The 101796-nt window shown below is 39.2% G+C and overlaps 6 protein-coding genes and 1 long non-coding RNA gene across 10 annotated transcripts; 1 reads left to right on the top strand and 6 right to left on the bottom strand.

The window, feature by feature from the left end:
- Positions 1-1423: 1423 nt before the first annotated feature.
- Positions 1424-13888, bottom strand: tmem192 (transmembrane protein 192). The gene is made up of 6 exons (XM_042484786.1): positions 13774-13888; positions 12063-12218; positions 10993-11254; positions 10769-10891; positions 2694-2799; positions 1424-2137 (listed from the first exon to the last, which is right to left on the bottom strand). The coding sequence occupies exons 1-6, from the start codon at positions 13801-13803 to the stop codon at positions 2023-2025; spliced, it is 792 nt and encodes a 263-aa protein (XP_042340720.1). The 5' UTR covers positions 13804-13888; the 3' UTR covers positions 1424-2022.
- A 651-nt stretch (positions 13889-14539) lies between these two features.
- Positions 14540-50967, bottom strand: LOC121941971 (LIM and calponin homology domains-containing protein 1-like). Of its 4 annotated transcripts, none has more exons than XM_042485025.1 (31): positions 50566-50967; positions 40649-40719; positions 40467-40536; positions 40264-40370; positions 40148-40178; positions 39941-40051; positions 38981-39108; positions 38699-38769; positions 36619-36820; positions 36237-36437; positions 35421-35729; positions 34966-35229; positions 32481-32738; positions 30577-30906; positions 30141-30458; positions 29034-29372; positions 28840-28878; positions 27456-27585; positions 27157-27314; positions 25266-25911; positions 23454-24029; positions 21887-21989; positions 20571-20596; positions 20274-20387; positions 19997-20089; positions 19035-19224; positions 18813-18912; positions 17317-17391; positions 17094-17202; positions 16777-16879; positions 14540-15982 (listed from the first exon to the last, which is right to left on the bottom strand). In XM_042485025.1, exons 1-31 carry the CDS (start codon positions 50680-50682, stop codon positions 15957-15959), a joined length of 5415 nt encoding a protein of 1804 aa, XP_042340959.1. In that variant the 5' UTR covers positions 50683-50967; the 3' UTR covers positions 14540-15956. The 4 variants fall into 4 exon arrangements, with proteins under 4 accessions (XP_042340959.1, XP_042340958.1, XP_042340960.1 ...); XM_042485024.1 differs by having other exon boundaries at positions 29034-29375; XM_042485026.1 differs by lacking the exon at positions 20274-20387 and having other exon boundaries at positions 29034-29375.
- A 1334-nt stretch (positions 50968-52301) lies between these two features.
- On the bottom strand, positions 52302-58665 carry uchl1 (ubiquitin carboxyl-terminal esterase L1 (ubiquitin thiolesterase)). The gene is made up of 9 exons (XM_042485322.1): positions 58553-58665; positions 58456-58467; positions 57875-58003; positions 56345-56486; positions 55770-55855; positions 55219-55266; positions 54564-54633; positions 54425-54483; positions 52302-53383 (listed from the first exon to the last, which is right to left on the bottom strand). The coding sequence occupies exons 1-9, from the start codon at positions 58583-58585 to the stop codon at positions 53300-53302; spliced, it is 663 nt and encodes a 220-aa protein (XP_042341256.1). The 5' UTR covers positions 58586-58665; the 3' UTR covers positions 52302-53299.
- A 7710-nt stretch (positions 58666-66375) lies between these two features.
- Positions 66376-78995, top strand: anxa5b (annexin A5b). Its single transcript, XM_042485293.1, has 13 exons — positions 66376-66545; positions 66798-66843; positions 71954-72038; positions 72408-72502; positions 74281-74394; positions 74522-74612; positions 75298-75377; positions 75480-75530; positions 76541-76634; positions 76719-76814; positions 76916-76974; positions 78330-78452; positions 78560-78995. Exons 2-13 carry the CDS (start codon positions 66841-66843, stop codon positions 78620-78622), a joined length of 954 nt encoding a protein of 317 aa, XP_042341227.1. The 5' UTR covers positions 66376-66545; positions 66798-66840; the 3' UTR covers positions 78623-78995.
- On the bottom strand, positions 76788-87469 carry LOC121942166. Its single transcript, XR_006105794.1, has 3 exons — positions 87405-87469; positions 87242-87327; positions 76788-76865 (listed from the first exon to the last, which is right to left on the bottom strand). It is a non-coding gene; the product is annotated as an uncharacterized LOC121942166 (long non-coding RNA).
- Positions 87470-89889: 2420 nt separating this feature from the next.
- Positions 89890-91498, bottom strand: LOC121942656 (fibroblast growth factor-binding protein 1-like). Its single transcript, XM_042485921.1, has 2 exons — positions 91423-91498; positions 89890-90757 (listed from the first exon to the last, which is right to left on the bottom strand). The coding sequence occupies exons 1-2, from the start codon at positions 91492-91494 to the stop codon at positions 90059-90061; spliced, it is 771 nt and encodes a 256-aa protein (XP_042341855.1). The 5' UTR covers positions 91495-91498; the 3' UTR covers positions 89890-90058.
- Positions 91499-96657: 5159 nt separating this feature from the next.
- On the bottom strand, positions 96658-97431 carry fgfbp2b (fibroblast growth factor binding protein 2b). Its single transcript, XM_042484456.1, has one exon. The coding sequence runs from the start codon at positions 97429-97431 to the stop codon at positions 96658-96660; it is 774 nt and encodes a 257-aa protein (XP_042340390.1).
- Between the last annotated feature and the right edge of the window lie 4365 nt (positions 97432-101796).

Genomic DNA, 101796 nt, shown 5'->3' on the forward strand with positions numbered 1-101796 from the left:
ATGACCAGACTTTGTCATGCAAAGGTAGAGGGGATGGTGGACGGCAAGACGCCTGCACTGCAGACCACTGTTTGAGACCAAGAAACAACACTGGTGTTTTTTTGGACACACTTTTTCATGTTTCCACCGTTGATTGTGACACCGAACCTTGGTGTTTTTAGTGGCACATCATGACGTTTCCCAGTGGCATTTGTGGCCCAGAAAATGGGTGTTTTTTTACTCACCCGTTTTCTTTTCCAGCAGCTTTGGTGCCACCAAATGTGGGTGTTTTTAGCAGCATACTGTGGCTTTCCCAGCAGCATTTGTGGCTCTGAACCTGGGTGTTTTTTACCAACACATCGCAGTGTTTCCCAGCTGTGTTTGAGCCACTGAACCTGGGTATTTTTCACCAGCCTTCACCGTTTAAATCCAATACATGTTCTTCTCCTAACTATGACCAAGTGATTTTTGTGCACACACCACCTTCACCACAGCCTTGTTGAGAAATATAAACATATCCACTAATAAATGCACAAATTTAATGTATTCGTGGTTTGCAGAAACATTCAGTGCAAAAAAAAAAAATCTTGAGATTGGGTTGAGTTGCAAAAACCTTCCCTCTTCGTCCTCTAAAGCCATTATTCCTGTACTGAACGAGAACACAGTGAAGGGAGTAACAATATCAAATATATTCGTCACTCGACTTGAAAGCTACGGACCAAAGAGCTGGAAACATCTTAGTGACTGCAGCTACGATGAACAGCATCCACATACTATTCGTACAAAGTGTTTATAATGCATGTATGCACTTCAAATGTTTATTGAATTATGTTGTAAGCTTTTTAATAAAAATGTATCAATGCAATATTTTGTGTCTCCTTTATGAGTTTGTGTTTGTGCTCCACTTAGTTTAAAGAAATGTGGCAACTTCCAAGGTTTTAAGCCAGACTCCATTAAATTTTGAATATTTCTAGTAAGGACAGAGTAAAATAAAATGTCTTTAAATTTGTAGCCTAAAACTCTGCAATGAAACTTGACTCGTGGTACCCGCAGTACTCCTGATACCTCTGGGCTCCCAGGATCACTAACATGGGAAACAAGTCGTAAATGCAGCACTCCCTGTGGAGTTACGGGCACCAGAGCATAAAGAAATCACAATGGGGAACAAACACCACAGGCTCGAATGACAACCTCAATATTTCGTTAACGTAGATTCCCGTGACTGTTGAAATTTAGCATAGAAAAGATGAGGCGGGAAAATACGTTCACGCTGGCTAATGTTGACGTTGCAGTGTCTCTATTGTTTGGGCTTATTCTTTCAGCTCTTGCGTTACTTTACGACAAACAAACACAAACCTGGAGTCACTTACTTGGGTTTCACGGATGAATTGTGTCCACTGCCGCTCCTGAAAAGGCTTAAACATAAATTAAATGAAGAAAAATGTGCATATTACATATTTATTGGAATCTGACCACCAACAAACAAACTCAATGATTGTGCCGAAAGAAAAACTGGTACCAAACAAAGAATTTACACATTCAGACAGATAAAATAGCACTTAGAAACATTTATGAACTCTTTCTCTAGTTTGACCCTGACAAGTGATAACCTCTCCCTTCTCTTCCAGTTACTCCTTAGTGCAGATGATTTCTAAAACAAATTTCGCCCCTTCTGTTTCTCACAGTAACACATGCGACGACAGACGTGGGTCACCAGGGGCCGTAACACAGTGATAAAAACCCCTCACCTCTGATCTGTGACCCATGACGCCACCTCCTCCTCCTCCTCCCCTCTTTAACTGTCCTCCACTTACAGCTCACCTCCTGCGTTATCTGTCCATCACAGGTGCCTCATGGAGATGCCTTCCCGTCTTAAGTCACAGGTGCTTGTGTGCACAGGGATAGTCTTTTATCCAGTGTTTCTTCTGCCTTCTGGTCCTCTCTTTCAAACCCACAGATCCTCCTCTCCTTTGTGTTTAGAGAGCGGAGATTTAAAATGATCCGGCTCTGGTTCACAGGGAGGAGGAGAAGGCTGGACTGTGGTCAGTGCTGCGCGGTGAGGTTGAGCAGCCTCTTGCTCAGTAAGGTGTTGTGTTGTTTCAGGTACTCTATCAGGTCGGCCTGCTTCTCCACCACCTCCTCCAGATTGGAGCCCTCTCTGAGACACAAAGCATAGCACATTGACACTTTTCAGAGATGGTCTAATGATTTTAAAACCTACTAGTAGCAGATAGCAGCCAACTCAAGGAAGAACAACAACTGAAAATGTCCACAAACTGGTGAGACAATGAGATCCTGGAGCTCCTTACCCTCTGAGCAGAGGATGAGATCAGCCGCCATATAACAGGGACAAATGAATAAATGAGTAATATTGCTGTGTTATGTCTTTGTTTAGAAAGCGTTGCCTGACACACGTCATGTGTCGTACTAGAGGTCATTATGCTGCCAATGTTCGACTCTGTGTAATAAAATTACGCAGGCGTAACAAAGGGACTTCATTGTGCCACTATTGTGGGATCTCAGTGTAAAAAGGGCTCTAGACTTCAACTGCACAGCAGAGAAAAAGATGTGCAGCACTGAGGTAACTCTGACGGTTATTAAAACATGTGAGTGACACATTACCTAGCCAACACTTTCACATAACATGGTGCATGTCTGAAAGGGCCTTAAGACAATGTGTGTGTGTGTTTGTGTGTTTGTGAGTGTCTATGTACCTGAAGCCAGTCTCAGTCGGCAGACTTGTGACACTGTAGTTGTGTGAATGCTCCTCTTGGCTCACGTCTGGTGCAGCTCGTGCCCTGTTGAACCGCATCACCTGGACTGTAACCACAAATATACAAAAACATAAATAAAGAAATCTTCAGTTTGTTTTCTAATAGCACCATCAAACTAGTGCTTTATCTTTCCAGCTGCACATAAAGACATGCAGACACTATCAGGCAGTGTCAAAAAAACATTAATCACTAAGGTGACAAACGGCACACATTTGTTTTTTTTACTGTTTTCCATCCCTCTCTCTCTCCTAAACACACACAGGCTGCTATATCCTGCACTTATCCTTATGGGCTGCCATATCCTGCACTCAAACCTCTAATTCTAACACTCTAAACATACACCTTTAAACAAGAGGCGGGCTTAGCAGCAAGGTGTGGCTGTGAAGGAGTATGCAGCAGCTGGAAGAAGAGCCAGTGCCAAAAATATGGGAGATGTTGGTGCTGTTTGAATCGAGATAAGGCAGCGGAGTGTGTGTGGGGTTGCAAGGCGAGTGTGTGTGAGGAAGGGCAGAAGGAGGAGCTGGTCAAGTATTGATAAGACTGAAGTGTCATTAGCCAGAGGAAATTGTCAAGGAGGTTCTAAAGAGCACTATCTTTACTTTGCTACAGTGCAGTATCTCAGCATCCACACTCACACACAATCTAAAGAAATACTGCACATTCCTGCATAATGAGGCCCTAATTCTGTGTGTGTGTGTGTGTGTGTGTGTGTGTGTGTGTGTGTGTTGTGTGTGTCAATACAGCAGTAGTGAGCAGGTATGTGCGAGAGACAGAGAGACATTCCACAAAGGCAGAGAAACAAAGAGGTATGTTTCAGATCAAATGACCTCAGCAGAAACACAAACTGCTACACAACAGGGTAAAAATATTTAAGAAAAACATGTTTGCACATACAAACATAACTGAGAACGAAACCAGATTAAAGGGATAGTTTGGATTTCTGATGTCCTGTGTTTGAAGGAGCAGGCAGGAGTACCGCCACAGAAGCTGAGCAGTTATGTACCAATGTGGACAAAGGCCGCAGCAAAACTGAAAAAGTCACACCTAGAAACAAATTTTAAAAATTCAACGCTGTAAGACAGTCCTGTATTCAGCTGGTTGCATATTGGTCAGTCATATTTGTATATTTTTACACAGAACTCGCACTCGAACTTGGTTTGTGTTATTGTGTGACTTTGGCTCTTTAAAGGGTTAGTTTGGATTCACAAAAGTCACACAATAACATGAATGTATTACTGATCAAAGCAGCAGTAGATCAGCAGCTCCAACATGTGCAAGGCAAAATTACTGTTTTTGTCAATGAACTCTGACTGCAAGGTAAGGAGGTGAAAATACTCTCAATGTAGCGTACACTTATAGTAATATTGTTTGTTTTAGGTGGGACTGCCCCGGTCCATAGCAGTACATTGCTTAGCTCCTGTGGCGGTACTGAAGACTGCTTGTCCAAACTGGTGAAATGCAAACCAACATCGACATTATATATACAATATATACAGTGACTATGGACAGGTACCTCATACAATCCCACTTCCAAAAAATAACAGAAGTAAAACATTTATAACAGCAACCTGTTTAAAAAATAACATGGAAAGCTGTATTACAACCTGCAGGAAGCAGCTGATTTGTGCCACAAAATTATTAGTTTTTTTTATTTACAATTTATGATAACAGAGTTACTTAAATTACACCATTGACAACAGTGTTGTTCCTACATGCTTGCTTTACATGCATTTTATCCCATGGACTTTCTTAGCTAATGAACATAATAAAAAACAAGCAAAGAAAAAAAACACACACACACACACACACACACACACACACACACACACACACACACACACACACAAACAGATGTAACAACATTTTTATTCATGGTACTGGTTAATATGACAAAAACAAATACACTTGTGAAAAGCTATATTTTTAAAATGTGTTGTAGGACATTCCTTAAATATCAACACATCTTGAACGTTTCTCAAATTTCCAAACTTTAGACAGATTTGCTGCAATCAGAAATAGTGGCACTCAAAATACTTTGAATGATATCACAGGTTATTGTTGAGTTGAGAACAGGTTTGCAGTGTAGATTTAATTATTGTGGAATTTTGTATAATATTTATGTATCTGATCAACTTATCCTGTAATTATCCAGAGAGGGACTTCAGCGTTCTATATAATTCATTCATTTTATAACACAGTTAAGGTTTGAGAATCTCCTTTTCTATGTCTTGTTCCCTTCTGAACATGTTTGGTCTGTTCATATTTGTGAAATGTGTTTGCTTTAGAAACTGTATAGGTTGGATTTTGTGTTTGTCTATTTTTCTGTGATTTTGGTCGCTGTTGTTGTTTGCTTTTGAAAAATGTTTGTATTGTTTGTTTCTGTGATGTCTTTGTTTCGTAAAGCAAAAAACATCTGAAAAAGGTGTTCACGTGCAACCGTAATTTAGAAAATGTTTGTATTATGTGCCATTAAGTTTTGCAAAACAGTTAAACACGGCTTGTTTACACTGATATTCATTTAGATGCACACAGTAACCAGTTGCATTTAGGAAAACCTGTAAATACCATGCATTAGTGCTGTGGAGTTTGGAGAGTAAGAATTCAGAATTCAGCAGGGGGCAAAAAACATACAGAGATAGCAGGATGGAAGGAGCAGTGTAAAGAAAGTGACACATTTCACACGTCCCTGTTAGAGACTCTCACACGGCCGGACAGACAGTGCTCAGACTTGGTCTCTACTTGGGTCAATCACCCATCAAGAAGTGCACATTTCCAGGTGATAACAGGAGCGGCAGAGGTGCTAACAGCTAATGGTACCACATATAGTGTTCACGACTCTGCGCTCCCGAATTAAAATCAAGGAAGGAAATGGATCCCAACAGCCACTGAGCCTGACCAGAGTGACACAAGACGGAGTAGAAGAGCAGTTTGAACAAATTTAAGTTGCAACACGTGACATTAAAAGAGTTAAAAAAAGCATGCACTTCTACAGTCTGCTGAAAAGGACGTCCTGCTCATCAAACTGCCTCGTGCAGGAGTTGTAGATGTGTGCGTAGATGTGAGAAACGTTTCAAAGATTTGCTTCAAGGAAAAAAAAATGCTTAGGCTTTCCTTATCAGGAAGGTTCAACAATAAGCAAGGTACACATACAAATTGTACGATATAAACGTCCAAGCATCTGAGTGTGGATGGTAAACTGTGAAAATCGAATTTAACAAATTCATCCACAGTTGTATTTTTGGTACTTTTAAAAGGGTGAATACAGGTTGTACAGCTCTAGTTGTTCACAAATATTTTAATAATTCAAAACTTTTCCATAACTTTTCAAGGACCCCCCAAAAAATGTTTCTTGTCCCATTTGCCCTGCATTTTTCAGACTGTGGCAAGAGCCATATAAACATTTTTTAGTTTGCTTACTTTGCCATTTTAGTAAAAAAAAACAAAGAAACAAAAAAAAACCCTTAAGTTCTTAGATCCAGACATTTTTCTTGTATCGCACTGCAGAGCCATCACACTGTCAAGCATATACACTGCATTGATTTTATAAACTTTAAAGTAATTGAAGTACGCATTGTGCAGCTGTATTATCCAGGTAAATACAAGGGACTGCATCGGGACTCAGTATCAGCAGATTATCAATAGCAAATGTCTTGGATCTGGAATCGGGGGGCAAAAAACACTTGATCAGGACATGCATAATAATTATTAAATAACATTGAATTTCTGCCAATACATCCCCCTAATTCCTACAGACTGGACGTTTAAACTGAAATAAAATAGTTACATTTTTAACCAAAACCTATCACATCGTGAGATCTGAAATAGCTTAGAATATACATACAATTCTAGGATTTATTGAGACGAAGACAAGTTTAAAATTTTTGTATACTTAGTTAATATCATCAACATATGAATACTGAAATAAGGCTTTCATAATTGACAATGATGTTTACTAATTGCCTTTTGAATGGACATTCAGTGATGGGACATGACTGAACAACGACGACAGGGTGCTGATGATCAAAAATATGGCAGTCTTGCGTCTCGTCTGTCACACAGTACATGTGTGGTTCTGTGTGACAGGGTATACTGTGGGTATCTGTATGAGTATGAGTATGAGTGTGTGTGTGTGTGTGTGTGTGTGTGTGTGTGTGTGTGTGTGTGTGTGTGTGTGTTAACTCTGTATCCTGCAGTGCTTACGCTAAGCTCTGGCGAGGCAGAGGAGAGAGATGTATTCTAAGTTAATTCTTTGAAGGCCGAGGCATGGCTTTGATGTGTATGGAGGACTATAGAGGAGAATGTATTCATGTTAAAATGAGAGAGGCAGAAACATACAGCAAACCTCAAAGACACACACACACACACACACACTTACAATGAGCATGCACTTCAAAGAGATGTTGAACGAGGCTTCCTGTATGGACTCCATAGCTGCAGGCATTATATCTGTCCTTCTCTGTCTTTTTAAAAATCAGTTTTTCTGTCCTCTTTATGACCTCACTGATGTCACATTGACTCTGTCAGCTTGCGTTGGTGCTTTAAAAAAAAGTTTGGCAATGTGAGGCGTCGCTCAGTTTACGTCGTGCCTGACTGCACTGATCTGAGCCGGAATGTGGCGGGCGAACACAGATACCCCCCTCACACAGCGGATCACCCTCACTGTAAACATGAGGACAATGTGTGTGTGTGTGTGAGTGTGTGTCTGTGTGTTTGGGTGGAGTGGGTCGAGGGCTACCCTTTGGCTAGGCTAAATCCTAATGCCTCTTATCTTCTCTCCTCTCCGGTATCTCCAGCCTCAATCTGCGCCCTTCAGCTGCCAAACACACCTTTAATATGGATTTCCTTTCATTACAGATTCTTCTGTATCAATATCCTCTGATACAGCATCTTTAATAGCAGTTTTCCTTTACACGGCGTGTATTGGACCTTACTAAACATTCCTGGGAATATCTAAATATTTAATTTTAACTGCTTAAAAAATATCACAGATGATGAAATAACAGATTTGTAAATTTGAAATATTCACTACAGTAGATTTATCACAGACTGAAATATTTATACTATTGTGGGGCTGGGTATCATTTTAAATGCTTTGATATCTATTCATGTTTAACCACCTGAAAACTGAGCAAATTGGCTTCTTTCAAAAGCATAGAAGAAAGGAAGTGCACAACTTAACAAGAAATTACCAAAAATTAGCAACAAATTAGTGAAAACATTACAAGAAAATTACTCTTAATAATGAGAGTAAAAAACAGAAACAAACGAGAAAATGACCTTAAAAAACATGCTAAACAAGTTATATATTCTAACATATTTTGAGTATATAATTATAATAATCATAAATATATTTTCTGGCCATTTTTTCAGATTTTGATCATTTGTTAATATTTTCTCTCTCATCTTTTTTTAACAATAAAGGTTGTTTTCTAGTCACGTTCTACCAATTTCATGCAATTTGCTTATTACCTTTCTCCATACGTTGAAGAGAATTAAACATTTTTGCTCAGGTCTGAAAGGTTTAAATACTGAATGCAACACAAGAAAATGTGATGTCTATCCAGGTTTCAAAGGGTTAACTCATCAGGAACTCATCTACTCACTGGTCTGCCTTTACAGAGTCATGCAACCATGGTGCAGTTTTCTTGCAGCCTAACATTAGCGTTTGACTTCTTCAGGCTAAGTGGACTTGATTTGTGAGGTTTTCTTCCCGAACCAAACGTGTGAGTATCATAAAAAATTGTTTGCCACAGAGTTTATTTTCTCCAATAATCCAAAATTCAATGGAAAAATCAAATTGGCTTTTTATTGAGAAAATAGGGACAATATTTTCTTCCTGGTTTGCCTAAAAACAAAATCCCTGCAGCACTCTACAATGTTTATACCATGTTCATCATTTAAGGTTATTTTTCCAGTATGCTAAAATGTACAAATTAGCAATAAACACACACACACACACACACACTGGGCAATCATCCTCTATGGATCAAGAATGACTGCAAAGAATTTCAAGCTAATTCGATGGTTTTGAGATCTTTCAGTTTAGGCCAAAGTGGTGAATCGACTGAGCGACGCTGCAGATGAAAGGACGTTTACGGCAACCACACTAAATGTTCTGGAGGTGCCACTGGATAATACAAAGTATACTTAAAGTTTTTATAGTTCTAATGCAGAAATCAAACCTACACAAAGCAGAATATTAGAACAAAACAAGTCATCCAGTGGAGTCAAATCAGGTGCATTATTTGGGGGACAGTTATGAATGTCTCCACCATGCAGCAGTTTAGTAGTAAGTACAGTACTGCATGATCATTTCAAAGGGTTTCTATGTTTTTAAATTTGTGGCAGCGTGAGCTCAGAATTTAGATTATCGAGAGCAAGCTGCAAAACAGCGCTGAAGTAGCTGGTTTAATCGGGTAGTAATACATTTCATATTAACATATACATATTTACAATTACAGTGTTGCACTGTCTGCTATTTTTCATTATTTAAAATATGTAGTACTGCTCGTTTTTGGACGGCCATTTACAATTTACAGCCACTAAACATCTGCAATTTCCACTTGTATCTACCTCAGGGTGCAAATTACTCTGTGCAATACTTTATATTGAGCAATACTTATAGTAGTGAAATCCAGGCCATGTTTTTTATTTTTATATCTAAATTCTCATTTTCTACATTTTTTTTTGTACTTTATATTCTGTTTTTTTAATATGTTTTATGTTTAATGTTGCACTGAGACACTGCAACATGTGAATTTCCCTAATGTGTTGATTGAAAAAGGTCTTCCTATCTTATTTGTCATTTTTACACATTAAATCAATATTTTGGCTGCCCTTTTTAATTTAATCCAAACTTCAGACTACACAAAGACTGAGTCCCCAACCCAGTAGGTTATGCACCTTGAGGCCATTTCAAAGCCGCGCAGATAAAGTTAACCGAAACGTAACCGATTTATTCTTGACCCCAAAGTCACACATAACATAGAAAGATGGACTGGTATGGGTATCATCCAAAGTTTGCACATTGTTTTTAACAGAAGCAAACACATCAGCAGCTCAGCAGAGGGAGGGAGGGAGGGAGGGAGGGAGGACGGAGAGCTGAATGGTTGATTGTCATGCTGTCGAGTCTGAAAAGGGCAGGGCAGGTATTGTGATGCGAATGTGCTCAGATAGAGAGTGGGGGTTGTGTGTGTGTGTGTGTGTGTGTGTGTGTGTGTGTGTGTGTGTGTGTGTGTGTGTGTGTGTGTCTGTGTGTGTCTGTGTGTGTGTGCGTAATGTAATCTACGGGGTGTGTCCCTCCTCATAGCACTACTGATATTACGACCACCATCCACAAGAAGATGAAGCTGCATTGTTCTGTAACGCTGTAATAAAAATACGCTTGTGATATCATAATCCACAATACTAATTTAGTAAAATTAGCGAAGTCTCGAGATGTGATAGAAGAAATTAAAATCCCTGAAAGATCTTGGCTGTTTTTATAATGTTACTACTTTAATGTTCATAGTGTTTTTTGACTATTATTTTGTATGTTTCATTCTCACTACTCACCAGACGCTCACATTAGAGACTATGATGACAACAATGAACATTAAGTCATCCAGAATGTAACCATGTTGACTTCAGCTGTTTAATTACATTTTGAAAGGTGGTTTTCTGCATGTGTATACATTTTAAGTAAATGCACTATTTTCTTTGTATATTTTTGTTCTGTGTATATTCGCTCTGTTGTTTTCTGTTTATCTCTTAAGTTAGATTCTGTACTCGCATATCAGTTTGTGTTTTGGCTTTCAGGGTTGAAAACAAGGGAATGTGCGCACCTTACATTTTTCTTTTTCTTTTTTTTGGGAGGTAGCAGGTCTGTGGGTGTGCATGCATTCAAAGTCTGATAAACACGTTATCAATCCTCAGTCAACCACATAAACGTCTGCTGTCTTTCACAAGTCAGTTTTCAATTCCAGACTGAAATAAAAATGCTCAATATCAAAATATCTTAACTGAGCTCAGTGTACCTGTGTAATAGATGAGGCACGGCACTGCCACCAAGAGCTCCAATCCCAGGACGCTGAGCAGCATGCAGGTGTGCACCACTGCTGACAAAGGTGCAGCCAAAACAACCAGCAGCATAACATTTCCTGCACACACAGAGAAATGACAAACATGGCATTACTGCCATCTTGTGGACACAACTGACCTCTGCATGTGCAGTAAGTTGATTCATAGTGTGCAGTTGTACCTGTGGAGTGCACGGTGAGTGGCAGGTGCTTCAGTCCCTGCATCTGTCTGTAGAATCGCAGGTATCCTCTGCTCCTGGCCTGGCTGTGGTGGTGCTGCACACACCCAGTGAACAACAGCACCAGCACCCACAAACACACCTTCCCAAACACAATGACACTGTCGCCTCGCACGTTACCCAAAATACTCATGCACACCTCCTGTTGGCCGAATTCCAACACACACAGCACGGCCAAACACACTGATAACACCACGTACACAACCTGAAAGAAAGAAGAGAAGAGACAGATGTATGGAGCAGCAGAGATTAGCACAGAGCAGCACATTCTATGACTATTATCAAACACAGAAAATAAAAATGTCACTGTGAGTGCTCAGGTTAAAAGGCAGATTAGGTAAATACTTTTAAGTGTGCTGCATTATTATGAATACTCTCAAAAAGTGTGTTCTTTATTTAAGTTTGATTTCAAAGTACTGTGGGGCTGCTACTTCTGATTATTTTTACTTTTGATTAATCGAACAATTATTGTCTTGATCAATCAATAACTTGTTTTGTCTGTAAAATGTCAGAATCTTTAAAACAAAAAAAAGCCCATCCCAGTTTTCCAGAGTTCAAAGTGCTTTCTGTTTGCAATTATATAAAGCCAACAAATGCAGTAAATGAAAGAGGCTGGAATAAAAAAAAGGCATTTTTGCTTGGAAAATTACTCAAATTATTTATCAATTATCCCTATAGTTGCCTTCACTCTCATTCCAAATTATTTAAAAAAAATAATAAAATAAATAACAGTATCGGCACAATAACAGTACCATGATATATAAATAAAACCATAATAATATTCATTAAAAAATATGTATTTTCAAGACACTATATGGTTTAAACATTATATTGCACACTTGGCAGTTAATTTTCAAAATTCAGCTGTTTTATATTTTAAATTACTAAAAGTTATTCAGTTTCACTGGAAAAAAACAACCTGAAACCTTTTCAGTCAAGTTGTGGTGGATATTAGATAAAAATCTCTCTCTATTTCAGTGCATATGAACATAATGCTTGTGTGTGTGTCATACATGTAGCACAGATAGCAGACTGGCATGGCAGGGTGTTGGTAAAGTCTGAAACTCTCTCCTGATGGCAGAGTGGAGGGCGTCTGCAGAGATCAGCGGTCCGTCCACCAAAGAGTCCTCCTCTATGCTTCGTGACATATCTAATGATGGGCCTGCAGGCTGAAACAAACAACTTTTTGTGCGTGTGTTTTTGCCTTTAATTGATAGGACAGCACAAGTGTGAAAGGGAGAGAGAGGAGGGGGGGTGGCATGCAAACAACCCCACGGCCACTGCGGCGAGGACACAGCCTCTATACATGGGGCATCCGCTCTATCCACTGAGCCACCACGCGCCCCCAACATTTTATTATTAAATAAGTTATTCTCAACATAAGGATTAATTGATTTAACTGCAAAAAATAAATATCTTACAAAACATATAACCAGCATATTTCTTTGGGTAAATATGTATTTTAAATATCTAGTTTACCACAATTGGTTCGGTACACAATTACTGTACCTACTTACAGCTACAGTTTGTAACTTTCAGAAAAATAACTTTTGTCATATTTGTAGAAAACTCTCTCCAAATCCTGACAGCGTTGCATGAGACAGAAAAAAAATCATGTTCCTCTGCCCCCTTGTAGCACTTCCGATGGCATTTGTCAGATCCCACGGATTCTTGCCAGTGTGGATAATTTTACAGTTAAACAGTGAACTGAAACATGTTTTCTGAAAACATTTGAGGTAATAAATAGGCAATGCAGTAACAGAATCTTGATACATATTTGATCAGCAACGCCTCGTTTGACCACAGGACAATCCCAACCCTTTTTCCATCAGTTATTAAAAAATAGCTGACTCACTTCCATTTGTAAATAACTGAATAAACAGGGTACATTTTCTTGAACTATATATAACTATATCTAAAATATAAATTATCCAGACCATGTATTACTTCATGCAAACATATTTACATTGTTGTTTATAGAAAAGGAGGACGACATAAAAAACGGAAATGATTCAAAATAGCACAAAATAAATCACATACAATAAGCCATGTAAACACTTGGTGACTGTCAAACCCCTTCTTTGCCCACGTACTTCATTAAAACTCTATACTTTACATTTTTTAAAATTGTTTTAATATAACAATAGCGGTTATCATTAAGGACAGATCAAACTGGTGAGCATTTATGTCACTGGCTATCTTCCAGTAATGAAAAATGTCTCAATAACTATAAAAAACTAAAATAATTGACTAAAATGGACCCGAACCGACATAATTCAATAATTGGACAAAGAGGAGCAATGAGAGTTGGTCATATTATATGAGATATCTCTCAGTATGACTGTGTTTGTGCCTCAGAGAGACGCTGAATGTCCTCTATGAGTCATCTAAAATCTGCACAACTATCACAAGTCACACTGAAAACAGGAAACTGAGAAACCACCCGATAACTGATCAAAAAGAGCTGTTTAAAAAGTAATGTCTTCCTCATTTAATCATTTATGAAAGATAACTGTTGCTGCGCGACAGAAACAGTCGCGACCGCAGACTATAACAAATGTATATCTTTATAAACAGTCTGTGTTTTTTTTTTTTCGTGTTGTCTGGCTGTTGTTAGCTTTCGGGCTAACACAGGCTAACTGTCACACAGTATTTACACCTCTTTACCGAGCAAACTAACCGTTGACATGGCAACCCGTTGACGTAAAATAGAAATGTACATACTGCATATAGAGAGGGTTCCTTTGAGTCCATTTTTGTTTCGCTTGTTGATGTTTTAGAGATGAAATTAAAAAACAAAACAAGAAACAAACATTAGCTTACATGCCACAAAAGAGGCGGGGCGGACGGACACGTCCGGTACACAACCGGTACCCTACTTTATAGTTCCGCTCTCTGATGGTTCCTAATAGTGATAATAATCCGACAATTTGATTATAATTACTCATTGTCTGCTTATTAGAATTACTAGACGAAAAATAGAAATTCGGCCCTTCAATCTTATACGACAGCCACAGAATAAACCTTTTTAAAACATTGTAGCAATATATGAAATATTATCAAAATATTGTGTCTGTGGGAGATTTTGTGTGTGTGTGTGTGTGTGTGTGTGTGTGTGTTTGTTCTATAGCATAATTTTAAATATATAATGATTATAATGTAGTTTTGTGGACATCTTTCCACATTACTTAAAAAAATTATGTTCTAATGTCCCTTTTGAAAATGTATTTTCAGGTGAGTTTTTTTTTCTTCTAATTCTTACATTTTGTAGGACATTTCTTGCCAAATTGCCAAATTGCCCCGCCCCCCCTCCAACTAAATATATTGTGTTTGATTGCTTGTATTTCACTATTGATATGTTTTCTGGGTGTGGTTTCCAAATAAGCCAGTATAGGTTTCTACCACATCATCACATGTACTTTTTCTGTTTTATCCCCATCATGCTTTGTATTATATATAACATATAAAGTAAAATTTAAGACAGACAGCATCCCATTTAAAATATTTTATTGATAAACATACACTTGCTATAAAAGACAATGAACTGAGCGCTCTGTCCCTCTGAGTGATGAAGATGCTGTCAGGTGTTCAGATAGAGGCAATGACACACAGAGGAGAGAGGCGTTCAGCTCAGACTCTGGGGAGGCAACACTTGTGATAGAGGCAGATGAGGAGAGATTATAGGACACTGTGATACTGTCATAGAGGAGGATAATTAACAAGGAAGCAGCAAATCACTCTGTGTCATTGGTTTAGCTCATGAGAGAGGGTGGAAGAGAACAGCAGGTGATTAGAAGACCCATTTGAGATGTGTTTTTTGCTGGTATGGAACTGTGCTTCAAGTCAAATCACACACTACATACATACCTGTACGTGCATAATTTCATACAGACACACAGACACACAGACACACAGACACACACACACACACACACACACACACACACACACACACACACGCACAAACACGTGCTGAGACCCAAAGGTCCGTGTGGGTGTAATTTACCCCTGCACATACACTAGCCCTCTCACATTCATTACATAAGGCACTGATTCGGATGCAGTCTATGAGAATAAACAATGGCTAAAACATCTTAAAGGGAAAATATTTAAAAATCCAAAGAACAAGTATATCATTAATAACATGCATTCTCATTCCTGTAAAATTAACTAAGAAAAAAAAAAGCTTGCGTAAATTAGCGAGATTCCCAAAAGAATTCAAAAATATCATGATGATGTACAACATACGAGAGGAAAGTTAAAGTTCAGCTGTTGAGACGATAACAACAAACTCACACTACTTCATCTGAGCAATACTCACAATAACTTATATATGTTCTTTCATGCAAAACTGTAAACACAAAACCCAAAAATGGATGAGAGGGTATGATGACGAGTAAGGCATTATAATGGTCAAGCTACTTCCAGTTATCCAACCCAAACCTGTCACATGGTCAGTGCAGAAGCAGGGGTTAATGAGTCAATATTCGGAGACTGATGTGCAGTGGTTCAGCTTTAAGCATTGAAAGTGTTAACTGATACTTATTTTAGTGTCTTAACTGTGCTAAGTACAGATGTGCAAAGGTCTAAACACACTGATTTCTTGATTACATCCATGCTACACGTATTAAAATGTTAAAGTGTATACATGTGTACAGTTAATAAGTGCACACACTATACTGTGTGTGCATGAGATGTTGTGTCACTCAGTCCGTGTGTCAGTCCAGTTTTTGCTCTCAGTAAAATCCATAAAGTTGTTTGTGCATTTCGGAAAAAAGACGATGATTCCAAGATTTTTTCAGAGCATTCCGGAGTGTCCAGAATGTGAGTCAAGGTTCTTAAATTCTTCTCTGTCCAATCACTGACGAGGACAGCAGGGGGGGCGGTTCCAGTTCAAGTGCAGCTCATCATAGTGTGGTGGGCTGACCTCTGCCTGCATACAAACGTGGAAATATGACAGATAATATGACCAATAAATCTACATTGTACCTTGAATGTAAAAAAAGTCTGATCTCATAACTTTTAATAAGGTCGATTAATTAAACGGTTTGATCTTATTCTTGTTAGAATTACTTGACAATACTGAGTTGACGGCAACAATTTTGCTTCTATCTACATTTTATGAAGGGTCTACTTGAAACAGGCAGTTCACCCTAAAATCTCACAACTAGTGTAAGACAATAAATGTATGTGCTAGTGTGCGTGTGTGGTCACATGCACACTGATATGTTTCTGTTTTAAAATGTAAACAATCTCCATACACACAACTGTTTCAGAAATATCCCCTTACATACTAACATGCCTGAAAATCACATGACCATTCACGTACATTGGGCATGCATACATTGTGTAGACAGGAAGCAGGTTGTCTACGCTGCAGTTGGTTGCTTAGTTAGAGAAAATACTACTGAGACGATAAAAAGCAAGACCAGAGATTTCTTTGCTTGAGCTAATGACAAAGTGGAACTGTCAATAAAAGATACATGAATATGGCAGTCAGACTGAGAGCCATTACTGATCAGACCCAATCAGAAAGAAAACATGCATCATTGTTCCAAAAAGTCTCTGTTTCCTCCCATTCAGACTAAAATGCAGCCCCAGAGTTTTCCAACTAAAATGGGATTAGCAGCGGTTTTAAAGGTCTCCGTTTTAGGGGTTCTGAGAGTAGCGTGAAAGCTGAATGCAGCAATAATTAAGCGTTGTGTGTGTGTCTCTGTGTGTTTTCACCTCGAGATGCAATATAGCACTCATGACAGCTCAGCACTCCATTACGAATGCGTACGTCAGTCCCTGTAGTGGCGTCACCCAGCTGCCCTTTACACACTCCACACTGCAGGAGACAAATACAGTTAACTATTAACATTATACACACATCTTACCACCTTGGAGATAACTGTGATGGGGTACACATACAGTAGTCAGTTTTATATGTCTTCAAAACATTTACACAGAAGTCAATAGTGCCTCTGTGTTAAGTAACATAAAACTGTATAGTATAAAGTTCCCTACTTAGTGTACATGTGTGTATTAGAGTACCACAGCACCTTGAAACACTGTATGTGGAAAAACAGTCCCAGTGTATCGATGATCATGGCGGCTCCTTTTCCCAGAGGCTGAGAACAACCAGAACATAGTCTCTTCCCACTAACACACCTACACACACACAGAGAAAGCAGGAAAGCAGACATTAAGGCATCTCCACTCCATTACACTGTACAACCTCATTTCTTTCAGAGAAGGTTGTGTGTACGTGTGCTCGCATCATACCTGCTGGGTGAGGGAGGCTGAGGTGATGAAGGGGAGGTCTGCTGTTTGCTTATTACAGCCTCATGTGATTCGGACCTTTGATGAGAAAACAACAACAGAAAAATAAATATATGCACATCCAAAACATTTGTATTATGTTTCAGATGATTACTGTTTATACGCAAGAAAAGTCTGTTAGGCTGAAAAAACAAAATGTGTATTTTCAAGGTTAATGTCAAACATAAAATGCGGCATATAAAAGACATTTTCACCTTTAAAGAGTGAGTAAGAAATTATGAACCCTTTTTTTTAAATCTGTACAGTAGAATACACGATTCAATATGACATAAAACACATTCATGCAGTACTTGCAGCCATTTGCTGTCCTTTGAAATCTCGGCATTCGATTCAATAAGAAAACACAAGTAAGTCTTAATAATAAGAGCAAAAAACACATTCTTAAGTAATGCATAATAAATGCATGCCACATGATGACTGCCGCCATTAAATAATGCAGGCTGTATTGTGAATTCCTGATGCTCACCACTGAAAGATGATAAAGTTTATGTGATTTATTAATACTTAACTGAATATAAATTAATGATAGCAATAACAAATTCCTCTTAGTACAAATGAAAAGTTGAAGTCACAAGCAACAGAATGCTCTACTGTGGAATTAAATATACTTCAACAGTTTTACCTGGTCTGGTATGACCAGTATAGTAGCTAATATTAGCATTATAAAAAAGTGACTGAGTCAGTTCACTAATTTAGTGACTCTTTGGTGCCGCTGTTGCATTCGCCTAGCATTTTAGATAAATGTTAAACAGTAATTTATATTTTAGTATTTTCTCATATTTGTCACTTCTGTCTACAGTGGTTGGTACCAAATTAGCTGTAATATATAGAAAAGAGCATCTATATATATCTTTTTCATTCTTATTGTGTTGCAACAAAAGCATGTATTTTTATATTTTGTTATACATTTTTCAAACTCGGAACAACAACCGAAGATTTTTATATTTTTATATATTTTACATGCTAGTGTTAATACTGTAGCACATCAGAAATATTATATATATTTTTTCATAACTCATTCTTGTTTCTACTCCTATAATTCTCTACACTATACATCAGAGCAACTGTAAAAAACCACCATTTCCCCTGGGGATCAATATAGTATTTTTTAAAATATTTTTTGTCTGGCTTTTTCACCTTTATAGGACAGATAAGAAGTGAAAGGGGGGAAGAGGGAATGACATGAAGCAAAGGGTCTGAGGTTCGAGTCAAACCTGTGGCCGCTGCAGCGAGGACTCTGTACAGGGTCACCTGCTTTACCAGGTGAGCTAATGTGCGCCCCGTCAATAAAGTATTTCTGACTGAGACCCATGCATTTTATCAGCCTCTTAAAAATGTTAAATAATAAAAATGACAAAGGCATCAATGTTAAATGTATTCAGGACAAAAATGCAGCAATATGGGACAACCTAAAATGACACGCAAGCATCCTGGCATACCTTTTGACAATGTGTGGCTGGTTAAGCTGAGGGTTGCGATCCAGAGAGGCCGTCTTCAACAGTTCCTGTTTCTTCAAAGGTTCACCGTCACTTGCAGAATCTATAAAAAAATATCATAAAATAAACATTTACTATGGACACACTGAGGACTACATGATCATGATCGAAGGACACACACGTAGACAGCTCCTGCATTAGTCAGTACTGCTTTGAGCATCTCACCCTGGAAAAAATGCAGCTTGGATGCGTGCTGATCCTCGTTCCCAGGGGAGCTTCTTTGGCCATTTTGCTGAACAGGGACGTTTCTTGCTTCTGTTTTGTTGTTTTCTGGAGCTGTTGAAGTCGTCCCTGTCTGGTTCAACGGGCAGGTGGGATTTAAGGGCGTTACAGTCTCCTCTAGGATCCTTCTCTCCTGGGAGTTGCATAAACAGAGTAAAAACACAACAAATGAGACACACACAAGCAATGTGAGATGCTTTTGATTTCATGTGTTTGTCAGTCTGTGTGTTATTCAAGGTTACAAAATATTGTCATGGACAAAATTTCAAAACTTTTCAAACACCCATTTTTTTTCTTGCCCCACTTGCCCAAGGTTTTTCAAACATTTAAGATTCAAGTCTATATAAAATTAATTTCGGTATCCTAGTGATGTGTTCAAAGACTGTCAGAAATGTTAAAATCTAACAATAATTTCTGTTTTTATGTTTTCAGCCTATTTTTTCAAAAAGATGTCCAAAACATTTTAAATTTTAGAAATTGCCCAAAACAAATCAAAAAAGAAAAAAATGCCATGCCTTCATAACCTGTTTTTCTAAAATAAAATTTAAAAAGGGAAACAAAAGAACAGTTTTTATAAACATTGCCAAAAATTTAAGATAGAAAACATGCATTCCAAACCCCATGGGTATGTTTTCTTCAAAAACTGACGGTAACATAAATACATAATACAACCACAGACACATACATACCAAAAGTGCTTAAAAAATATTTGACAAGCTAGAAAATAAATTCATTGTTACATCAATGTGATCTAATTTATTACACACAACATATTTAGATGATTTTTCAAAAAATTTCAACGATTTGTACTACTTCCATGACTTTTCCAGGCCTTGAAAATGTGATTGGGAAATTCCATGACTTTTCAAGGTTTTCCATGACTGTGGGAATGCTGAATATTGTACCTCTTCATTGTGTTTCCTTTCCTCCTCTTCCACCTCGAGCTGTGCTTTCTCCCACTCCTTCTTCAGCTTCTCCTGCTCTCTCTGGTATTGCTCCTGCAGAAAAAAATTGTGCATGGTAAACACTTCATGCAAACAAAAGACATCTATGACACACACATAAACACACAGAGACACACACGCATATATATACACACACACATCCAGTACATCCTTTGCCTTCTGCTTTCTGCTGAACATTCATGGTGCCATGCACATCCACACCATTCCACCAGTGTACCTGTAGGAGGCGCTCCTGCTCCTGCTGCCAACTTTCCAGCCGTTTACGCTCCTCATTGGGGTCCCAGACCCAGTGATTAACACGTTTAGCCAAGTTCAACATGGGGGTCTCAATCTACCCAGACCCGACAATCACGCGCACACACATGTATACGGACCAAGAGGACAGAAAAAGAGGAAAGGTGAGAGGACAAGTTTGACTACAGCGACTACTGGAGACGAAGGGTCAGGACAGGGTCAAATTTAAGAATGAAGGAGAAACAGGAAAAACAAGATGGAGCTGCTGAGAGATACTCACAGTCACACTGCTCTCCTCAAGTCCTTCTGCGGCAGAGAAAGACACACACACACACACACACATCAATAAAAATATAATTCAGAATAATAATCGGCTTCATAGGCCAAGTGTGTGTACACATACGAGGAATCTGACTCTGGCAACAAGATCATTTGAATGGGATACATGAAATGGGGGTTCGGAGAGTCCTCGCCCAGGAAATTTAGAGCATCAAATGCCTCTTATCCTGCATTTTGGTTTTATTCACCTATTTATGGTGGCAGTGACTTTATTTATGTAAGGTAACAGTGAGTACTAATAAGTAGTTATAAAGATTCAAAGATTCAAAAAACTTAATTGTCTGTCACATAGTGACAGAAAATTACCTTCAGTTGGGGGCTCAAACAACATTAAAAAATCATTCACACCAATGAGACTCATAAAATTACAAAAAAATCACACAACAGTGCAATAGATCAATAAAAACACGAGCGCAACACTACCAAAAAAAGTGATGACTATCTTGCCTCGTTTATAAAGTATATCGCGGTGGGAATAAAAGAGTTCTTGTAAGTTTTCCTTTTGGCCACGGGTACTCTAAAATGTTTGAAGAATAAACTCGTAATTTAATGAAAATAAAGTCATAACATTCCCTTGATTCCTCTGGCCTGCTGTTCATTATGTAATTCAGATGATCTGACTCAGAACCCCGTTTGGGACTCTAGTCTCTGTATGAGGTGAAGTTTAAGCAGCTGCAAAATGCTCTTCACAAGCAAAAGTGGAAAACCTAAACTAACTAAAAACACTTTTGATCAGGCATTAATCTCCCCGCTGTGTTTCCTTTTAGTCCACACAAATGTGAACTTCACCACCTACGATAAAGTGAAGCCCACAGATCCTTTTCAGTGGAAAGCAAATGCAGCGAGCTGCAAGTCAAGAGGATGCACATCTAGCTGATGGAGCCAGATGTAGCCGCAGCCTCTGACACATGAAACGGCGAGGCCAGTCCTTTTAGCGATGCTGAGCTAGGGAGGCCGGACTCATAGTAGAGAACAAGATCTGCTAACTGTTTATGTACCTCATACATGTGACACTGACAAGAAACAGTGTTATTGCTAAGGACAATCCAGTGGTTGCTGGATTTGGTAGGGATGTGTCTCTACCTCATTCTATGCTGTTACGCAACAATGACTAACAACATGTCTACAAGTGTGTTTCTGTAAATTGTAAACAAATACAAATAATGCAAAGGAATATGCTAAAAGAAATTACGAATATATGCAGCAACAATCATGCTATAACTAAACTATAGTAAATACTATAATTCACAGCGTTACCTGTGACAGTGGGTGAATATTCCTGCATGCTGTTGGGTGATGTAGCTGGCTCTGACTTTTTTTCCTCCACTGGACTCCCAGATAGTCCAGAAGTACCGTTGACCTGAAAGTCAAACATTCAACTAAATGAATAAAACATTTACTGGAATAAATCACAAGTGCTTAAATTATCTCTGAACGGTTTCAAGTCCAGAATATACTGTACCATAGCATTTTTGATTGTCTTACTGTGTTTTTTTTCTGGCTTCAGTTCATGTAAATACAATATTAAAATCAACCTGACTCGAAACTTGCTTTACATAGGACACCCATCACAATAAACAGCAGAAGAGTGATTCAGGTGAGGCTCTTGTCCCTCCACCGTGAGTTACAACTTCTCCTATAAAGTTCTTCAATGAGAATTGAATCTTTTTTTGTACTTAATTTTTGATGATTTAACCCTTTAACACCTGGGGTGACATCAGTGTTCTTGTGCTGCCTTCAGATGGCTTTCCCAAGCATTTAAACCTCTGAAACCTGAGAAACTGGTTGGATTTTGTTTTGGGTCTAGGGGCAGAGAGATGTCGTATGCTATTAAGCCCTCTGAGGCAAACTGTATTTTGTGATAATGGGCTTTACAAAATAAAATTGACTTGACTTGAAATCCTGCAACTTGCAAAGAACTTGAAAAGGTGGAGAGAAAATTCCCTGACAATTAGCTAGGGTGATAATTAAATATCATTTAAAAAAATACAAGGGGAAAATGTCCAGAAAATATAATTCCTATAAATATATGTTTAAAAACATGTTAAATAAAAAAATTAAGGTCATTTTTAAAATATATTATTGTAAATATATTCTTTCTTTGTTTGTCTTTTCTTTTCTTATTTTCAGGTTGTTGTTTTTTTTTTTGGTAACTTTTCACTAATTTCTTGCTAATTTTGGCCAGTCCCTGTTAAGTTGCTCATTGCCCTCTCCCCATGCTTTTGAAAGAAATCAAGCTAATTTGCAGCAGGTTTCAAAGTGTCAAACTAAATGAAACTGGGCCTGACCTTGTGTAATAGCCATGCATAGCTAAAATGAATTTCTTTATTACTTTTTTAACAGTACCCATGCTTGCTTTCAGTTTGTCTCCTGGGTTTCATTTTCCACTAACACAGCTCATGAAATGTAAGAAGAATCAATGGCTGACTCTCGTGTGGTCTCAGGTTTCAAGACTTTCCATAAACACTTGAATGCACCAGGATGGAAAATTTATGAAAACAATTCACAGTTTTTATCTGTACGTCCATGCAGCAATGCAGTGATAACACATCTCTGACTGAGAATAAAGACAACTGATTTCACCTCTTACGAGATCCTATGAAATACCTGCAGGCTGATCATCATTGTGTATTAAAGAACTGAAACCTAAGTGTGTATGGATGGCTACAAAAATATACTCATTATAGAAACACTACCTAAATACCAACTGTGTGTTTTTGAATATGGCCAGCAGTAATGTGAAGCATTCATTAATTGCATTAATTGAACCAACATACAAGAAACACAGGTTTTCTATTATTTTACATGTCACTTGTAATATTACCTGTCCGTTGCTTTGGATATCTGGGCGATGTGGCTCCACATGTGTGAGCTCCGTCACAATAGTTGTCGTGATGGTGCAGTTTCGACCTCCAATCAGGGAGCTGATGGCTGAGCCCAAAGACGAGGTCGATCTTTCTGTCTGTGGTGGCGGCGTTTGCTCTACCTTCTCCTGACTGGTCGAAGTCTTCTCGGGGGGAACATCTTTCTCCTCTTGTATGGAGGGAACATCCATCTCCATCTGTTTAGAGGGAACGTCTGTCTCCATCTGTTTAGAGGGAACGTCTGTCTCCATCTGTTTAGGGGTAACATCCTCTTCTGTCTGTTTGCAGGGAACGTCTTTCTCTGTTTGTTTGGAGGGAACATCCAACTCCATCTGTTCAACAGCAACGTCTTTCTCCGTCTGTTTGGACGGAACATCTTTTTCCAACTGTTTGTGGGGAACATCTTTCTCCATCTGTTTAAGGAGAACGTTTGTCTCTGGTGGTTGTGAGGGAACATCTCTGACCTCTGGGGCAGATGGAGTGGAAGCAGGTAAATCCTCCATCGTCTCTCCATTCACTCGCACCAACCCGTCCATCTGAGTGGGAAATATGCAAATAAATCAGGATTACAAGAACTTTGATTTTTTACATTTCAACTTACTGAAAGTCACACACACTCATGGATGCCATTTTTTATGTATTTGCGTGCAGTTTGAAGATATAGAAAATTTACAGCCTCTAGCACGCGCGTTAAGGGCTAAGTTGCAACCACATCTTCTACGACCACCTGCTAGAGCTGTTAAATTCTTCTTAACAAATGTCTTGCAAAGTAAACACAAAATTCTTTCACTTACATAATTGTTTGGGGCTACTTCTTTTTTGGGCCAAATCCACAACATTCTGGAAATTACAGTACAAACTAACACTGTTGACAGAATATAGGAAAAATAAAACCATAGATGAACTGCCTGTGCATGGTCAACAACATGAGCAGCAAGAAGCCAGTGGTCTGGGAACTAGCAGAATATATTATAAGTTCACATATTTCTATTCATCCAATGTGTCTTATATCTAAGAGAAAGTGGATCAGAGATTTGACCTTCAATTATTTTGTTGTGAACAGAAAAAAATTTAACATTAATATCTGAATCACAACATGCTATGTTGCATATGTGAAATGAGCTTCTTTTGCAGAAGCTCAAACATTAATTTCTGCTTTTTGAGAAAAGTTGATACTTTTTGCCACTGACATATTATTAACCCTTTAAACCTGAACAAACTTCAGTTTGACTTCTTTCCAAAAACAACTTAACAAGACATGGTTTCAAAATGAGCAGGAAATTAATAAAAACAAAAAAGTAACAAGAAAATGACCCAAATGTAAGCTCCCAAAAAAATAGAAATAAATAAAAACAGAAAAAAAATGTCTACATTGTTTTTTTTATGTCACACAATATTAAATATATGGTTATATTAATTATACATCTAGTTTTCTGGACATTTTTGCTCAAAATATTTAAATTTTCCTATTTTGTAAAACCAATTTGCATCAGTTTTAGGGGTTAAATAGCTAACCCAAAGCCTCTGTATTTAAAGGACCTGGGAATGAGACTAAACAATCAACTAAAAGCTGCCCGATGTTGCTAAAAACACCTTCAAACTGCATGCAGAGAACCAAAATCGGCATCCATCTCACAGAATAAGAAATAAAAATGTTGGAACTTCCTCCAAACAACAAACACCTCCTTTAAGTAAAGCGTTAGCTCAGGCAGTGAAGTGGAACAGTGAAGTATCAGATGATGCTGACTGTGTGACTGATACAGAGCCCTCACCTTGACAGCTTTGTGTCCAGTCTGTGTGTTCCTGGGCTGGCAGTAGGGCTTGGCTGCCAGCAGGGGGACGGGTCTGGGGGACACAGATGAAGGAGAGGGGAGTGTGTGTACAGGCTGCGTGATTTGAGGTTGACCTTGTGCAGTCTGAGGCGGGGTGTGTTTGGTTTGAGGCTTTGCATCTCCTGTGATCGGCTGTATCTGATGAGTGGTCGGAGACTCTGTTGGTTTAGATTGAGGCTCCTTCAGTTCTAGTGGCTGAGGTGGCACATTTTCTGAGTTTGTGACGGGGCTGAGGGGGCTGACAGGTGATGGGGGACTGGAGGAGACAGAGACGGATGTCTCTTGTTGAGCAGCTGGATCTGTCTCCATCTCTTCAGGTTCTGTGTGACTCTGGTCTGAAATAACAGCTGGTTCTGGTTGGTGCGGAAATTCTGATGTTTCATTATCGGGGATTGTTGTTTTGTGCTCCTTGTCCACCTTATGAAGGTCATAATTGGGTTTTGAAGTGGATCTGGGCAGTTTTAGGCTGTCCAGTGTTGCGTCACTGATCGTAAAGCGAAGAGCGTAACGTTGTAAAACCATGGCGGCCTCCTCTGGAGTCGCTGCATTCCTGTAGGCTTCACATAACTCTGCCTCTCTGCGCTCCCTAGAAGAGAAGAGAGACATAATGAATTTGGTTTTTCTGATATTGAATGCTACTAAACTGTAAATTTTATTTTGAACAGATATCAAGGTTTAAATAAAGGTCTACTTTAAAGGGATTGTTTGTGAATGGGGGCAGCAGTAAAATGAATAATAGCCACCAAAAAATTCACAATCAGTTTAAGTGTTCGCCATATTTAGAATATTTTCACAGCACTGTGCTGTCAGACAGCCCTTTCTGACGTGGAACTAAAGCCATTATATATGCTTTCTACAAAGCCACCAAACTCCAGTAAAAAGAAGACAAAAAACATTATGCGACCTCACTGAACATGGGCGATGTTGGTCTTCTATGGCCAACATAAGTAGGTGTAATTGTTTTTTTCTGAGACTTTTGTGTTTTAGTTTGGATTTGCCAAAGTCCCCTGCATTAAATTGCTTAGGTCTCATGGCAATACTCCACGCTGCTTCTTCAAACTGGGGGCGTACCAACTGCAATCTACTGTAGGTAATGATAATGGCAATGGATATGTACCTCATACGGCCAAACTTAAAAAAAATCTGAAATATACCTTTAAATAATCATCTCAATATAAAGGGACGCTTTGCCGATTTTCAATCAGCTTTTGCATTATAACAATGTGGGTAGTGCATGTGAGTGAACTGTGGTGAAATGGCACAGATCTTTCTCCTCATCTCTCTGCTCAAATCTGCAGCAGATTTCCGCTGGCTTTTGGGCTGTTGCTTGAACTACACATTGTACTCTCACATAGGGACAGAAAGAGTATTAAAGCGTCACAGACTAACTCAGACCATACTTAGATCTAACAGTAAATTAAGCAATGTTAATCAAATATAAACCAGGATTTTTTTATTGTGTTGCCTATTTCTTGCCTAAATGTTAATGGAAATATTTTTAACTGACCATTCAACTGTAATTCAAGATTGTTTTTTACAAGACAGCTGCCCAGTTTCAATACAGGCAACCTGAATTACGTCTCCCACCAGCATTCACTGACAACAGTGCATGCTGATAGTTGAAGGTTTTCTACTTTTTGAGCAAAAGCAAATGCCACAACCCCTGTCTTCTGTTTTCTCTGCTCACTTAGCACCAATCTCAAAAATATGTTTATCTTCATACTGCAAAGACCGCCCAGTTTTATGAAAAGACTGTCTTTCCAGCATTGAAATGCTTCTTTAAGGGCCATGTGCAACACTAATAAGGAGCTTTATTGTTATTTATCCTTACTTCTCCTCCACGATCTCTTTGTAGGTCTTAATGCTTTTCCTCTTGTTGCTTTCACTTCTCTCCTCCTTCATTCTTTTCTCCATCCTCTTCCTCTCTTCCTCTTTCTTGATCAGTTCCTGTGACGCGCTGCGACGCCGATTCTTCCAGGCAGCCAAGTCCTGTCATGGGTTCAGTGTCAAATAGTGTCAAAGGGTTAATTCAGGATGTAGCTGCTATTTGAATAAGATGCACATAATATTTTCCTTTCTGCTATTTAATCAAAAACTCCACGCTCAATTTGAATGTCATAAGACTCTTACGTTTTGCCAGTGGTCCTCATCTTCCTGGAAGTTGTTGTACTGTTCGTGCATGCGCTCATATCGTGATAAGCTCAGTGGTGGTAAGTGTCCCACCTCTTCCTCATTAAGGATGTCACTCATGCTCACGCTCCTGAAGAAGAAAAAAGACAGCATAATTTTGCATAAATTGCTGAATCTATTGACTTAGTGTATTCACTTTGTCCAATTTGGCTCTGGAAATCAGAAAATGTGAAATTTTAATTCAGAAATTGTTTACATTCGTCACTTGAGTGATTATCCCCAGCACAAAATTTCAAACAAATATGCTGTAATGTAGAAAAAATAGTGCACATTTAATTACCAAAAAGGAGCAGTGAGGGGAAAAAACATAACCCAATTTTCAAAATGAACAAATGATATAAACAAAGATTATCTACAACATATGCAAGACATACTCAGACACAACCAATAACAGTCCAATAAACACAATTACATTTTAATTCTTGTATGTCTTTTCTGTATATAGTGAATTTTATATTAGTTGTGTATGTGTTGTCCCACTCCTCCACACAATAACAAAAATATGTTAATGTGTTTCCAGAATATAATCACAAAGCAATTAAACAAGCAACTGTACAAACATAACCTATAAATTCATCTTATTTTGGCAAGCCAAACACATTAATTTAACTTACAGAGTAGCTGAAAAATGCAAAACAGAATGGCATTTAAAAGTAAAACATGATGATGAAAGGATGTTAGTAATGAGTCATGACGTGACAAAGCACAGCAGTGAGCATGTTAGCTTGTTCTATATTAACCCTTTGAAACCTGAGTAAACTGGCCTGATTTTTATAAAGAACAAAACACAAAAGCACTGAGCAACTTAATAAGAAATGTTCCATGGAAATAGCATGGAATAAGTAAAAGTTACAAGAAGATTTTCTTAGCACACAAAAATAAAATAATAATTAAAAAATGAAATGACCTAAAAATTAAATGAATGTATAATTACGATAATTCATTTTCTGGATATCTTCACTATTTTTTGTTAGTTTTATAGTAATTAACTGTCTCTCTTCTCATTCAGATTATTTTTCTTGTCACGTTTTACTTTTTTCTTGTTTTTTGCAATTTGCAGGACATTTCTTGCTAAGTTGCCCTTTTTTCCATGTTTTTCAAAAGAAATCAAACCTTACTCAGTTTACTCAGGTTTCAAATGTATTAAATGCTTGCGAAAGGCATCTGAGCCAGTACAAGAAAAGTGATATTGATCCAGGTTTAAAAAAGTATATTTTTGAAAAAAAATTATATTTTTGGACGGTACTCTTGAGATCGAACGTGCACAGTGTGTGAATACTGTTGTCATGCAGATGCTCATCCAGGTTCACGCCGAAAGACTTACTCAGTGTCCTCAGACATAAAAGCAACTCGCCGGCTCATCCTAAAACAATAACAGAATAAAGTCGATGAGAGGAAACAGTAGGTGAGGGGATGAGCAGCATGGTTAATGTTCAAGTCACACTTCAGACTGGATGAGAGCTAAAATCTGAGAAGGGGAGTGATGAAGACACACAAAGAGGTAAATGGGAATCTCACATGATGGGAGGTAGATTATCATCATCCAGCCAGAACGGTTTCTTTCGTGGTTGCTCGTTCACATCCTTCTTATTGTCATCCACCTTTTCCTCAGCTCTTTCCTCCACACTCTGCTTTTTCAGCTCTGCCTCAACTTTACAAGTCTGGACATGAGCAGGACTGAGTGGAGGAGTGTGCGATGGGGAGGAGAGGGGCTCAGTCACATTAATGACAGAGGTGCTTGAGATCAGCATGTCTTGCTTTCCAGTCTCCTCCTGCCTCTCCCTCAGACCTGCACACTTACGGAGGATCGGGGCTTTGGAGGGCAGCGTCTGAGGTTCTGCTGCCACGGTAACGATGCTGCTAAAATCCAGTAACAAGGCCAAAGTTAAGAGGAAATACTGCTCAAAGGGTAAATCAGGACTGCATCACAGACAACAGAAAATGGCAGCTGATCTAATTTTTTTCTAAAGTTTTAGCCATGCTGTAGGTAATAAATGTGTACAGTGGCCAGATCACCCAAATTACATGAATACATACTACATTTTATAGTAGGGGTTTTGCAGTATACCAAATTGTTGCACTTCTGTAATTTGGGGAAACCAACCTGAGAATGTTAAATTATTAGGGTAGCTGCAGTTTTTGTCCCAAAGTGACTCAGCAGTGATTTACACTTTAAATAAAAAGATCAGCCAACTGCTGCATACTCAACTAGAACTGAAAAACCAAAGTCATGCCAAACAAAGCCAAGGTTAAACCTCGACAGCCTAAAGCAAAAAGGTCAGGAAACAAGCACAAACTTCATCAGACCATATGAGAACCATCACTCCAAAAATCCAACCATAACAGCAGATCAAAGTCAACTAGTTCTTTCATGTACAAATAATCCAAATCAATCCACATCAAGTGTCCAGCTGCTGGCACTCAAACACGGCGGCAAGGAACCAAAACAACAACACAGTCGAGTCATGATCGACTATAAATCATCCACAGAGATTATTCATGTCAGTACTACGGGCAATTTAACTTGTAAACATAATCAAACCTTCATTTTTGGCAGTAAAATATGTTTGTTAGTTGCAGTAGTTGGCCGACACCACAATCTCTTCATTCAAACGCAGGAAATACCTTTCATTAGCCATCTTCTCTGTGAGTTTAGGTCTGCTGTGTAGTGGCTTCATTGCAGACACTGGGGCGACGTTATATTTAACTGATCCAGGTACTGGGAGGAACTGTTTGATGAACTGGTTTGTTCTGGCTGCACTCTGGAATGATCCAGTCCTTCGAGCCATCATGTCATCTTTCTCCAGGTCAGGCACAGGCTCATTTTCATCATACTCATCCTCATCATCATCATATTCTCGTTCACTATGAGCTCGGATTATAGTCGCTTCAGGATGCAGCTGAGATGTTTCCATGGGAACTCTGGGTGGCTGTTGCTCCACTCTGTGAGAGAAACTCCTGGAGTTGAAATAACTAAACATTGAGCTGGAGAATCTTTTTGTCAAACCACACCAAGCGTGTTAGTGCCTCCTCACACTGTTAGACACAAATCTCAGCCCACCTGACGTTCAGTTTTTTGCTTCTGTCTGCCTGAACTTCCCTTTTGTTCCGCGGAGCAGCATCAGTGGTGACCTCCCCTTGTGTGGAGCGCTTGGTGCCAGGCAGAGGTAGGAAACGGTTGTAAGTCACTGTAGTGCTGCTTTGTTTATGGAAAACTCCTGTCCTCCTCGCCATCATGTCGTCTTTCCGAAGATCTGGGATTCTGTCCTCTTCCTCCTCATCCTCCTCCTCGAGCGATCTTCGTTCATACTGAGCCAGACGTGCATCCAGCTCAGCAGGAGTAGGAGGGGTTTCAGGGGTGGTTTGATTGAGGTCAGCTCCATCTACCTGGCTGTGAGAGCATCATGTAAAGCTCAAACTGCAGCAACAGAGATGGAGACTATTGTCTTAAAAGCCAGGCATGAACATGCAGAAAAGCAGGCGGCCACTAACTAAATACAGATCATAAGGAGGGAAACATTTTAAACAAAAAAAAACATTCAAAAGAATGTCTGAGCAACAAATAAATAAAGGTTAGAAGAAAAAAAACATGCAAAACTAATGCAAATTTACAAAATCAAATAAATAAAAAAGACCTGGAATGACATTTTAAACGCTGTCCATCAGAGCCGTGTGATGACCGTTGTGGGGGAATGTTTCAATTTGAATGAAAATTGCTCAAACACTAATTAAAGTTAGCAAATTGTGCAGTTCTTACACTGTTCTTACAATCGGTTCCTACATATAGCTATGGAAAGTAATGCACCAAAATTCGTATATAACCACATGACCAATGCACTGACGGGAAGAAGAAGAAGGAAGTAGTGAAAAAAACGTAAGTCTGTCTAAAGAGGCAGGAGAATGGTGTTTCGAACCACGTGAAACCAAGTTAACTTTGAGATATTTTAAAGATACGTTCTCACCATGTTTCTTTTCCTGGACCCAACCTACATAATGTTAAGTGAGTAGCATCATTAATTGGGTGCTCATTCGTTAGATATTATACAAACAGTTGTATGTGCATTTTATAAAGGTATCATATACAGCGTTTTCAAAAATATCACAGGAATGCATGTATTGAACGCTGCCTCTGTAGCCCGACCAGGATTTTTGAGGCTGATATATTAGCCAGTACTTTTACATTAAAACAAACAATAGCCAAAATTTGATTGGCAACTTGCCATTGTTCTCTCATGAACTATGTAATGAATAAATTATTTTCAAACCATCTAACAGATATGTTTAATATTTCTCTACTGCTATTTGTTTTTACTTTTATATGTCAGTAATGATGTAGCTGCGATGAGCTAATATCAGTCAATATATCAGCCTGACCAGTTCATTGAGCTCTACTTGTCACAGCAGCTTGTACATGAGCAGCTTGCATGTGTGTGTGCATGGATAGGTGTAGATTTAAGGGGGGATGCAGGCGATATGTCCCCCCCAATATATGGAATATGTGCATATGCCAATAAGACACACAAATAGCAAAGAACTTGTTCATAAAATTATGCAGAAAACGAACAGATTGGTGCATAAAAATTCACCAGAATGCAGGAAATTATGTTTTTGATACTCAAAATTTTCTTGTGGAGAACCCCCACACTCCATACTTTCATATGCCTCCCTCAATGTTGAAACAAAACCTACACCCTTGTGTGTGTGTATGCCTTTGATTCCTACTAAAACTACAAGCAAATCACCACAATGCAGAGAAGTGCATCCAAACTACCTAATTTACCAATTCAAATAAGCTTGAAATGTAAAACATTTTGCAAAGCGACATTGACAAGCAATTCAATTAAATGACTTCATAAGTAACAGAATAGAGAGAGAAAGCTATTTGTTCCAGTCCACACTAATGCAAAAAGCTCTAGATCACAGCCACTGTTGCCTAAGTTGTCTTGTATTTGGCCTCGTCCATACCTGCGTTCCCGCTCTGAAAGCTGGGAGCCCAGGCCAATGGTAGGCATGGCTACAGTTGCCTTGGAAAGGAGTCGTCTTAGCAACTCCGTCTCCTCCCCTTCACTTGACGTGACTGTGTCTATTGGCTGCCCGATCTCAGTCACGCCCCCAAAGGTCACAACTTTGCTGTGACCTCGTCCAGCCTTTGCTGATCCGCTGAAAGGACTTCCATAATTTTTCTGCAGACAAGCCTGACACACAGGGGCAGGACTAGCCTCACTGTAGATGCAATCTCACAAATGAAGACACACACACACACACACACACACACACACACACACACACACAACAGCCAGCAAAAGAGCAGGAGGGAAATAAAAAGGGTGGAAAAGAAATCATGAGCAACCAGAGACAGAGGATCAGACTGTGAAGACAAAGGAAGGATGGGGTGGATATGATGAATCAGACAGGAAGTGTGGATGGACAGAAGAAGACAAAGCATGCAGTTGTGTACTTAAATCCCTTCAACACATACGTACAATCACAACATACATGCTGAGCTTTTTATCTACTCTAGGTAGCCACATTTTCCTGGTAACTGCTGCTCCTCTGGGAACACAAAAAACTCTTTATCCTATGTAATGACATCAGCGCAGAGGGAGAAAGACAAAGCCGAAGCAGTGCTCACAGCCAACAGTCGCCTCTCTTTTGGTCACACACACAGTCGCACACACACAATCTCACACACACCGGCCAGTTCCCTGCTCTGTTTCAATGCCTGTCAAAGAAGACTGAAGAGGCCTGAAGTGCACAATAGTGAGGAGAATAAACAAGCAGATGAGAACATGGGGAGCAACAGAGAAAAGAGGAGAAGGGAAATCTACGGGGATATATGGCTGCTCACAAAAGGATACACGAGACTAAAGACAAACAGCTGAAACTGGTGAAATATTGACAAGTAGACAATGGAGGTTATCTTTTGGGATTGTTTTTAGACATTTCTGATTGTGTTTCTAACTATAAAAGACTGTTAGAGGATGGTACTCACCTGGCATGACCTTATATCTTTTTAAAATTAACTATTTACTTTAAAGGCTGCAACAAATAACCATTTGCATTATGTAGTAACCTGTTAATATGTTTTTTGATTACTCAGTTAATCATTAAACTATCTCAGAACCCATCAGCTATCAGTCTGATGACGCTATACCTCTTGGGGCACCGGCTAATATTTCAGCAGGATATCTGTCCCAAAATTTCCAAGAATTTTCAGCTGATCATTTTCGGCTGATCTCAGAGGTTAAATAGATGTTTTAGAAAACAGAATCACAGAACAAGTCAGACTTTAGCCGATGGGTTCCAAATTTGCATTTAGCCAAATTCGTTCAGCCTCTCGACACAGACTGTTTACCTGCAGCTCAAACGTGATTAGTCAAAACTACTCAAACTACAAATGGGAACTACAATGCTTCCAATACCAAAATCTTGTCCCATTGCCAAAAGATTCAACAAATATATGCTAATATCTGTTTTTATGTACATGCCAGCGCGCAGTAGAAAAAATCCCATATTGTTTCCCCTTAGCCCAAGGAGAATATATATAGTGATTGTTTTGTCTTAACAGTCAAAACCGAAGATATTCTATTGATACAAAATAGGAAAAAGGTAACAAACTCTAAGATTTGAGAGGCTAGAATCAATAATTGTTTGGTATTTTGCTTAATAAATGGCTTAATGTAGCAGTTTGACATTTTGGGAAGTAAAGAGGGAAACAGCTTGTTTGACTCTACCAACCAGCGCCTCTGAGGCTTACTTATTAACACAGTATATTTCATTTGTTTAATCCATACAAAAATCAAAGTGTTAAATCAAGTTTTGTGGGGGGTTGCATGTCAGATCATTTCTATTTGGACACACTCAAAATTAAAATATAAATTTTTGTTTTTACATTTTTTTTATAACAGTCATGATCCTGGTCCCTTCTGAAAGGTAACTCTTTGTCATTTATTTCCATAAAGTTAGATTAAGTTTAAATCATACTGTAACAAACTAACAGATGCAAAAAGAAAACTAAAGTAAAAAGGTTTTTATCTTACTGCTCTGTCTTATCTGCACTGCTGCTATAAAATAACCGTATTTTGGTGCAATGGATTTTAAAATAGCTGACTCAAATATAGAGTCCTGACACGTTGGGTTCTAAGATAATGCATACTTACTTTTAGCAGTTTAGTGAGGTTTCAACATGATTGACTTCAAGCCACTGTTTGTAAGGCTTACTTTAAAACAATATTTGGTCTGGGCTGTAACTTCATATGAAAGTCTTTTGTAGATTATAGTTTATCTCCTGCCTGTAATGACCTGCTTCAAACTGGAACTAAAACTAGAAGCACACACACACACACTGCACATCCTCCCAGTCATTAACAAACCACACACTCCAACATACAGCAGAATTGAAGTGGTCTTTACTGCATGTGTGCTGAAACAGAGAGAGTGTGTTGAGCACCTGGGTTCAGTCATCTTGAGTCTCTCCCACTTCTGCATATCTGCCTGGCTCATGGAGGCAGAAACAAAGCTCACCGGTCCTTCCCTGTGAGGGAGGGGTTTACTTTGGGCCCGCCTACGAGCCAGGTCATCCTTCTGCTTATTAGGCATCGCCATAACCTCTTCTTCCTCCTCCTCCCCATCCTCCTCTTCCTCGCGGCGAGGGGCGGAGTTTAGGAAGGGGTTGTCTCTGCGTGTAATGATGTCAGGGACTGCTTCCTTTTCACTGTCCAATCAAAGAGCCAGTACAGAGGCATCACACGGCACACATCAAAGTGAAACACACACACACACGTCAAACCACAAATGACCACAACACCCAAAGACAGAGTAGGAAAATTGAAGAGGTTATTTAGCAGCGAGTTAGAGAGAAAATGCAAGAAAAACGGCGACGCACAGAAACAAACACCAGCTAACCTGATCTCCTTCTCCTGCAGCGTTTGCTGTGAGGCTCGTCTAATGCCTTCCCAGCGCTCTCGGTCTTTGTCGCTACATACAGGTGGCGGGACAAACTGATGCACCTTGGGAGCAGCTGGGCCCCGATGAGCTCGTCTGGATGCCAGGTCGTCTTTACGAACATCCGGGACTTTACGCACCTCTGCCTCCTCTTCCGCGTCAGAGGAGGAGTCCCATACAGATTTCTGAGAGCTCAAAAAGTCATTATTGCAGCGGAGGATGATGTTTGGAGATGGTGACCTCACTTCATTTTCCTCCATTGTGGGAGGGCTGAGGTTGGAGATGGAATGGCGTGGAGAGGTAATTTCAGAGATTATTGAAAATCCAGCATTGCATGTTGTATGCAGAGGTACCACCGTGCAAAGTTCGGATTTGACATGCGTCTACAGATATTGTCATATGGCATGGTTCCGTTGATTTGTCAGAGTCAAAGGCGTCACTGTGCGTCAAATAACAACAAAACCAATGAGGGAGCAATTCATGAGCACTGAAACCTCCATTAAAATATTAATATCTAAAATGATTTAAATCATCTTCTCCCATATGTAAACCACTGAAAACGAGCAAGCAGTTAGTCTGATCTGTACGCCAACACAAAACTCATCATTAATCAGCCAGTTTGCTGCAACCTACACAAAACCAAACGCCAAACCTCAGCACCAGCATAAAGGTAGAACCAGGGGAAAAAAACAAACAAAATTACTATCAAAACAATCCGTTAGTGAACACGACCAAAACTGTCAAACGGTAGCAGCTCTCATGCTCCTCCTCTCTGACCTGCTGTAGCGAACGGCAGCAGGCAGAACTTTAATTCCTGCTTTCTCCAACTTCTGCAGCCTCCTCTGCTCCAACACTTCCTGGGTCACCTTCTCCTCTTCCTGTTTTTCCCCATTGTTCTCAAGTGCCCAAGTGACAGTTTTGGGAATTTTGTGGTGTGGTCCAGTTCTTTTGGACTGCTCTGGAGTGGTTTGAGGGTGACTGGGGAACAGCGCGTAATGGCAGGGAATGATTAGGAATGAAGTAGTTTGTGTGTCTTGTGTGATTTACCTTTTCCTCCTGCTCAGTTTGTGTACTTTTCCATTGCAGCGCTTAATAACTTGTGTGCAGAAAGCAGAATTTGCATCTGAATTATTTATTGCACTGATGTGTCGGTCATTACCTTCGCTGCTCTCCTTCCTCTGTGTGTGGTTTTCGCCTTGGAGTTGGAACGTAGGAGCTGGCGTTGGTTCGGTTGGGAAGAAACTGGTTAAAGGGAATGGAGCTTCTTGAATCACTGCTGGCTGTCCGTCTGGCCAACATGTCATCCTTCCTCACATCTGGCCTCCTGTTAGGGGCATCGGCCTCCGAGTCGCTGCCTCGCCCTGGGCAACAAAGAGCGATGGAGCATAAAAGAGAAAAGAGTGAAGAAGGTTAGAAAGTATGTCAGGAATTAGTTTTAATTGGACCTTGTATAACAACTCCAGCTCAGCTTCATATTGTTTCTTACAACAAACGTTAATAAAATCTTTTGTGCCAGCTCCAATTTGCTCCATGTCACTCAGGGCAAACACTATCATGAAATAGACAATGAAATATTCATCTTAAGCGGGCCAAACATCAGTTTTCAGTTGTTGCACCTAAAATAACATGATGGTTAGCCCCTTTATTTGGCGTGCAGATCGCAGTAAAACTAGCTATAATAGCTAGAAAAAAAGAAAACATTCCAGGGCGCCCTCCTTTCACGCTTAAGCTGTCCTATAAAAATAAAGGCAAAAGCCAAAAAAAAATCTTAGCAAAAGAATACATTGCAAGGTGGCTTAGCTTATATTTATTATTTTTGTTTTTATTTAGCACATTTTACTAATCATTTCCTGTTTTTGTTAATTTACTTTTTTTAATAATTTCTGCTAATTCTCTTGTAACTTTTTACCTACTCTAGTTTATATTTGGGTAATTTTTTTAAAGTTGCTAATTGCCTTCTCCCATGATTTTGGAAGAAATCAAGCTAAAGGTTAAGTTAAAGGATATTCCCGCTTTAATCCTAAGTGTCGATGTTATCTTCATAATTTTGGCGATCATTTCTATTGGCGATAGTGTTAGGTTATTTGCTGAGTTTATGAATGTGTCAACTTTGCTAAAAAAGTAGCCCGATGGGCAAGATGCACAAGCACTCACAGATTTTGAACAAACTTCAAGGTAAGACAAATTTTTTTGGAAAAGAATGAGTGATTATTAGCAACATTTTGTATGTGTCCAATTTCAGTTTTACCCCAAAAGAGAGTGACTTAGATACTCAACTAGACTGTTGGCTTGTTTATAACCCGTCGAATTTGTCCTCAAACTCCAGCTCTCTCTCTGGACTTTTGGTGGGTACAGTGTTAACAAAACTGATAGAAATACTGGATAAAACTACAACTATATGGCCCAAGTAATAATAATACAGATATTTTCAGTGTAAATATCTGTCTAAATGTAACTGCAACACCTTTAAGAGGGCAGTCAGTTCATGAGAAACACTGATCACTTCTCTTGCAAACGGACATATTAGGTCAATTAATATCTTGTGTCCATCTGTCTTGTCAGGTAATAAATATTCATTTGTAAGATAGCACACTTTCTCTGTGACCTCCTGGGAATGTAGGGAAGGAGTCTATTCCTGGCTCTGAAATAGTGTTTTTCTTGTCACCCTGCTGCACACATATTATGCTGTCAACATAAAAGACACAAACAGGATGCCTGTGATCAAACACACACACACACACACACACACACACACACGAGAATACACTGACATACGACAGGCAGGATGTTGACCTCAGCCTGTGTTTCCCAGGTCTAAATCTCTAGTGACTGCTACTCAGACCAACAGCTGCTGCATCTGGGGCACACACACACACACACACAAACACACACACACACACACACACAGAGTCTGAGACGTTCAGCTGTTGTCCAGCGCGCCTGACTGGCCACAACATACCAAGGTTAAAACCCCAACATGCTGGAGAACGACTGTCAGACTATTTATGGATGAGTGGGTTTTGCGTTGCTGCTTTAAAGGAATAGTTCAACATTTTGGGAGCTATGCTTATATGCTTTCTCTCAGTGAGTTACATGAGAAGATCAACATTCACTCTCATGTTTATGCACAAAGAATGGGACCAGCTTATCTTAGCATAAAGACTAGAAGCAGGTGGAAAGATCTAACTCAGAGAGTTCCAAAATTTGAGAGAATCTGAGAGACATTGATCAGAACCAACCGTCGCTGTTGCCTCGATTCACCACATCAGGAGAAGGGCTGTGCTGTGAGCGGGAGCCAAAGGAGTCCAGACTGTCAAAAACAAACAAAACAGATTAAAAAAATATTATTGTAAAAAAAAAAATGGGGGTTTGTGTCAATGGACAATTTGAACTTTTAATGAGTTTCTGAAATGTGCAAAATGTCAAAAACTGTATTTAACTTTTCGTCAGAAACCTGGGATACCCCTGGTGTGTGGGTCCACATATTCGGGTATGTGTGTGTGTTGACAGATGTCTCTCACCTGTCTAGGGAGTTGTCTCGAGTGTGTCGTGGTGGAGAGAGAGAGTCACTCCTCTCAGAGTCCCAGCAGTCGTAGCCGCTGTCTCTCACACTGCGTTTCTGTGAACCGTCGCCTCCCTCCTCACTCTCCTAACAAAACACACACAAACACACATCAGTCATCGGGAAATATATGGAAAAGTGTATCAATAGGGACGATGTATGAAGAAGTTAACTTGAGAGACAATACATGGATTGAGAATAGGGCTGCAACTAGGGATTTTTGTCACTTTTGATCAATGTGCAGATTATTTTCACGATAATTTGATCAACTGTTTAGTCTGTAAAATATCAAACAGTTGAAAAATGCTCATCATAATTTTGCAGAGTGCAAAGAGACCCCTCACAAAGTTTCTTTTGTTCAACCAACAGTCCAAAACCCAAAGACTCTTCAATTACTGTCATAAATGACAAAGAAAAGCAGCAAATTCTTGCATTTAAGAAACTAGAACCTGCAAACCATCAACATTTTTGCTTGAAAGAAATTAGTGAAACAATTAATTGAGTATGGAAGTAGCTGGAGAGTAATTTTATTTTGATCAGCTAATTCATTAATGAACTTATTGTTATCGAGATGTTGTTTGAAAAGCAGACCAGGAGCAAAAGAACCAAAAAAGCCGGGTGTTGATTGATATTTGACTTCTAATTGATCCACTAGATAAAACATGCAAAGATTCTTCTGCTTAAACTCATATCCTGTGTCCCTTTTCTTACTCTCCCTGAAATAGGAGTAGCTGTGGTGTAACAAAAACAAAAAATGTGTTTGTCTCCTGTCTCATTATCTCTCCTGCACCCCAACAAAGACAGGAAACTTAAAAATCCATCCCCCGCACCTCCTCCTCCACACCGCTATCTGTCTTTCTGACTGTCCTCCCTCTCCTCCCCTCCTTCCTGCTCTGTCCTCTTCACCGCATTCACTCACCACCTTCATTTGAGCAAGAAGCCCTTCAAACTCCTTGAGGTTGAGAGTAGGGCCACTGTAGGAGGCGCAGCCGCTGGCAGCCTTCCCAAGCCAGAACACTGTGTTCAGCACCTGAGAGACACAGATACATGAGGTTTGATGTATATTCATAAATGCTAAACACGCTGACGAAGAAGATAAAGCAGGAAAACAAAAGAAAGGGCTTACATTTTTTAGTTTGCGGTTGCAGTCAGAGTCCCTGATGAGGGAAAGGTGTGTTACTGTCATGTGATACTTCATTACAATGGACAGAAATAAAAACACACACACACACGGCTATTTACTTGAGGTTGGCTCGTATGGAAGTGTCCTGCAAGTCCCCGGGGTCAAACAGCTGTGAGCCCCTCAGGCCCAACTCCTCACAGCCCCGCAGGAAGACTGACAGGTTGTCCTACAAGACAGACAGCAGGGGACCACAGACAGTCAGAGAGACAGACAAACATGCTGGTTTTACTGGGATGAATGTCATGCCGGAGTGTCTTCTTACCAGCCCAGCGATGGGGGTGGGCAGTCTGTTGATCTTCTTGACCAGCCCCGGTTTGATTGCACTCAGCAGCCTGAGACGAGGAGGGGGGAGGCAGAGATTTATTGAGTCTTAGAGGAATTGATGTATGTTGTTGCTACTTCAGACATCAAAATCTGAGTGGGGAGTGATGTCACAGGGCTTACTCGCATAACAGGATGCCATTCTCCAATCCGCTGCGGAAGTCCTTGTCGCCAAAGCTCTTCCCCGTTACAGCCTGAGGGGACAGGAAGAGACAGATGTAAAGGAGGTGGACTGTAGGGAACTATGGCTGCAACTAGCAATAATTTTTAATTATTGTTTTTTTTTTTCAGTTGATTGTAAAACCTATAAAATGATTGTTACAAGTTTCTAGAGCCCAGTGTGATGTCTTAAAATTGCTTGCTTTGTCAAACCAACAGCGCAAAGTCCAAAGATATTCAGTTCATAGAATATCGAAGCCTCACACTGAGAGGGAGGAAAATGTTTGGCATTTTTCTCAATGATTGACTTGAATAAATAATCATAATTATTGTTGATTAATTTTCTAATTGCACTAAGTGGAAGCAGGAGACTGCAGACTGAAGCCCCTTTTACACATCCTGGTCAGATCTGTTGTGTCACTTTGACATTATGTATGAAAAGGCCGTTCATGGAATTGGGGGGACAGAGTTGTCTTGCCTTTAAGCCAGCAACAATACTGTAACAACATCTTTATAAACAAGACAGCTAGCAGGATGGGATAATGGGTGGGACTGTTGTGACATTTTGACGATCTGTTGTACATGCAACCAACCGCGGGAGATTTAAAAAAGTAACTCTTGGAACCAAAGACACCCTCTCTTGCATACCCCAACTATACAATACAATATGCAATATCAGTGTAATATTTGCTCCTAATTTTGCCGCTCGTTTGACATCCGTTGTTGCCAAATCTCACAGGGCTATGTTGCAAAAACAGAGAAATGTCTCGAACAGAGTTAATTTTCTCCTGATTTGTCTGTCTGAAAAATGCCATTTCAGTGTCAGAATGTTTAGAAGGGCCGGGGCTTGTGACGAATGGGTCCAATATTGACTTCTGTGACTATAGGACTAAGGGAACAGCAACAATCTGTACTCTCATTCACCTTTCCCATTGTAATGAAGAGGCTCAAGGCTGCCTCTAGTCTCTTAAAGGAGCAGAGCTGTGGCGAAACCCACGTGACACAGAAAATAAATCTTAAGAAGACCGTCTTGGTTTATCAGCAGTGTCTAGTAGCACTCAGCAGCTTACTCAAAGAAGAACAGCAGCTGTAAAATTGGGAAAAAACTGGGAAAAACTATGAGATTTGGGAGCTCCTTACCCTCCAAGCTGAGGATGAGATCAGCCACCAAAATGATTGTTACTGATATGTTATGCCATTGTTATGTTTTTTTAAAGTGTTGCCTATGCAAATGTTATATGGCACACTAGAGGCTGATGCTGTTGTGTGAAACGTCACACCTGTCACACCTCTTTTGCTTCTGAGTCCAGTATGCAGTCCATAATCACACACTGGAGCAGCATGATGCTGCTGTTATTTGGTGGCATAAAATAAGGGACTTTGCAGCAGCCCTATGGCACGATGTCTGTGTAAAAAGGGCTTGAGTAACATCCTCAAAAATTACAGCAATGCCCTCTATTTTTGGCCATGATGCTCTTCTTTGGTGTCATCAAAAAGGTTAGAACAAAGTATTGGACAGACATCAATACAAGAACAACAAACAAACAAAATTGAATCATCATCCTCCACAAATGATTCATCATTTAAGTTTAAAAAGCAAAAATGAAACATTCTCTGGCTCCAGCTCCTAAAAAGATAAGATCTGCTTTTTTTCCATGTTTCATAACACTGTAAATGGAATATTTAAGGGTTTTGGAGAGTTAGTCTGACTAGACAAGCACTTTGAAGATGTAATTTTGGGCTCCTGGTACTTGTGATGGAGTCTCTGCTTCCTGTAACTTGATATTTTAAAGGGGTAGCAAAGTATGTGAAAAATAGTCAACACATTAGCCCTAATATGATCGATGTAATTAACAGATAAATAACAAGTCCAAAAGTGCTTGAAGTCTGTTGAATTGAGCTACACTATGTCCCCGACAGAGGAACCTGCTGCTGCCCGGTTCACCCTTCCCCCAACATTTTTTGCTTCAGTAGAAACCAAATTAGATTGACGCCGAGCCAATGACACACTGCTCTGTGTCCTCATTCCATTTTCCCCGATTTAGATGCACGCAGTCGTAGCCTGAGCGAACGATAATCTCAATCCTCTAACCTGGACTCCCAATTTGCAGCCTATCCCGTAGGAGGAAGCCAACAGTGACATACCACAACACCAACCCACACACATGCACTGCTCTGTGGAGCTGTTGTGTAACCGGCAGCCAAGGATGAATGGCAAAGAAGAGAGGTTTGACTGTTCAGACTTCTAATCCAGATTAGAACAGATTATAGTTAGCGCGGAAACTGTTAACTGCAGGCACCAACTCTCCCTGTCTTTACTGCTCATATACAGTATGCTCTTATATTTATTTACATACTTGCTGCAAGCCAAAGTGTCAGTTTTTGTCTGCAAATGACCACAAACTATAATTTGGGGTTATTCTCATGGCTAAATATTTGAGTTTTTCTGCTTTTTTTCTAATACAGTCTTTGTCAACTCATTAATTCTGATGACATTTTTGATTTATTTAGTTTGTCTTTATACAGTTTTGATGCACGTGTACCACATGTATGAAAAGGACGGACACACACACACACACACACACACACACACACACACACACGCCGTGTATCTGCAGCTATGAAAACAGCCTATTGTTTTATCGTTATATAAGTGATGACCAGATGTTTCCCATTGGCATCTCTTTCTTTTTCTTGTCTTTCATCATTCTGTTGTCTTGCACGCACACACACACACACGCACACACACACACATACACACACATGCTGGCATATGTCATGTTTATCAAGGTTTGACTCCAGGCCTTTGAAACATTTACAGCATGGTCATGCATAATTTACTGACCAAAGAGAGTACTGTATTGAAGGAGAGCTGGATGACTGTGTTTGTGTTTCGTGTGGGTAGTGTGTGTGCGTGTGTGTTGCAGGACACAGACAGTGGGTGGGGGGATGAGGGTGGTTAACAATCGGTTATGTGTAAAATCTTGAAACTGAAATACAGCAATTAGACATAGTGACTGACGTGAGCATTCATGTTTTGGATGAAAAATGTAAACCGAGGATGAAAGAGTGTCATGAATGTGTTTAAAAGAAAGACAGAGTGTATATGTGTGCGTTTTTAGTGAGCATTCGTGTCTGCTACAAGAATCAAGCCAGAAGCCTTGGGGGTATTTCAACGCCAACGACGGTAATTCGACCCTCCCTGGCTCCCTCTCAGTCCCCACGGTGGATTGCTCTGCTCAGTCTGTGTGAATGGCAGCAGCAGCTACCATTTAAACCCTGAGGTGAGGTTGTGTGTGGGGGGCAGAGAAGAAGCAGAAGTAGGCCAAAGTACCCTTTACTTTATTTTAACAACTGTAATAAGATGGAAAGAATGAGAGGCTAGAAAAATAGAAAGTAGGAGAGGAGAAAAATATATGCAGGATATCAAGTTAGTAATTTCTAACAAGCACATGTGCTGTAATGCATTTAAGTGACAAAAGACAACATTTGCAGGCCCAGAAAAGTGATAATAATTATGGAGCTATACTGCTGCAGCTGACACAGTTTGTTGTTTATCGTCTTTACCAAAGAGGTTATGTGTCCAGTTTGGTTTGCAGAAAAACTACTGACCCCATTTTTATGAAATATGGTGAAGAGGGAGGCATGGGCCAAAGAAGAACCCATTAAATTTTGAAGCGGATCTGAATCACAGGGCATATACACAAATACACACATACACAGTTTTTGACTTTCATTTGGCCTGGGTGGAAGTGTGCCCTCTCCGGGCGTCATTCTAGTGTTTATCATGGAACAGTCAAACTATCTCCTGTGCTGACCCTGAAAGCTACATACATACTAATTCGTTCTGTAACCACAAGCACTTTAGCACCATTACAGAAATAATTTTTCATACCAGCATGTCTGAAAGCGCATATGAAATGGCAGCTCATGTACGTTGGGCATGTGCGTGCCACTTTAAACAGGAAGCAGATTGTCTGCTCAGCTGTTGATTTCTTAGGTACAGAAAATACTGCCAGAGATGGCAAAAAGTAAAACCAAATATTTCTCTGCTTGGACTGATGTCGAGGTAGAACAGTTACTGAAAATGCCAGTAACATGAGTATAAGGTGGTCATGGCAGCAGAAAACAGATCGGGATTTAATGTAAAGCAAATGCAATGATTAGAGCATTATCCTTTGGTGGCAGACGCCATGGTAATGGGAAAGGACTGAGGAGTGATATCATCCACACAAGGATGAAATGAAAACAGGTTTGGAGACCTAGCTATCATGTTTTGGCATGAGACTGGTAAGACCCAATCCTGGAGTGGACATGTGTGTCTGCATCATGGTTTTCAAACGTCCCTGTGTCTGCCCATCCAGACTCAAATGAGCCGCAGAGTTTTTAAACTACAAAGGGGGTCAGCAGCATTTTCAAATGACTCCATTATAGAGGTTCCAAAACACTGTGGTAGTGTGGACGCTATGTGTAAACATAGCAATAGTTATGCGTTTTTAGGCAAAATCATATTAATGTGTTTGTAGCTAAAGTTTTTTGCTTTATAATTAAAATTAAATTAAAATTAAAAATTTAAAAAAAAATAAAAATAAAATTACAATGTACGAATTGGTCACAGAGATCATTTTTTCAAAGGATAAATACTTTTAAAATTTCGGAAGGTCGTTTAACAATAGTTTCTGTTGTTTTAAAGGTATTTATAGACTCTCATATTTGAATAAAAAATATTAGGTTAGCTGCTGATATAACAGATGTTTCAAACATTTCCAAAATGGCCATTCTCTATCCGGAGGGTACAGCCAGATATGACTGATATTCTTTCTGGTTTTGTAATACAGATAAAAAAAAACATATTTTTATATGTTATATTTTATGAAAATAAAAGAAAGCAGTATAATCACAGACAAACATGGCTGATTCTAATACTTTTGGTCAATATTTGGTACTACTACTGGAATCTTGTCTGTGTAGATAATGTAAAAAAAAAGAAGTTATTGGAAGCGTTATTATGTGATTGTGTATGATATTTAGAGAATGTTTTTTTGACTGTACGCTTAATAAGTCTAAAACAGTGTGATTGCAGTTTGGTTTAGGTCGATATGGCTACGCAAGCTATGAAGTTGAGCTTCCTCAGGTCAAACGATATGCAGCGTAACATGTTTAAATGCCGTGTGACACGTATTTACACGAAGGGTTGTCAAAACTTAACATTAATGTATGGGCGGCACTAACTAAGTTGAATCATGCTAAACCATCTTTGTGCTTCCAGTAAAGCCAGTTGATGAAGATTTACGGTAGATGATTAGAGTGTGATGCACAGAGCACTGAGAGAGACCGGTGTTTTAATTTGTGGTGTTGCAGAAGCAAAAGCCTTGTTATAATGTTATTATGTGCTGTAGGCATTCTGCACACTAATGGCCACGTGACACACAGAGAAGAAGAGACAAAGAGAGAAAAAAAAAAACTGAAAGAGAAAACAGAGAGATAAAGTCATAATCCAGATTGAGGATGAGTTTAACTGGATCAGAGTAATTAACCCGAGTGATTCAACACTGGAAAACATCAGACTCTTCAGCAGCTCACAACTGATATCTGTTCAATGAGGAACAAAAGTACTTCCTCCAAGCACACTTATTGTACTACACATCATCACTGTACAATAAATTAGCAGTAAACTAAAATGAAATGTGTGATAAGAGGCTATCATAGCATAATCATTGTACGATACTTTGGTATTTCTAATTCAATTAAAATATACAAAAATGGCAAAATATGATATTCCACTGTGACATTTTAATATATGACTATATTAACTTATTTAACATACTCAAAGCTTTTATTTATCAAATCTATATCTATATTTTACATTTGAGATTTTGAGCAATTCATTTTTTTTAATACAGAATCAAAGTTGACACAGCACAAACTATTGCACACTGTGTTAATAAGATCCAGTCACACGATGATGCAGAATAAACTATTTCTAACATTTCTGCAAGTCGTGTGCAGCATTCCAGTGCTTCATAAAAAATATAACATACCACGTTTAGCTTTGTCCATGAAAAACTGTTATTCTGGCTGAAAAAGACACTGAGACATGAAAGACATCTCTGTCAACAACAAGCCTGTGTCATCATTATTTCTCATTCTTTCATACACTGTTTGATCCATGGAAAATCCCATGAATCCCTGCTCTCACACTCTCTCTCTCGTGCAGACACAGCTGGTTGTCTGCAACCATTGGAGTTAATCTGCCCAGGACAGACAGCTGTGACATCTGGCGCACACACACACACACACACACACACACACACACACACACACACACACACACACACACACACACACACACACACACACACACACACACACATTCCTTCGTTTATTCCCTGTGTGACAGACCCTAAGTCTAGCTATGTACTGTATGCCGGTGACCACAGAGGTTAACTTCTGTCACTAAAGTTAACTTTGTGTTTCTCTAAGCCTGTACAACTTTAACCTGCTCAATGTCACATCCATAACCTTTAAAGCACCTTTGACGGTGTGTATCAGCTTTGAGACAGCCTAATCCCAGCCCTGTGTCATTTATAAACAGATAGAAAGGTCTTGTCTGTGCCAGTCTAATTTCCTGCCCGGGTCATGTGGTGATATATAGACTACTGCTCTACTGCCCCCCTGGAAACAGTGACACCTGAGAGCCTGCCCATGTTATGTTCCCATAGTGACCAGTGTCACCCAACCGGGGCGTGTCTGTGGAGTGTGTAAGCAGAATCATGCATAGCTGATAGGCATGTGTGTGTGTGTGCGTGTGTGTATGAATACACTTTGCATACTCTTACAGGCATGGCAAACACACAAACCCAGGCTGCAAATGCTGCATGGAGCAGGGTGGAATGGTTAACCCTGAATCATCCCCACCTGTGAGCGCAGTGAGCACATAAATACACCACTAGAAATAGAGCCAGCCTGACCAGTCTGAAAATAGCTAGAGAATTAGGAGGCAGGAAGACAACAAAGCAAAACAAACGCCGAGTAAAGACGCTGCGGGAGAGATTAAGATTTAGCGGCCAGCGTTAACCCAGACTACACTGTTTGTACTTATGACTGATGTAACATAGCAACCACTGGTAATTTTTAAGTGTTGGCTCAAATGTGTCCATTACATTTGGATACCAATAACTGCCAATGATTGAAAGTTTTAAAGCCATTTTTTAGAGTTAAGGGGAGTTCCTGAGAGCAAGTTATCCATGAGTGCAAAAATAGAGATTTCATTACATTGAGTGACGGAAAAATGCGAATGAAAGAAAGATTTTTACATGAAAATTAAGAATCAAGGTATTTGTCGGCTGATGGGTTAAGGTGAAATGTGTTGAAACATTATTTACAAAAGTTGGTTGTAATGTTGTATAGCTTGCATTTACTGCTATTCTTATAAATATTTTTTATGATACCAGTGGGGCTGAAAAACAGCATTCTGTAAAAACTATTTTTTTAAAAATCACCATTTTTATGTTATTTTACTGGTGTTTGAATTGATGTTTATTGATCGATTGCATAAAAATAAATCAGAAAAAAACCTCAGACACCATGATGAAGTCAAGTTAGCTAAAAAAATATATATATTTGTAGAATAAATCATAAGTTAAGTAGGAGTAGTGTGCTATGTTACATTTTGAAAGTAAAAAATATGACATTTACAATAATACAATCTAGTCAGGTTGTTTGTCTTAACATCACTGATGCACAGAGTGTTGTCATATTTCATTAAAGGTACGAAACTATAACCCATTCAAACCACCAGTGATTAAAAAAGTATGCTCAATACAATAAAGCTCACTCCTGCTTTAAACTTTAAAGGTTTGCTATGTCTGCAAGATGTGTAAGAATTATTAAAAGCCTTGCTGATAACTTAATCCTTTAAAACTGGAATATATAAAAGGCCTACATAATCTTCTATAATCCTTTTTTGTGATTGAGAAGGGCACAAGGATGACTTGTGACACCTAACCTCATCATCCTTCACTGAAGGGATAACTGCGCAAGTTTGGTGGGAACAGATCTGCATATATCTCTAAAGCCACCTAAGTAGGCAATGACTCTCCACAGACAGAAAAAGATTGTTTCTTTTCAGAAGTGTTGATTATTTTGATTTTCTTGCACTGTAAGTGGGGCACTGACAGACCTGAATTGAGTGTAAGGGAGACGAATGATCTACTTCTGTGGCCTCTGAAAGTCTAAAAGTAATCAGGGAGGAAAGATGTTCCCAGGTGAACTATTTAACTTTGAAAGGTTAACAGGCTCACAGACAGACAGACAGACAGACAGACAGACAGAGCCAAGTTTGTGTTGTGAGCCAGAGGATGGAAAACCACAATGAAAAAAGTATCATATTTAAAAGTGGCTTGATGCATGTTAAATCTCAAACTAGATTTCACTTTCATCAGAATAGACTAAACTGTTATGTACGGGTCTAAGGGTATAATACCGAAAAGCTTTGGTGGAAACGCAGCTTTAGTGATTCCCATGCATTAATGCATCAATAATTATAATTCAACATTATTCTAAAATGGAACATTCTGCGTAATGAAAACTTAAATTTAAATTTAACTTTGATGCAAATACTTAAGTACTTTTACTTAAGTTAAGTTTTGAAGGCAGAACTTTTACTCGTAACAGAGTAGTTCTACATCATGATAGTACTTTTACTCAAGTAAAAGATCTTTCACTATTGATTTAAACCTGTCATCTTATTAATTCTCTATAAATAAAAGTAAGCTTTTTTAAAATCTTTATCGGGTTTTAAGGTTACAACTGCGTGTCAGGAGGACTGAGGGTTTTTGGTCTATACTGGCTTGTGTTTATAGCAGACTGCACAGATTGTGGGCTTTTACTTATATATTTTCAAGTAACATTCTAAAAGGTGACCTTTACTTCTACCAAAGTCATCTTTGGTAAGAAATCGGTACTTTTACTCAAGTATGGCTTTCAAGTACTTCATTCACTACTTGTCAGGGCCGAGTGTTTTTGGTGTTGTATTCACGATTAGATCTGTCAGATAAACCTGTCTAACCTTGCTCTTCTCTATCTACCACAGCATGTAGTAAACTGGCTTGTGTTTATAACAAACTGCACAGATTGTGGGAGTAAACAATAAACAGCCAAATTGTGAGGTTAAGGCCAAAACTTTTAGAGAGAGAGTCCATTTTGTTGTACATCCGAGTCTTTATTTCCCAAATCTGAGATTCTAGTTGGCAGGTAGGCTGGATAGGCTCAAGCGGGGACAGCAAAAAATAGGTCATAACGCAGCTCCACGGGCAAAATCATGATTCACCACTCAGGCTTATAGAGAGAGGCGTTTTTATCCGAGCAGATGATGGTGGAAGCGATGCAGCAAACCACGAATCATAATCTCATCCGATGCGATCAACGGCTGTTACTGTATAGCATCTCGTGCGTGAACGCTGGCCCGGTTCCATTACCATGGCAACCGGAATCCCCTCGCGCCTGAATAAGGGGGCGTCACTCCTCCTAGCAAGTAAAAAGGCTTCAAAACAAACGCAAAAATAACGACTACTTTGTGGAGTTTACTTTCATATTTGTCGCCTATGTTCTAGCTCGGACGGTGTTTAAAGTCCCCACAGTGCTGCTGTGTGTGCGTTCAATGACATTAGGAGCCACACGTGTGAAAACTTTTACGTTTGCCCATACACGCTGCAGAGCCGTTGTCCCACACCGTAACCCGACACTGCATCGTCCCCACAACAGGTGACGATGCACCGGTGCTGTGGGGCTGTATGTATTTATATCCCCCAGTATGACCCGTTTCTGTCCTCGCTGTGGTGAAGCAGCAGGCCCCTGAGCCTCCCTGAACGGTCACTTACCTCTATCCATTTCTGTGCCTCCAGACAGGCTGGTTCGGGATGGTTGGACCCTGACAGCTCCGGCTCGTCCCGCGGCGAACCCTCCGGGATATCTCGACCTGCTGTGGGGCTAGCCATCTCCGGGCAGGCCGTTTACCGATGACCACAGAGTGTGTCGGACGGTGATGATAGGATGTGTCGGTGGTGCTGCCCTCCCCGCTGTGTCAGTCCGTTATCCTCCTCCTCGCTTTCTACCGTCAAACACCCCGCAACTTCAGCTCCTCTCGTGCTCCCCACGAGTCCTGCTCAAAGAGTGACTCGGAGGTGGAGGAAAACGCTCGCGACCCCGACACTGCAACACGAGCCAGGCGCTAAAAATAATGATTCTTGTACGCAGCCGAACTGCGCGAGGCTGCTGCCGCTGCTGCTGGCGCGCATTTTAAGAGACGTGAACGCGCAGGCAGGAATCTATGCGGGGGAGGTCGAGAGAGATAGAAAGAGATAGAGAGGAGAGAGGGGGGGAGAAAAGAGAGGATAAGAGGGAGAAGATAGAGAGATGGAAGAGGGGGAGAGAGGAGGGATATATAGAGAGGAGAGTGATAGAGGCAGAGGAGAGAGAGACAGGAGATAGGAGGGAGAGAGAAAAGGAGAGTTGCACAAGAAGTCCCATTATTTCACAGTTGTCCTGCATCAGCTGGAAGTGGCTAATTGGGGATTTTCGCTTAATTCACCTAAGCAATAGAAAGTTCACTGGCTTTAAAAATGCAGAGCTATTGAGCAAAAAAAATGTCAAAAAGTAGAGCCTGAAGGAATTTGCTGCTCTGCCTGAGTCCATTTAACAAAAATGTGTTTAGAAATATGCAAAATTTAAGCTCAATATTAACTGAAATGATCATGGTATCAGAAGTCAGTCAAGGAATTTCACTATCAAACTATCCAGGTCTGGAAAAGTCATGAAGTAAAAATAACTAAACATTGTGGAAAAGTAACACGCAATTTATGAGAAAAATTTGTAAGAATAAGCTGCAATATTTGCAACAAATCATTAAAAGGTATGAGAAAATTACCTGAACATATGCAAAAAAAAAGTAAAGAAAAAAATTATCATGGATCCTTGAAAAGTCACGGAAAAGTTTCAAAATTTGGCCATGAAAATGTGCGGGAACACTGAGATATCAAAACTAAGTAAACTGTGCTATGATGGTGCATATACCGAAACCAGTTTGCAATTAATCAAATTAACAAAGGTCCTTGAGAGTCAGAGGGTCCAAGCGTAGATGCCTGCTTTTTTCTTGTCCAGTTACAAAACCCTGTAGAGAATTAATTGAATAATTAACTGAACAATATAGATATTGAAAAATTAAACAATTCAGACTTGTTGGAGCATGGTGGAGCACAACTTCTGAGGCTATATGTTAATATTAATATTAACATTAAACACTATTGTATAATGTTAACCCCCAAAAATAAAAGAGACAAAAAATAAAAAACTACATGCCCCATTTTGGGAAAAAAAAAATACTGTTTTTTTCTTTACAGCCATTGAGTACAAGCTACACAACAGAAAATCAATAGAACTATAAATTCAGGATGTAGGACATTAACCACTTCATCACCTCATATGACATTAGTATTAATGGGTGTCATCTAAAATGTAGACTGGTGACTGGGGGAAGTCAAGTAAGGGCTATAGACTACTGAGTTTTAGAGCAAAAGCTAGAAACACACCAGAATGCATTTTTAAGTTTAATGGTTGCTTTATTTAATTCCCACAGCTGCATCACCTACAGAACTAAAGCAACATAGTATTTGGAAAGTGCAGAAAGGTAAACAATTGGTGCACAGCCTACAAACACGGTACTATCAACCTGCACTGCACAACAACAACCCAACATAGAGCAGCACTTGATCTTGATGGTCCCTATCGTGTTTGGAACTTTGTATTTTCTGTGTTAAAGTTGAACTCACACCAATAGTTTTAGTGTAATTGACTATTTTTAGATTATTCAGTGAAAATCAATTTTTAAATAAAGTGCAAACAATTGTATTGATTTCTGAAAACACTGTTAAATTACTGTCGTCCACCATCACCACTTTAAAATCCAACTTTTCAAAGAAAATCTTTGTTTTTCAGAGAAATGTCACCAAAGAACACCACTCAAAAAGGTTGCGTGTGTTCCCCGAACAATGGTTAAATTATTCCTACGGTCGATCTGAGCTGTTCTGAAGAATGTCAGATCCTTATAAACTCAACCACACAGCAACTAAAGGCATTCAGAGAACAGAACGTTTCTCCGCACAAGTTTTCTGCCTTTTCCTTCTCTTTTTTGTTCTATTTATTGGCACAAAAGGTATTTAAGCATCATCTGAGTTTGACACCGACTCACCACTGATAACATACAAAAAAAGTAGCAAAAAGACAAATACGCATATGCACAAAAGCAGTGGTGAGATCTGACCTCATGTTTTACAATTCTGGTTGCTAAATGATAACACATACAAAGGTCTGGACAAGCTTGTAGCAGTTAGTGTCAGCAGAACAAAAGGTTTTGATGGTGTTTGTGTACATGTGCTAAAGAATGCTTTGTTCATGAGATGAAAGTACAGTATGTGGCAACAAGATGTGCTTCATAGTGCATAGTGTGTGCAGATGTATGTGCTCACAGGTTGTTCTGGGTGCCTGATGATTTGGTTTGCCATGGGAAAGCTCCAAGACATTTTGGTTTACAATTTGATTGTGTACCCTACCAAACATCTAACTGTGACAAAGAGCCACTGCGGAGAAACGGACCTCGCCTTGCTCTCTCTCCACGAAGCCGCGGCACACTTTGGATGCATCCTGGTCATGCATGAAAAGGAGAAAAAAAACTGAATCTTCAGTAAAATGTAACTCTCAAACGGGGCTGAGCAATAAAATATTAACACTGCAATATGAAGCCTGATGTCATTAAAAGTGCTTATAGTCATTTTTATACTGTTCCAGCTTCTACCAACACTGCACTACATATTGTAGACATTTTTGGGAATATTCATTTACACCAAATCAGTCCTCAAAATACTGTTAACGTGCATTGACATTTCAATAGCACTATAGGGCCAAAATTGTGAATAATTTCTAAAATAATATTTTATGTTGCCAATATTACATACCCATTTGCTCCAGGAAAATTGTGAAAGTGGGCCCTCAAATTTGGTGTTTATCTATGTAGGTATCTTTAGTTTTGATTTAGAATTTAAGTTGTTGTTCTTCCATTAAATTAGATCCAATAAATCATCCAGACATTCAATGCTACGGTTTTATCACTAACGCATGTGGCGTCCTCTCGTGGTGGTAGTTTGATGTGACATCTAGAAGGCTCTGAGTTAAACACAAATATGACCCTTAATAACTTCATCAGCATTTGTGCAAACTGAGACTAAACAGTTTGTTTTTTTTCCTGTTGTTTCACTCACATTCATTCTGCTTTTCCTTGAAAGCTTATTTATGTTATACATCAATATTTAACAAACAGACCAGAATTGCATGGCTTAAGGAGTGGCAGCTCAAGTGCAAGGTGAAACATAACATTGCTTAAATATAAACTATTCACATATTAAAATTTTACTAGGCAAGGCTGTTTAATGTTCATTTAAGCATATCTCAGATTACCAGTCTTCTTTATGGTCCCCGCTTTTTTATGATTCCTACTGGAGATTTGACAGTGTGCATTTGCCAAGTTTATTGACTGAATCAAGACCCTCGGGACCAGCCACTCCCTATTCCATTCTAATACCATGACTCATCACAGACCACGAGCATAAACGAGCTTGGCTCACCATTATATTTTAGCATATACAGAACTGACACAAAATGTTGAAGAATGACAATAGTTTAACGTACCGTTATGAATGAATCATCTTTGGTAGCTCCGTGCTTAACTGGCCCATTCATTCTCCCATCTTAAAAACAAATATGATAGTTAGCAATCCAAAAAGTGAAAACACAGACAGTGATGTCCATAATTAGTTGAAAAGCTTACCAAATTCATAAAGTTGTCCATCTACATTGACAAAGGCAATAAAGTGGAAGTGGACTTTGTCTGCTTCAGGCTGTGAAAGTTAAGATATGAGGAAATCATTTTCAGAGTAAATCTTGTGACACAAAAGGGACTAGCACTGCAAAGCAACTCATTGCCATCAACACCACATTTAATTTAAATACAAAGTGCCTCATCTCTTTAACACCACTTTCAAACCAATGGTGATGAGCGTCAAACCTACAACAGGGTCTAATGAGTCAAGGCGCATTAACTGATCCTCTTTCATTGACCTCCACTTGGTTGGACGTTGTACAGCTGTGGTTAAATGGTGTTTTTACCAGGAAAAGAAATAAATTCAATAATATACATAAAGAGAAAATGATAGACTCACTGAAAAGAAAAAGAGAAAGCTCACGTATGAACCACGCATGGACCAGAGAGAAAAAGTGTGCATATGGACATACAGAGATGTGAAACTGAAACGTGCAATTCTCAGCTCAGTTAAGTGGATGGAAAAACACTGCAGACTGAAGTCTCTGTGACAGTGACAAGGAGGGTATCAACTGTCTAATATGAATGATTCCAAGGTTTCATATGCAGATCTAACACCTGAAACGGTTGTAAGATGTTAACCATTAGTAGTTAAGTATCTTACCCTACACTGGCCCTGCACTGCAACCTCATTGTGAGCCTCACAGATTGCCTGGAGAAGAAAAATTCAGAACATGTCAGTTTGATATTGTGAAAACAGATCATTTTATGCTAAAATGCAGCAGATCTGAAACTTAACTTGGGGAAAAAAACACACATTGGAGGTTTTAAAGACACAGATTTTTAATTGTACATTCTGTAATCAAAAATGTTTAAAGCAGCTTTCAATGGGCCCTTAAGAGTGGCAGAGATCTGGCAGTGTCTGGCGCCCCCATGTGGGTAAAATAGAAAATGTAGGTTATGCAATATTAAGTCACTCAATTTGAAGTACTTATCAAAATGTAATCTATAGCTTATATTTTTCTATAACACATTAACCACATACTGCCTTCTATCATTAGCTCATAAGCAAGGAATTCTCATCGATACCGTAACAGATACTTTAGTCATTGATGATCCGTTTCCCACTTTATGTAACAGCTGAATCTAGATTTCTTTCATATCAAATAACAGAAAAACAAATAGCAGCTTCAGCAGTGTGTATGTTTATCTTACCTGGTTAGTCTCAAGATGTTTGGCACGGTCATCAGCAGACATGTTTGCAGTCTCATCTAGAAACTTCTTCAGGGCAGAGCTACTATCTGAAAAGACCAAAAGCAGCATCAAAAATTAAATCATAAATAAATATGCCGATATTCTTTCATATTAAAATAATTTCACAATTCAGTAAATATTCTGGAACATTTTGAATTTTTTTTCCTTAAGCATTAAACTGGAGACCTAACTCCTGTTTGTGATTTGACTAAAAAATTAGGGATTGCTCCATCTAATTCTTGCAGCCCAATGAGGTTAAATTTCATGTTTACACATGCTGATTTAAACTTAATTACAAGCTGTGCCCATGACACTGTCTATAATGCAGTTTTTAGACTGGACCTCTCAGATTTGAGGGTTTTCCATTAGATTTTTCAGCTTCAACAAAAAGTGGTGCACAAGTAACTGCTGAGTCATTGATACTGACCAACAGTGTTTTGGTCATTTTATTTATTTTTTTTTTTTTGTGATGTCAATATGAGAATCTGTATTGTTTTGAATTTACTATGGTATCAGTGGTGATTTGGTGCACTCACCAAATGACAGTTTGCTTTGGTTGTTGGCCACAGCATGCAGCAGGGCGATGGTGCCACAGGAATTGACTGCTGTCTGCTTCAGGAAATAAATGTCAGAGCCTCCTGCAACCTTGTCTTCCTGCTGCTGTCTGAAAGACTCATGCTGACACACACACAGACAGACAGAGCACAGTCATGGTCATCTGCCCATGCAAACAGAGGTTGCAGACAGTTTTGCCACTTTAAAGTAAATGTGGAGTAAGATCACAATTGGAAATAACAATCAACAGAACAACAAAAACATGTTACCAATCTATTGGTTGCATAATTTAAATAAAAAGCACAAACACAAAAAATACAGTAACTGCACTTTCACAATTACATGACATGTTGTAGACCAACTGATAATTTCACCAATTGGAAAAAAAAACAAAGGATAATTAAATTTATTTATTAGTTGTTAGTATATTTCAGCTGTTATCCCTGGGGATGTAGTCTGGCTCTCAGGGTCACAATACAAGCAAATCTAAGTGATAGAGTCTGTAGTTTGACCCTGTGAAACTTGGGAAGCGACATCACTTTTCTTATGCTGCTTTCAGACGACCTTCAAAACATTTAATCTTCTGAACCCTGAGCAAATTGGTGCAACTTCATTTAAAAACATGGACAAGAGATAATGAGCAACTATACATAATATATATATTTTAAAAGCAAAGGAAAAATGTCTAGGGAAAAGATAAAAGGCAAAAGTACTTTTTTGTTTGTTTGTTTGTTTAACCAATTTTCAGGTAATTTCCTTGTACTTTTTACTTTTTTTTTGCAAATTTTTGGGTCATTTCTTCTTTTGTTACTCATTAGCTTCTTCTCATGTTTTTGATTGAAATCAGGTCAATTTGCTCAGATTTCAAATGATTAATGTCCAGTTTGAAAGGATGACTAGGCTTCATATTGTATCTGCTGATTCATTTCCTAAGCGATCATCCAAGAAATTATTACATTTATAAAATATTTTTTTAAAAAACAATGGAAAATTTATAGGGGAAAAGAGAACAAGAAAAACTATATTCTTAAGTACTTAAAATTATGTTACAGAATAATTGTAATTTTAAGCACTTTTCCAAATCTTGTTTACCGCTTTTTTTTTTTTTACTTTTTTTTCTTTTTACTAATTTTCAGGCAATTTTTAGGTACTTTTTACAAATTTCTTGCAAAGGTTTAGGTCATTTCTTCTTTCTATTTTGGCTTTTTCTCGTGATTTTAGGAGAAATCAAGCCAATTTGCTCAGGTTTCAAAGGATTATTTTATACATTTGACAGGATGATTAGGCTTCATTTTGAGAAAACGTGTAAGCATCTGCTGATTCATTTCCTACCCCATCATCCCAGTCTCACCCTTTTTACCTATTGCATAACATTACATCTCTTTCTCCCATCCATCCATGCCCTCCCTGCACCTCAGTCTCACCCCACCCCAGACAGCCTGTATCAGTGACTCACCCCACCCTTCCCTTCCAGGAAGCAGTCTCCACCGCCGCCACCTCCCCATTATTACCTGTTGTGTCAGTGGGAAGAGCAGCATCAAGGCACAGCATGGTTTGGGGACGGCGGACAGTTGCTCACCCTCCAGTCCCAACACATCAACGAAGCGCCAGCTCTCACCCACGCCTAGCTTGCTCATCATCTGGAACACACAGCCGAGAAAAAAAAAAACAAAACAAAAAAACACGATGATTTCAATCAAACAGCGGAGATTTTAAAGGCGACACATACAAATGCTCCCTTCTGTTCAAAGATGCTGCGTTGTACTGGTCCAGTCAGACCACACCCTTTAGCCTAGACACTGGGGACAGCGCTGAGGATGATGCTGCCGAAAATTAAAACCACAAAAACGCTCCTCTTTGTTTGTTGTCGCATCTTTTTTATACTGAACACCACTTTTCACGCAGACAGTCCACAATAACGCTATACTCCTTGTATTTGTGACTGTTGCGACATGGTGGCCTGGTGGTGTTTTAACGGTCGTCTCGGTAACGGTTTAACTGCCCTCATAACTAGCTAGCTAAAACTTACCCGACAGTTGAATCAGTTACCAATGCGTCGTCACTGCTCGACGTTTAACCGTTAGCTACTCACCTTGTTCAGCATCTGAAAAGACATAAACAGAGGCCACAGGTGAGTTTCTTGTCTGTGAAAGCGTTAAAAAGTTAACCAAACAGTTACTTCTCCTCACCTCGGGGTTTATCTCCATCGGGGTCCACTCCATTTTTGCAGTGTTTCGGTTTGACAGGTTGTGTGTGCTCTCTATCTCGGCTCCTGCAGCTGTCAGTTGAAGTTACAGAGCGTACCCGCACTTTATACTGCCGGTCATACCAACTTACCGGCAGACAGGGGGGTGGGCTCAGATCAGATAACCGGTGGTGCACATATTCAACCAGCTTCCCGAGAAATATCAGACTGATTTTTAACGCTAGATTCTTCTTACCACACGTTTAGCATATGGTGACATCTTAGGACGAGATATATCCTCATTAAATATATACATATATATAAGTGAAAGCACACCGCTGAAAAGTGCGACCACTCTGGTTAAATCACGGGTTTTTCTAGAAAGAAAGAGGTGATACATTAATCAATCCCCATCAACACCAGTAAGGGACCGTTCGTCAGTTATCATGGGGAAGGGGGTAGGTCAAATATTTTTAACTCTGGTCAAATCCATGGATGTATTATAGGTCAAATCGCGCTCTCTCTGCAAAGAAAGGTGCGACACATTAATCACTCCCTACCAGCAGTAGTTCTGACAAAGGGACTTTAATGATAGGGAAAGTGGTGGTGCAAAAATGGGGGTGGGGTGTCAAATATTTTTAACTCTGGTTAAATTATGTTCTTTCTAGAAAGAAAAGCGCGACACAATAATCACTCCCTATCAGCAGTAGTTCTGACTAAGGTATTGTTTGTCTTTTATGATGTTGCTGTTGCTGCTGCAGGTAATGTAAGGGACTCTGTGCAGGAGTTTATTAAGAAAATCTCTAATTAATTTGACAGTAACTTTTAAGTAACCTTTAAGGCTTTCAGTGAATTCTTGTGTAGTTCTTTAGGCTCTAATGAGGCTGCATGTATCTACAGACATGTGTGAAAATGGTGACATCGCCTTAACTAAAATGTGAAATCTAACTTTGGAAATACATTGGTAACACAGGATATTCACAGTTTTAGGGTTAAGTAAAAGAGCATTTTAGGTCTCATCAACTGCTGCACTGCACAAAGATAAAACTGAGGGCAGCAGAGTTTTGTCTTACATTTTTTTCTGATGTGCAATATTCTTGAGGCCTACGTCTAAAGCTGCATTTGACTCCCTTGTAGATTAACATGTTGGAGGTATCTTCTGCAGGATGAGGCATTTAACTCAAGGCATCTGTGCAATAAAATCCACAATGATGTCTTCAAGAACATGCCTGTTTATCTAAGCTAACATCATCTGCAGTGCATCAGACAGCAGTAGCCAAATGTGGCCATAGTTCAGGGTGCTGCTATTGTACTTTACATAGTGCATCAAGCTCAGTATACATACATTGCATGCATATACATTCACTCCATAGATTTGCACATGACTCCACATGACATGAGGTGTGACTCCTCACTGCCCAGAGTTACAAACTGGTTAGTTAACACCATTTCAGGATTCTGCTTGGGGGATATTATCCCAATGTGTCCTGTTTTCCCAGTTTTTATACACCTGTTAGCTCATGTTGGAGTTTCTGTAATAATAAGCAGCACCTGTCTGAAACTGATTGTTCATGTTGGTACATGTCACAGTAAGTGTTTGAGCAAATGTTCTGTGTTGCTCTACTGTCTTTTTTATTTTAGGTTGTGGCTATGTGTCTCACCACCTCCCTCTGGTGGCACTGCAGCCTATATGCACTTGCTTTCACTATGTAATCACTACTGTGAACACTGATGACGGTGACTCATTTATGGGCTGCTGGGCAGCAGTGGCTCAGTCCAGCTTGGAGGGCCACTGGTTCAAGTTCCCATACGGACCAAGTATGGAATTTGGACTGGTAGCTGGAGAGGTGCTAATTTGCCTCCTGGGCAAAGCCAAGATGCCCCTGAGCAACAGGACTGACTGCATTTGATGCATGTGTATGAGCATGCGGTGTATTTCTGGTGTACATTTGTATGTAATGTAAATAAAAACAGAGTAAAAAAATGGAATTTCCCCTTTGAAACCTGAGAAATTGTTTAGATTTCTTTTAAAACCATTGGAAGAACGCAATATGCAATGCATGGAGAAATGACAAAATAAATACATGAAAATTAGTTTATTTTTTAAAAAGATGAGAATTTTTCAAAAAAAAAACAACACACAAGTGCTTTAAAAATTATAATTCAAAAACATAATTTTAAATGTTATTATGGTCTTTTTCTTTTTTTTCTTGACTTTTTCCCTAGCTGTTTTAAAAATAATTTTTTAAATGTGTCAATTTCTTACAAGTCGTGGAACACTTCTTAGCAATTTGTGTCTGCCTTTTTCCCCCTCCATTTTTGAATGAAATCGCATCAGTTTGTTCAGGGTTCAAAGGTTTAAAAACTGCAAAGGTTTTATACTGAGCACTAATTGCATGACTCATATTCTGTGGGTGAAAGGTTGGGATATGCCATTTTAATTTATTGTTTATTGTTTTGAGACTATAACTCAAGGGGCTTAATACATGACATTTATTGATGCGAAAATGAATTTGATCACATACTCCTCAAGAAAATGCCACATTTTAAATGTGTCCGCTGGCCCTTTTTATAGATTTGCAACATGCAATGCTACATTCATGTAGAGCGTGACTTTTAAATTATGCTTCCAAATGATATTGATTATATGTGCCTGCAGGGTGTGTGTGTTTGTGTGTTTATGTGTGTGTAAGACAGACAGAGGTTGCCTGTGGGTTGACTGGCTCACAGGTCAGAGAGATATGGGTAGGTGCTGATGTTTTTCATGTGTTTACATGTCCATCTGTCTGTCTACATGTTTAAATACAGTATTTGTGGGTGTTTAAAAAGCGGAGAAGCAGTTGTGACGCAGTGGTCTGCAGAAGTCAAGAAAAGAGGCTAAGAGAGGATTCTTGTTTCAATTTTTTGTTTTCTCTCATTGAATGCGGATTAAGCAGTCAGTGGACAGAGGACACTGATTACTTGGGATGCTCAGCAGCTCACAGGAGATTCAGATGCAGCCTGGAGACAAAACTACCATCACACTTGTTGCTACAATCAAGATCTCTGCGCTTGAATCTGTCTGACAAGAAGGAAACTTGATTGCGATCATCCTTCTTTCCTGCTGCAGTAAGTTTTTGCACAGCTGATGAAAACAGCTCGTGTGGTGATTGCAGTCCTCACAAGATAAGGAAAAGCCAGCATTTACTTGCGGAACAAATTAAAACAAAATTAACTTCACTTCTCTTCCAGATTTCAAAAAACAACTAGAGGAATTTAACTTTGACCTGTGACCTCGGTCTCTCGTGCAGCAGCATGCCTATCCCGGCAGTATTTGTGGAGGTGAATGGGGTTCCTCCTTTACCAGCAGGTTGGGGATGGAGCATCGTGGCATACTTTTGTCTCTTTGTCTCACTCGGCACGCTGTTGGCTCTGTTTCTCTGGTTGTTACTTCAACAATCGCAATCCTACAGACACAGAAGGTGATGATGCACCGTGACCCACAACCGCTGTCTTAAAACAGCCAGCTTTTGTGTGTATGCTCCTCGATGCCTTTAAATGTGTGTAGTAGGGGACATTTATTCTTTTTTATTTCATCATTTAATCACTGCCTAATTTTTAATATTCTTAACTCCTGTAAATGAGTATTGTAAGTAGCTCAATAAAAGCTGCAAGGGGAGCTGAAGTGTTCAGACTTTTCACTATTTTTTGCTTTTGTGTGGGTCCAGCACCTTTCTCAACGTCAACCTTTCAAACTTCTGTAAATGACAAACAATAATGATGATAGATACATTCCTACAGTCTGTTTAATGTGGAATGAAGACTATTGGTTTATGAACTGCATCAAATATACAATGTTTGGATGTACTGTAAATGCAGTTTATGTCTTGTCTGCATTTGTGCATTATGTCTTGTCTTTAAGGGGCTCTTTGTATTACTATTTTTTATTTATATGTTTTTTTTAACTTGTGGATTATCTCCTGACCATTATTTGTGGAAGGTTTACATTTATGTTTTTTTATGGATAATGTTAATGTTTGGTTGATATTTACGCACTGTTCTGTTAGATGGTGGAGGGTTAATAAGCCGAAAGGCTCTGTTTGTTGTTTGTTAATGTGTCTGAATAATCACATGAAGGATGAGTCATTAAGGACGAAAATATAAAAATATTACTTCATGCATTCATTCAAAACTGCAAAAGAAAACCAAGGTTTTCAGAGCAGGGTCGCTATCTTTACTCATAACCGGTCTATTTATAGGAACACAATAAATGATATTTTAACCAGATTACAGTTTTGGCCACATCAACTGCCATTTAAATGTCTGATCGCAGTATCGTTATTTTATTACATGCATTACATTAACATAATTGAGAGCAAAACAAATCCAGAAAAATTTTTAAAAAAAGAAAAAAAAAACCAAGCACTGTGAACTGTATCTGGTGATGAGTCAGTGTATTGTATCAGTGTATGGAGTCAGTGTATGTCTGTCAGCACTCCCCCAGTTTAGAGAAGCAGACAGAGGTGCAGACGGGGAACCAAAACAGTGGAGAGCAGCACCAAAATATATTTTAATCACCTTAAATAAGTCCCACCTGAAATGATAATATACAAACTATACATTAACGGCTTCAGTTCTCCATCTATGCTCTCGTCAAAGTCACCAAAATCCACTGACAATAACAGCAATTTTGGCTTCCTGAACACAGGATCTGCTTTTCTATCACTGCCTCGATCAGTGGCTGCGCATCAGATATCATAGCCGGCAGATACGTTGGATCCACCGCTAAATTTGAGCAGCAATGGCGTATAAGTCCCCACAACAACATGTCTAATACAAACACAGACAAATAAGGAGAGATTGATAAAACAGCAAACTGTTGAATGTCGTTGAGACTTAAATAAAATTATTTTGTGTTCTGTCCAGTCCTGTCATTTTTTTGTCAACAAGGAACCTTACCACAGCTGTTGTGCTGTAGACCCTCATTTTTTTTGTCAGCTGACATTTATGTGGTTGCTGCCGCTAACTGACAGATCACACTCCATTTAAAGAGCTCTCCCAGCACTAGCTGTTACATGTTTAGCGGTGCACTGGTGCAATGACACAGAGCGCAATCACATGGAGCGTGGACAGTTATTTAGATAGTTTGTGCTTTTGTGTGACTTTGGTGGATCCGAATTTACCCTTTTAATGGCAGAAGTCACACAAGAACACAAAAAAAAACTGATGAAGGCTGTGATAAACAAGCAGCTCCTGTGCTCAGCAACATAAAATCATTGTTTTTTTTGTTTTTGTTGAAAATCAATGTCTGAAAGTAAGTAAGTAATATAGCTTACACTTTTAACTGTTATTGAATTTTTTACCTGACTAAAATATGCCACCACATCAGTAGATTGTTTATTTTTCATACAGGACTCCAGCCTCTCCAACCTGAGGGCGTGCCGACAGATATCCACTGTATGGCATACACTGACTATGGATAAGGACGTCATACAGCCCCACTTCAAAAGATACAAACCGTCCCTTTCATCACGTGATATGAAGACCATGAGATGCAACTGATCGCTCAAGGGGAGAATGCTAGTAGTAACTGTGTGTCTGTGTGAAAAAGAAAGCATCTCTTTGAGGGAAACTCCCTTGAATAAAAAAATGTTTATTTTTTAAAGTGGACCTTGTGCTTAAATTCCTTCACGCTCAAAATGTTTATTTGTTACTCTTTCAAAATAAAAGATTATCAATTCTCCCTAAAAAGTCTGTTTTGTAAATTGAATTCAAAACTTGCTAAAAAAAGGCATTTTTTATAACCCGCATTCACTCCCTATCTCTCTGACTTTGTGATAAGTTTCTTTGTTAGAATTGATCAGCAGCTTTCAGTTTAGTTTACTCGGTGATTCATTGACATGCCGTGAAGATACCAGACATACCAGAAGCAACAGAATGAAGAGCATTCAAAGTAGAAACAATGCTAATTTAATCCATACATTTCTAAGATAAGGTTCCTCATTCAGTACATTTTAAACGCATTTGACAATGAACCAGTTTTGGTGTCAGCCTCGACCTGATGTCAGAACATAGTGTCTCCTAGAGTCCAGTTTCTGTGTATAGAATAACTGGACATCATTAACTCTATAAATTATTTGAAAGTAACCATTCAGTTGGACTGAAGCTGAAGGCCAGATTTCTTTTTTATACACATACCTTTGTGGGATGCCCCCCGTGTTTACTATAGGTACAAATTAGATCACTAAAGGGGAGGTTCAGTTCAACCTTCAGATTACATAAGACACAGACTGGCTCTCAGTCATAATAACATCCCTGTAGAACATGGTAACGCCATGGTAAGGGTACAAATCATATTTAATGCTGAGCTATGACTCATGATGATTTAATGCTTGAACTGATGCTCATCATTACCAAATTAGTCAAGGATTTCATTTCATACATTAAGTGATGTGTGACCACACTTCCAGTTATATAAAAGTTCATTTCGGACCAATGTATTTGCTCAGCCTCTCTGAAAGCAAAGCAGTATCCATTATCATAGAAACATCCATAAATATTAATAATAAATACCAATGGGCCTTGCAGCAACATGAAAATGCTTGCATCCAGCAGTATATTTTATTTAAAAAGAGCTTTATATTTCTATGAAAATATTCAGCAAACTGATGTGTTTTCCGAGAGGCTGAGCAAATGCACTGGTCTGAAATGAACTTGTATGTAACTGCAATCCATAAAATCTGATTGAATATCCATTAATGCATGAAATTACTGTGAATTAACATTCCCTTCAACTTGATCATTTGTCAACGGTGAGCAACAGGAATCCATAATACAGCTGGCACTAGCTCATTGCATTCAATCACTATGAGTTAGTGAAGCATTACTTCCCACCCTTATCATAGAACATAAATAATTGTCAATAAATGTAAAAAAGTATGCCACCCATCTGCAATAAAAAAAGCTGGCACTGAATGTTATTGCAAAATATATTACATTTGTACATTATTTTGTAGTGATACGTTGAAATTTAGTCTCTCAACCACACTAATGAAAGTGTGGTTAAGTTTAAGCACAAAAATCCCTCAGTTACGGTGAGAAATATATCAGGCTGTGGCTTTAAACACCCACGTTTGTTGGCACAAAGCTGCTGGAAAAGCAGGGTTGGATCAATGAAAAAACACCTAGGTTTGGTAACTCATGCCACTGGGAAATGCTGCAAAGTTTTGGTGAAACACACAAGTTCTGTGGCCCAAAGCAGAAGCACTGGAAAAGCAGAGACAGGTTGGTGAAATACACCAAGGTTCTCCAGATCAAACACCGCTGGCAGACACAGCAATATTCCACTAAAAACCAGGTTTAGATTAAAACAAAGGCTATGAAACGTGCAAATGTAACGTTTTGTGGATAAACATACAATGCAAACATTTTCTTCTGAAGACTGGGCTACTACTTGGGTATTTTTTCTATCATGTGACAAAGAAGGAGTAGAGTTTAGAGTATTTTCTATGGTTTTTAACTCGTGGACGTCAGCACAATGTAAACAGACTTAACTGCTGTCTGTCAGCCCATTGTTGACTATGCTACACTAATCAATATTTTAATGTTGACAATGGATCAAATGACTTTGTGTACTCACAGTGACAAAACCAGTGGAAATAAACTTCTGTTTGGCTGAATAATCCATCCCGTGTTCATTCAGCAGCCATTATTTAAGCATAAAAAATCAAATAAAGATGAAAACAAACTTTTTCTCTTTGTACTGACTCCATGTTTTGAGGCACAGCAGCTTCTGATCGCCTGAAACATCATTTCCCAGAGTGCCCCAGTAGCAGGGCTGTACCAGAGCCTGTGCGCACCGGGGTGTGGCCCACACACGCGCACCCACACGCTCACGCGCGCATCGGAGAGTTTTTAGCAGTAGGTTTCTGCCGTCAGCCCTTCTTCTCCTCCTCTTCTCCCTCTCTGCCGGATCTCTGTCCGCTCACCGAGCTTCATCTGACGGCTGAAACTCAGCGGTAAGTTTCACTTTTTCATCTTAAAGCTTTCACTTTCAGACATAACTTCAGCAGCATCAGCCAGGTGAGCCAGGACAGCCGGGGTCTACCTGCAGACAAAAGAAAGACAGATCAGGTCTGCGGAAGTTTGACGGCTAGGAGACACAGCCAGCCACCGGATAGGAAACAAACAGATCAAGTTAATTGCAGATGTTAGAAGTAAAAACATCTGGTTCTTACATAACTAGTATAACGCTTTTCTCTTTTTAACAGATCTTCTTCTTCCGCCGAATTTATAACCTGCAACACTGTCAAAATGGTGAGTCATCTTCACTACATCGATTTGTTTTTAACTGTCACCCTAAAAAAAAACACGTCAAACTTCATATTACACGGATGATTAAAATAATAACTTTTTAAATGGCGTTATCAAAAATCCGTTATTTATGCTAATGTGTGACTAGTTTTTACCCTCTGAACTCCAAGACAACGCCCACTTTTATCCACTTTATATAATACCAAGATTGCATCTAAATGTAGGTTAAAGTTTATAAAATGCCAGTATTTATTCACTGTTGATAAAGTTGTCAGCTCTTGTTAATCACAGAAGCCCATTATCTTCTGTAAATGTAGTACAAGTGGCAGTACATACAGTATGTTCAAGATACAGAAAAGTATTTACATAGAGTTCAATAAGTAACTTGTTGATGTAATTAAGTGTATTTAAACAGAAATGGACACTTTTACTAATGAAACACGCCATTTTATGAAGTTTTGAGTGTCTTGATGCTTGCGAGGCAGCAAAGAGGGTTCATTTGGGGAAGTTTGCTGTATGACTCATGTGGGCTCCTTTCCATTCGGGTGGGTCTCTGTCTGTCTCTCCACCTCTCTCTGTGTTTTATACACCCATTTCCACGTCTAGCCTGGAGTTTAAATCCAACCCTCCCTCCCACTCTTAAAGGGGAACACTTACTTCTTCCTCCTTTTTTTAAAAGCTGGGTGGAGTTTTACGTTTCTGTAATAAAAAAAAGTGATTATATTCATGATAGTCAGCTGTGATGATGCAACGCTGCTGCACTCTGCAGACAGTTTGGTCTGGAGCTATAAACCGTAGCTTCCTTTGGTATAGATATGCTCACAGACATCAGTTTTAACAGGTCTTTCCTAAGTAAAGGTCTAATTTTAGTACGAGGAAAGGACTAGTCTAGATTTTTCTTATTATTCTTATTTTTTTTTATGGATTATTCCTATTAAAACTGCAGTGCAAAGACAAAAACAACAAGAAACTGATCCTGCTAACAAGTATTAACAAGTGTTTGTGTTGCTGCAGCCTGACAGAGAGAATTCCTCTGTGTCACAGACCTTGATTGTTGTCCAAAAAGTATTAAAAACACATCACTAAGCCACACCTTTAGTCTGAATGACAGGTTCATGAGCACTGAAGTTTATTTTATGTCAATGTCGTAAAAAAAAAAGTCCTTAACAAATGCAATACTACTCTTGATTTAGTAACCACTGCTAAAAAATACACTGCCCGGCTGTTACAGGAAATCCTTTTTCAAAGGATATATTTTTGATCTGTTTTCAAAGATAGTCTCTTTTTCTCGTGCTTGAGCTTTCACACCCAAAGAACATTTAAAGAAGACTCAAACTTGTGTAAAATTTTCTAGTTATTGGGATTTTGTTTGTAATATGTAATTAATTCGGCTATTCTCTTCTCGGCTATTTAAAAACATTTAAATGTCTGTGCATGATGATCTAAAAGCTGATTTCTGAGAGTTTTATCTTGGGATGTAGTTAACAGTTAAATGGTTGTATATTAATATTTAAAGATCCCATGCAGACATAGTTCAAGACATAAAAAATGTTCTCCTTTGCAAAGACCCTTATCATCATCATGTTTTTTCCACAAAAAAATTAAATAACCTTGTCAGTTCTTTAAATTACATCTTGTTCTTCTCCCTTGTTGAAAAATTCAGATTCTAAGAAACTTCAGATATTTTTTCATTTTAAAAGTTGCCAGACACAAGATGCAACCCTCTTCACTAAAAAGTCCATTATTAGTGTTCAATTTTCTTGGCCTGAAAGGTGTCAAAGTTAAAGAAATGTAACTCTTAAAATATTAGTATCTACCTTTTGTGTATCTTAAAATTAAAAAAATGTAAACTACACTTTGAATTCCCATAACCTTGGTTTCCTCAGAAGGAGCTGCAGCCCTGGAGCACCACAAAGCTCCAAAAGACAGTAAAGTTATCAATGAAATATTGTGGAGGACTTCCCTTCATACGAGCATGGTTACATCATGTACAGTGTATCGTCTGGTGATACTGTATGTGCCTTAGAGCAGAGACACCAGCCTCTGTTTACATAACTGAGGGTCAACATACCTGCACAGATGCCCCCAGCCTCAGGTCATGTCTGAACTCGTTCCACAACTTCTCTTTTTCTATACGAGCAAACTGTGTAACATTTAGGAGATCTGCATTTTGTTGTATGGCTGTTCTTAATTAGAACAACACAACACAATGCAGATATTTAGACGAAATGTCCTCTTGTCCAGCTGTTTGTCCGAGCAGCAGCCATCTGCACGCTGATTAGATTTGTGTTTATCTTCTGGCTCTGAGAGTGTTTGTGAGTCGAAGGAGCTCGTGGACATTTTGGCAAATTCCTCCCTGCAGAAAAAGACAGAATCCTGGTTGTTAACAGCAACTAGTTTTTGGACGTCCCACAGTTTTTTTTTTTCTTTCCAGATTTTCAGGGTCAGAATTCCAGAGACATTCCCGTGGTTTTCCTCTCTAAACATCCCTCCTCCCTCCTGAAACAAGAAGCAGCCACTTGGCTATCTTATTGTTAATGTGTCGTAGTTTTAGGGAGTGTCCGTGTTATGCGCTGCAATGATACAGAAAAAATGAAAATCAATCTTAAGTTAATGTTTTTCAACCTTATCGCATTCTTACTGTCCTCAGCATTGATCCGTCTGCTGTTCTGATTTACTTTTTCCACATTCAGAGAAATTATTAGCCATATAATCAATCATATGTAAACCGCTGAAACAATTACAAGAGTAAAAAAACTACATGGGAACATCCTGTTTATGAAAGAGTGTATGAAATAAGTGGTTTGATGTGAGAGCTTGTGTGCACATCTGCACATATTTAATGGAGCCCTAAGTCTGTGAGCCATTAAGTTTGTGAAGTGCATCTAAAAGATGGAATGTCTTTGATGGGCATACTCAAATAACAGATCTGTGGTACAGTGTTTTATACATTCAGTTTGTACACATGAATGTAAGGATGTATATTATGTAATTTTATTCAGTTGAAGCAGAGCAAAAGTATATAATGACATTATGCACATGAGGAATCTGAGAAATGTAATCTCATATGTATCTGAATGTAGAGATTGATTAAGGATGGTCTGCCATGATCTTAAGGTTAGATAAGGTTATGCATGTAAGGAATGTAGAGATAATACATGTCAGCATGAAGTTACAGATCAATTAGGTATGATCTGTAATGTTATTGCATTTAGTTTTTATCTGATAATAAGCAGCAGTTGACAGAAAGAAAAGATGTACTTGTTCTCTTCTAAAGTAACCACCTGCTTGCTGGCAGATTTAGCAGACATAAATAATGTTTCTTTGAAACAGGAACAGACACTTCCTACCATCTACTTCTTGTTAAATGCCAAAAAAATACAAGAACATTACCAGAGGAGTTATTTATTGTTTTTATTCATCAAACAAGAAAGTTATGACAGTTACAGGACTATTGGGCCTAAAACATGCCTCCAAAAAACTTTCCATGTGGGTTTCAATATTGTTAATAGCAATTTCCAATCAATTGCTGCTGTATTTTGCAGTCATTGGCAATGAAAATTGTCACAGGTGTAGCTTGACATTAAAATTTGATAAAATCTGGTAAAATCTACTGGGGTTGGGGTGACCCAAACAGGCATGCAGACAGTGGGTATGGTTTACAACAGATTGATTTATTACCAATTACCCATATTAAAAGTCCAGTGTTGCCCGAGCAGAGAGCAGTCCTGTCAGCCGCTCAGCTGTAAGCACACAGATGGCCCTCTGTCCCTCAAGCATGTGGCCTCTTCAGCTTTTAAATTAGTAAAACCCAAATCAGCAGACTCATCTGTCTCTGCCTCCTCTTTACACCAGGTGTTAATAAACCATGACATCAAATTTAACTAAAGAGGGTGAGCCAAAATAATGTAATTACTAAATTCAAAACAATTATTCAGTTATTCAGTAAAATAAACTGGGCGAGCAAAAAAAAGTAATATAGCAACTAAACACTACAACCAAAAGAATCAAATAATCATGCAAATAAATCAATGTCAAACCAATGTGAACTAACTACTTTAGTAAGTTATTTCGTTTTTGTCAATCTCTGATGCAGTCTGTATCACTGTCAGGACTCTGGGTCAACTTCTCACGCTCAAAAATCCAAGACCATCAGAATATAAGACAGGGACTAACTGGAGGAGAGGTGAAGCGTGCACTCACCCCTCCAGTCGTGGCTCCTGTGAGCTGCCCACCTTGATCCCTGTTTCTGCAGTCCCGTACTCTCAACCCGGCCATAGGCTGGCGTCTTCACTTTCTCCCGTCAGTGTCGTCGGTACAGACCAAGTCTGTGCTGCTCTGCTTGTCCACGGTGTCTCTGCTCTCCTGCCAGCGCGCGCAAACCCCACACCTGTGCTGCATCACCTCATCAGCTGTGAGCCCAGTTTAAACTCCCCCGTATAAACTAACGTAAGAAAAAAATAACAAACACACTTGTTCTGTCTTACCAGATAAGTATTGTCAGCTTCTCAAACCCAAATATATATATACAACAGAGATCACCTATATTTTCAACAGTTTATTCAGACCCCAAAAAGTTAATTGTGCAAAAATAATAATACAAACAAGAAACAATAGAGATGCAGTTCTCATGATCATGAAAGCACGCGCGAACATACTATTAAACAGCAGAAAATGTTGCACCCGTTTTACCAACCAAACTCATTAATGGGAGAACGCTGACAAACATGCAACACGTCAGTGAATACAAGATGAAAATAGAACGACCAGGTGTGCACCTTGGGTCACACTAATGAAACAGCGAAGGGAAGAAGGATATGGTGAGGTTTATTAACTATTTAGCGAGAATGGAAAGGAGCAGGGGATGTATGGTGTGTGTGGGTGTGTATTTGTGTGTGTGTGCGTTGCCCACAGTCAGTGACAGAGCCGCTCTATCACAAAGAAGTATTTAAGTTGCAGTTATAATAACACTTGAATGCATAATTTAGGATATGTGTCAATGTGGATACCAGCTGTCCCACAAAAGGGACATTTTTAAAAAAAGGGACACATAACTTTTAGAAAACCCACCGCAGATCTAATCCTCCTCTGTGCATTTTTTTCCATATTGCAGGCCAACAGAGGAACCATTCGACCCAGTGGAAACTTCAACGCCAGTGCAGATGCTGAGGTCTTGTACAAGGCAATGAAGGGGCTGGGTAAGATGTGTGTGTGTGTGTGTGTGTGTGTGTGTGTGTGTGCAGGGTCATCTGATACCCTGAAGGCGTGTCAGTCAGTAGTACAACTCCAACAGACCAATGAGAGTGTTTTTTGGGGAGTTCCTCTCTGTAGTAATTCCTGCTGTCTGTGCGTGCTCCACCCGCACTGACAGCAGTGAGTCATAAACGTACAGAAATGAAACTTGAGTCACTGTCAGCAAAAAAACATCTGCAGACCTCGAATGAAGGCTGTAATTATGTGGCCGAAATAATTGTAATCAACAGTCCCCCACGACAGAGCATGCTCATTGTTATGTCATATGTGTATGTTGCTGCTTGGATGAGTAACCATGGTGCTTGTTGCCGTAGGGACCGATGAGGATTCCATCTTGCAGCTGCTGGTGGCTCGCAGCAACGCCCAGAGGCAGGAGATCAAGGCTGCCTACAAAACTCTGTTTGGAAAGGTTGGAATACTTCAGCAGCTGTTAAATCACATGACCGCACAAATTACAAGAGCTCCAGCTTAACTACTGTGTGTTTGAAGGCATCGTTTTCATACATTTATAATGTTCAGCTTAAATTATTGGGGGAAGCGTGAATTCTAACAGAGTTCACTGTACCTGGCTCAACTATTCCTTCAACACCTGGGTCTCAAACAGAGGGTCCATGACTCCAAGGGGAAAATACTGAAGACCCCTCCGTTAACACGAGCTGAGCAGAGAACTCTCTGCTGCCTCTGCACAAGCAATAATAACCAAACTCACCCAGCCAGAATATTCGGACAGTCTCTCCTCAAAAACATTCATGCTGTTGCATCAATTTTACACATAAAAAGTGATGCAGAGAGCTTGAGGAAAGAGGGTCCGGAGTGGCTGCACACCTGGCCAATCACACAGCTGATAGGGCCTGTGTCCACATAGCTTTTTTTTCTGAGCGTCAGCGTCTTTTTTTGAATTGTTCCCACTGAGGAGAGAGAGTATGCGTTTGCATAGAGAAAAAAGCGCGCTCTGGCTTCTTTGTGTGGCTGCTCCAAGCGCTTCTAGTCAGTAATCTCTGAACTTTTCAGAAAGGCGCTGGTGTCATCACTGCCGCTCTTTCCTTAAGCTACTGTCTCTCCTGAGCTGCACGATGTGTTTGTCAGAAACTATCACAACAAAGAGAGTAAAGCCCATACTTGGAAGCAGATCAGTCGGACACTGATTGTCGCTGTTGTGTCTTTTGCTTTTCTACCTAACGACATATTTTGTCATAACAATAAAACCCAGTGTAGAGCATAATTTAAAAAAAAAGAAAATTCAATTTTTTTTCCATACATAGTCCAATATCATAAATTTACCTAAGCGGGTTTTACAGCAGACACCCTCTGTTCTTGGCAGGCCCCCAGGAAGTGAGCCAGACTCTGATGCAAATTTTACATAGCAGCCAATAGTGGAAATACACTGCCAGGGTCTGTCACGTGAAGAGACATCTGTAAATCAGTAAATCATTTTTTTGTGAGCGTCAAAACCCCCTGCAAAATGACTAATTTTACTATCTAGATTAAGCCATCCAGTTCAGTAATTTTAGGAAACTCTGAAAGAGCCGCAAAATTACATTTTTTAGTCTGCGATTCAAGCTAGCGAGGCGCTTAACCGGAAGGAAGTCAGTCACTCCGCCTGCAAACGTTAGCCGCTCAGGCACACCTGGCTGTGGCCGCTGCAAGTGTCTAGTGCGCATGCCTTATGGGCCAGTAGATCCGGGTATTTTATCGTATATCACACCCAAAAAAAGAGCTTATTTTGCTTCATGCGCCAATGAGAAGCTCTCATAGGAATGAATGGGGCCCCGCCTCCATGCTTTATCCAGACTTCCTTTAATACATCCATGCTAAAAACCCTGGGATGAAGTGCTTCCTTTAATACATCCATGCTAAAAACCCTGGGATGAAGTGCTCTGCCACTGCTTTTCTTACAAAGAAAAAAGTGGACGCACACCTGACAATCTGACAAACTCTGCGTTTGAAGCATACTGAGGCCTTTAAACCCAATGACCACACACAACATCACAGCTCCAGCATGACTCAAACCAGACAGCTCGAATCATCAGAAGACCATTTATATATGGAACATGACACGACAATTACATTTTAACCATAACAAAATTATTCAGCTGTGCACGGCAACCATATAATCCATCGCTGCATAGCGTCACGCTGCAGTGACATGCAGGATTTAATAAAGCACATGATGTATTTTTATGACAGGATCTGGTAGATGACCTGAAAGGAGAGCTGGGGGGCAACTTTGAGACCCTGATCGTGGCTCTGATGACCCCACCCCTCGCTTATGATGTGACATCGCTCCGCAATGCCATCAAGGTGAGCGCTGAAGATACTGGATAAAAACACATACGGACTGTGTTTGAGCTGTAGATGGAGAGACCTGAAGTTAAACACCTCAAACTCACCTGTCATTCATCAGACGTTTCCCCTCTTTGACCTGTAGGGGGCAGGAACAGACGAGAAGGTCCTGGTGGAGATCCTCGCCTCCAGAACGCCTCAGCAGGTGAAGGAGATCGTCGCTGCTTATAGACAGGGTAACACATACACACACACACAGACACACACTAATACTGCATGAAACATATGTCGTTATTTGTTTTTTTTGATATATTTCTACAGTGAAACAATAGAATAAGTTATTATTAGCAACTCAAAAAAAACAGAACATGAACAACATTTATTATTAGTATGAATGGCTCTAACAGGCGGTGATTTAGAGCTATGAATAAACTGAAACCGCAGACGCTTTGAAATCCTTTGGAGTCACACCAACATGTTTTATTCAAATTAAATACTTTACATATTATGTAGAGTCAGGCTGAGAAAACCAATTATGTCTGTAGACCATAAAAATAAGACATTTTAAAAACTGAATTATTCATATTTTCAGTGACATACATACTTTCATTGAAAAGGCACAAAAAAGTGAGGATAAAATCACTTTACATATAAATAGACCATAGTAGTGTTACTCGTTACTTTTTTACAGCCTTCAACTGTTCTAAAATATCTTTTTGAGTGTTTGATTTGTACAGTTTTGGTGGTGCTTATATCATTTTTCATGTGGTGGAACAAAAATACATACATAGAAAAACATAACCAAAATTATCATTGCTGGTTGCCATGGTGCCTCAATTTCTTACAAAAGTATGACAGAAACCTGGGAAGCTTTTTTAAAGATCAGGGCTGAAAGAAAACATGAACACGTTTGTTCCTCAGAGTACGATGACGACCTGGAGGAGGACATCGCCGGTGACACCTCAGGTCACTTTAAGAGACTTCTGGTTATTCTGCTGCAGGTAAAACTCTCTAAAAATCTTCTCTCCTTGTCTCCTTTCCTCTATCCTTGTCTCGCATTTCCTCCCCTCCTCTCTAAAGAGAAACATGTTATCTTTCCTCAGGCGAACAGGCAGCAGGGGATCCAGGAGGGAAACATTGAAAATGACGCTCAGGTGGGTCGGATGTTTTAACTCTAGTTCAGTAAATAGTTCTTCTCCTCACCATCAATGGCATCTTTGTCTTTTTGTCTGAGGGTGTGACTGTCACATGCAATTGTGGGTTGGATCTAAATGCTGGTCTTTGAAGCGTGTGTGTGTGTGTGTGTGTGTGTGTGTGTGTGTGTGTGTGTGAGATATTTGGGAGGGCAGCTATGATCATATGATAATGAAGTTATGACATCTGCTGGTGGATGAAGGTAGTAAAATATTCCCCTAAACTGTCTCAGTGGAATTTAAAATAAATTATAGTATAATTAAAGTATGTAAACTATTTTCCTCTAGATCTCGTTTGCTGAATGTTTTATGATCTCGGAGGAGTGTCGATATGAACGTGATTTATCTCCAGCAGTACAGAGGAGAGTCTGTTGTAACTTGCTCTACTCCACTCAAACGTTTAAACAATGCTGCCTGAAGAACTGTGTACTATATAGTCTTATGGTGTTTTTAGTACTGCGTTTGTGCAATATGTGTTATGTGCAATGTATGTGCAATCTTATGTTAGCTGTAACTGGAATTATGTGCAATGGTACATCTGATGTTTTTGTTTAGACTATTGTGTTTTTAATGTTATAGAGTGATTATTGTTTTTATCGTAACTGTGGAGACATTATCTGTTTTTACCAATAAATTTTATGGTATGGTAGCATATCATATTGTATTGTATCGTATTGTATTGTATCGTATTGTATTGTTTCATATCGTATCGTATTGTTGAGTTGCTATTTCTATTATTAGTATTGCTGATACTAGTTTAGTATAGTTTAGTATTGTTCCAGACTTTACTGAGGCTTTGAGAGCTTAATCTGTTGAGGCTCTTTCTTTTTCAGCACGTATTAAGTACATTTTCCTCTGAAATGTAGCAGAGTTAAAGTATAAAGAAATTTGTACCTGAAAACTGAGTAAATGTGCTCTGATGCTGAACGTCAAATATGTGAGATGTGTGTTTGTTTGTTTTGTTGTTTTAGGCCCTCTTCAAAGCAGGAGAGCAGAAGTTTGGCACTGATGAACAATCGTTTGTCACCATCCTGGGAAACCGCAGTGCAGAACATCTCAGGAGAGGTTTGTCTGTGTGTCTGAGGATATCTATATTTCTTTTGCAGTTCTGCATAATGTTTAGACTGATTCTGATTCTGTGTGTTTCAGTGTTTGATGCTTACATGAAGTTGTCCGGATACGAGATGGAGGAGAGCATCAAGAGGGAAACATCTGGCGGTCTGAGAGATCTGCTGCTGGCAGTCGGTACGAAACGCTGCTCGCTGGTTCTGTTGGCAGCCTCTTGAAAGGTGATGACTGTGAATGAATAATAATAACATGTTATTTTCTGTTTTTTTCTTTAATAGTGAAGTGTGCCAGGAGCGTCCCAGCCTATTTTGCTGAAACTCTGTACTACGCAATGAAGGTGAGACAACAAAGACGTCTGAAAAGGTCAAACAAGTATAATCAATGTGGCGCTCAACCACCATGACATCTACAATGTTAGTAAAATGCAATATATTGCTGCTAGAAAAAAGTCTTCATTTTTGTTCTGTGCTCCATAAATATGTAATTAGATTACCACCAAGGTGACATTTCAAGCTACATGCTCTTCATCAGACTTGAAATGTTTCATGTGGTAATGTAAGTTATGTTTTGGCAAATAAAATCCACTCAGTTATGATTATGTAAAGATTATGTTTGTTGGTTGGTATGGTTGTTTAGTCCAGACCCTAGCAAAAAATCGCTTTTTCCTTTTCTCATTTTCCTACAATTACTAAAATCGTCACTCATTTCAATCATAATATCTGTCAAAATATCGCAGTGATGATTTGTTTTTCAAATTGTGCAGCCCTAGTGTTAGTAAAAATGACTGCTTTCGCCGGTGGAAACACAATGATGTGTTGCTAAAAAAACACCCATGTTTGGAGGCTAAAAGCTGCTGAAAAACAGTAATAAAAACTGTTTTTGCTGTTTGTTAGTCTCAAACAGAAGTCTCTATCTTGGCAGGTATCTCGTTCAAGTGACATCCCCTCCACCTCAGCATGACAGTCAGATCATAAAAACAACAATACTTTAGAAATGTAACCCTTCTGAAACCTTTGAACCCTGAGCAAATTGATGTGATTTCTTTCAAAAACGTGAAAAGGGCAATGAGCAACTTGGTAATAAATGCTTCACAAATTGCAAGAAATAAGTAGATTCAGAATATTATTTTTAAAAGGCTAGAGAAAAATGTCTGGGGGAAAAAGAAAAAAGCTACGATAGAATTATATCAATAATTCTAATAATTAGCATATTTTAAATTGTGTTACAAAATTATTAGAATTTTTAAGCACTTTTAACATGTGATTTCTTTATTGTTTCTCTTTTTAACTTTGTTTTTCTTGTTTTATTTTCATCAATAACGGGATATTATCTTGTACTTTTTGCTAAATTCTTGTTAATTTTAGGGTATTTTCTTTTTTTAATCATTGTCTTCTTCCCATGTTTTTTTTTTTAAAGAAATCAAGCCAATTTGCTAAGGTCTTAAAGGGTTAATATGATACATCTGAAATTTGTAGATGTAAAGTATTCATGGTTCACAGAAACCCCGAGTGCTGACATTGTCCTCTTGTGAAACATGTAAAAAGATTGTTAAACAGTCGTGTATTTTCATGCACATCTGGATCCGGTCGCACTTTAACTATTTTTACATGTTATACAGAAGCGTGCACTGTCAGATCATAGTTATATATTCATGCGACACACAGTCACGGTGTCTCCATGTATTTGTCGTAGGGTCTAGGAACTGATGACAACACCCTGATCAGAGCGATGGTGACTCGCAGTGAGGTGGACCTGATGGACATCAGAACTGAGTTCAGGAGGATGTTCGCCTGCTCTCTGTTTTCCATGATCAAGGTGTGCACACACAATAAACAAACACACTGCACTACACAAACATGCACACTCATGTGTAAGTTGCCATATGGAACAGCTCCTTATATTCTCATGTCTTTGTGTTGCAGGGAGATACCGGCGGCGACTACCGAAAGGCTTTACTGTTGATCTGCGGTGGAGATGATGCGTAACCGCAGCAACAAGCAATAAAACAAGAACCACACCTGAAGTGCCTCTCCTCCAAGTCTGCCTTTATTTTTCGGCTGTCGGCTCACTGAAACACAAAGTTCATCACAACAAAACGTTCTTGTGTGCGTGAGAGAGAGAGTCGGCCAAATCAGGTCTTTTTAAACTATGACTCCAGATAACGTCTTTGAAAGGTAGCTAACATTTTGTTCACGTCCACATTAATCAATGCAGCTTTTGGTCCGCTAACATCATCAATATGATAAATGTCATATTATTCATTTGGAATGCGAAAGTATCAGACTGCAGTTGCTTTGTTTGCACTTTGTACGGCAGAAACAATTTATGCAGTAATAAACAATTCAACTGATGAAGTAAGTGAGCACATTTTTCTTGTCTCTGCTGTTCTGTCCTGCACATGGACCATTAACAAGGACCTGTTTGATTTCTGATGAGCATGCACTAGCGTGTCCTGGCCACTAGAGGGAGGTAGTGCAGCTTTAAAAGACACGAGTTCCTCCCTGTCATCACTGCGCGAAGCCAGGGGTGGAAAGTACTTGAGGACTTTCTGACTATTTACATTGTTAAAATGTAGCGTTGAATAATGCATGATTAGAAATAATTCAAATTTTGAGCTCTCTTTTTTTAAGTACTTAATGCAGGAGTTCAATTTGTGAAGGCGTGTTTTTACACTTTGGCAATGTTAGTTTATATTTAAAAAAAAAAAAAAAAAAAAAGCATCTGACCACAGCTAATGACTTTAGCAATGAAAGCATTTGTGCTCTCATGAGCCTGTGTTTTTTCTCTATAGGGTCAGTTTGTCAGAATGACAAAAAAAAATTTAAAAAAACAATACTTTGATTTATTTTCTCCTCCACTCCAATACAAAACATGCTAATGAAATTTAGCTTGTGGTCCCAAAATACTATTTTTATATTTTCCCCCCATTTTTTAACGATCTTGTGCTTTGATACCACTGGAGATAAGAGAAATAACACACATTTTGTAATATGAGGGATCCTTTAAAGGTCCAGTGAGGATTTAGTGGTTTCTAGTGGTAAAATTGCATATCGCAACCATCTGAAACTTTATTGTTCAGGAGTTTTAGGAGAGGTCTCCTCTATTCCAAAACAAATGGCCCCCTTGATTTAAACCATTAAAAACGCAGAATACAGTACTTTCATATTACAAATCAGTGTTTTTCTTTTTCTCATAAGATCTAGAAGTCCAGGAGGTTTTACTGGGAGCCAAACAATCTGCTGACCCAGTGATTTAAACCACTAGAAACACTGAACAAAGCAGATTCACTTTATGAGAAATCAGTATTTTTCAGACACTCTAGTTGTAGATCTGCTGCTAACTGCAGTGACCACTGCAAAAAGGTTAACGGCCCTCTCTGGAGCCAGTTTGATTGTTTTTTCTAGGTTACTATGGAACAACATGGCGATCTCCACAGACACACTCCCTTTGTAGATATAAATGGCTCATTTCTAATATAATGATAACACAACATTTCTTATTTTGATTATACACTAAGAAAACACTTTTATATCATATTCCATTTCTGCCAATATACACCCCTAAATCTTACACAGTGGACCTTTAAGAAAAAATATAAAAGAAACACACAATTATTATTAGAGTGAAACAAAGTAAAGCAGAAGATGAAAAATATGCTAAAAGGGAAGAAAAATGAAACAATAGAATAAAAATACAGTGCAAGATATGTATAAATAGTCCCAAGTTACAGATTTCAGAAATGTGATGAATAAAAACTGAATGCTGCTCCACCATGTTTAATTGTGATCATCAGCATCTTTTTTCTTGCATCACTGTTTCTGAAGAGGTTTGTCATAAATAACCCACTGAAACTTTTTATTATCCTACTTTTTTTGGTTATAATGTAACTTCTTGGGTTGACCTTCACTTACTGTAACTGCTAACTGTTTCCAGTAAAATCATTTCAAAGGAAGATGTTTTGCTCCGTGTGTGTGTGTGTGTGTGTGTTTGGGTTGAAGAAGGGGTCATCCCAGGTCCTGTTACACTAAGGTTTCTGTTATTCTTTTCACGGAGGCGGTTGCCGTTGATTGTTGCCACAGAAACCAGCAGCCAATAACAAGGTCTGAACAGCAGGGTGTGGGGGTCAGACCACCTCGAGCCACAGGAGGAACAATACCTCCAACTCCTCCCACCGCGCTGCCCTGCGTGTTTTTGGGTGGGCATGTGTCCGGTCAGCTTTGTGGGTCAAATCTGAAGTACTTAGTGGAGCGTTGAGTTGGGTTTTAATGTTTTTTTTTCCCTCCTGACATGCGGAGCCCCTCCTCTCCGTCATCACACTGACTGAGGCTCTGCCGACCACAAACAGTTCAAGTTCAAGTTGGAGTTTGTTTATCAGCAAAACTTTAGTTTAAACTCTACAATGAAGGACTCAGTCATAAAAAGTTTAAAAAATACTTCATCCTAAAAAAGTTGCAACCAAATTTGCAACCACAGAAAACTTCTAAAAACTGTAACCATCTTCCTGCATCCGGCTGCTGGTGTATCTAAAGCTGAAACAATCAGTCAGTTAATATACAAATCAATCAGCAGAAGAGTACTTATGACTATTGTGATGGCTGATTGATAATTTTATTAATTTTTCAAGTAAAAAAGCCAACATTTCCCCAAAGATTCAGCTTCTTAAAATTGGGGATTTTCCTTTTTTCTCCGTCTTATTCTATAATAAACTGAACATCTTAAGGATTTTGGACAAAAAGTCCAAAACAAGCAATATCAAAAGCTCAAGACTCTTTTCTGACATTTTCTAGGCTAAACAATTGCTAATTAATAATAATAAAAAAAAAACAACAAAGAATTGAGAATGAAAAAAATTGTTGGAGACATTGTGTTAAACTTATTAGACGCTGGATGAGCTTCAGTTTTAAAAAGACACAGCATCAGAAGTTTACATGCAGCTGGGGAACAAATTAAAGTAAAATCCCCAATACAAGGGTGGGAGACAATAAATAAATGCTTCCAATTAAATAATTAACTTCTCATCATGCTCTGTGAGACCTATAAAGGGGATGAGCAGGACGACGAGAGAAAAAGATCTAAGTGACTAATTAAAAAGATGAAGGTTCAATGAGAAGCACTGGTCCAGAGAGATATGAAAACAAAAGTGATATTTGTCCTGCTGTGACTGTGAAGCATGTAAAGCACTCATACGTGTTGATGTGAACAGGCATCGTTATTGTAGCATGATTCACAACATGTGAATTCAACAAAAAAAAGGACAAGTCATCGTTTTGCAAGTCAAAAGTCTTTGCACTCAAGTCCCAAGTCAAGACAAGTCAAGTCTCAAGTCCTAAACTTAAACTTCAAGTCCTAAACCAGTCACAATGGGCTCCTCACTAAATGTAACGCCATTTTAACTTTGATATTTTTGATGTGTTTTAATACATTTAACTTACAAAACTCATGAATGTCTTTTACATTTTCCCTCTCTTAAACTATCCCAAAAGAGAAAAGATGATATGTTGAGATGCATGTAAGGAGGATAAAGGCCTGAGTTTTGATGAGTAATAAAAACAACGTGAATCTTAATGCTATAGTCATCAGAGCTCCAATGTGAGATATTTAAGAAATTTGTCAGATAAAACTAATTTAAATGAGGGAATTCCCTCTAGCAGAGCTTTAGACACTGGAGGAAATATATGTAAAAGTGCACTGAAGCTTACTATTACAGTTTGCTGATATTATATTATATATTTTCGTATCTATGCATCTTGTTTGAAGGTAGTTGGCTGCATGGTACTTTGATTTAGAAGCATAAAAATTAACCTAGAATAAAACACTTCCTTCAACTCTACTGGATGAAGAAAGCAGTGGATGCTTAAAGGAAAGAGTCACGGGATGAATTTCTCAGTTGCTTTCATGACCTGACATAAAGTCGTGACCACAAATCCATAAATTTCACAGTAAGCTGGTGTTGGAAGTCACAAATCCATAACACCCAAATTCCTGAAGGCATTCTCAAGGACTCCAGACTCTCTGCTGCTAAGATCCACAAATACTAACACCGACACAACTCTCTCACAGACCGAAGCAAAACAGACAACCAGGGTAACAGAGAATTAACGTGAATGCGCTGATATATACAGTGTACTATGAGGCTAATAAGGAAAGCGCAAACAGGTGAGCAGGTAGGCAGGGAGGTGATGGGGAATGACGGGAAATACTGCAGGGCAGGAGGGAGTGGTAGGATCTGAAATGACGAGATCGTTTTTTTAGCAGGGAAACAAAGCAGGCGAGAGACTGTGAGAACATGGAGTTCATAGTAGGTTTGTTTCAATCCAGCTGACTTTATGAACATTTTCAATTTGCACAATAACAAGTGCAAATTCACAATGTCTTCAAGAATGTATGAGGAAACAGTCAATCAGCTGTCCTCTGTCTTATGACCGATGTTTTTACAAAAGCTTGGGCAAATCTGTAAATCCATTTGGAGGTTATTTTTTGTTAAAGGCTACTCTTAGGGTAAAAACTGTTGCCACCAAAAGCTGGACAAATTTTTGTGGACCGACCAACTGAGATCTCAGTGGAAAGAACCCGAACTTTTGCAAAAACATTTTTACACTGGGCTGACATGGGAAATTGGTTTACCAATAAAAGCTAAACTTAACAAAGTGCGACGTAAGCAGACTTTTGAATTAATCTTGACATACATGAAGCATGTGACCCAAACATTCACTGAGGAGACAAAAAATGACAGCAGACAAGTGGATGGAAACACAGAGAAAATCGTTCTGTCTTGTCTGCTTCAAAAATATAACTGAAATTTGCATTATTATTGGATGGAAACTTGGTTAATGTGATTCTAGTCATGCAAACAAGTATACTGAGTCCCAAACACTCAATGCAACTAGGAACCAAAGAGGCACACACACCAACTTGGCATGACAAAACAGAAAGAGTAACTCTTTCTTCATTAGAGCAAAATCAGATTCCACAAGTGCAACGACAGTCTTTAGTTTTAAGCCTTTAGTTTGCAGAGGAACCAATGATGAAGCTAAATCTGAAGGGTCCTGAGTTGATAAACAGGATTGTGAGGCACAACATTCAAAGGTGATATTAGTCGCACTGTCACAATGTGTGCAGTCAAATACAGCATGGCATACTTTTGAGACTGTGCTAAAAATAAGAAACGACAATCGAGTATAGTAATTTGAGAAAAAAACAATAAAAAGTTGTGTTTACTTTTAAAACTTTCTTCTAATATTTGTTTATGTCATACCTGTTTCTGCCTCTACAAATGAGCAAAGGCATTTTTTAATTGGGAAACAGTTTTTTTAGAGGACCAGACTAAGATCAGGTGGTGCAAAAATACCTGAGTTTAAACAATAAGAGGCTGACTGACAGTCTTGAGCCCTTTCTGTGTGTCCTTGTGGATCGTTCAGCCAATATGTCCAAACATCAGACTGTAATTTTGTCACTTTTTTTCATCTCTCTTAACTGAAACAAATTCAGAAAAGTCTTCAGTGTCTCATATAGTAAATAGCAAATAAATCTGATGTTCTTTCTTGTTTTGTCCCCACTTAAAGAAACACAATCTAAAACAGTAAACGGGTGTAAGATGAATGTCGGCATTATAAGAGCACCTGAACATACCATAGGTCTAAATCCCCACATACTGGTATACATGTTTGCACCTGCTTCATTCCTCAGAAAAACACTTGATGTTTAGTTTTGTGTCTTTAGATGGAGGAGCAGATAGAAAATGATCTGCTGTTTGTGGGATCATGCTTTTAACTGCAAGACCCGAAACCTCAAAGGACTTTTATTTTAATACTCTGAGCGGAGGAGTCAAAGGCTGCTGCTTTCACGGGTGTTTGTTTAGTTTGTAAAGCACATCCTCGACCGCCCAGCGTGAATAAAAGGGAAACAAGACGGGACCTGCAGCCATTGTGTAGGATTTGAGCGTAAAAAGGACACACATACCTTAAATCTGACTCAGATGAGTTATTGATGGTAATGTGTTTCCCTTCAGGGAGTCCTCCTCATTAGACTATTACTGAGGTTAGTAAGAGTTTTTTTTCTCCTATTTTACTTTACACATCAAAGAAAACTGTTCAGTGTGACGTGAAAGGAGCCAATTTAATGTACTGTCATGATTACAGGAACAACTCAGGCTGTGAAAACAGTTGTTTTTGAGGCTATTGAGGGGCTTTGAAAAGTATCACAAAATCACCAAAGTTATATCAGTTACATAATCCCAGTTTTGGCTCGGTACAGAAATTTCTTTCTTGTTTTTTATTTGTTTACCTCTGTTTTGAAGTGCACTGAGGAGAGATGATAGGACATAAGGGAGAATAAGGTCAGAGATATATACTGCGTTCCATTGTACTTTGTAAAAAAGGATCTCAGACTCAGAACGCAAGGTTAAACAGCAACTATACTACAACCTAAAGGCTTCGTCAGACCTGCCTGAATTGACTGAGAACAATGAAATTCATTCTAAGATCATTATCGATCATCTGTAGAGCAGCTCCAGACACCGTCGATTTTTGTAGAGAATAATTTATTTTTTTTAGTCAATACTGTAAAGTTAACTAAACTAAGATTGATTTTTCCTCTGAATATCAAACCTGCAGAGTTTAGTCTGCACTCCGAGACCTCTCGCCCAAATATGGTCACTTCTGGCTGAACTTGAGGCTGCAAAACGCGAGTCCACAAATCATTTTTCCATCATTTCCCAAACAATCTCACTGTCAAGTTAACAGTAAACTGACTTCAAAGAGTAACGTCTTGAATAAAAGGTGTAACATAAAGACAAACACTACCAACATAACCACAAATAAAATGATGAAGTATTATGGTTTTAGCAGAAATGCATGTTTGGGAAGTATTGATTATGCGACTCATTAAGAGACTTGGATTATACTGCCGACACAATGTCATCCCAACTCATCACAGGGTGCCGCTCTGTCAGTGACCCTCTGCGTCTACTGATGTTTTAGGTATCCTTATGCTACATCATGATGTCAACAAATGCACCGTGAAAGTTTGTGAACAGATGTTATATAATTATGCTGAAGTAAATGTAGCCCCAATTAAGTCCAATTCATTAAGACTTTTCTCTGTTTTGTCATTTTTAATTCAACATGGAAGCATGCAAGAAAAACAAAGTTTTCTTCATAAATTCAACATAACACGTAATGAGTAATTTATATACAAATGGTGAAGTGTTACTTCAATGCCACCTCAGCCAAGTGTATGTCGCATACATACAGTATGTGCAATATGAATGTAATGTGCACGACTTCAAAAGGTCAAAAAACTAAGTGAGGACAAACTAAACTATTCAGTGTAATAAAACCAGCGAGCAGGAAGGTTGCGGATATTTAATCTGCAGGTGCGGCCCTCACTAAGGAGCTGATGATATCTTGATAAACTTACTGTAAAGAATCGGCACTGCCTACAAGCAAATTCCTCTGAAATCACCTCATAATGACAGAGGCAGAAATTACACTCACACACCCTGCTATCATGAGCAAACATGTTACTTACGTTACAACCCAGAATCTCTTATATAAGATCTTTTATCAGGTCCCTCTGACTTGTGAAAAAAACAATTGAATTACCGACAGGAAGTCACTTTATCAGCTCATGAACCCTTTTCTGCACTTTCTCAGTATTTTAATGTATATAACACATGAAGCAGACACACTGGCACTAAACCACCTCAAGCTCTTTCCTTTTTCTCCCGCAGAGCATAAAGAGGTCGCTTTTAAGTATCAGTTCTTGAAAGTTATTGGTGTGCAGACTCTCAGTGGCACAACTACAAAAACACACACAGACAAAACAGGCAGATCTCTATTTAAAGCTCCAGTGTGTAGGATTAATGAGAATATATTGGCAGAAATGGAATGTAATATAATAAGTATCTTTTCTTTAGTCTGTGATTACCTGAAAATAAGAATCGCTATGTTTTCGTTACCTTAGAATGAGCTGTTAATATCTACATGGAGTGAGTCCTCCTCCACGGGGAGATCACCATGTTTATGTTCATACAGTAGCCCAGAACGGACAAACCAAACACTGAGTCTAGAATAGGTCACTTTTGCGTTGGCCACTGTAGCTAGCAGCACCTGCGTGACGAGAGCATCTGAAAAACAGATTTCTTTGAAACTTCATTACAAAGTCATTTTCTAGTAAAATTTCTGTACTTTCACTCAAGTACGACTTTCAGGTAACCACTGCACATCAGCAGGTGCTGGGTGAGGGCCCCGTCTGTGATGTAACTGCACAACATCAGAGAAAAACTTACTTGAAACTGCTTTATTCTGTGTTTTTACTGGTTTAAATCACCTGGTCTGTTTGTTTTGGAGAGGTCTGCAGATGATTCAGCTCCCAGAAAAAACCTCCTGAACAATAAATGCTGAAGGAATTCAAACCAGAAGAACACAAGAAGAAACAATCCTCACTGCTATGAAGCTAAATCGTGAAATCCCTCTAAGTTATACATACCATACCTTTAAGAATGTTTAGCAATCAATTTCCTGTCCAGTGATCGTTTCATAAGAAATGTCTGCATCTCAGACTAAAAAAAACAAACCTCCAACTTTAAAGAAGAGCGATCTTACCCTGAGTCTGATTTACAGTTCTTCAGTTCCTCCGCTCTGATCCTGCAGCACATAATCCTGCAGGTGGATCTCCCTTTGATCAAAGCCTGCAGGAGACCAGAAAAAAAAGAAATAAGTCCACGTGAGGAGCAGCAGAGGTGGACAGACGGTAGCTGATCCTTACAGCACAGGCCTTTGGATGGTATCCTCATTTCCTTCTTGACCCCTGACCTCTAACCCCTAACTACTTCCTCCTCTCTGGAATGTGTCCTTGAACTCCGGTCGAAGGAGTCGGTAAAACAAATCCCCTCTGCGCCATCAAAGAGGACAGACTTCCGTTAAAAGGTGGAAATCTCCCTCCTGTTGGCTTTTTTGTTAAGTGTCTGTCTGAGGGGACAAAAAACAGCAGGTCAGAGGTGAAGAGGGTCGAGAGCGGACAGGAAAGCATAAAATTCACATCTGGGGTTGCACTTGTTCAGGGATTACACATTACACACACACACATACACACACACACGTGCACACGCAGTTGGATCATAGCATTTACAATCTACCTGTACAGAAATGGCTCCTAATGCAGCTGGCTGCTGTCACTGAGAAAGTAATTAGAGACTGCTGCAGGAAACCAGAGGGACGCCCATGAAGAATCACTCTGCAAAAAGTCTTTAATCATGAGTGTGTGATGCTTAAACCTGAGAGCATGGCGGTGATCTTCACACACAGTTTAATCTACCCAAAAATACTGTATTCTGACACAATGTCTTACAGTAATGTTGCTTTGCGCTGAATACTGAGAAAATCTCAGTGTTTTCAAGCAAACTTTTTTAACCTATTAATTCTTGTTTTGTCAATGCAAATGTAAAAAAAAGAGTTGCCTATAACAACTATTTAAAGGAGAGTAATGTTATGCACATCACTTTAGGTGCAAGGCTGTCAAAAAACAGCGCAAAAGAAGATACATGTAATGTCTGCACACTTACTTACTGATGTATCTTCTTTTGCGCTATATATATATATATATATAATACTTGCAACAGTGTTGAAACTTCTGTTTTACTTAGAAAAAGTACTGACTGTACCTGACTAAGAGCAAATTTGCAGTTGAAATTTTGAGCTTTTTCTAATGGGTGCTTTCAACAGTGTTTCAGGTTTTTGGGAGGAAAAATCTCCTTTATTTTTTGGACTCTGCACCTGGACAAGAAGGACGAGCATGTGCTTGTTTTCTTTGTTTTGCACACTGATTGTTGGATTTCTGACATGAGATACACTAAGGCCAATTTCTGTACTGAAATGAGGAAAAATGGCAATTGATTCAAAAACACATTTGAGTTTTGGCTGGAAGCAAGTTTTTTTTTTCTTAAAGTATTTTTTTGACTCAATGAGACAAGAAAAACTGATAAAAATTGTATTTTTTACTCGTTTACAATCCACATGTCACACACACGGTGTGTTCATACATCCCTCCGCTTCTCCTCATTAAAAGTCACATTTCATATTCTTCAATCCAACAGGACACGTTTTATAAATAGAAAATATTTATTTGTGGTGCATAAATACAGTGGTGTTTACATGATTGATTGATAAAGTTGACAAGAGGTAGAAAGAAAGTACCACTCTATGATATAATAGTCCATCTTCAGTTCTGTGTGATAAGCAGGAAGTATTCACGGTGTAAAAAACATCACACTTTACAAATACTCTATTACAAATAAAAACAATATTCTCAAGATTCGAGATTCAAAACTTTGAAACCAATTAATGGCAACATTGATTTGTGGTTCCATGTTTGTATCTGTGTTTTGTGTTCATAAATATACACTTGAAGTGGGATCATGGAAAAGTTGAGAAGGTGAAACAAAATATTCAAAAGAAAAGATGAAATACAGAAGATTTGTCAGCAAACTGTTCAAGTATGAAAAGTAAAGCACTCAACAAGGATCACTTGTGGAATATTATGTTATTATATTTTCTATTAAATTATAGTTTTAATGCATTGATGTATAAGCAGCACTTTAAGGGTGTAAGTATGAGCTCAATTTGTAACAATAAAACATATTCTATAATCTCAGCAGGTTATGAAGGAACATGAAAATGTGAAAAGTAACTATCAACTAGAAGTATAAAGAAACAACGTTCAACTACTCAGGTAAAGTATAAGTGCCTTAACACTGTATTTGAAAAAAGATCTTTCCACCACTGGAAATCAATTACTTGATAAACACCTGACCACATCCACAACCGCATGAATAATGTAAAACATGTCATATTGGTGACTGTGATATTGGAAACCACTCTGTTCATTTCCTTTGAAATCTGGATCGACAACTTTTCTTGTGATGCATTCAGACACCTTTCACAAGTATTTAAACCTCTGACCCTGAGTAAATTGGTTTGACTTATTTTAAAAGTTTTGGAAAACAGACAACAAGCAAGAAATGTCCCACAAACTTAAAAAAAAAAGAAAATAAAAAGAAATCGGTACAGAAAATTATTTTTTTAAAACTACGGAAAAGTGGCAAGAAAAAAAATCTTTTTACACCTTTATTTCAAGTTCATTTACACGTTCTTTTGTTGTTGTTGTTGTTTTACTACTTCAACTGTTTGCTAATTTCTTGTACTTTTTGGGGATCATTCATTTTTAAGTTATCCATTGCCCTTTTCCGGGTTTTTTTTAAAGAAATCAAGCAAATTTCCTCAGTTTTCAGAGGGTTAATGCACACTGTGGAGAGAAAAGCTGACTATTATTGTCTAAAAATGAAAGATTTGTTGCTGTTTGACAAGCACAAAATAAATCCTGTGTTCAGTCTGATCGTGTCCACATCCTCCTGACATCTGGAGTCAACAGTCGTCACTTTGCAGGAGGGACAGAAAGAAACTGCACACACTGACCCACGAGTCGCTGCAATTCTCCTCAGCCGTTTTCCGGTGGTCCGCGCGCCGCGTGCACGCTGTGGTGTTGGCGCGAGGCGGTGGCGGCGGTGGGGGGGTATTATCAATTCCTCCGGACTGAGCAGAGGCCACAGAGCTGAAGACGTCCAGCTTGAAGTGCGCATCCCGGGGTGCGCGCTTACACATGGAAGCCTTCACCAGCGCGCGCTCGTCCTCGCACGCTTTGTCTTGCAGTCTTTTGAGCGCGCGGCCCACCTGTTTCCAGAAGCCCTTGTTGTTGGACCGGTATCCCGGGCAGCTCTGAGGTTTGCCGTTGTATAAACACTGCAGATCGGTGACTCCGCCTTTGACGCGCGCCACCGGGTCCTCGCATTTCACCGTCAGCCTCACCGTGTCCCCGACATCTTTCGCCCCCCACGTGCATTGCATCTTGTTCTTGGAGAACTTCCCACGAGCTTTCGCTGCAGGTTTGTCGCCGCTCCTCTGCGCTCTGTCGGGGGCCGCTGTGGTCACCGTCCTGTCTCGGTCTCGGTTTTTGTTGCGCGCAGCGGAGGAGAGAGAGACCTGCTGCCCGAGAAAGGCCAGCAGCAGCCAGGGAGCAAAAGTCTTCAGCAGCAACATCTCTTCTTTTAGAGGACAGTTTATGATCTGAAATAACAGAGGAGGGGTTTTAAAAGGAGATTAGAGCCTCAGTGATGGAAATAATTAGCTCACCATGTAAAACAGTGATTTAAATGACCCAATGAGTAATTTAACGTTGAAAAAAACGATTAATAAAGAACTGTTTTTTTGTCTACTTGTCTTTAGTTTGTTAGGTTTGTCTTTGGATGTTTAGATTGCAGTTATACAAAACAAAAAATAAATATTAATCATGTAAACGCGATACGTTTGTTAATTATTTACATTTTTCATAAATGTTTCATATATTTAATGATTATTTTATTATTTCTTTTAAGGTTTTTTTCTTTAGGAATTTAATGTTATTTGTTTAATATGGTATAAAATCGGGCTATATGTAGCTCGATGTTTAAATGATGTTTATGAGTGGGGAGCTATAGGCTGCTCACGGGATATATTTTGCACTTATTTCTTTTTTTTTTTTAAAGATGGCATCAAAGAAATTAAATATATCTTTTGTGAAGTTACAATACTTTCTTTTTTCCCAGCTGATAAGGTTCAACGCAAGTCTGGTAACTCTAAGGCATGGGAACAATCAAAATTGAGCCCGTAATAAATAGAAATAAAGAAACGAGGCCACACTGCAGTATATTAAACATACAGATCACATAAGAAAATCACATAGACGGACTTACCGAAAATGACTTGTGTTGCTGTGCGTAAAGCTGCTTCTTGTGGCTCTCTGTGGCCTCGCACATGGCTTTCATACACAGACTGCGGCACGCCCACCATTCCCGCCCAACACACACACACACACACACACACACACACACCTCCACTGAGGGAAATCTTGGCTACAGTTTCTTTGGAAATGTGTTTTGTTCCGACATGTCCAAACTGAACACCCAGAGTTTAGAGACACTGTTGGTACGTAACCACACACACACACACACACACACACATTCTTGGAGGCTCGACTCCTCTTTCCACCAATCCGCTGCTTCACTCAACCATGAGGAGATTCTCTCATTCAACTTCCGACATGTGGCTTCACTTGTGTTTTCAAGCAGAGCACAAAAAGACCGATAATCAATACGATCTGCTAATGTAAAATAAAGTATGAGAAGTGATCCTAAAACATGATTGAAGAAATGATTGATGATTGCAGAGGATTAAAACTGCCATTAAACAATCAAATACAGTGCCCACTGTCATATGAGTTTCCTTAAGACTGCATTTACTGTCATAATTACATGGAAAATGTGTTATAGAGGGAGAATTGTTCAGCTTTTTCTATTTCATATAGTTTTTTTTTTTTTGCGTTTTTTTGTTTTGGGTTTTACTTTTAGTTACTTTTAGTTTATTTATTGCCATATGTTCAGTAAATCTATATGGAAAAATATTATATAATTTCATAGGTTAGACATATTTTAAGTTTTAAAGCTCTCCCTTCACCTTGGCAACTAAATAATCTCACCAAATTCTCAATTTAGTGTTTTTTTCTTGAATTTTCAGTCAATCAAATGACCTTCCTCAGCAGGTGGCGTCATGGTGGAAACACAGATTCTCAAATTTCCATTTATTCAACAATTAGCTTTCAGTCTAAACTTTTAGGCCAACATGGTTGAGAAAAATGGAAATTTGAAAATCCATAAATTCTTGTAAAACTTTTTAGACTCCCATCTGCTGAAGATTGTGTGATGCAACTGAAAGCTCAAGAACAGCCACTAAATAGACCTTGTGGACACGGTGACATAGTTTGTCAGTTTTGGCACAGAGAAAATTTCAATACAAACCTGCACACACAATTAATCTCAATTAAGAAATAAGTGTTCAAATCAAATAGAGAGCACCTTTGAATTTAAGGTTCTTCCTCTGATGGTTCGAGAGAATCAAACACTGGACATAAAGGTGTTTGTATCTCCTAAAAAAAAGCCCTAAAATGACTGAATCGGTTAAATTCGAAGGCTTACATACTCCTGAATGGAATGAAAAAAGTGTTAAATGCAGACACTGACCACATTATTCTTTCTATCTGCTTTTGTTCTGTCTTAAATGCTGTTATCTATCAAACAGTAACACATTTACCAGATGTCAGCTCCCTCTGTCCTCATAAACTCTGTCGGTTCCTCCTTCCTCCTTTGAAATCCTGACATTAACTCAGTGATCTCCTTTATGAACTCAATCAGAAGTCAGAGGAGGTCAACCATCAGTTTCATACAGGCTGTTTGTTACAGCAGTCACTGCTAGTGTTTTGCAAACTTCCGTGTATTTGTTGCTGTTCAGTACATTTTAAACTGTACTTTTAAACTATTAAAACGTAGCGGAGCATCGTTCTGGTGTGCTTAAATATCCCCTCCAGAGAGACTCTCACTCCTGCCTGTTGTTATTGGTTCTGAAAATGTCAGCATGTGCAACCTTGTTCTGTAGACAGCAAACAAGGTGCAGATGTTCTCTGTATCACTGGTAAAGAGGAAATACAGTGAGAGCTGGATGAAGCAGTGAGCGACAAGAACCCCACTCACATGTGAGAGTGTCGTCTGTGGTGGAAACGCTGAACAGATCTTCAGTCCAGCTTTGTGTCTGTAAGGTTACAAACACTTGTAAAGGTACTGTACTTAAAATTTTTGGTAGTTAACAGTTACACATTTACCAGATGTCAGCTCTCTCTCTCCCCATAAACTCTACAATCTATAATCTATAATCTTTTTTGTACCTAAAGTTCACATGTTTTAGAACATCTGTCAAAACTGATAAACATCATATAGCACAACTAATTTTCTTTGCATTTTTCCAAAATTAGGTCCCATGGGGGGATTTTGCTTCCATAGGGAGCAGAAACAGCTGTTCAAGAGACCTCACCTCAAACACATTAACAGCGACTCCAGTTCATTCAGATGTTCCAGTTCAACCAGTCATCAATGAACCTAAAACACAGTATGTTTTGCTGCTAGAATGAGAATAAAAAGGTTTATTTAAAGGTCCAGTGTGTAGGATTTAGGGGGACATCTCGTCAGAAATAATAAATATGTTTTCTTGAGTGTATAATTACCTGTGTGACGTCTGTATATGCTCCTCTGCTGTTGTCCCCTCTTTCTCTCTCTCTCCTGTCGCTCTGCCCAGGTGTGCTGCGTTATCTGACGCGGTGCAGCAGGGACGCAGCTGCTGAAGATGTGTCGAAACACTGGAGGCTTTTTAGCCATATTCAAGGCTACTTTAAGATTTTTCACAGACATCTTTACCCACAGTGCTTGAATCTCTCAAATTCTAACAGTCTTAAATTAACCAACCAAACCCCAAGAACCCTAAACTTACTCTGCTTAATTATTGTTTATTTATTTATTTACAGAACAACATATTTTGGGACTTTCCTAAAGAAGTCTCCCCCTTTTTGAACAGTTGAAACACACAGGGGTTTAATCTCAAACTAAACAGATCATGTCTAGCTGCTGTTTGTTTATATTATGAGACAAATGAAGGATTTTTGTTGTCAAAGTGACAGAAATTAGATTATGAATCTCATGTTTGGATTACTTTGAGGTGTTAGGATAATTTAAAGTAGATCTACTTACATGTAAATTTATGCAAACAGTATCCTATATGTTGCAAGAGGATGACATCAAGAGAGCTTGGAGTTCTTAATTCAACAAAACAAAGCTACAACAAGCCATATTATGCAAATATACGTTTTTAGATTGCTCAACGTTGAATGGAAGAAACTGTACACCATATTATACATCCATAACTTAGTATTTTATGCAGTAAATTTGGCGTTTTTGATGCATTGATGTTGACCTATATATTCACTTACAGCACAGCACTGAGTGTGTGTGTGTGTGTGTGTGTGTGTGTGTGTGTGTGTGTCTGTCTGTCTGTCTCCCCTCTCTGTGTTTGGCAGCACCATCTTGTGGTTGTCAGAGGTTTGGTACCATGACTAAATGATGAACACGTGTGGAAGAGAGCATACATTTACTCAACTATCTACATGGTTTTGATGTATTTTGATTGATTTTATTTTATTTTGCATATTTGTTATTGATTATTTAGGATGAATGTCCTGGTCTAAACATATTGGTGACATCAGTTGTGGTGTATCTGTAAGTTGAAACGTGGGTGTTGAGCTCATTCTTTAAGGGCTTTTCAGCTTTTGCAAAGCAGTGTCTTAATATTTGGTTATGACTTATTGACAAAGAAAATTACAAGTCTAATCTCTCTCTCCTTTTTTGATCAAATATGTCCCATGCCAAAGAGCACGTCTTTCAACAACTTGAGGTCAACTCAGCCAATCCACTTTATACTTCTACTCCTCTACTTTCCAAAGAAACATATTGCACTTTTTTAAACACTTATCTGAAAACTTTAGTTACCAGATACTTTTTACATTAAGAGTATAAAATAAAAACATGATACATATGTGTTGCAAATACATTGCTGGATATCAAACCATTTTTGGGCTTGCGGCTCCTGTGCAAAAAGGCAGTGTCTGGGTGTATTTTCAGTCTACAGATTTTATTTTTAAAACCTAGGGTTAATTGAATATTTCACCAACAAAAATACAAACATTACAGAAAAGTAAGAGAGAAAGAAGGAAAACATAGTTTGTCTCTTTTTTTCTTGCTCCATTAATCATCTTACAGCCCCTCCCAGTTTATCTTGTGACCCTTTTGGAGGGGCCCAGACCCTCAGGTTTGGAACCACTGAACTACATCACCTCATTAAGGTCAACTAAATAATTAAAACTAGCTCCACCTAAATAAGCAACAGTCAAATCCTGTTCATGCATTGTTGCATCCACATTATCAATAATGTCCACTTTTCTGCAGGATGAGTACTTTAATTTTCAATACTTTAGAGGTACATCAGACTGATAATACTTCTGTACTTTTACTGAACAACTACTTTGAATGCAGGACTTTTTTTGCAATGTTGCATTAGTATTTTCACTGACCTACCCCCAGTAAAAAAGTAAAAGTAGTACACAACACTGGTGCTGCAGCCACATGCGTTTCCTCTCACACAGACGTCCTCTGTTCCTGCACACGGTAGCTGCTGAGACTCAATTCATCAGCTCACACAAAGAAGTGTTTAGCTCTGCTCAGACGCCCTCTGAGACCGAGCCGTATTATCTTAAATGCAGCCGGTGTCTGTCAATTAGCAACTTCCTTCGCCAGGCTGCAGACATGTTGTTACAGCCGGCCACGAGGTGAAACAAGGATCTCTTTGAATGAATGAACGACACAGAAGAAGAAGAAGAGAGATCTCCACTCTTTATTCTCTTTACCTTCACATGTTGTTGGAACATTTATGTGACACGAGGAGGGAATTGTACATCATATACAAACAGAATCACATGCCTGCCATTTTTTCCCTTTTACCTTGCTGTGTGTTTTACAGATTTTTAAAAAAAATACACTACATGACAGTGCAAGCAGCCGTCCCCAAACCGTTCACAGGTGTAGGTCGAGTGTTTTTTGGCTCAGCCTGTAAAATGCTGCAGAGGTGGGAGTCAGACCTCACAAGGCAACAAAATCACTTCAGAGGCTCCCGCACAGATCCTGAAAAGGTCGAAGATAGTCGAGAAGAGTTCTGACTGGGTCCATCGCTGCTGTTTCCAACCTGGAACAAGGACAAATGAGGGGATTTTGTGAGAAAAATTGTAGATTTCTTTGAAAGAAAATATCATTTTTGTGAGAAAGATTGGGGATTTTGTAAAAAGACAGTGAAAAGTGCTCCATAAACAATGTCAAATGCATGCAGGAATGAATATTTTGCAAAAAAAAACACTTTATTCATTCACGCCAAATCAACTGCAAAGTTCCTATTTCTATTTCTAACTTTTTCAGCTTTCCTTTTGCTAAACTTTCTTTCTAACACTCCTGTTCTTCCTCTTTTTCATCTGTCCGTCACTCACCTGTGTCTGCAGGATCCACTCAGTTTTGGAACCAGCTGATGAAGTAGGTGCAGACTCCCTGGAAGCTCTTCCAGCAGTACTCAGAAGCGATGCGGGAGGCTTTGGACTCGCTCTGCTCAGTGGGACGAGTAGTGGTCTTCCCGGGCTTGGGGATAACTTTCTTGGTCTGGGTGGTCTTGCCTGGCTGTGGTTTGACGGGCTGTGGCTGTGGCTGGGGCTTGGCAGGTTTAGGAGTGCTGACGGGCTTGCTCTGGGCCGGCACCACTGGTTTACGCGGCTCCTGAACGGGCTTGGAGGGCTTGGGGGTGGTCGTCTTGGGCCAAGCGGCCAAGAAGGTCATCTGGGCATCTTCGGGGTATTTCTTGCACATGGCTTGGCGGTAGACTTTGGGTCCCTGGCAGGCGTGGCTCAGCTTTCTCATGTCCCACATCATCTGGGTGAAGTAGTGGCGAGGGTTGAGGTTGTAGGCGCGGCACAGGTTTGGTTTGCCCTGGAAGTCGCAGTAGTAGGAGCGTCCCGCGTTCTGACCCTGGCTCGGACCTTTGCAGGAGACGCGCAGGCGAGTATAGTCCCCGGCTCCGGACACGACCATGGTGCAGGTGTCTTTGGTCTTGGTGGTGAATCTGATGGGCTCATCCCAGACGCTGCGTTGCTGCTGCTGCTGTTGTTGCTGTGGTTGTTGCTGTTGTTGCTGCTGCTGACGGTTGTCGTTGCTGCTGGTGTTGGTCTGAGCGTGTGACACACAAACAGCCGCTGCCAGAAACAGCAGCGCCACTCTCATCCTGGCTCTCATGGCGGCGTTGAGTGTGTTAGTGATGGATGGATGAAAGTAAGGGATGATGTGTATGTGTGTATCCGCACAGAAGCTTGAGGTGTGCAAGGGCAGGACGCATCTGAGTGAGACTTTATAAGGCTGACGCTCACAAAGAAGGTATTATTCAGGTGAGCGGAGGGACTCCTCCTCAAGGACCGACCCCCCGTCTCTCGCACACACACACACACACACACACACACACACACACACACACACACACAGAGCGATCACATGAGGCCTGTGTGGTATAGCTAAAAAAGTGATGGATGAGATGTATGAAAGGAGGGGGAGAATATAAACGGAGGGAGGAAGAAGAGGGGAGGGGGGGAGAGGCCAACAGGTCTGTGGGAGCTGAGGGGGGGACGGAGAGAAAGCGGGCTGAAGGAGGGTACACATGAAGCCAAATGTTGTGAAAAAGAGTCGCGAGACATTATATAATCTCACATAAGAGGCTCTTTGACTATTGATGAGGGGGAGAGGGGGAGGAGAGGACTGAGGGTGCAGAGCCACATTGCAGCCTGAAGTCATTTGCTGAGGGTTTAAAGTTGATCTGTGAACTCTGTAATTATAAAAACCTCATCATGTTCATTTTAAGATTAAGATTTTGTTGTTTGGGCGCCTGGTGGCTCAGTGGATAGAGCGGTGCCCCATATACAGAGATTGTATCCTCGCCGCAGCAGTCGCAGGTTCAATTTTGGCTTTGACCCTTTGCTGCATGTCGCACCCTCTCGCTGTCCCCCTTTCACACTTAAAACATCCTGTACATTAAAAGCAATAAAAGCCCAAAAAAAATTGTTTTTTCACTGCAGCAGCAGAACAGCTTCCGGGCTGTTGTTGCCATGCGACTATGCCATTAGGGAAGAATCTAGCGTTGTCCGGATCGGAAGTATCGCTATCGCGTCCAATGGACTTATTTTTTAATTGATTTATTGTCCATTACTGTCCATCACTTTTACTCTTTGTTCTAAGAAAAATGTCTCCGTGAGTACCGCCATGACTCGAACTTGTAAATATAACACATTTATCAAACTACACAGCCGTGTCAAAGTGATGTAGGCTTAAACAGTGAGACTCACACCCCTAGACCAACAAGTCACAGAGGCTGTTTTATCTGCAATTTTTGCTGAAGGAAATACAGATCTGGTCTGTCTAACTTCAAATTAATCTTTAAGATTCAGAGCGCTGACCATTAATGGAACTTGGTCATGCCTGCTCGCTGCCATAGAGACGTGCAACTTTTTGTTTTGAGTTCAATAAAAAGAGTCATTTCCTCATTTTGGTGAAGTTTTCTTTTTGAGATTTCTTTTTTGCCTTTTTGCCTTTATCATTTATAGCTTGTCAGGGAGTTGAACCCAAGACCTCCCAAGCGAGAATCATATCCCAACACTATGTACTGGGATCAAGGAGGATCAAGACTCATTTCCAGACCAGATTGGACATGTAGTCCTTTCTGTGTTTTCTCAGCATGCACTGAGATCCCTTCCCAGGAGGACAGTTCATTTCTCACTTCCTCTATATCTGATATATCTAAACTGTCTCCATTTGAGACTGAAAGTGTTTTGATTGCTTATTTTTGTCCGGCGTCTCATTGTTATGGTCAACACTCCAAACTTTGGCCATGACTGACAGATGGAGCACAATAATTGACTGGTAGATCCTGAGCTATCTATTCGGTTTATCAAGTTTATCAATCATACTTTTACTTTTGAGAACTCTTTATTCTTTCCAAACTGTTGATCTCTTTCTCTCCAGTGTGTTTTATATTCAACAGTGAGTTGGCCTGCTAAATGTACAGTCACTTAAAAGTTTTAATTTACAAGCCAATTATTGATAAAATTCCCATCTACTTATATGTTATGACTGTGAAATATGGAAATACAATCTCTGTTTGCAGGATTTTTTACATTTTTGTTGTGCCCAAAGACAGAACTGCACTAGGGAAAAGATCTCTTATATGCATGGAAAAACCAGCACATTTATCTGAGGCCTACAGACATGGTGACCTTGACTAAGTATGGTGAAATCTATTGAATCCAGGCTGTCTGTGTGCAACAGTTTTATCTGATTGGTTGAGTGGTTTTATGTAACCGTTATGCCAGTTGTTGAAACTCTGTGTTGCTGCTATTCTTGGCCAGGTCTGTCTTGTAAAATTGAGCAAACCTGCTTAAATAAAGGCTAAATAAATGAATAAAACAAAATTCATACACTGAAATCTCTGAATAGCATCGAACAGCACAGACGCAGCCTTTGAGGAGACGTACACCATATGTACCTGTTGGCTGGGACACAGAGCGGAAGAACATAGTGTATGTATAGCACGCTGCTGTGTACAGAGTCGCACATGTGTGTACACACGCACACATGCCCTCAGTACATTCAGGAAGTTTTGTTTTTATAGCCATCAATCTGGTGAGGAAGAGAAAAAGTTCCCCTGTAAGAGACACTGGGAATGCAAAGCAAACACGTGAAGTACGTGTGTGTGTATGTTGTCTGAACCAGATGTTTCTCTAAATTAAATTAGTGTAGTCCTGTTCTGATAGGATGCAACGGCGTCACGCCACCTCAACGTCCGCCAAGCCCCCCCCCCGCCGAAATAGACCTGAACCCTCTCAGCTGCTGTGTGTGTGTATGTATTTAGCGCTGCATATGTTATATGAATGTTTCTGCATTCCCCGGTGTTCTGTGTGTTTTGGCAGACAGGTTTTTTCAGGGGGCGTGGATGTCCAAACCTTCTGTACATTTACTTTACCTATATCTATCCTATATTCTTTTTCATTGCTCGCTGTGGGTTAGGGTTTATGTACAGTATATATCATTTTTGGGTGATTTATGACTCTCAAAAGAACAAAAAGTACGATCAGTTTCCTCAGTCGGTGATATAACAGTAGATACATTTACTTTCATGTGTACGTTCCTTTTTTACACTGCCTACTCCACCCTGTAATGACTAAAAACATATTTTAAACTTGATTTTAAATAATTTTTTATATATTTTTTGTAATCTTTGCACCTTGTTAATCTGTATCCATTATTATGTTTAATATTTATTTTGCTCCATAAAGCACTTTGAATCGCCCTGTTGTATGAAATGTGCCATACAAATAAAGCTGCCAGCAGACACTTATAAGACTGAAGTTTTTATTCACAGATTTGCACCCTCACCACAAACTGCAGCCGTATTTCAAGGTTTTGTGTGTGTTTGTTCCGCAACCTCTGACAACACAGAGGCTTCTGGGAGATTTTATTCTTAAACCACTGGATGGCGAAGAAAAAAAAACCCCTCAGACTACACAAGCAACTAGTGGTCACTAATGGTCTGGCGAGAAATGCCAAAGACACAATATTTTGTTTGTTAGCTGTCTTAAAACCTTGTCAGAGATTTGTGTGTAATGTGTGTGTTGAATAGCTAGTAACACTTTGCCTCTTGTTGTAGCGATGGACCAAGATAAACGTTGGACTTCGTGTTTCAAAGATTTGAATATTAAAATAACTTAGAGCCAAACCTTACTGCCAGTTTTCTCCTTCAGTGCTTAAAGCAATAGTTCAGCAGTTTGGGAAATATCTTTTTTTGCTGCTGAGAGTTAGCTGAGAAGAAACAAAACACTTTCATATTGTTAACCGTAAAAGATACGGCTAACGGACGGTTAGCTTAGCACAACGACTGGAAATGGGAAAACAGCCTGATGAAAGGGAACAAAATCCATGTACTAGCACCTATGAAGCTCAATAATTAACCCTCTATTGCATGGATTATTACTAAAACATGATAAAGATGTATGTATGACAAACAATTGCTTAAATAATGGAAATATTTTTTTAAAAATATGGGGGGTGAAATAATTTTAACATTTCACAAAAAAAGCATCATATCTAAGCTGTTTTTAAAAAAAGAGAATTTAAAGTTAACAAACTCAGCATGTAAATTTTTGTTCTTTCTTTTTAAAGATATTTTTTGGGGCTTTTATTGCCTTTAATTGACAGGACAGTGTTTTGCGGACATTTTCTATGAATATAACTGACTTTGGCAATTCCTTGACTTCACATAAGCATTCTTGTTTTTTTCTGAAGCGTTAGGACAATTATTGGATGGACTGCCACCACACTGACTACAGATAATTACGGTCTCCAGTGGATGAAGTGTAATAACTTTGGTGATCCCCTGACCTTTCATCTAGTGACTTCATCAGGTTGAAATGTCAATTCGTCCAATGCTTTGGTTCATGACCATTTACTTTGCTGAGTGCTAATGAGAAAATGTCATTATACTAAAACAGTAAACTCAGAAGGTGAACAGGGTAAACATTATACCTGTTGTTTCTATCTTTATGCAAAATTCAGCTAACA

This window comes from Plectropomus leopardus, chromosome 4 (assembly GCF_008729295.1).
Source record: "Plectropomus leopardus isolate mb chromosome 4, YSFRI_Pleo_2.0, whole genome shotgun sequence".
Lineage (NCBI taxonomy): Eukaryota > Metazoa > Chordata > Actinopteri > Perciformes > Serranidae > Plectropomus > Plectropomus leopardus.

Bases quoted from the DNA above. Each gene is read 5' to 3' on its own strand.
- LOC121942656 (XM_042485921.1), bottom strand. From the start codon at position 91,494: ATGAAAGCCATGTGCGAGGCCACAGAGAGCCACAAGAAGCAGCTTTAC. The intron at 90,758-91,422 runs GTAAGTCCGTCT...CTGTTATTTCAG, and splicing joins AGCAACACAAGTCATTTTCG to ATCATAAACTGTCCTCTAAA.
- uchl1 (XM_042485322.1), bottom strand. From the start codon at position 58,585: ATGGAGTGGACCCCGATGGAGATAAACCCCGAG. The intron at 55,856-56,344 runs GTGAGTGCACCA...TGGTCTTTTCAG, and splicing joins CCAAAGCAAACTGTCATTTG to ATAGTAGCTCTGCCCTGAAG. The intron at 54,484-54,563 runs GTAAGCTTTTCA...TTTGTTTTTAAG, and splicing joins TGGACAACTTTATGAATTTG to ATGGGAGAATGAATGGGCCA.
- tmem192 (XM_042484786.1), bottom strand. From the start codon at position 13,803: ATGGACTCAAAGGAACCCTCTCTATATGCA. The intron at 12,219-13,773 runs GTATGTACATTT...TGTTTGTTTCAG, and splicing joins AGGAACCCTCTCTATATGCA to CCTGCAGGCCCATCATTAGA. The intron at 2,138-2,693 runs GTACATAGACAC...TTTGTGTCTCAG, and splicing joins CCGACTGAGACTGGCTTCAG to AGAGGGCTCCAATCTGGAGG.
- fgfbp2b (XM_042484456.1), bottom strand. From the start codon at position 97,431: ATGAGAGCCAGGATGAGAGTGGCGCTGCTGTTTCTGGCAGCGGCTGTT.
- anxa5b (XM_042485293.1), top strand. The intron at 75,531-76,540 runs GTGGGTCGGATG...TTGTTGTTTTAG, and splicing joins ACATTGAAAATGACGCTCAG to GCCCTCTTCAAAGCAGGAGA. The intron at 76,975-78,329 runs GTGAGACAACAA...TATTTGTCGTAG, and splicing joins CTCTGTACTACGCAATGAAG to GGTCTAGGAACTGATGACAA.
- LOC121941971 (XM_042485024.1), bottom strand. From the start codon at position 50,682: ATGGCTAGCCCCACAGCAGGTCGAGATATCCCGGAGGGTTCGCCGCGG. The intron at 30,907-32,480 runs GTATGGACGAGG...ATGCTCTCACAG, and splicing joins CTTTCAGAGCGGGAACGCAG to CCAGGTAGATGGAGCTGACC. The intron at 25,912-27,156 runs GTAAGGATAAAT...CTTCTCTTCTAG, and splicing joins AAAGAGATCGTGGAGGAGAA to GGAGCGCAGAGAGGCAGAGT.